The following is a 132,276-nucleotide window of genomic DNA, read 5'->3' as shown; positions in this document are numbered from 1 at the left end:
TACTTTGAATTTGAAATGTTAAATGTTTTAATGTACATCATGACAATTTGATTTTGATCAGTTCTGGGGAAAATATTTTATAAATCAAGTTTTGAATCCTCTTAATCAATGATTTCATTTCTCTGATATATTGATTTTGTCTGGGTATTTCAAGGGATTGCTCTTTCTTGTACATGTTACCTTCAAACTTTTCTTTTCCATATCACAAAAAAAAAATCATCAGTTGACTCCAAAAATATTATTTGACTGATTTAGATTTAATACTTTTAATTGTAGGATGTAAAAGTGTGGATTGATTACTTTTCGTGAGATAACAATTTTTGTTGCTTTCGTGGGTACAGGTGAACCTCATAATTAAATGTTCAATTGTTACCTACATTTTTTTTAGTCTTGTAAACAATATATGTCAATACATTAATAAAAATATCTAAAAACAAGCAAGTCAATGAGAATTGGTACACTCGAAAATAAATGAATCAATAGAATGTATAGAAGTACATATGTATTTTGTATCTTAAGGATATTTATCTGATTTTGTTCAAGCTAAGAAAAAGGTGGAAACATTAAAAAATCAAACTATATGTTAATTTTGTGAAAAAGACTTGAGTGTTTGAAAATACCATTGAAAAATTCGTTTTCCAATTATTTTAAAACTGTACTCTTGACAAGTCCTTGTACTGTAAGATTAAATTGGCCTCTTCTGTCTGTAATTAATTAGACAAAATTCTACCAAATATATGAGTTATGTTTGACTACATTGGAAATGGAAAATCATTCGTTTTTATAGACGTCAAGCGCACAATCTAGTGTTAATTTTTAAGCACACCTTGCAATAGTATGTTTTAACTCTGTGCTATGTTTATAAGATTTGATATAGTGTTGTTAATAATTGTGTATTCTTAAAGCATAAATATCATAATGTCATATATACATAACGGAAAAGGTCTTTCTGTTGCATTCAATGTTGTTGCCATCTTATTGTTCATAACTGTTAAATTTGTATTGCTAAAAAACATTAGTTACTTGGATTGACTGTTTTGTTATTTTGATTTATATATTTGTGTTTGGTAATAATGCACTACATTGATAGAAGATATAAAGGACATCCTATGTAGATCAGCAGAAAGTTATAGTTCAAATATTTTCCTATAAAGGTGTAATACCAACATTGATTATCCCCTTTTAGTCTTTGTTAAATTTGCACTTTTCAAAAAATTTTGCTGAATTTATCCTTGTTTCAAATAAAGAAATACTTGGCATGAGTAAAGTTTTATCCTGTCCAGTACTAAAGTAAAAATTTCACATAACATTTCATTGCATATTAGAAAATAAACATCACTGGAAGTTAACTACACACATTTCTCTCCCCCTATTTATTCCATTTACAAGCTTTAGTAACCATGTAACCTCAAGATTACAAAAAATTCTATAGAACCCCCACCACCACCCAAAAACAAAATGGTGCTTTGAAATACTCAAGACACATGTTTATGAAACATAAATGTTTTACTGCAATGAAATGTAGGATTAATTACCTACAACTGTCAAATTCAAGGGAATATTTTTTCGACCTTTTTTTGTATACAACCGGATGTAACGTACCATGATTTGGTGATATTGCGCCTAAAGAAAACATTATTGCTTAATAAATTGAATGTGACTTTTTTATCCTTTGAAATACTGGTCATTTCAAGCATTTCTGTCAAGTTTTGTCATAATCAGTTGAATAGTTTAAGAAAAAACTAGTATAATGACAGGCGACATCTACTGCAATTTCAAGCAAAATTTCTTCAACATGGACCGGTAAATGATCAAATATTTATCTCATCTGCCTACAAACAGTTGAATAGTATATACAAGATGATTTTAGAGAGATAAATACCACTTATAGACTTCATTGTCTTCTTTATAAATGTCCTGTACCAAGTCAGGAATATGGCCATTGTTATATTATAGTTCGTTTCTGTGTGTGTTACATTTTAACGTTGCGTCGTTTGTTTTCTCTTATTTTTTAGTGTAAATTCACATTGCGATAAGACGTGTCACGGTACTTGTCTATCCCAAATTCATGTATTTGGTTTTGATGTTATATTTGTTATTCTTCGTGGGATTTTGTCTGATGCTTAGTCCGTTTCTGTGTGTGTTACATATTAGTGTTGTGTCCTTGTTCTCCTCTTATATTTAATGCGTTTCCCTCAGATTTAATTTGTTACCCCGATTTTGTTTTTTGTCCATGGCTTTATGAGTTTGAACAGCGGTATACTACTGTTGCCTTTATTTATAAGGTCTCTTTTGCTCAGTTAATACTTCTCATTTTCTCAAAATATCAACTGTCATTCCAATAAATAAAAAAAATGGGGGTAACTTTTTAAAATGGGGATAACTTTTTAGAAATGTTATAAAAAATGAGTAATTGAAGTATTCAAGCAGAATGAACAACCCATATAACTGTCTTCAATGAGGTTTCATTAAGTCCTTATGTTCCAGAGAGGGTCATAAAAGAGCTTCTCTTTTCGTGAATAATTTGTTGTTACAGCATTCAAAAATATTTCATTTACTTATAATTATATATTTATTAAAGTATTTCCTAGGAAAATGTTCTATCATAGCAGAATACAAGAAATAAGGAAAATAAGCTCCCCAAAACACTAATTATGGCTTGTTCTGTCATCTGAATATTCATGGTAGAGTCCTATTCCGTGGAACTTTTCTCATAAAATGTGTTTGGAGACTCAATCCATACAGAATGTTCTGGGTTTTTTTTCATACTGTTTGCAGTAGGTTTACTATATTTGGTGTATGGAATTAATGTAAGGTGTATATGTCTAGCTGGCAGTTGTCATCTGACCTTGACCTTATTTTCATGGTTCAGTGGTGAAAGTTAAGATTTTGAGTTTTGGACTTTTTTCTAATACTGTGTGCAATCTGTCAACTATATTTGGTGTATGGAAATATTTTATGATCTTTCTGTCAGTTGCGCAGGTTTTATTTGACCTTGACCCCTCATTTTAACGGTTCATTGCTCAGTGTTAAGTTTTTGTGTTTTGGTCTGTTTTTCTTAAACTATAAGCAATAGGTCAACAATATTTGTTGTATGGGAGAATTATTAGCTGTACGTGCCTGCCTGGCATGGTTCATCTGACCTTGAACTCATTTTCATGGTTCATTGGTCATTGTTTAAATTCTTGGTTAATGTTTAGTTGATGTGACAATTGTAATAAAGCTTTATATTCTGGACTATCAACATAAAATCAATGAAAAGTAAAGAAGGCGAAACATTTCAGCATGTGCACTCTTGTTTGTAATATTTCACTTGAATAGCAAGAAATTTCAACACATGAGAGTACTCACAAGTTCAAAGGTGCATGTACAGCTTCCCATATTAGGTGCAGATACTCTGAGACGTACCATGATTTGGTGGTTATTTTACCTAAAGTATCCCCCTTTGAACTTAGACTATTGGCTTTGTCAACGCAACTCATCAAAAACTTTATAACAATTTAAAGAATATATTTGTAGATAATAAGAACATTCTTTGTTTTTGTGCATTTTAGCTCAAACTTATCATTCATTTTTTTCTTGGAGTATTCCTCTTTGAAACTAGAATATTGAACCAATTTTTCATTGCAACTCCTCTGAAACAACACATACGTATGGTAATGTAATATTAACACTGCATTGTTCTATCCAGATTCAAATTGTGCAACGTCACAACATAACTATCAGCAGGAGCACATGTTACTCTACCCAGACACATAATTTTTATTCTGAGGGGTACTCTGAAATGCTGTATGCTTAATTGAGAAGTAGAAAATATCAATGTTAAAGTCCTTGTTTTGAACGGGCTCAATTTGTATTTGTTGGAAGGCTTCAATAGTTGGTTATGGCTTTTGTCATTTTTATAACAAGAGGCTGTCAGAAGGACAGCAAGCCAGGATTTTTAGATATTTAGGTGTGTCCTGGCATTTTTTGGTTGAATGGTACATGAGTAAATGCATGTCCGCCAACCGTGCATCCCCTAATCAATAACTATTTTTCCCTTTGAAGATCTGTTTAAACATTAGATGTGCTATTATAGCCAATGAAATTATTCTACAGAGATTAAAACACAGAGAATCACAGTTATCAAGACGTTTGTTCTTAAAACCTTCAGATATTAAGCTGATTTTTGGTATGCGAGTTAACCAAAATGAGTTTAGGTTTCGTTACGCTCTACTATTTTTTTTCAAAAAAAGTAAGGACATTAAAACTTGTTATAAAATCACAGTTTTACAGACTATTATTCAATGCGTTTTCAGGTTTTGGGCTGATTTCTTTTCCTTTTTGAGTCTACCATGACGAGTTACAAATCAAGTTTTTGTTTTGTTCCGCTATGCTGATTTTCATGTCGTGTCAACTAATCTTGTTAGATATGCAGTACATCCACCTCCTGCTTACTGAGAGTTTGAAATTTAATTACTCATTGATCAAGGAATTTTTTCATGAAACTAGTATTGGCCTTGAGAGCTGGATACTACGATGTATTGTTTACATCTATCTTCAAAATATTATAAATAGCGAAACAGAGAATTGTGAAAATGATTTACAAATAAGTCAACATGGGTGAAAATACCAGAATTTATCTTGTAGGAGTAATTGCACTTAAATTGTTTGTTTCTATATTCTTGATAACAGATTGAAACAGAATTAATTATGTTTAACGCCACTTTAAGCACTATTGTGCTATTTCATGGCAGTCATTTTTCACTGATGAAGTTAGCCTGAGAGCATCATAGACCTTCTTTGGAAAATGACAATCTTAGTCAACTAAGATTGGAGTTGAGCGCACCTGACAAATATTGTATTGATACTAACGACCTAAGAGTTGACAGGCTAGTGTTACAATAGTCTGACTATTTAGACCAAGCTCCCACCACAGCCATAAATTAATGTAGATGCCTTAATGAGTAAGGTGTAATGCACTTAAGGGCATACGATACAGTTTTGATCCTGTATTTACAGTATGATGAAAATTTCCATATACTAGGCTTTTTTTTGCCTGCTAAAATCAAATATGAAATAAAAAATATGTGCTACTTTTGGAGTTAAATGAGGTCGAAATTTTGTATATTTGCTCAAAATTCGGATTTGTGGCCGTATTTTCCCTTTCGAAAGAAAGCCATAACTTATTTGTTTTAAAAGATAAACACAAATTGTTTTTTGTTAGATAATTTGTAATTTTTGTATTTTTTAAGTATTCTAAAAAAATATGCATTTTTTTATTCAGAAATAACTCATATTTATCAAATGGTCACGAATTAAGAAAAAAACGTATTTTTGCTGCATATTTATCAAAATTTTAAAAAATCCTCTATTTACAGTTTTATAAAATTTGGTAAACATAATCTCCCTGCAAAATGAAACAAAATGTAGTTTAAAAAACTAGGGGTCCATGCACTCGTTTTCAAATTATATCAGTTTGAATGATAAAAAATAGTCGAAAAATGCATCTTTTCCCGATATGTCATAGTTTGACGTCGCGAAAATAACATTTTACGTTAGCAACGTCATAACTTCCCCTGTAACTGTATCGTATGCACTAACTATCTTTATCACTATGAACTGGTATCATTATATTAAAAATAATTTGAAATAAAACAATATCTTAAATTTTATATATAAAAGCTGTATCATTGTTATCACTTATTTCACCTGACAGTATCATCATCCCTGTTTCTCTGTTAATGTCTATTGCCCATGGATTTTTGATTCCATCAGCCTCCAATAGTATTGTCGTACAAGTTTTACCATCTGGTGATACTACCACGATACTGTTGTTTCCAGGAGATGCTATATAAACGAAGCCGTACTTGTTTATTGTTATTTCTTTTGGATTGTTAATGTTTTTGTGTTGTTATCTCCAAAGAGGTTCTCCAGTACTTTTATAGCAGCAGACTTTATTTTCATGGTAATTGGTGCCATATATATATCCTTGGAATAATGAAATACGGAACACTTCTCCCATTCCTTTTAATATTGTATGAGACATGACATTCAGATTCACTGTAGTACACTTGCTGACACCATCACTGATGATCAAAGTTTTATCATCACTAGCTACACCAGAGCAACCATGAGAAAGTTTAATTGTTTGAGTAACTGTATTCCTTTCTGTATCCACCAGTGTTGTCTGGTTGGATCCTAATGTGACAGCCAATGTGTTTTCTTTGACAAAACAGGCATCAATTGGATTCTCTGTGAATGTAACAACTTTTCTGATGAAGATGCCATCATAACTGAACAGCAGTAGTTCTCTTTTGTCATACTCAAGTAGTATAAAATTCCCATCAGGTAATATGAGACAGGCAGGTATATTTAAAGATTTCGTATATTTTGGAATCGTCAGTTTTGTCAACAAGGATGGCTTTATTTGTATAACCCCAGTAAAATTTTGAACCAAGTGCTGAGCTTGATCTTTTCTTCCAGCCTTTATTTTTAGAGTAGAAGAGGTGGTATTGATATTGATATCACCAAATAATTTGACATCTTTTAAAATTGATTGAAGAGCAGATAAAATTTTAACCTTTAAATTCGTTTCAATAAAGTGGTCCCCGCTCTTTAAATTTTCTATATATATTGCTGCTTGTGCTGTAGTTTTCTCAATTTCTCTTAGATCAATATACATCTGTATATCTGTAGCATGTTGCGTCATTTTGGTAAGCTGGCTCTGCAGTTGGTCCATCTGACTGGCTCGCTGTTCCATCTGTTGCACGAGAGTGGCCATGTTTAATTTAATCTTTGAATGTTTAGACTCTAAGTCATTCAGTATGTTTTGCTCTAATTTATTTAAGTAATCATTGATCAACTTCCTCATATACCTGATTTTCTCAACCGCTTTAGTTTTCTGATTATTGATGATACTGGTTCTGGTTTTCAGATACTTTATGGCTGTATCTAAGTTTTCCTTCACAGTCTTCAAATCTTTTCCAAAAAGTTGCACAGAGGCAAATGATTTTACTTGCTGTAGGATATTAGACAAGGGTTTCATTTCTTGACATTTCTGGTGTTTATCAGTGACACAATGGACAAGCATGGAAAGAACAGTAACGTTCAAACTTCTTCTTGTGGTCTCTGCATTGGCTAATAATTTCTTGCATGAATGTAGGTAACTCTTGGTAATCTTCAGCTGGCATAGATTTATGGTTCTTAGACAGTCTTGCCTTTCTGTGAGGTTTTTCACAATCACCACAAAAGAAAACCTCACATTATGTGCACCATGTGACTGCTGGGTTGGAGATTCCGTCATCATGGCAAATTGTACAAAGTTGCTTGACTGATGAGGCCATTACTTTTTTTTTTCTTTACATCTGAAATATATGGGGAAAATTGTCAAATATGAATATGTTGGGATCGAATAAGTTATATAGAAAATAGTTTGCCCAAAAATATTACTGTATTAAGTAATCAGTATTATCATGGACGTATTATATTGATACTTCTGTGGTATTATAAATAGATGCTTCATGTCCTGATATCAAATGAGAAAAAATATATACTATGGCGATAAATTGAGAAAAGGTAAAAACAAAGGGATCAAAGACAAAATCTACAACAACGCAGCTATCTAAAATCATAAGTTGACTCCTTTTAATAACTTGCTATTATCAGACGCCTCTTGTTATTTTTATTTTGTTTTTACTTTCTATCTTGAAAACTTGTAAATAAAAAGATAGATTTTTAAATAGCAAAAGTAAGACCATATCTATAAATAAGTCAGAAGGAAGAATTTGAGAAACATTAAATAACGTATTGATTGCAACACAAAATCATCATGGTTGAAATGATATGTCAAGTTCTGATATTAGTTAACTGTCCCTAAATGTGAATTTCTACTAATTTTTGTTTGTTCTGGAAACACATTCGAGAAACTTTAATCAGAGAAAACAAGATTGTTTTAATAATACACGGATGCCCTGCTCCCACTATCATTTTCTATCTTCAGTGGACCATGAAATTTGGGTCAAAACTCTAATTTGGCTTTAAAATTAGAAAGATCATATCATAGGAAACATGTGCACTAAGTTTTAAGTTGATTGGACTCTAACTCTTTAAAAACTACCTTGACCAAAAACTTTAACCTGAAGCCGGACAGTCGGACGGAAAAATGAACGAACGGACGGACGGACGGAAGGACGGAGAAACAAACGGACAGACGAACAGATGAATTGACGAACGAACGGACGCACAGACAAGAGAACATAATGCCCTCTGCTATCGTAGGTTGGGCATAATGATCAGCTTTAAAAGATTTACGAATATGGATGGTAAAATATCTAGGTGTTATTGTCCTTAAATGATGATATTTCAACTTCGTACATTATTTGACCTTTTACCTTTCTGGGATTTCAGCGTCACTGATGACTCTTTTGTAGACGACACGTGTGTCTGGTGTAAATACAAAATTTAATCCTGGTGTCTATCGTCTGTTAATTTACCCATTTACACTCAAACTTTAACAGAGAAAAAAATGCACAACAACAAAAACCAACAAAACAGGTAGTCTATACTCTATTGGTGAGTGTCCATAAATGAAGATGCACAGACATGCAGTCTCTTTAGAGCATTCAGTTTTTCTCAAAGTTATAGATATATAGAAGTAAAAAACGTCAGAAAAAAACGAGAGTGTTTAATGCCTTCTACTTCTAAACATTCGACTGTATTAGAATAATTGATCAGACAGTTATCTTGATCCTATGTTTTCAACCAGTGTGTAAATTATTACACTTCTTTTTTTTCTGTATAAAACAATAAAGTTTATGTAAATTCAGAATTTTAATAAATAAAATAAATGAGCAATTGAATTATTTGAAAATTCTTACCATGAACATTTTGATAGAAAGTGATTTGCACAGTGAAGTAAAATGTCCAATATCTGGGACACTTTTATATGTATATTATTGATTTGAATTTGAATTCTTATCTCAAGAGTTAAATGATTTTGTTTGAGTACAACTTTAAGTTGACAGCTGATTTATGTTTGAAAGTAAATGCACTGAACAACGAATCTTAAAAAAAATCTCAAATGTGTGTAAAAAATATTCAATAAAATCTACTTTTACATTTGTTTTTATTTATTAAACATCTTAAACAATTATCAATGTTAAATTAGTTTAAGTATAATCATGTGAGACTTTCATGACATACTACTTTTTATTCCTCAACATGCTTAATGCAGATGAGGAATTATCATTTTCAGAAATCAAAAAGATTTTTTTTAACCTAGATACAATTTTGAAATTGGGAAATTTATAAAAAAAAATATATGACAAAAATAAAACAAATTAAGGGGTGTTAGCCATATTTCCATGTCAAAAAAGGGGAGGGGATAGTTAGTTCATACTGAAATAAATGCAAAATAAACATGAACCTCAGTTAAAATGCAAGCATGGCCTACCCCCTAAAGTTGGTTAGTTATCATCATAAATTTCATTTCAGTTTTCCAGAACTTACAATTATTGTAGAATCCAAATAATTCCTTGTTTGAAGTTCAATTACTACTTTAACGGGATATATGTTGGGACTATATATAGTGTAGAAGAGAAATCTTTGTTTTTTTACGATCGTAAAAATTGTTGCAGTTGTATATTGGTATCACGTTCTCGTCATCAGCGTTGTCCAAAGACGGATGGTTTCCGAACAATAACTTTAGTATAAGTATATAGAATTCTATGAAATTTAAACACAAGGTTTATAACCACAAAAGGAAGGTTAGGATTGATTTTTAGGAAGGGGCCCAAATAAGCATTTTTTTTCTAGTTTCCAGACAATAACTTGTTGAACATTGTATAGATCTCGCTAAAATTATACCACCAGTTTCCATACCTCAAAGGAATTGTAAGAATTTGTTTTGGGGGTTAATGCTCAAACGGGTTAGAAATTAGGGGCAAAGAAGGGGATAAATAAGGGTTTCCTGGTTAATGGACAATTCCTTAAGTTCAATACACAATTTCAAAAGCAGTGTAAGGGAGGCAATTCAAACATAACTTGGCTGCAGTAAATCTGTGTCAGAAACCTATTATGTGCCAACTATTCAATTAAAATCCGAATTCCGAAAATAGAAAACTTAATACGCATGGGGATATATATAACTGTCTCAGAAATTTCTCGTAATTCATCCTTATTAAAAATATGAAAAAGTCTGGAAAAGGACTAAAATATACTTTGTCATTAGGGCAATTTCATAGCTGACTATTTAAATTCAGATAAAAAGACATTTTAAAAGTAAAAATTACTGCATAAAAAGTTCTACACAGAAGTGAACAGGGCTACAATAATCAGTCGACTTATTATTTGTATTGATTGCCCTTCAATGACAAAAAGCACCCATTTTTGTGTGATTGGTGTAAACTATGGTAGATATAAAGAAAATATTATCAGCAAAATATGATCTACTTCAAACATGGCCAAATTGTTAGTTTACACCTTATCTAAGATATTTTTAGGTCAATGTCCGCTGTGAGGCTATTTCCTGTATGTAATTTAAAGCATGCCTAATTGGCAAACTCATTTTGATCACAAAAATCTTAAAACCATATTATCTGCAAAACCACTTTGTTTTACAAATTGATTTGTAACGTGTTTTTTCTCGGATATTGGTATATAGTTACATAGAACTACCCAGACACTCTACATAAATCAACAATTATATCCTACATTCAACTACCATGATACCCTACATTGATCCAACATGACACCCTATACATTGTACTATCACATCATGCTGCATATGAAATAGAATTTTTATTCCATTACGGTCTTCGAAGAAGTTTGAACAGAAAAATACCAATACAGGCACTTCTAGATATTGACCATGTTTTCTTCAATTACCAAAGACAATCAACTGTAATGAAGGTTATTATGATTATGATTATGATTAAAGAAGATTGGAACAATGCCATTCTTTTTTTCTAATTATTTATAACTATTTCCTCAAATGTACAAAAAATTGGTTCAAAGCTGCCCAAAGCTATCAACAAATTTTAAGGGGATGCAAATTCTGTAATGTATTGCATAGCATTTATCAAAAATTTAAATGAATTTTTTATGTTTCAATTTTATTTTTTTTACATGATATTGTTTATTTGCCTTTCTTTCAGAACTCCGGATAATGTTTTAGTTTATGTGGATTATTGTCTAGAAATTGTAGGAGATATAAGTTTGAGTTAGGACCATATAATGTACAGGTAAGTCAGATATAGGCTTTCTAATATAAAGGTTGCACTTTGTAAAAACAGCTGTTTCTCAAACCACGCCTTTTTTGGGGGAGATTTAGAATATTCATAGACAATTAATTTTGTTTACATATTGGTTCCAAGTTATGTGTTCCATCTCATAGAGACATAATGTGGGAATTTCACCAGTAAATATACATGTGCAATTTGTTTATATTGAAATATGTGGTAACCTTTTATACGAGGTAGGGGTAGTTAAGAAAATTAGTGTTAGTTTAAACTGCGAGAAGTTCAGGGCATATACACATTAAAAATATGACGCACAGCCCTATATTTCGACCTTTGAAAAAAATTGTATTGCACATGAACTTTCAATTCTAGAATAAGATTTTATTCAAAACTTCATAGTAAATGTGGTACAGTTTGAGCCGTAAAAGGAGTTCCTATCGGAAATTGCATTGTCAATATTTACAGAAATGCAACCTATAGGTAGTTTGAGTCAGAGGGGTTGCTATAAACTGATGTAATGACACCATTAATATTATAGGAAATTAAATAGATATGATCATATGGTAACCTTGCCAATAATTCAAATCTCTACCAGATTTTATTTTGAAAAGAATAACTATAGGTCACCTCAGCAATGATAAAATCAATATTGATCTCTGTTATATCGGCATTTTTCAAAACACTGTGAAGAATTTAACTTTATTTCAAATAAAACAAAACTTTTCATAAGTTGTATCCTGTCCAGATTATTAATGGTCTTTCAAACTGTAGGATGTTTCTTCAACCTATCTTTAGTGTTAATCACCTTTGGATGCCATTAAAACACCATCATTTGAAAAACCAGCAATAATCTATATTTCTAATGCTTCACAATAAATCCTTGCAAAATCCTTTTTTCTTGCATTTGATTTTTATAAGATTGTCACGTTGATTAGATGGAATCATAGATTGAACTATATCTTTGGTCACTACATATTTTACGATTTTATTTCAGATGTGTGAAAATAAACAAGGGAAAGCACGGAAGCTAGTGAATCCTCAACAAATTGTTCATCCTCTACAGTTTGTAACAGAAATGAATGCTACAGCTGTACACCAATATATTACCACAGGGCCACTATATCCTTGTCTAAATACACTTATTACATTCAAGTGTAACAAACATTGATTAAAATGTTCCTCCCTTGTGTAAATCACTTATGTGTTACATTTATAGCACACACTGAATAAACGCTATTATATTAACTGTTGTCATCATATAACTGTAGTGATCTGTTTGTTATGTCAGTTATCATATCTTAACAGTACTATGGATTCAATGGTATTCGTAGGATAATAATTTTCGTTGATTTTGTTTGATAAGATGAACAACAAATTTAGATAATCAACGATTTTTAAATTTTCTATAGGCTTGTATACAGATTTTAGAAAAACTACGAAATTAACTTTATTAATACATTATGATAACAGTATATCAAATTCTGGTATTATTATATTTTACAATTCCTATCATTAAATTGTTTAAGAATTTAAATGACTGTGGCATGGTGTTGATCTTGATACATTTAAAGTCTACTTGGACATTAAAATGTTGAAATGTTTTTGATGTACATCATGAAAATTTGATCTCGGTCAGTTACCAATATGTGAAATATGATTTTATGCTAATAAATTCAGTCATGAATCCTTGTTAGGTGGTATCAAATGCCTTGACAAAAATTAATTTGGCTCATTTAATTTTTTCATAAAATTTCAAATTTCAAAATATTTAACCACATTTTATCGAAAAAATTTCATTGGAAATATATAAGATTGTCGAACACTTAATATTTTGATCATTGAGAAGCTTTTAATATGTCCTTAACAATAGAATGTGATTAAAAGGTTCAGCTGGGTTTAACAATAGTTAAATTATCTCCCTGTAGTGTTATGTACCACCTTAATCAATTTTGTTCTTATATATATTTATTTTTATTGAGTATTTCAGGTGATTTCTCTTTAGTGTACATGTTACCTTAAATCTTTGTTTTACCATATCACAACAACAAAAATCATCAGTTGACTCAAAAATACATGTGACTTTGCTTCAGATTTGATACTATTAATTGTAGGATGTAATAGTGTTGACTTTATTTTATTCGTGTGATATCAATTTTTAATGGATTTTGTGGGTACAGCTGAATGTTGGTTTTAATGTCCAAACAACTTAAAACAAATTTTCAATAGTCTTATATGCAACATTCGTCAAAACAATGAAATACACTATCTGATAACATGCAAGTTTTACTCAATCAATGAAAATTGGTACACTCTAATATAGATAAATCAATAGAACATATATAAGTGCATATGATTATTATGTCAAAAGGAAATTTATCTGATTTTGTTCAAGGATAGAAATAGTTGGAAACATTTAATATTCAAACTGTATGTATTCATTTTGTGAAAATTACTATGTGCTTGAATATACCATTGAAAATTATTTTTCCAAATATTAAATTGTACCCTTGACAAGTCCATATACTGTTAGAGTCAATTCGCTACTCCATAATTGTTTTTTCGTTATATTTGACTATATTGAAAATAGAAGATCATTCATGTTTATTGAAGCCTAGCACACAATTTGGTGTTTATTTTTATGCAGACCTTACAATGATATTTTTACCACTATAATGTTTGTAAGATTTGATATAATGTTGTTAATTATTGTGAAATCTATATACAAATTATAGTGTCATATTATAGTGTCATATATACACGACGGAAAATTCTCTTTGCTGCGGTTCAATGTTGTTGCCATCTTATTGCTCATAACTATTAAATGTTTATTGCTAAAATAAATTTTATTACTTGGATTGACTGTTAAGTTATTTTAGTTTGGATATTCATGTTTGGTAATAATTGTTAGATAATATAAAGGACATCCTATGTAGATCAGCAGGAAATTATAATTGGATTATATTCCTATGTTATTCCCCTTTGAACTTAAAATATTGGGGTTTTTCAACGCAACGACTCAAAAACTTAACTATATAATTTAAAGAATATTTATAGATAATAAGAATATTTTTTGTCTTTCTCTTTATGCTTGAATATTGTCAAAAATACACTTCTGCACCAGGTTGTCATTGCATCTCCTCTTAAACCACATTAGTATTGTAATGGAATATTAACCCTATTTTCAACCAACCAGTTTTAAAATGTACAAGTTCACAATACAACAGACAGCAGAAAACTTTATGTGTATTTGTTGGAAGGCCTCACTAGTTGTTTATGGCTTTAAGTTCATTTTTCACAAGAGGCTGTCACATTTAAACCTTTATTTGTGTCCTGGCATTTTTCACTATTACACAGACCATAACTCCTGAATGGTAATGTGACAATCATCCCATTGAGCATAACCTCCATTTTATCATCAGTAACAACATATTAAAATTTGAAAAGTTTTCGTTGAATGGTTCATGAGTAAATGCATTGACACTGTTTGGCAGCCGCCATTCCCAATTAGTAACTATTTTTTCCTTTGAGTATCTGGTTAAAACTTAGATGTGATATTATAGCCAATAAAAGTATTCAACAGAGACTAAAACGCAGGGAATCACAGTTATACAGACATTTATTCTAAACGCTTTCAGATATTGAGCTGATTATTTATATGCATGTTAACCATGATGTATATCCAGTTTTAAGTTTTGGTACGCTCTACTGATTTTTTTCTGAAATTATGGGATTTGCACTTGAAATAAATTATTGAAAAACACAGTTATACTGACTTTTTTCTATACGCTTTCAGATTTTGAGCTGATTTTTATATGTTTTACCCCACCATGATTAGTTACAGATCAAGTTTATATTCCTTTCCGTTATACTGTTTTTTCGTGTCGTTTCAACATATCTTGTAAGATCTGCAGTACATCAATTTCCTGTTTACTGAGAGTTTGAAATGTAAATACTCATCGACCAAGAAATTTTTTCATCAAACTAGAATTAGTCTTGAGAGATGGATACCATGTTTTTTTGGCTTCTTTCTTGAAAATATTATAAATAGAGACACAGAGAGTTGTAAAAATGATCTACAAATAAGTCAACATGGGTGAAAATACCGGACTTTTTCTTGAAGGAGTTATTGCACTCACATTTTTTTGTTGCTATTATATATATCTTAAAAACTATGATAGATTGATTTATTGATTTTAAACTCCACTTTCAACACTATTGTGCTATTTCGTTTCCATTGATGAAGTAAGCCTGAGAGCACAATCGACCTTCTTTGTCAATTAAGATTGGAGTTAACGGCATCTGCCATATATCGGCTTGGAACTCATGACCTCAGAGTTGACAGGCTTATACCACTCTTGCACTGCAGCCCCACATTGATGTAGACGTCTTAATGAGGGTGATGTAATGCCCTTGATATCATGTATCACTTTGCACAGATATCCTTTTATTCAAAAATAAAATGAAATAAAGTTATATTTTAAATTTTATATAAAAAAGCTGTAACATTGTTATCATCACTTATTTTACTTGACACTATCATCATTCCTGTTTCTCTGTTAATGTCTATTGTCCAAAGATCTTATACACAAACACTGTCTGATATGATATCTCATCACTCTCACCACTTATATGACTTGACACTATCATCATCCCTGTTTCTCTGTTGATGTCTATTGCCCATGGACTTTTTAATCCACCAGCCTCTGATAGTATTGTCTTACTGGTTTTACCATCTGGTGATACTACCACGATACTGTTGTTTCCAAATGAAGCTATATAAACAAAACCATTCTTGTCCAAAGTAAGTCCTACTGGTCTGTCAATGTCCTGGTGGTGAAATGTCCAGAGAGGTTCTCCAGTACCTTTATAGCAGCAGACTTTCCTACTAGTATAACATGTCCCATAGATATTTCCTTGGAATAATGAAATACGAGTCACTCCTCCCATTCCTTCTAAGATGGTATGAGACATGTCATTCAGATTCACTGTAGTACACTTGCTGACACCATCACTGATGATCAAAGTTTTATCATCACTAGCTACACCAGAGCAACCATGAGAAAGTTTAATTGTTTGAATAACTGTATTCCTTTCTGTATCCACAAGTGTTGTCTGGTTGGATCCTAATGTGACAGCCAATGTGTTTTCTTTGACAAAACAGGCATCAATTGGATTCTCTGTGAATGTAACAACTTTTCTGATGAAGATGCCATCATTACTGAACAGCAGTAGTTCTCTTTTGTCATACTCAAGTAGTATAAAATTCCCATCAGGTAATATGAGACAGGCAGGTATATTTAAAGATTTCATATATTTTGGAATTGTCAGTTTTGTCAAGAAGGATGGTTTTATTTGTTCAATCCCAGTAATATTTCGAACCAAGTGCTGAGCTTGATCTTTTCTTCCAGCATTTATTTTTAGAGTAGAAGAGGAGGTATTGATATTGATATCACCAAACGATTTGACATCTTTTAAAATTGATTGAAGAGCAGATGAAATTTTAACCTTTAAATTCTTTTCAATTAGGTGGTCCCCACTTTCTAAATCTTCTATATATTTTGCTGCTTGTGCTGTAGTTTTCTCAATTTCTCTTAGACCAATATACATCTGTAGCTCTGTAGCATGTTGTGTCATTTTGGTAAACTGGCTCTGCATTTGGTTTATCTGACTGGCTCGCTTTTCAATTTGTTGCAGGAGAGTGGCCATGTTTGATTTAAGCTTTGAATGTTTAGACTCTAAATCATCAAGTATGTCTTGTTCTAATTTGTCTAAGTAATCATTGATCGACTTCCTCATATACCTGATTTCCTTAACAGCTTTAGTTTTCTGACCATTGATGGTACTGGTCCTGGTTTTCATATACGTTATGGCTGTATATAAGTTTTCCTTCACATTCTCCAAATCTTTTTCAAAAAGTTGCACTGAGGCAGATGATTTGACTTGCTGTAGGATAGCAGACAAGGGTTTCATTTCTTGACATTTCTGGTGTTTATCGGTGACACACTGGACACAGCATGGACAGGCATGGAAAGAACAATAAAGCTCAAACTTCTTCTTGTGGTCTCTGCACTGACTGCTTATTTCTTGCATGAATGTAGGTAATTTTTGGTAATCTTCAGGTGACATGGTTTTATGGTTTTTAGATAGCCTTGACTTGCTGTGAGGTTTTTCACAATTTCCACAAAAGAAAACTTCGCATTCTGTGCACCATGTGACTGCTGACATGGAGATTCCATCATCATGGCAAATTGTACAAAAGTGCTTGACTGATGAGGCCATTACTTTTTTCTTTACATCTGAAAAATAAGGGGGAAATTAAATTCCCACATATTGATATGTTCGGAGTGAATGAGTTGTATAAAAAATAGTTTGTCCAAAAATATCTTACTGTATTTAATAATTTTTATTATCATGGAAGTATTATATTGATACTTCCATGGTATTATATATAGATGCTTCATGTCCTGATATCTCATGACAAAATATATACTATAACGACAATTGAGGTACTGTAAAAAAAAAAAAAAGGGATCAGCAAGACGAGATCCACAAAAAGGCAGCTATCCAAAATCAACAGTTTACTCCTTGTATGAACTTGCTGTTAACTTATGAGTTTTATAAATTTTTTTACTTTCTATCTTGAAAACTATAATGACAAGATAGATTTTTTAACATGTTTAATAGCAAAACTGATCAGCAATACCATATCTACAAATAAGTCAAAAGACAGCATTTGTCAGTCTACTCTTTATATAAATCAGTGGTTGAAATAATGATCACAACACACAATCTTTATGGTTGAAATGGTATGTTTTAGAGACAAAAACTATGATTATATAAGAGAAAGTTCAAACAGAGAAATTATGATCAGGTTTTAAAAAAAAATACAAATATAGATAGTTAACTAGGTGTTATTGTCCTTAAAGGGGCACTAGCTACGAAATATATAAAAAATTAAATATATTATTTGTTTTGCTCAATCATTAATGAAATGCAAATAGTGAAATAATAATTCGCTTTTAGCACCCAGTATGGTTCAATTTTGATAAAATATGCTAAAAAACAAAGATTATGAACTATTCACTTGCCAGTAAAAAATTCGACCTCATTGAATCCGTATTCATTTGAACTTCAATTTAACCCCTTAGCTTGAGATGAAAAACACGTGAATTGTATGTGTAAAGTTATTTAAAGGAACAGAATGTGAACATTTAAAGTGAAACAAAGGTAAATCATTTGATTGACTGATTTGATCCACAAAATATCATTCTTATACAGGTAAAAACGATGATAAACATTTATTTTTCATTTATAATATGAAATTAAATAGACCTAGAATAATCCAACAGCACGATGGCGTCTTGACTAAATTACACACGAAACGAAGCTACGTCTTTTCATGCCTGTGTCATGTTAATGGTTTATTTTTTACTTTTAATAGTTTGGATAAATGTTTTACATTGTTATAAATAAAATATGAGAATTTGATTAAAATCCGTGAACATGAATTTGACAGCTAGTGTCCCTTTAAATGATGATATTTTACCCGTTTTTACAAAAACTCTCACAGAAAGAAAAAAAATACACAACAAAAATGATCAACAAAACAGCTAGTCTATAATGTTGGAGAGAAGATGCACATAGATCAAACTGAGCCACATAGACTTTTTAGAGTATATAGTTATTCTCAAGACAAAGTTACTGATATTTAGAAAAAAAACTACATTAAAAAAATGAGTAGTATTTTTATGCTTTCGACTTCACAATATTTTGCCTGTATCAGAATAATTACATGAATTAATCAAATAGTAGATTCTCCAGCTCCTGTTTTTTCAACCAGTGTGTAAATTATTATGTTCCTACTTTCTGTATAAAACAAGTAAGGATTACTTGTTTTATGCAGTTATGTATATTAGGGGCTGTTGCCAGAGTTTTATAAATTCTGAATTTAAATTATTAAAATAATGAAGCAATTGAATTATTTGAAAATTCTTACCATGAACGTTTGGATAGAAAGGAATTTGCACAGGGAAGTAAAATGTCTAGTATCTGGGACACTTTTTACATATATTATTGATCTGCATTTGAAAACATAACTCAACTGTTTAATATGTGTGTAATATATGATACGACACATGTATGTTTGAATTTAAACGCAATGAACAATGAATCTTTAAAAAATCTCTTCGTGTGTAAAAAAAAAACAAATCTAAAATGATTTTTTTGTAGATTCAATAAAAACAACTTTCACATTTTTAATTCAATAAACATCTTAAAAAACATCAATGTGGAATTAGTTTCAGTATAATCATATGACTTTCATGACAGTAATTCCTCAACATGCTCAAGGCAGATGAAGAATTATCCTTTTCAGGAATCAAAAAGAAGAAATATTTGAACCTAGAAATAGTTTTGAAATCTAGAAAATTGATTAAAAATGTATGATGGAAATAAACAAATTAAGAGTTTTAGCAATGCATGCATGTCAAAAAGGGGGTAAAGGGGGGGGGGGATAGTTAATTTATACTGAAATAAAAGCAAAATAAACTTGAACATCAGCTATAATGCAAGCATGGCTATTGTACTCCTAAAGTTTATTAGTTTTCATTTTTCATCATGCATTTCTATTCAGGTTTCAACATGTTCAAGAATTTAAAATTATTCCAGAATCAATTCCTTGTTTAAAGTTCAGTTAGTACTTTAAAGGGATACGTGTTGGGACAACATATATAGTGCAGAAGATAAAACATCGGTTCTTAGATAAAGGTTCTAAATACAAGGATTTCTGATACATTATGTAAGCATAAAAACTGATTTTAAAAATCGATAAAGTTAAATCTCAAATATCCTCCAACATGGGGTGTATAAACTGAAAGGTAACTAGGAAAATAGGATAGAAAACTTAAGACACATTAGATATATAACTGTCTCAAAAATTACCTATTATCCATCCTTATTAAAAATATTAAAAGGTGTGTAAAGGGACTAAAATATTTTTTGTCATGAGGGATATTTTACAGCTGACTTTTATAACTAAGATAAATAGACACATTTAAAAGTAAAAATGACTGCATGAAATTTCTACAATAAGTCAACAGCTAGGGTCGCAATAGTCAGTTGACTCATTATTGTATTGATTGTCCTTAAATGACAATTATAACCCATATTTGTGTCTAAGTATACCATCTTACTTTGAACGACAAAATTATTTTATTTATTAATATTACTTTTACTTTTACCTATGTATCTTTTCATACTTTAAATGACAAAACTATTTTATTTATTAATACTACTTTTTCTGTTAAGTCTGTTTTTTTTGTGATATACATTTGACGTGACTCTGTACTTATGTCTCCCGTCATACTTTGAACCACACAATTATTTATTTATTATTATTACTTTTACTGTTAAGTCTGGTTTTTTTTTATATCTACTTAACGTGACTCTGTATTTATGTATCCCGTCATACTTTGAACGACAGAATTGTTTTATGTCTACCCGTGCGAATTTCAAACGCGCAATTTTACACCAGTACTTAAAACCTTCCATCCTTTATGGGTGGATTTTACATAGCTAAATGAGGATGTTAATTTTATGTTTGCCTTTTTGTGCTTCTTAGTTACATTTGTTGTTTTTATAGTGATTAAGATGATAACACCATGTGGAGTGCTGTACTCCTATTTTTGACATTTTTAGCTATTGTGTCTGTTTGTTTTGTTCACGCATCGTTGATAATGTAATGGAATTTGATGCGACTGTCATACGTAACAAGTGAGAGGTTTAGCTAGCTATAAAACCAGGTTCAATCCACCATTTTCTACAGAAGAAAATGCCTATATCAAATCAGGAATATGACAGTTGTTATCCATTCGTTTGATGTGTTTGAACTTTTGATTTTGCCATTTGATTTGGGACTTTCCCTTTTGAATTTTCCTCGGAGTTCAGTATTTTTGTGCTTTTACTTTTTGATGGCACTATTTTAAAAGAGAGAAAATTCAAACAGCAAAAATATTATACATATATCAACATGGCCGTACGATGATCTATAGTTGTTAATTTCTGTGATATTTGGCCTTTTGTGGAGAGTTGTCAAACATACCACATCTTTAATTTTTTTATGGTTGAAATTAACTCTCTGCAGAAGTTATTGCCCTTCAATGACAAAATTCACCCATTTTTGTGTTTTTTGTGTAAACTAGGGTAGATATAGAGAAAATATTATCAGCAAAAAAAGATCTACTTCAAACATGGACAAAATTGTTAGTTGACACCTTAGTGGAGAATTTTTTATATCAATGTCAGCTGGGCAGATACTTCCTGTTTGCAATTGTTTGAAATTTTACAACACTAACTGTAAAAGAAAAATTGGTGGCCAAGCTTTTTTTGGCTTCTGTAGATGATTTTATCTTTGGTTGGGTACTTGATAATGTCTCATGGCAATTATCTTCTTAACTGTATGAATAAAAATGTTCAGTTACCAATGGTTACTGTAAACCAACTTTTTTTCGTTTGCGATTTATTTTTCGTTACTTTCGCGAGTAGAAAATTTAAATAACGCGAATATAAATAGTCACGAATATGTAAACTTAATATCATTCCTTATTCAGCTACTTCTTTTTCTAATTCAAGATAAATTTAGAAATCGCAAAATTAAATCGTCGCGAAAAAGGATTAAAAATTCTTAACGGGAAATAAAGTATCCGTCAAAATAAGTTGATTTACAGTATATCTAACACAACCTAACATTTTATCAACAACAATATACATAATTTGCTTTCTTGGCAGTAAATGGATATAAAGGAGAAAATGCAAGAAACTCTATTTTTTCTAAGCTTTTTTCCACTTCATTTACGTCATAAACAAAGTCTTGACATCATCTGTTGTAATATGAAGTCAGCGGAGTTGAAATATATGATATATAGTGCATTAATGGGGTTTTGCTTACGAAATCATCAAGTGTATTTCTAATGAAAAATAAAGGTATTAAATCTTGTTGTGGAGATTTTCATTCTATTATTTTTCTCCGAAATGAATGCTACAGACATACACAAATATATTACAACAGGGCCACTCTACCCCTCGCTCTACCCTTGTCTAATACACTTATTACATTCAAATATTAACAAACATTGAGTAAAATGTTCCTCCCGTGTCTAAATACACGTATAATAACAGAGGGTCTGGATGGGGGGTCTGTTATTCTGTAAACTTTTAATTTTTACCCCTTTTTTCTCTAATCATTAAAAAAATAACCCCTTTTTTCTCTAATCTTCAAAAAATTAACCCCTTTTTTCTCTAATCTTCTATTTTTTTGCCCGTTATTCTCTAATCTTCATTTTTTAAGGGCATTATTCTTTAATCATTTAACCCCATCCAAACCCTCATAACATTTCTGAATAGCAAAAATCGATTAAAGTCTGTATAATATCTTGTCATCAAATTACTATATGTGTCTATTTGATATGTCAATTATCATTTGTGTACCAATTTTCGTTGCTTTTGTCAGAATAGGTGAACGAACCACAAATCTAATTATTTTTAATAGATTATCTTTAAGCTTATATGCAGATTTTAGAAAACTGAATTGGAAATATCCACAAATCAAAATAAAAGTTTTCCTCAAACAACGAAAATTGGTACCTTTTGAAATTTTGTTTTTTACCCTTGTCCCTTCCGTCTATCCCATTATTGGTTAATAGTTAATTCAGATAACTCCTATTTTAGAGTTTCTATAAAATGTGATTGACTTTTGTTAAGAAAAATTTTCAATTTACATTTAACAAATTGCTGAATGTATTTATTTCACTTTATCACTATACATTATGATAACAGTATATCAATTTCTATTTTACAATACCAGACTTTAAGTTCAAGAAAAATGTCAAAGATATTGATTTTTTAAGAATTTGACTGTGGCATGGGGTAATATTTGAGACAATGATCGAATCACTTAGATCTTTAACCATTTAAGTTCTACCTCGAAATTTAATTGTTGAAATGTTTTTTTATGACATCATGACAATTCGATTCTTATCAGATATGTGAAATCTGATTTTATGGTAAGAAATAAATTTTGTCAACTTCCCTACATTCCTTTGATACATTAATTTATCCATTGTGTTTCAATGGGTTATTATTTCCTGTACATGTATTCCTTATCCTTTTTTGCCAATTCACAACAAAAATATCATGTGGCTTTGACTCAGATTAGATACTATTGATTGTATGATGTAATAGTGTTGATTCATTATTATTTTTGTGGGATACCTTATTTCATGGATTCGTGGGTACAGTTTAACCTCGAATTTAAACTTTCAACAACTAAAGTTTCTTCAGCTATATATACAGACTGTGGCAAAACCACAAAAAAAATATCTTAAAAAAATGCAATCCACGATAACTACTACCCACGAAAAATAAATGAAACATCAGTATATTAAGGGGTATATGTGTAATTGATGTCTTTAGGTTAATCTGATTTTGTTCAAGACTAGAAATAAGTGTAAACATTAGATATTCAAACTATATTTATCCGTTTTGTGAAAATTACTATGTTTTTGAAAATTCCATTGAAATTATTTTATCCAATCAGGAAACTGTTCTCATGACAAGTCCTTCTTAAGGTAAGATGAAATGACCTTCTGTTACTATAATTGATGAACCAAAATGTTATCAAGAAATAATATGAGCTATGTTGGACATCCACTGGAAATATAAAAATGGTGTACGTACTTACCTCCTTTTTACTAGCCAGATTTAAAATGCACTCCAAGTTCATAATATAACAGTCAGCAGAAAAACCCGCCACTCTACCCATACACATTATTTCTACTCTGAGGAGATCATTCTTTGCTCTTACTCTTGAATGATGCATGTTTAATAGAGAAGCAGAAAATACCAATGATACAAGTCTTTGGTTTGGCAAGGAAGGCTTTGGTTTGAAATCACAACCTCCTGCTCTAAATTTGTATGTGTGTGAAGGCCTCGCTAGTTTTTTATGGATTTTTCTTGTACATTAAAATAAACTGTTATCACAGAGATATGTCTTGCTTTGTTGTAATTTCGATAGTGCAAATAATGAAATAAAAAATAGCAACACTTTAACATGTAAGTTTAAAGCAAATACTCAAAGTCAATAAACTATGACTGAAGGTACATGTACATGGCTAAACAATCTCTATGGAAATGAGATGTGCCAAAGCTAATACACCTGCTTACCAAATACCATTGATTTATCATAAGTAGTTCTCTTTAAACAAACCTAAACACAAACTAATACATGTAAACTTAACAAAATTTCAAAGTCAATAAACCATAACAGAGGGGGAGGGTAAAACAATTTGCATAGTAATGAGATGTGTTAATGTTAATACAACTGCATACCAAGTATCATTGACCTACCTCTACTGGTTCCCCATAAACTGACCAAATCACAAACTAATACATGAAAACTAAGCAAAAGTGTCAAAGTCAAAAGACCATGACTTAGGGGGTGGGGCCAAATAATCTCCATGGAAAAGAGGTTTGCCAATGCTTATACAACTGCATATCAATAATCATTAACCTATGACTAGTGGTTCACCATAAACTGATCTAATCACAAATTAATACATTAAAACTAAGCAAAAATTTCAGTCAATAGACCATGAATGAGGGGACAGGGCCAAATAATCTCCATGGAAATGAGATATGCTGATGATCATACAACTGCATACCATTTATCATTACTTTACCACTAGTGGTTCCCCATAAACTGACCTAATCACAAACTTTACATGAAAACTAAGCAAAAGTTTCAAAGTCAATAGACCATAACTGAGGGGGCGGGGTCAAATAATCCCCATGGTAATGAGATGTGCCAATACTTATACAACTGCATACCAAATATCTTTGACTTACCACTTGTAGTTCACCATGAACTAGACCTAATCACAAACTAATACATTGTTGATGCTGTCGTTGCCGCCAAAGCCAGAAACAGCATACCTATGTCTCGCTTTTCGACTCCATCAAGCGAGACAATAAAAAGTGGTATTATAGCCAATGAGACAATTATCTTACAGAGACCAAATGACACAGAGAACATAAAGGTTAACATTAGGGGTCCATTGATTTTTTTTTGCTAATCAGTGTTTGCTTCTTAGCTCATTGTTGAATACTTTTAACAACTGGCAAGTTGAAGAACGACAATAAAAGAGTTGTTTTGTAAAGCTATCCTAACAAAATAATATGGAAATAGAAGCAATTTGAGTCTTAAGATATTTTCAAAACACAGGGTTTACCTTCAGCAAGCAGTCACCAATCAATACAAAGGGTTTTAAATCTGAACATAAATGTTTGTAGTAAAATGCGTAATTTTTTACAAGAAAATAACAAGCATATTTTAAATTCTCTTTATTTAATAATCTATAAAATTTGAAAATATTACAACTTTCTTTTGATATGTATATACATTTCTTGAAAAAATAGCAAAAAGCACCTGTTTAATGAAATATAATCTGCACCAAATTTATAACAGGAAGCACCAACAGAGAAGCCTTGTTTACAGGTTAGCAGATCTAATATCCCTATAATTCTTGCAGTAAAAATGATTGAAAATACTAAGAACTAATTCCAGGTCCTTACAATTTGGAAAGACATGGTAAGTGTGTTTGTCAAAAAATAGAAATTATATGTATCATTCCCAATTAAGAATATGAAGAGGTAAAATATCTTGTATTATTTATGACATGATATCATCTGATATACATCAAGCCATGAACAAGGCTGAACTGATAATAAAAGCACAAGAGGCATTCAGTTCTTGACTTCAGAAACTTTCTAGATGGCTTTTTAGAACTGATGAAAGACAAAAAATACACAAAATAAACTCATTATATGCCTATGCCAAAAGAAAATGTTTTATCTCTTTCTACTGATATTTAAATTTGATAAAATAAAATGCCTCTTCATGACAATTGATATATTTTTTTTCAAAAGGTTTATATAAAGGAGAAGATATGATAAGGCCTTACCCAAAAAGTTATTCTGTAATTTCTGTTACTAAGATTTTAATGTGAGTCAAATATTTTTCTAACATTAAGTTTTGGCTCACTTTATGATTGTCAATTTCATCATATTTATAGCATAATAAATGACATTTCTGCATAAACATATCAAGATTAAATCATTCAATTTAACAAAATTTACCGTATTTAGAAAGGCTTAAGAAAACGAAATATTTTTGCAATTTCAAAGGCCAAATAATGACTTTTACAATACTTCTTCAGCTTCCTTATCTTTTCATTTTTGTATTGACTCTGAAATCCTTTAAGTTGCATGATTATGTTAATGTAATAAAAGTTTCCCAATTGTTTTAACTGTTTTAGCAGTATTTACAATAAACCCAAATACCAGTGATATCAAGTATGTACACACACAAAAATTGATTGAATTAAAACTATGCCACTTTATAGAATGAACATAGATTACATACATTGCATAGTATACAAATAAAACACGTCAAATAAAATAACAGTAACAGTACATGAATAATTATTACTAATTACAATGGTTGCTGTTAAATGCCATGATTACCTGGTAAAATAAAACCTAATAAGTTCCCTCTTATAAGGTCATACAAAGTCTAGACATTGGGGGTGACATCAAGTCCCCGCCTTAAAAAAAAATGCAAATGCATAAAAAAGATAATATTGTTCTTTCGATTTTTTAAAATTTGTATCCATTTAAACATGTTAAAGGTAAATGTAATAAAAAGAATGACTTATCAAAATATAAAAAAAAATCTACTTTGACTGCAAACTGACAAAAAGAACTGATAATTGACACATGTGGTTATAACTTATATGACTACTACTTTTTTTTAGAACCCATGAATATAAGATGTCACCTAAATCGTTATAGTTTTTTTCCCTCATAAATACTGGATGGTAACATAGATTGGATCATAATAAATTACACACACATAGACTAGAAAATGGAATGTTACTGTAAATACATTCAAAAACTTGATTCTAATAATAATATAAATGCATTATCACAATAAGTCATGTCAAACAGCTGAAAAAACTACATGTAAAGTTTACAACAATTATAAATGTAAGAACATGTGTGACCTGGACAAAAATGATAAGATTATGACGAAATATTTCTATATTCGCTGTCTTCAAGTAAAAATCTACAACAGATCTTAATTTAAGGATTCACCAAACTTAACAATGTTATATTCAATTCGCATTTTCAGAATTTTAAGGTCTATGGGTAATCTCATTGTTTGTACACCAAAGTGAAAATAATGTTGTCATTGGTTGAATTCCTATTGTTTCTCACGTTTTAAACCAATCACATCGTTTTAGTGTACGCTTTTGGAAAAATTACCCAGAATGCATTAGATTCTGAAGCGGCGAATTCTTTGGTAAAAAATATACAAGCTGATAAGATGCTTTCAAAAAATAGTTGTGTTAAAGTTTTTTCACATTTTCACAAAATTTATTTTGTCCTATCAAGAATACATAAATACAACCAAATTAAAAACATGTCTGAATTTAAAACAATTGCCTGACTATAATGAATGAGATTCTAAAATACCAAAAAATGGAATGTATACTATAAAATAAATCATGACCAAAATCTATAGTTAATGAATTACCCAATAGTGAAGAATTGCAAAATAATCTGTGACATCAGACATTTGCCCAAAAATTCAAATGAAAATAAAGAAACCCAGATTTTTCATAAAGCTGTGAGCAGTTTTATCACATGTTTCATAAACAAAATCACAACCGACATTACAATTCACCACTCAATCTTTCAGAAACCTTGTCAGCATGTTTATCCATCAGATATTGTAAATACCCAACAATAGGATATTTCTTCTTGTATGTTCCTAAGAATACATCATCTAATCCTTTTAATTCGTTATCGGACAATGAACTCTGAAAATAAAAAAAAGAAATTAAATGCATTATCATATATCATTATGTGATGCTCAGTATGCATTGATATTTCAGGACACTAATCCCATGCTCAACATACATATTGTAAAATTTCAAGGACAACAAATATGACTGCAACATACCAAGTAATCTATAGTATACATGTAAGATGTGGTTTATTGTGTACATGTCATTTCGGGGCCTTTAATAACTGACTATGTGGTATGGTGTTTGCTCATTGTTGAAGGCAGTACAGCTGTTAACTTCTGTGTGATTTGGTCTGTTGTAGAGTTGTTTCATTGGCAATCATACCACATCTTCTTTTTTTCTATTTAATAACTGGAAAAATTAATGTGCAAGCTCATAATGTAACAGTCCTCAAGAATACAGTCCCATACATGTATATGATCTGACATGAATATATTTTTCTGACTAAGAGCCCATCAATCTTTTTTTTTACATTTCAGGAATCGTAAATGCCCCACACTTTGCAGACAATACCGATCTTTAAGTATTGGTTCCACTCAGCAAGGCCCTGGATGAACAAAAACATATAAAATCCAAGTAACTATTTTAAATTTTAAATGTTTAATTTCTGTATTCAACGATGTTTTTAACCTGTCTTGTAAACAATGTAGTTCTTTTTAAATTTGACATGTGTTCAAAGAACATTTTAATGCCCCATTGATGGGCATTATGTTTTTGTCTGTGTTTGTTTGTCATTAATTTTGTTCATCCATCCACTTCAGGTAAAAGTTTTTGGTCAAGGTTGTTTTGATGAAATTGAAGTCCAATCAACTTTAAAACTTAGTATAGATGTCCTCTATCATTTGATATTTCTAATTTTAATGTCAAATTAGAGTTTTGACCGAAATTTTATTTTTTCACTGAACATAGAAAATGATAGTCTGAGTGTTGCATCTGTGTATTGTGGACACATTCTTATTACTCACTATATCATGATGCATATCTTTATCTTCTAATGACCACACAGCTATGGCATAGGAAGCATCTTTTCCTGCTAGCTGGTTATAACCTGATCCCTTTCCATAAAAATCTGTAAATTTTGAAAATAGCATAATAAAATTTGGACAAGATGAATATTGTCAGTTTTCTGTATTGTTTGTTGTACATTCAAAAATATTTATAAACAAGAGACCTTTAAAAGCAGGTTTCATAATTCATATAGAGGTCAACATTTTCTTCAATGATAGACAACTGTTCTTAAGTCGAGACAAACAGTTCACAGATAAAATTGAGAAAGGAAATGGAAAAAAGACAACAACCCGACTAAAGAGCAGAAAACAGCGGATGGCTACCAATTGGTCTTCAACACAGAGAGAAAATCCTGTACCAAAGAGACTACCAAAGACATGTCATTTCTTAATTTTTTTAAGTCATCTTAAAATTAAGAGATGTAATGACACACAGATGAAAATTTGATTGCCAATGAGACAACTTTCCCCCAGAGACTAAAGAACAAGGACATTACCACCTATAGTTTACAGTACAGCCATTGATGAGCAAACTGATCCCAATAACTATTTTATCATTTGTAGAATATAGTGAAAGGACTGAAGGGTGAAGATTACATTCAGTTTGCATTTCAAACTTAAAATTAAACATTGCATTCATTGTATTAAGCATTGTAGGCATTACTCTTCCCATATTAGTAATGATGGTTGCTTGAACTACTATATATTATACATGTTATACATGTATTGACAAAGGAAGATAACCCCAATTTTTAATAATACCTTAAACAATGAAATTTATATTTTTAGAACAGATACTTGGTTTATTCTGTACAACATACACAATTAATGTTCATGTAATTTTATTGAAAAGTATGGTTATACACATAAGCATACATTTTTTGTAACTTAAATATTTGAGCACATGATTTCGTGGACAGGATTATATAAAATATTGTGTTCAATTCCATGAAATCACTACATTTTTTTCTCAAAATAAGTGATAATGTCTAGTCAAGTTGATAACTATCAAGCCAGTAACATAAGAGTGAATGCAATTTTTATCCTAATAAAAATAATACCTTGAAGAACATTAAATATAATAGGAGTTATCTACCTTTGCCTTCTGTTACATCAAAAACAACACCACGTACTGCCATATAAACAGGCTTATCAGGCTGAAAAAGAAAGCACATCAGTTATGATTTATATCATAAAGAAATATGTATCCAGATAATATTAAAATTTTGTTGTGTTTTGATTGACATAGTGTATATTACTCACATCAAATATAGAAAAAAAAACATATATTTAAATGAAACCATACATTGTATATAGTAAAATAAGAATGAATAACATCACTTACCATATATATGCTTACTGAATATTTTAAATATAGATGTTATTGAAGAAAAGCATACATGTACATGTTCAATTCAGCTTGTTACATTTATGAAATGTTTGAATAAAATTGAGAATGGAAATGGGGAATATTTCAAAGAGACAACAGCTTGAACAAAGAGCAGATAACAGCTAAAGGCCACCAATGGGTCTTCAACACAGTTAGAAAATCCTGCAACCTGAGGTGGTCCTCAGCTGGCCCCTAAATAAAATTGTGTACTAATTCAGTTTGAAGCTCACAAACAAAAGGTTAAATTTTGTTTAAAGATTTTAATGGGTTTTTTTCTAAACTGCCAAAAAATCTATAAATTTCACCTACAAATGGTTGTGATACATGTACATGAACATTGTACCAATATTAAACAATTTCTTTTTTATCAGGTTTTAAATAACTGAGTCATGGCCCTCTTAATTTTGCATTATTACATAAAATATATAAGCGTTGTAGTGTCAGTTTGATAATTTTTTCCCATCTCACTTGTGTTTCAATGGCATGGGTTTTATAAATATACGCTAAATATCATATTGCAGAGCTAACCCATTTCAAGGAGTATTGGTACTATTGACCAGCCCTAGAAATCATATTTTGTGGGGGGTTCAAGTCAAATATAAATCAGCACCTATAGAAAAAATCAAAACATTTTCTGACTGATGCTTTAATTAGTTTTCTTTTCAATGAATTAATTTATTAATAACATTTATCAATTAAATAATTAACAATGTTACCATATACATGTTTGTTCTTTGATCAATATACATTACATGTATTTATTGATGTTTTTCTTTCTAAAACTTAAATAAAAAACAATGAACCTGTAACCCAATCTGTTGTACATGTTTTATCATGAGAAAATTAAAATCAATTTTAGGTAGTATTTCAGTACCCCCTCCCTCCAAATATTAGATACTCATAGGTTAATATTTCTGGACACCCCCCCCCCATTTATTTATTATTTTTTTGGCTTAAAAATAAAATAATGAAAAAAGATATATTTCAACATGGTCATGGGTGCCTAAATGACTACCTACTTTTTGTACATGTACAAATGTCCATCAGTGCAGGTTTAATCAGGTGCCTATATGACTGCATTGAAGATGCCAATTTTACTAGAATACCTTGTGTATACCGGTATACATTATGTACATATGCATGTTCCTGTATCATGTGTAAATGAAGTTTTTAGAATTTCACTTACTCTCCCCATATTCTTAAAATTTGTCCCACTTAAGAAAAATAGTTAAAATGCAGCTGAATAAAGGTCTCAAACTCCCCCAACTTATGAAAAATTGTTAAACCACAATGAATATACACATGTTACACAGGCACTTGTCTCAGAAACAAAAAATCCTATATACACAATATAACACAAGGTACATTGTACTTACAAATGTAACTAAGAATTTAGAAAAATGTCACCTAGTCTTGAAATTCAGTAATATGCCGATTTCTCAGTTGCCAACCCAACTAAAACTTGTTTTGTTGTAAATCTGAATTGATTTTTCTACACAATGGTTAAATTATATTTTAAGAAAGTGAAACATCATTTAAATTCAATATAAATTATTTAATATTTTTTATTAATTTTTTGGATTCTTTGTAGATTTGTTTTCATTAAAGAGGGGCGAGTTGGCAGACCTAAAATTAAATATTCTTCTACATTTTACCTTTTTTCATTAATCAGGGTCAGTTGACAGGATAAAAATTAACAGGATTTAACCATTTTCACAAGTGGTCATTTTTTTTTTTTTAAATTGGGACAAGTTGGTAAACTAGTTAGGGGTGAATTTTCTAAAAGTGGGGCGGTTTGCCAGTGGGGCGATTTATCCTGCTTCCTCACACTGCATTTTTACAAAGAGATTTTTAATATAAGTTTTGATGGAAGGAATATAATTTTTTGAAGCAAATGTAGGTCCTGTTCACGGAAAACTTAAGCAATCCGCTACCCCTTTTTCAGAAAATAACATATTTGTTAGTCGTACATCAGATCCATCGAATTGTCTGAGTTCAGATTCTGAGAAAATCTTTGCAGGCTCATTTTCGTTCTTTCCTGCTATTTCAATTTCAATCTGTTTGTATTTCCCTTTTATATTTGTGAAAATAAGGAAAAGTAAAACAGCTGTCAAAACTTGGCTGGTGGCTGCCATTGTTGTTGTTTAAATGGTTTGATAAAACAGAACATTTGATTGGCTATAGATTTTACAATAACCAATCACGGCCCTTGTAACGTATTTCCCGTTGTGAGTCAAATGCCGGGGTGTTAACTTCCGGTTTGTCTGCTAGAAGGAAAAGACCAAAGTTTGCATATTACTGCTGAATCCATCACCATCTGCCATGGATAAAGATGGAAGGAAAGTTGTTGTCTGTGATAATGGCACAGGAGTAAGCACTTTGAAAAAAATATTTCATACTTTACCGTTCTAATGTTTTTAAATATGTAAACAAACCCGGAAGTGTCGATATAGAGTTCCTTACTATTTATCTTTATATTTTTAATGCTTAAAACTATACGAATAAAAATACACAAACTACAATAAATAAACACAAACATATGTAATTTATTTTAACTTTGCACATATTACTTTATGAATCTGCATTCTATCAACATGATCCACAAATGTCTATTACCCAATACTATTATTTGCCAACTACTCCTGTTGTAGTGTTGACAGTTTTGTAGTTTTAGAGCAATGAACTTTTCTAATCTTGGAAAGGCATTGAAAACTTTACTTGCATCTTGAGTTCCAGTAAATTTGCTCGGGGTATTGTTTTTAAAAAAACAGGATCCAGTCTGCGCAAATGGCGGATCCAGGGGGAGGGGGGGTTGGACCCTACCTTTTTTTTGGACAATCAATGCATTTGAATGGGGACATATGGTTGGACCTCCTCCCCCTCCCCCCTGTCTATCCTGGGTTCGGAACACCCCCCCCCCCCCTTTTTTTTAAATGGCTGTATCCGCCCCTGTGCCAGGAATTGAAGTTAAGATTTTGGCACGGTTGCCCACAGCTTAAATTTGTAGACAATATATATAGTTTTGTACTAGGGAAGAAGAAATTTCAGTAGCCCACACCAAATTTTAGGAGCCATTTGCGAGTGGGCCTCTGCTAATTTCATACCCTGTGTGCACCGTTTCTAATCCGCCCCTGTGCACTGTTACTTTTCCGCCCCTCTGCGCTGTTACTAACAGTGCTACTGGCTTTAGCCACTAGTCTGGTGCCCAAGACTAATTAGTAAGTTTATTAAAAACTTTGTTTAGACACATAACAAAAACCTCTTAATATTGGGTCTTTAGACTAGTAGTTTAAAAAAAGTTTTTGGTGCAGACTGTAGAAACATGATTACAAGGAGTTCAAAACTAGCAAAGCCTGAAATAAAATTTGACAATGGATTGCTTTTCTTTGAATTCAGTTTCATTGATATGTGGTAGAAAAGATTGCATGTATTTTCTAGGTTATAAAATGTAAATAAGATTCTACTAATTTCTAGACGACATGCTAAAAGTTATTTTGAAAATTGTTTTCTCTCATTGTCATGATTGTCAGTTATCAGGAAGATTTGATTTCATATCCTGCTTGTTATATATTATTCCCAATCTAAATACCAATTTTAAGTCTTGATTTTTTCATTTGAACTTATTCTGACTTTAATTCAACTTATCAGAAGCAGTTAATGATAATACTTTATGCCTTAAATTTATTAGTTCTAGCAGGTTACATGTATGTTGTACAAATGTACTTGAGAAGTGTTTTCCAAGTTGTACATGTGCCTGAAGCTGGTTGCCACATCTATGTAAAGGGTTCTCCATGTTCTTCAAAATTTCATTTAGGCCAACTATTTTCAGTCAAATGCCTAAGTTATCAACATCTATCTGTAAATTTAAATACATGTACATTGTCTTTTAGTAAAAATGTACATACATGTCTGTTTACTGCTCGCCAAACTACATTTTAGATTGCGTAAAATGTATAAGAAACCAAACTTTGTGTTAGTTAATCATGTTTACATGTAAATGTACACTATGAATCTTATTTCAGCTGAGGCCAAAATAAAAGATTTGTTTGTTTTCCCTCCTCATACCTTGGTAAAAAATAAGCTCCCTGATAAAAAAAATATTTTCCACAAAAAAAATTTAAATTATTTATATTCCCTAAAATAATTTGTTTCCATTTTTGAAAAGTGCTTGAAAGCAGAAGGATTGATAATTTAGATAATTACACTCAAATTGAGCACAAATAACTGATAAGTGGCCTCAACTGGATTTGTCAAACCATTCATGTGAACATGCATATATATATGCATGCCACGACATCCAGAAAAGAAAAAAATAACCTGCCTTCCTGGTCTGTTTACAAAAGGTAGACACAGGGAGGGGAAACAGACATTCTTTTAAATGTTGCCTGACTTAAGTTTAATTATTAAGTTTGTCAAAATTGAGTGAAAGGGTACTCATAACATTTGAAGTTGCAAAGTTCGGTTGAGCATATACAAGTTGCTGAGTGTGATGTGAAAATAAAGATTAAAATGTGAGGAAACATGTTTATATCATGTATATTTCTGAATTTGATTAGCTTAAAAAGCTAGAAAAACAGGAAATTATGAATTATGTTGTCCTTTTTTTTTGTATGCCCCGCCCCCTCTTGGACATACTTTAGAACTTAATTCTTTATTCTGAAGACAACTACTGGAAGCTTCATACTTGCTTTTTACTTTCAGTTTGTCAAGTGTGGTTTTGCTGGTTCCAACTTTCCAGCGCACATTTTTCCATCATTGGTTGGTCGTCCCATTATCAGATCTACAGCTAAAGTAGGAGATATAGAAGTCAAGGTAATTTCCTTTAACATGTTTAATGCAGTAAATTAGTAATCATTCAAAGAGATTTATTATACTGTTGTAAATAATTTAACATGTTTAAAAGACATAAAGTTCCTAAAATCTATGCTATAGTTTTGGCTTGTGGATATTAATTACAAAAAGAATTAAAAAATATTCACCATTCTATTATAAGATTTAATACAAATGTACATGTATCATGAATGTTATTTGTAATCAAACGACATTGCTTTGAATTGCTTCACAACACGATGAAATACTGATGTTGTGTATGTATTCAAAATAAAATTCAGCAACATATATTTTAAGAAATTGCAGACTTCTCTAAGTAATTTTGTTTTTCTGTTGACTGATTTCAGGACTTGATGGTAGGAGATGATGCAAGTAAACTTCGATCCATGTTAGAGGTAAATTACCCCATGGAAAATGGAATAGTTAGGAACTGGGAAGATATGTTACATTTGTACGACTACACGTTTGGACCAGAAAAGTTAAATATAGATCCCAAAGACTGCAAGATTTTATTGACAGAACCTCCAATGAATCCAACGAAAAACAGAGAAAAAATGGTGGAGGTTTGTATTTGTTTTTTAATTGTTGATGATTTTTTCCTTCTTTTATTAACAGAAATTACAACTTACATTTGAAATTACCAGAGTTATCTCCCATTATTTGTCATGAAATAAGCTTCGAACAAAAAAGTGGATTCAGTAAAAAATAACTCTTTGATAGTGGTAGATTTAAGGTGTAGCATAGATTTTGAGTGTTTTATATATAATTAGCTCTAAGCATCTATTTTCAATAGATTACATACTTTTATGACTTAGTACAATGTATGTTTTCCATGGGAAAATATAAGGTTTAGTACCACTAGGAATGATAAACATCATTGCAAACATAATATATTTATTAAACTACATGTGATGATATTCAGAATGTATTAAAATGACCAAACAACTTTTCTAAGACCATGAAGACAGGTCAAACAATTACTTTTGAAGTTATTGCTTATTCTGTTATACAAAATGTAATAGACTAATTTACCTTAAATAGGCTGGAAGATTTGTCTTCTCGTTGGAACATGGCTTAAGGGTGTGCAGCAATTTCAATTTTTTAAGTTATTCTTAAATGCAAAGTGTTGGATTTTGTCTTTTCACTCCAGTGATTTAACTGTTTAGTATTATAATTTCAAATTTCATGATTTAATTCTTTATTTACAGACTATGTTTGAGAAATACCAGTTCCACAGTGTATATGTAGCTATCCAGGCTGTATTAACATTGTATGCTCAAGGTAACATTTACAATAAACCTCTGTATTGACAAAGCAGTGAAAGCTAGTTTGATTATGTAGAAGTATTGGTCAGTAAACTCTTTAATGGTTCAATACGAAGCATACAAATCAATTAGAGTAGAAACCATCTTAGAAGAAAAGAAGTTATCTCCCCTAGACTTACATTCTGAACAGGACAAACAAGACTGTTCAGTTTAAATTCACACATCTTGCTAATGTTGAGGAATACAATATGAAACAATGTAATTGTAGGTGATAATACTCTGATTTACAAAATGTATGTTAAATATGAACCTATGTTCATGTCACTATATAGATTATACAGAGCTATTCCAAATGAATTGCCTACCAAAAATTCACAACAAAGAGTGGTTTTTAACTGGATTGCCTTTTGTTTAAAGTATATTCCTCTTTATTCAGCGTCTGAGTAGAAAATGATAAAAAGCAATTATATTGTTACAAAAGTAAGGTGTTTTTTTTTCGTCAGAACATTTATCTTTTTTTATTCAAGCGTCACTTAAAAGTCTTTTGTAGACACATGCAAGTCTGACTTACAAATTTAAATCCTGATATCTAGATCTTTTCTGACAACAAAAGTCTTATCCAAAATCTCAAAAGACTTCTTGGCCCCCGAAGATTTGTTAATTCGTGAACACACATGTGGCTGATTTTATTGTAGCTGTATGGAGATTATCAATTAAATGGTATACCATTTATATATTTCCATTGGAAACCAATAAAAAGAATTTATAATCCTTTAGTCTGCATGTTATATGAATGTTTCTTGTGACCATTATTGTATTCAAATTACTCGAGACATTGCAAACATGAAAGTTAACTGCTTTATTAAAAAAGTATACATGGTATATATGTATATATATATAAAAAGTTTTATGGTTTTTGTATCATAATCGCTGTTGTGGAATGAAAAAAAAATTATAAATTTCTAGCAATAAAAGAAGAATGCAATGTGTCAACTGACCGGTAGTTGAATATATCTATTATTGTTCAACTTAGCATTTCTGGTTTGAAATAGACCCATTTAAGAATTGATGTAAGAGGTTCCAGTTAATTAGGCTTGACACTCATGACACCTGCAAATCTTCATTAGTACATGTAAAAAAAATCTTCAAATATTTTACTTTGTTTTTGTTTTTGTTTTTTTTTAAAGAAGTCTATTTCATGAAAATAATTTGTAGAATTGTAAATGTTCCTGCAAGTTTTACAGTAAATTTATGAAATGTTCCTTCAAAATTTGAAATCCCTTAGGCTAAAGCTTCTGACCTACATATTTTTGAACCCTGACACATAGAACTAATCAAGTGACAGATTATTCTACAAACAAAGATAGATTGTTGGGTTTGAAAATGTAATGATGAAAGTTAATGGGAGATTTCAATTTGTTAACAGATTATTGCTCTAGTTATATGGTCCCACAGAGATTTGAGGAAAAGTTTAATCTTTTGATTCTTTAAAATTGATACAATTAAAAATTGTATTGATTTTAAAAAAGCAATGTCAGAGCATAACGACTGGAAGTTAGATAAGATTATACAAGGCTCATGTGATTACAGTAAAGAGATATATTCCCCTGATATGGATCACATGACAGTGCCATTTTGTATCAGTTATGATTATTTACAGATCTTAGGCCACACCAATTTAATTTCTTGTTCTACGGATTTTTGGACTCCAAAATTTGGGGCGAGCGAGCGATTTGAAAATTTTAATAAAAAAATATTTAATTTGCAAATTTTTGAGGCGAAGCTTGAAAAGTAAAGGCGAGCGATTATAATTTTTTTTTTAAACATAAAATAGTAGGTTTTGACAATATTAAAACTTGATTTATCACTTGTACTTTGACATTTCTTTAATTTCTGAAGTATTTTTTCCCTGTTCACCAAGAAATAATTAAATCTGGTCTATGTATGTGTGACTGACAATGAGACAATTCTCCATCCAAGTCATAATCAGTTTGAGGGCAACCCCTTAATGTTATAAATATCCCTTTTACATGTTTTATGAGGGATCAATATAAGTTATAATATATTTGTTTGTACAAAAGTGCTCATATTTTCTCAAAGAACTATATATCTATCTGGTATTAAATGGTCAAAACATGCTAGAATTTTGTAATATTCCTGGACACAAACCGTTAAATTAACACATTTACTTTAACAGTTTAATATTATTTAAAAGAAGTGGACCCCTCTTTTAGAAAAAGTTGTTTAAAATATGATGTAACTCTCCTCTTTTGGAGTACAAAATTCTAAGTTTTCAAAGGTTTTGTATGGAAGATCTATACAAATCCTTGGTATTTCTTTTAAGCTCACCTGACCTGAAAGGTCAAGTGAGCTTTTCTCATCACTTGGCGTTCGTCGTCCCGGGTCCGTCGTCCATAAACTTTTACAAAAATCTTCTCCTCTGAAACAACTGGGCCAAATTTAACCAAACTTGGCCACAATCATCTTTGGGGTATCTTGTTTAAAAAATGTGTCCGATGACCTGGCCATCCAACCAAGATGGCCACCATGGCAAAAATAGAACACAGGGGTAAAATGTATTTTTTGGCTTATATCTTTGAAAGCAAAGCACTTAAAGCAAATCTGACTTGGGTAAAATCGATGATCAGGTCAAGATCTATCTGCCCTGAAATTTTCAGACGAATCGGACAACCTGTTGTTGGGTTGCTGCCCCTGAATTGGTTATTTTAAGGAAATTTTGCAGTTTTTGGTTATTATCTTGAATACTATTATAGATAGAGATAAACTGTAAACAGCAATAATGTTCAGCAAAGTAAGACCTACAAATAAGTCAACATGACCAAAATTGTCAGTCAATCCCTTTAGGAGTTATTGCTTTTTATAGTCAATTTTTAACAACTTTTCATCGTAACTTGTACAAAAATCTTCTTCTCTGAAACTACTTAGCCAAATTTAACCAAACTCAGCCACAATTATCATTGTGGTTTATAGTTTAAAAAATGTGTCCGATGACCCGGCTACCAAACAAAATGGCCGACATGGCTAAAATTAGAACATCGTGGTAAAATGCAGTTTTTGTTTTAAATCTTTGAAACTAAGACATTTAGGGCAAATCTTTCAAGATTTAAATGTCCATCAAAATAAGATCTATCCCCTCACAAATTTTCAGATGAATCCGTCAACCCGTTGTTGGGTTGCTGCCCTAAAGTTGGTAATTTTAAGGAAATTTTGCAGTTTTTAGCTCACCTGGCCCAAAGGGCCAAGTGAGCTTTTCTCATCACTTGGCGTCCATCGTCCGTCGTTAGCTTTTACAAAAATCTTCTCCTCTAAAACTACTGGGCCAAATTTAACCAAACTTGGCCACAATCATCATTGGGGTATCTAGTTTAAAAATGTGTCCGGTGACCCAGCCAACCAACCAAGATGGCCGCCATGGCTAAAAATAGAACATAGGGGTAAAATGCAGTTTTTGGCTTATAACTCAAAAACCAAAGCATTTAGAGCAAATCTGACATGGGGGTAAAATTGTCTATTAGGTCAAGATCTATCTGCCCTGAAATTTTCAAATGAATCAGACAACCCCTTGTTGGGTTGCTGCCCCTAAATTGGTAATTTTAAGGAAATTTTACTGTTTTAGGTTATTATCTTGAATATTATTATACGACCGCAAATTTTGAAAAAATTTTCGTCGTATATTGCTATCACGTTGGCGTCAGCGTCGTCGTCGTCGTCGTCGTCCGGCGTCCGAATACTTTTAGTTTTCGCACTCTAACTTTAGTAAAAGTGAATAGAAATCTATGAAATTTTAACACAAGGTTTATGACCATAAAAGGAAGGTTGGTATTGATTTTGGGAGTTTTGGTCCCAACATTTTAGGAATAAGGGGCCAAAAAGGGCCCAAATAAGCATTTTCTTGGTTTTCGCACCATAACTTTAGTTTAAGTTAATAGAAATCTATGAAATTTTGACACAAGGTTTATGACCACAAAAGAAAGATTGGGATTGATTTTGGGAGTTTTGGTTTCAATAGTTTAGGAATAAGGGGCCAATAAAGGGCCCAAATAAGCATTTTTCTTGGTTTTTGCACAATAACCTTAGGTTAAGTAAATGGAAATCTATGAAATTTAAACACAATGTTTATGACCACAAAAGGAAGGTTGGTATTTATTTTGGGAGTTTAGGACCCAACAGATTAGGAATTAGGGGCCAAAAAGGGACCCAAATAAGCATTTTTCTTGGTTTTCGCACTATAATGTTAGTATAAGTAAATACAAATCTATGAAATTTAAACACAAGGCTTATGACCATAAAAGGAAGGTTGGTATTGATTTTGGGAGTTTTGGTCCCAACAGTTTAGGAAAAAGGGGCCCAAAGGGTCCAAAATTAAACTTTGTTTGATTTCATCAAAATTGAATAATTGGGGTTCTTTGATATGCCGAATCTAACTGTATATGTAGATTCTCAACTTTTGGTCCCGTTTTCAAATTGGTCTACATTAAGGTCCAAAGGGTCCAAAATTAAACTTAGTTTGATTTTGACAAAAAATGAATCGGTTGGGTTCTTTGATATGTTGAATCTAAAAATGTACTTAGATTCTTGATTATTGAAGTTTTTTTGGTCCAGTTTTCAAATTGGTCTACATTAAGGTCCAAAGGGTCCAAAATTAAACTTTGTTTGATTTCATCAAAAATTGAATCCTTGGGGTTCTTTGATATGCCAAATCTAACTGTGTATGTAGATTCTTCATTTTTGGTCCTGTTTTCAAATTTCAAATTCTACATTAAAGTCCAAAGGGTCCAAAATTAAACTAAGTTTGATTTTAACAAAAATTGAATTCTTGGGCCTCTTTGATATGCTGAATCTAAACATGTACTTAGATTTTTGATTATGGGCCCAGTTTTCAAGTTGGTCCAAATCAGGATCTAAAATTATTATATTAAGTATTGTGCAATAGCAAGTCTTTTCAATTGCACAGTATTGTGCAATGGCAAGAAATATCTAATTGCACAATATTGTGAAATAGCAAAATTTTTTTTAATTAGAGTTATCTTTCTTTGTCCAGAATAGTAAGCAAGAAATATCCTATTTGTGCAATAGCATGAATTTTTTTTAATTGGAGTTATCTTTCTTTGTCCAGAATCAACTTAAATCTTTGTTATATACAATATACAATGTATATACACTTTTTACTACCAACTGATAAATTTAAATAATCTTTACCATTCAGTGATAACAAGCAGTTTTTTTACATCTTAATATTTTATGATGTATTTAAATGAGTAGTTATTGTTGCAAACTCCATTAGAAATTTGAATTGATATCAGTTTTGAAAAAGGGAAACGGGGATGTGAAAAAAAAGGGGGGGGGTAAATTTTTCTCATTTCAGATTTCATAAATAAAAAGAAAATTTCTTCAAACATTTTTTTGAGAGGATTAATATTCAACAGCATAGTGATTTGCTCAAAGGCAAAAAAAACCTTTTAAGTTCATTAGACCACATTCATTCTGTGTCAGAAACCTATGCTGTGTCAACTATTTAATTTTAGATTTAAAAAGTTTGAAGAAGAAATCTTTAATTGATTTGTAAAATCTTGGCATTTGTTTTGTGTAAAAAAAAACCATGTAATGTCAAAAATTTGATCACAATCCAAATTCAGAGCTGTATCATGCTTGAATGTTTTGTCCATACTTGCCCCAACTGTTCAGGGTTCGACCTCTGCGGTCGTATAAAGCTGCGCCCTGCGGAGCACCTGGTTATAGATAGAGATAAACTGTAAACAGCAATAATGTTCAGCAAAGTAAGATTTACAAATAAGTCAAAATGACCGAAATGGAGTTATTGCCCTTTATAGTCAATTTTTAACAATTTTTGGTAAATCTTAGTTATCTTTTACAAAAATCTTCTCCTCTAAAACTACTGGGCCAAGTTAATTATAGATAGAGATAATTGTAAGCAGCTAGAATGTTCAGTAAATTAAGATGTACAAACACATCACCATCACCAAAACACAATTTTGTCATGAATCCATCTGCGTCCTTTGTTTAATATTCACATATATATATAGACCAAGGTGAGCGACACAGGCTCTTTAGAGCCTCTAGTTGGTTATTATCTTGAAAACTATTATAGATAGAGATAAACTGTAAACAGCAATAATGTTCAGCAAAGTAAGATCTACAAATAAGTAAACATGATCTAAATTGTTAGAGGAATCCTTAAGGAGTTATTGCCCTTTATAGTCAATATTGAACAACTTTTCGTCATTTTTGTAACTTGTAACTTGTACAAATATCTTCTTTTCTAAAACTATGGGCCAAATTTAACCAAACTTGGCCACAATCATTACTAGGGTATCTATTTAAAAAAAAGTGTCTAATGACCCCACCTACCAACCAAGATGGCCGACATCAGTAAATACAGTAACAGGTGAGCGACACAGGCTCTTGAGAGCCTCTAGTTTCTTTTCTACATCAGTAAAATGACCACTTGCCTGAGGGAGGGTTGTTCTCAACCTGATAATAACAAACACAGGTCAAAGTACAGCCTTTTACACAGGGCTTTGATACAGACCAAACGGCAAGCTATAAAGGACCCCAAAATTATTAGCGTACACAATTCGAACAGGAAAACCAATGATCTAATTTATATATCCAAACAGGAAAATACCAATGAACAACATCAACAAACGATAACTGCTAAACGACAGGCCCCTGAATTAATCAGGACAGGTACATAAACATGCAGCGGCTATGGATAGTTTTGTTTCGCCAGCATACAATATAATTGCAGTTGAAGGCAAATGCTTCAGAAGTTCTTTGTACTTTATTCTAACAACGAACATTTTTTGATAGGGAATATAAGTACGGGGAAAGAAACCATTTTTTTTTCTTTACAGGTATTTCCGCTGTTATAAATTTATATCGGAGCACTCCCACTTTGGATAAATAGGTTTCATGCTGAAACAAATATTCTCACAGATATTTACACAGTGTGGTGGGGTGCTTTTATGTTTAAAATCGTTATATACAGGTTAGACTGTGATTTTAAAAACAAATGTTGATATCTTTTTACAATATTTAATTAAAAAAAGACAGTGCGGGAATATAAAAAAAAAAAAAAAATCTGTTTTGAAAAAAATAGGTGCGGGCGGGTCCGTCGAACAAGGAATCAAATTGGTGTGGCCTTACAGCTGAATTAACCTATTTATTCTAAAAAAAAACCAACAAGACGGCATCAAGAAAAAAGGTGTTGGTCATCATATTAGGGGACAGTACACATGGGTGTATGTATCAGTCATTAATGAGAGTCAAAATCTTCCTTGGGTTATATCTTTAATTATAAGGATGACCAATACCTAAAATGTATATATGCACAGTACATCAATAAATTATTAGTTATTCATTACATTTGTATATATATTTTCTTTTGTATGAAATGGAAAAAGATAATTTACTTATTAAAATACTTGAATGTTTCATCAAGCGGTTTATTGACTACAGTATATTTATCTTATTAGACGCTGAACTGTTATATGTTCGTTTGATCTCTTTTAATGGTGGTTTGGGTTACCAGCTTTAGCTTCAAATTAATTGATAGCTTAATTTCTTTTAGATACATGTATGCCACATATTTTAGCTGTAACTAAAGTTTGTTTTTGATAAGGTCCTTTGCTAGATTTAAGATATTTTTTTGTCCATGTTCTTCAAATGTTCATTTAAAGGGTCCCCAGAGTAGAAGATATGTGTTTCTCCATATTTGCCAGGAAAAAAAATTAATGATTTAGTTTTTGCAATGGTTTTGTTTTTTTGCCATAAACTTTTCTTTTTGTCGAGCCTTCGACTTTAGTCGAAAAAGCGAGACATAGCGATCCTACATTCAGTCGGCGGCGGCGGCGTCCACAAATATTCACTCCGTGATTAAAGATTTTGAAATTTTAATAACTTTCTTAAACTATCCTTGAATTGTACGAAACTTGGACAGAAGCTTGTTTATGTTCATAAGATAGTATCCAGAAGTAAATTTTGTAAAAATAAAAATCCATTTTTTCTGTATTTTACTTATAAGTGGACTTAGTTTTTTTCTGCCAGGAAACATTACATTCACTCTGTGCTTAAAGTTTTTAAAATTTTAATAACTTTCTTAAACTATCCTGGAATTGTGAGAAACTTGGCCAGAAGCTTGTTTATGATCAGAAGATAGTATCCAGAAGTAAATTTTGTAAAAATAAAATTCCATTTTTCCTGTATTTTACTTATAAATGGACTTAGTTTTTCTTCCAGTTAACATTACATACAGTCTGCAGTTAAAGTATTTAAAACATTTTTAAGATTCTTAAACTGCAGAACTCCAGATAAGAATTCACAAATTGGGGTTTTTACCCACTATTTTCTTATGTAATTGGGTGGTTTTTTAATTGCATTATCAATTCCAATTCACCCCTCAAGTTAATATCAAATTGGGTTTTTCACCACCAAGCTCCTTAATATATTGGGTTTTTTCATCCACACAATATTGAATATTTAGGCAATATCAACCCCAGATGTTTTTCCATCTTATATATGTTTCTTCCTTTGTATATGTGCTAGCTGTTTTATTAGGTTTATTCACTGACCAGCAATTGTAGGTTTCATCTGTGTCCTGTTTAAAACGTCTGCCAGTTTTGGATTTTCTCACAACTTATATAAACTGTAAAAAAACGGATATGTGTATTCACAGGCACAAGTCTCAGTTTTTCTTCTTTCCTATATACCTTTATATAAAAAATTCTGAGAAGAGTGCCTCTGTGTGTATTCACACATTAACCGTAAAATGAAGAAAAAAAATATGTTATAAACTCTCAATCTAACTATACTTTAATTTTTAGTTTTATTCAATTTACATAAATCTGGGTTAAGCTGTCCCTAATTGGAACTTTTGGTTTCTGATGCTTTCCAACTACATATCATGTCATTGATTTGGCCTTTCACTTTTTCCAACTGGTTTCGTTTTTAACGACAAAACCAAGTGTTTATTAGCAATGTTCTTGATAAGGTACACAAACATGCCTGTGTGTTCAAAGGAGGCTTCCTAAAAACACTGGCTGAGTCTTGTTATCATTATAACTTTCCCTCAGCTATTCAAAAGAAGCTGAAAACATGCTTCTGTTCAATATTTTTACCGGACATTCACTTTCATTTTAATTCAATGTATGTAATGATAAATCCAGAGCAATTCGAAAAAACTATAACATCATGACATACGCTAATTGGATAAACCCCAAGAAAATCGAAATGTTTTCAAAAACACTTGTACCTTTTGAGCAACGAAAAAATCCAACAGGGACCCATTCCAGCTACTTGATACAGGGATCTATTTTTAGAACGAAAGGACATTTCCTATTATAAATATTTTAAAAATAGATTTACGCGACGACTGTAAACAGATAAGGGTAAATAACGCAAATGGTAGCCAATAAAAGGGTTGAGAACTCATGGTTTTGGCATATAATTGGGTTTTCCTTTGAATTAATTGGGTTATTGAACCCTGCAATGGGCAATTGCATTGGGTTTTTTATTATTTGTATTGCGTGATCACGCAAATACGCAGCTTATCTGGAGCTCTGTAAACTAGCCTGGATTTTTACCAAACTTGGACAGAAGCTTCTGACAATCAAGATAGTATCGAGAGGAATTATTTTATTGATTTTTTTCATCATTTTTGATGAGTGTGTGATTAACAGCAAAAGTAGGCGAGACACTGGGTTCCGCGGAACCCTTACAAATTTTTTATTAATCAGTCCTCCTATTTTTAATTCTGATATCTTTTTTGGTATGCATCTCTATGCAATTAATTATTAGTATTTAGCACTATGTAATTTGGAAGAGAAAGGATATATTGCACACAGGCACTCGTCTTAGAATTTTTTTTCCCTATATACCTGTATATAACACAAGGTACTTAACTCGCGATTTAGAAAAATGTCAGGTGGTGACGATTTCTTGGCTGTCAACCCCACTTAAACTTGTTGTGTCGTAAATCTAAATTTATTTATCTTCACAATGGTGTACAACACACCTACATTTGTTGTCGGAATCATCCGTAGCAATCCTATCCAAGTTTGTCAATTGTAATTATTTCGTCTACGGACGATGGATTGGCAATAAATGTGTCACGTCCCTTAAATATCTCGGTTTACGATTGTTTAAGTTTATGGGAAAGTCTAAATAACGAACTCTGAGGAAAATTCAAAACGGAAAGTCCCTAATTTCACAGAGTTATCTGATCTTGTTTCATTTCATATGTAAAGTCAAGAGAGAGTCTGAATGACATTGATGTCATGGTAAATTTGTAACTTATTAGACATACCACAAATAGACGAAATAATTACGATTGACATACTTTGGTAGGATTGCTACAGATGATTTCGACAACACAAGTAGGCGTGTTATACACCATTGTGAAGAAAAATCAATTTATATTTACGACATAACAAGTTTTAGTGGGGTTGACAGCTGAGAAATCGATATTAATCGGAATTTCATCACCGCCTGTCATTTTTCTAAATCGCGAGTTAAGTACCTTGTGTTATATAAAGGTATACAGGAATTTTTTTTTCTGAGACGAGTGCCTGTGATATTGCAGTCTTAATAAAGCTGGCATCCATTATCCAGTTGTGTTTATGAATAATCATTATACACACATATTTGTTGGTCATTTTTTATATAATTATCAAGTTTGAGTTGTTTTCCTCTTGTTCTTTTCCTTCATGGTCAAAGAACAACTTGTCTTGCATTTTTTAAGGATTACATCTTTCAAGTAACAGAGTAACATAAGTTTTGTGTATTTTCAGGTTTACTAACTGGAGTCGTAGTAGATTCAGGTGATGGTGTTACACATATATGTCCTGTTTATGATGGCTTTGCCTTGCCACATTTAACAAGACGTTTAGACATAGCTGGTAGAGATATAACTAGATATTTAATAAAGGTAAATATTAAAGGTTTTGCTTTTGGTGGAATAAAAGGGGATAACTTTTTTATTTAAAAATATTTAATTTTCAATGGGAATAAAATTGTCAGAAAGGGGATGGAGAGGGCCCCTTAAGCAACAAATATGTCATATGAAGGTATTGTGTAGCTGGCTATTTCAACACCATACCCCAATTATATTGAAATTAATATTGAATGAGGTCTAATTTTCTGTCATGGTCTACCAAATTAACATTTTCTGATGTTAAGTTTTATGATTTGTATTACAATCCTTTATGATATGCTGTGGCCTTTTATTTCAGTTATTGTTACTGAGAGGCTATGCCTTTAACCACTCAGCAGACTTTGAAACAGTGAGAATGATGAAGGAAAAGTTGTGTTATGTAGGATATGATATAGAACAGGAACAAAAATTAGCTTTAGAAACAACAGTACTTGTAGAAACTTATGCAGTGAGTATAACTCCAGGGTTGTAGTATTATAGGTGGCTAAATTTATACATTATTTTTATGCCCCACCCTGCGGAGGGGACATTAAGTGTTACCCTTTTCCTTCTGTGCGTCCCAAAATTATACACAATGCTTCTGACCACAAAACACAGATCAAATTCGAAATAGGGCTGCATCACTTTTACTGTTCTTGAGTTATCATGGTTATGTCCCTTTGTAATGTTATATGCAAGTAGGGGCATCATCTCCCTCCATTTATTTGATATTATGACCCACACCAAATTCACAGGGAAAATTAGAAAAGAAAATATGAGTTAAAGGAGTTGTTCGGTATACTTCAGTGTACAGTCAGGAGCGTAGCTGCCTTTACGCAAAAAATCATTTGCTTGCACATGTTTTTCACACAAAAAAATCCAAAAAAAAATCCTGAAATTGAATTTCGGATAGTCTTTAGTCTTTCCGGATTATCGTGTGTGGCGGTGTCTGTACTTGCAACTACAATCACGACACAAAGTTTAACCCCGGTAGAAATAAAAATAAAAATGAAGAAGCTAGATTTTTATTTTAGCAAGAAGGCAGCGGATAACGAAAGCCAAAACGTTTTATCTAATTCGCCCAGCAAAGATGTAAATGAGCCATGTACATCGTTTTCACAAGACGTTACTGCAAAGAAAATAACATTGTTTGACCCCCCTTATCCTGATATGTCTAACCTAACAAATAATGAGTAGGACCTGCTTACCTTCGGAGCACCGGAGGTCACCACATTTTTTCGGGGTCCGTGTTTTACATCTGTAGTTAGTTTTCAATGTTGAAAGTTTTTGCTTGTCATTTTGTGTCTTATCTGTTCCCGGGTTTCCAAATTACGAAACCCACTAGGATGCTACTATCGTTTCTTGAAATATGGTATAGTAAGAAACAGATAGGGTATTTATCATTTTCATCATAAAATGGTCCAAAAAAAATTTCACCTCGCTTCGCTCGGCTCAAAACATTTTTGCCTTGCTCCGCTCGGCAATATATGCTTGCACATTATTTTAACTCAGCTATGCCCCTGACAGTAAACAGTAACTAAAAGAAACAAATAAAAACAAGCAACTATACAAAGGTTTATACAAAGAGTATTCAACAGTAAACAAAAGTTTGAACATCTTTTCAATTATAGACAGAAAGTAAATATCTTAAATTAATTCACTCCACAAGCAGAATTTTCTATTTTTCACAGTTTAAAGAGTATATTTTTGTTACCCTATATAATATGACTGAAACCATTAGTTGACTCTGTTTAGAAATTTCTGTTAAATTTATTACAATTTCTTTACATTTTAGCATTTTACACCTTGTCGTTAAAACTATTGGAGATGGGACTCTTACTGAATGCAGCAAAATGTATCATTAAGAATGTTTAACATGTTTAAGGCAGTTCATTGTTCTTTGTTGAATACCAATTTTATCAAGGATATCGTAAACCATGAATTTATTTATTCAACCTAATCCAAAAAAAATAAAGTTAAAAAAATTTATTATTTTCAGCTGCCTGATGGAAGAGTAATTAAAGTTGGAGGAGAAAGATTTGAAGCGCCTGAAGCATTATTCCAACCTCATTTAATTAACGTAGATGGAGTGGGCGTGGCCGAACTTTTATTTAATACTATTCAAGCAGCAGATATAGACACTCGAGCTGATTTTTATAAACATATTGTGTTATCAGGGGGTAGTACTATGTACCCTGGATTACCCAGCAGGCTGGAGAGAGAACTTAAACAATTATATTTAGAACGAGTGCTGAATGGAGATACAACTAGAATATCGGTAGGTACTTCTAAAGGGTGTCCACATAATACTGTAACCATTTTTGGAAAGATTGGAACTTGTTCTAAATTTTTCCTTAGGCACTGGCCTCCCTAACAACACGACAGGTTAGCTACTATTACTACATGTATTCACACTGAAATATAGTTCCCTATAGTTCTCATGTATGTGCACATAATACACATATAAACTGTGAAAAATGGGTATATTTTTGGAGCAGTTCATTCAAGAATGTATGTAATTAAGGTGTGTTGATGTGCAGGCTTTTTTTTAAGCATTTTGATTAGGTAATTGAGTATTGATACAATACTAGTATGATTGACAACTGATTCACCAAACAATCAGGAACAAGGTGGACCTTAAATTACAATGCCCCACCTCCTAAACTGTCAATCAAATTGACCACATTACTTATCAACATCAGTGTTACATAATTGTACAGACCCAATAAACATCTCAATACACAAATATTTGACCTCATAATTGAATACACAAATGTATATATTAGATGTTTGATGTATAAGGATGATAGATTTATTTATTGCCTATTACTTTTGATCTACATTACATAAAGTGATTCTGTAAATTATATCTGAAAGATAAATGATTAATTAAGGATTAACACGATCTTTAAAAAAAAATTGAAATATAAATATAAATATGAATATGAATATATAAAAGGTATTCAAGTTAGGCATATAATTTACTTGATAAATTTCCAATAATCATCTGTAATAAATCAACAATTTAGGTTAGTTCACTTTTTTTATCAGAAAATTGAAATTGGCTTGAAACAGTTTTAAAATTTTAAAACTTTTATTTATAACAAACCATTTTTTATTCATGTATTCCCCATCAATCATTATGTCTATTTTAGTCATTTGAATTTTTATAAGAAGTGAATATATATTTTTGCTATCAAGAAAAATCTGCATTTCAATAAAATAAGTTTTTTTAATATGTTTACGTTGAAAAAGTACATTGTGTGCTGAATAAATACTGTATAAATTGATCAAAAGGCACTCTACAACTTTTAATCTTCAATGTCATATAACCTACAGTACATTTCAACTAACAAAATGCCCCAAAACAACATTTTTAGATTATATTTGTTGACACTTTAAAGTTCTTAGCTGTTGGTCTAGAACTTATGTCTTACAAGGAATTGGTAACATTTACTTTTTTTAAACATGTTCAAAACCATGAAAACAGGCAACATTATTTGGGTACTTATAAAGTGAGAAACGGAATCGAAACGAAACAAAACGAAATATAACGAAACGAAACGAAATACAACGAAACGCAACGAAATACAACGAAACAAAACGAAACGAAATGAAAAAATGAAGAAACGAAACGAAATGGAAAATACAACGAAATAAACGAAATAGGCCTATATAAAATATATCTTTAACATTGTTATAGGAGGTTAGGATTTTGATTTTAAACAGAAAATGTTGTATGAGTGAGAATGAGACAACTCTTATCCAAGCCACAGTGTAGTTTAACTTAGCAATTAAAGGTTAGAGTACGGCCTTTCAATACGAACTCATGAACAATCACCGAACAAGATATAAAGGGTCAAAAATGATCAATGTAAAACTATTTAAACAGGAAACCAACGCTATAATTAAGATGTGGTTTGAGTGCCAATGAGACAACTCTCCATCCAAGTCGCAATGCATTTTAAGTTACAGTTCAATGAGCATCGACTTGAACACAGAGTCTTTGCTAACACTAAACAGCAAGCTACATATAAAGTCCCCAAAATTGCCATTGAATACAAACTTTAAACAAGTAAATCAAAATATAGAAAACGAGAAACCCCTATGAACCACACCAACCACTGAACAACAGGTTACTGACAGTAGTATTGAATATGCATCTGGTTTAAACAGTTTAACAGGCTCGCCAACCTTCAATCTAACCTTAGACAGAAGTTAAACATTATAAAATAAAAAGACGCTATAAAATATTAACTCTATGAAAAAGACGCGATTTCAACAATATCAACACTTCAGAATATGTATGATCCGCGACACAATACAATATATACAAAACGAGAAACAGAAAACACATATGAACTACAACAACCACATGAACAACAGGCTCCTAAATAATCCAGGACAGGTGCATGCATACAAAATATACACAATTAAGTATCTTGTAAAATCTGCATGCAAGTCAGTGTTAAGTTTTCGTGGTCAAATCCATATCGCCTTTATTTTAAGCATTAGGTGCACTATATTTGCTGTATTCAAATAACAGGTATCATCTGACTTGGACCCCATTTCTATAGTTCATTATAAGGGGTGTACTTTATCAATAATTTGGTTTATATGATGCTAATAAGATGAAAATTGCCGTTTAAAAAATGTCATCTGACCTTGATCTGATTTTCATGGTTCATTGGTCAAAGTCCAATTTTTGTCATGTCACTGAGTTTGTTTCAGAGATACTTTAAGCAATTGTTCTACTAGATTTCAGGGAAAGGAAGGATTTTGTACATACAAAAAAGATGTGGTGAGATTGCCAATAAGACAACAAGAGACCCAATGACACAGTTATTAACAAATATAGGTCACCGTACGGCCTTCAACAATGAACAAAGACCATACCGCATAGTCAGCTATAAAAGGCCCGAAATAATAAATGTAAAACAATTCAAACGAATCCACCCGCCCTTTAGAGTAGTCTAGTCTGATGAACAGAACGTTGTCTATATGTCGGACTAAACTACTTTCAAAAGTAACTACACTCAAAAGTAATGATTTCATGGTTCAGTTTGAAAGCAACTTAACCAAAGATATTGGTTTAATCTACACACAAGTCCGAATTGCTGTCAGTAAGATGTTTCAATATTGAGATAATCAGCTTGCAACACGATGCAGATATTTGTTAATCACTTAAAACATGGTGGACTCTTTCTGACCATCTATGGATGTTGATTTTCTTTCTCATCGACGTCAGCAGCGGATCCAGTCATTTTCAAAAGATTGAAGGGGTCTCCAACCCAGGAGAAAAACATTCCAAATTTAAATCTCCATTCAAATTCATGTTTGGTAAAAAAGGGAGTAACACAGAACGTTCACCTCAGATCTCTTTTTCAGTTCAATTTAGGTTTCGTTATGGCTACTCGTCAGCCGTTAGCATTTCACATTTTTAATGTCTTGTCAAATACAACTTCGCCAATTCAAACTTAGGCAGATACCATTTGATTTTTATGGGCTAGGATGAATTTTTTTGTCCTTCATTTTATTTAGTTGTAATCTCTGTCCTACCTTTTTATTTTTCACTATATTTGGTCCTGCCTTTTTTATATAGATTTATCCCGTTTTTTTGCCCAGTTGCTCATCCTGCCTTCTTTTTTACTAAACAATCCTGTCTTGCCTTTTTTATACTCAAATCCCTGTCCTGCATTTTTTTTTTATTTCATTACAGCCCTCTGGACCCGCCCCCCCCCCCCCCCAAAAAAAATCAAATGGTAGCCCCCTTAACTTGGACTCGGAACCTCGGAACTTGGAATAAAAAAAAAACAATTAATTACACCACCTTTTTAAAATCAAAATCCTAACCTCCTATAACAATGTAAAAGATATATTATCGTATATTTCGTTTATTTCGTTGTATTTCGTTTCTTCATTTTCCATTTCGTTTCGTTTCGTTTCTTCATTTCGTTTCGTTTCGTTATATTTCGTTTCGTTTCGTTGTATTTCGTTTCGTTTCGTTATATTTCGTTTCGTTTCGTTTCGATTCCGTTTCTCACTTTATAAGTACCCACATTATTTGGATAAGATATAATTAAACTGCAGTTTAAATAAAATTGTGCAAATTAAGCGACCCATATTATTTAATTTGAGCTCATTTTATCTTCATACTGGAAAAGCACTTTTATTCCTGCTAGAACCTTGCGGTTTATGCAATTTTCAGCAAACTGTTTTATTAATGTTCTTTTGTCCCCACCATACCTTAATATGAAATTATTCAAACTTCTCTTCCAATCTTTCCACAGGTGCTATCCAGCACTTTGATTTAGTCTTTGTGATATCCCTTTTTTTGCCCCATTTTTGGGCATTATGTTTTTTGTTCTGTGCATTTGTCCATCTGTCCCGCTTCAGATTAAAGCTTTTGGTCAAGGTAGTTTTTGAAGAAGTTGAAGTCCAATCAACTTGAAACTTAGTTCACTATGTTCCCTGTGACATGATCTTATTAATTTTAATGCCATTTTTTTTTACCTCAATTTCATGGCCCAATGAACATAGAAAATGATAGTGCGAGTGGGGCATCCATGTTATCTACCATGGACACATTTTTGTTTTTTCTCTATTGGTATGGATTTTCATGATGTTCAGAAACAAGGATTACTTTTCCAATGTAAAGATGTGTTAAGGATATACAATGATATATGTGGCAAGTTAACAACATAATGTCTTAATAACAAAACCATGACTGTAGGGGAATAAAATGTACCTGTTCTTTGCCATTATTCATGATTATTTTTTTTTGGTGAAAATGTAGATAGTAATGCCTAAATATTGAAAAAAGACTTTTAAAAAAATTGTGAAGGTTTACGAAAAAAGTTAATACAATGTTCACACTATGGATTCGCAGGTACTTTGGTTATGGACCAACTTATAAAATAAGACTACTTTAAAAAAAAAGTTCTTATCATTTCAGAAATTCAAAATAAGAATTGAAGATCCTCCCAGAAGAAAGCACATGGTGTTCTTAGGTGGAGCAGTATTAGCAGACATTATGAAAGATAAAGATAATTTCTGGATCACTAGAGCTGACTATCAGGAGGAGGGGCTACGTGTGCTGAATAAACTGACAGGACCAACGAAATAAACATTCCAATCATCGCTTAGCAACCAATAAACGATCAAAAGTTCATATCATAGAGATACCAGACATTAAGTGAAGCTGAGCAAGGTTGATTACCATCTGCAAGCATCATGTACATTTTATGCTACATCTGCTTGCTTCAGACATAAATGTTACATACTTTTAAGCATGTTGAACAATATTTTTCCATATTTGATTATGTGATGGTTAGATTTTATACATAGTTAGTTGCCGGGTGGAATTTAAAATGTTTAACTGTCAGATTTTAGATAAATTTTATGATAAATTATTTTCCACCTCGTGAATTTTATTGAATTTCACTTGCAACTTACATATTGTAAGTTACTTGTTAAAGCGCAAAGAGGCTTATATTTTATACAGCATTATTTCATCTATGTACATCTAACATACAATCAGCTTTGCTTGGCTTTATTAATACTTTGATATGAAAATCGTTACATGTATTTTATTATGAATGTCAATATTGGTGCAGATTTTTGAAAAAATGTTGATTAGGACTTGTATACTGTGGATTCAATATTTTCCTTTTGGGAATAATATTTTAATGAATTTCATAGGTAAAGTTAACCTTAAATCCATGTGCAAAACAAACAAAAAAATCATTGGCTTGCATACAGAATTTTTGCAAACCATGAAATCATGTATCCACAAATTTCCTGAATAAAAAAAAAAATTGTATCCTTTGAAAAATATGAATCCACAGTATATGTATGCCATGAGTAAAAGTTAGCAGATTTATAATCATAAGAAAACTTGATTGGCTGTCAGACAGTGTTCTTCTAAGATTTTTTTCAGATAGCTCCATGTGATTTAAGGTGGTACCCAACACCTGAACTAAAATTAATTTGGCTCATTTAATTTTCTTAAAATTTTGACAAAGTATTTACTTTGGCCCTTTGACAAAAATATAAAAATTTCTAAAAATTTGAACCAACCGTTTAATCAGAAAAATTACACTGGTTATATAACAGTCTGACCAAAACTTATTTTGATCCTTGAGAAGCTTATTATTCCCTTAACAACACAACGTCATTAAAACGTTCTGCTGATTTTACAGAGTTATCTCCCTGTGTTAGGTACCACCTTAAAGTCCTTTTGCTTCTCTAAAATTTAACACTTACAATATATTCTGTTTAAAAATCTATGCAGATAGCATCATGGTAAAAAAATCTACCACTATGGTGCATGTATCATGTATAATCATGATGCTGTAAGGTATTGGGGAGAACACTGTAGACTAGGGAGAAATACATATACTCTTATTACTACTATAGCAATTTCATTTTGGGTATCTTTTGAAAATATGATATTAAATCACACATACTTCACGAGACTGATTGACTCAATAAATATCAGGGTTCATCAGAGGGTTTTCAGCCTAAATTGACCCTAGACACCTTTGGATAATGTGTGTGTGACCCTTGAAAATTTTGTAAGATGTGTCTGGTCCTTTTTACCTTTAGATTTTGGCCTATGATGAACCCTGATAATGTATGAATGATTTTGATATGTTTTACATGATTGTTTTCATGGTATTTTTGTTCCATTATGGATCGATGGCACTGCTTTAAAAAATACAGCCTTTATATACAAGTCTTAAGAAATAAATTCTGAAGAAATTCACAGAACTTTAGCAGGTTCTTTTAAATTAATCAAAGAAATGTCTGTAAAATATTATAAAAGAAAAAGATAATCGCACAAAATTCAAGTAACTAGAAATTTAGAATATATGTAGTTATCTAAAGATGGATTAATCAAAATAGTCACACATTTTAAATGTTAAGCAAGAAGAAAACAATTTTTATTAGCTTTTGAAAAGTACAGAACTTATTTACAAGAATTGAAATGAATGAAAGTACCTTTGTAAGCTGCTACCATTCCAAGGAGTTTACAGATATCCATTGGCAATCTATTTTATGACTTTTCTATATTTTTATAATGTATATTTGTTCTGTTGAAGTCTGATTATTTATAGAATTGAATTAAGTCTTGTAATTGTTAGAATCATGTGTTCTTTTAAAATTACATGGTGCTCCATGTAAGTCTTTAACTTGTGTAATTGATTGGTAAAATCACTTTTAACTTTCTTAAAGAGAGCACATATACCTCTTTTTTGTTATAATTTTGTATATGCACCTGAAAAAAAAGCACAGTTAACAAAAACATTGGGAAAAAATGTTATCAGTGAGTTCCTTTCTGATGGAATTTTGCTATAGCTTATATACTTGATGAAATATTTAAAGAAATAAGACCTAAGAATTTGTTCAATTTTAGAAAAAAATGAAAAATTAAGAAATGAATGAATATGCCTTTTGATTCAATATTCAACAAATCAAGTGAACCTTTCAATTTCTATCTAGATATAGAAAATTTATCTTTTTACTCTTCATGTTGAAAGGAAAAGAAAATTAAATGGCAATATATAACATTAGAATTTTTTATAGAGGAGGGATGTTTTCACACAATAGTATAATATATAGAAGGTGCTTTTTTGTATGATTTTCCATGTCTCATTATATGTATATTATTATATTTGTAAGATATTGTGTATGCAATGATTATGTATCAAATAATAGTACTATTGATAAAATGTCTTTCAAATAAATTTTAACAGTGATTTGAATGGTTGTTTTTAAGCAAGTTTTTATGGCCCAATGCTACAAGTATTATGGGTTGTGAGTTAGAACCCCACAGGTGTGTTCAAATCAAATCTTGATAGGTGAGGATTGTTTGATTTCCTGCCAAATGTCCTGGTTCTCTCTGGTTCTCTCTGGTTCATAGGCATCCTCCACCAATAAAAATTTGGTTAAAGCTATTGGAAATGGTGTTTAAACTCAAACAAAAAAATTATTAGGAGTTAACTTTTTGACTAGCAAGTCAGTTAATTTTGGTTGTTTGGTGAAAACTGAGGAACCTTTCGTGGAATTTACACCAAACATGTGGAAGGACTTTCACAAGAATTCCTCTTTTTAATTTTTGGCATAGAGTAGAACACTGAGGTTAAACATAGCTATAAAAGGGCCTTTCTTGGGTTTACATAATATAGGTCAAAGGATCATTACTCCAGTAGAATGTGTGAAAAAAATAGAGAAAAAAGGCTAAAAAAAATAGAGAAAAAAGGCTCAAAAAAATAAAGAAAATAGAATAATGGGCTGCAAAAATATCAGAAATGGAGAATAATGGGGAAGATTTATAAAGAAAAGAGAAAAATTGCATTTAAAATCATTTCAATTGAAATATTTACATGTATTGCCATTTACACCATATATAATCACAACATAACAAAATAAAAATAATCAATATCAACAAGATCATAAAATATACATTCTAATGCAATAACGTTTGTAACGTTTATTTTGATTGGATAACGTCACCTATATACATGGCATCAATTGACAATTGATGCTATGGGACGTACGTGCAAGCGCAGACGGCATATGCCAGATTTTAAATACATGTTTTAACGTTTTCTGTCAGTTTCATTAGAATAGAGATAACAATATTGTATTTTAAGCTCCGACAGCATCAATTAGGGATTTGATGGTCACTAATACCCGTCTACTGTCTCCGCTAACGCATCGCCAGTAAACTTAATTTGCGACCATCAAATCCCAAATTGATGCAGTTGGAGCTTAAAATACAATACAGTTATCTCCTAATTATAAAAGTAATTACTTAAAAGAGTTTCCTGTCCTCCGATCTATAGATTTAAAAAGGGGTTCAAGCTTATTAGCTGAATGTTTGATCTTGGGTTGAGTTATATGTGTAATTTTATCTTTATTCAAAATAATATAAAATTGAGAATGGAAATGGGGAATGTGTCAAAGAGACAAAAACCGACCAAAGACCAGATAATCATATAATTATATAAATTGAAGTACTCCCTATCTGACCCTGTATTACATTATCAATTTATTCACACACAGCAACAAAACTATGAAGCAATATATAAGGTTGAAAAAAACGTTTATATTAAGGTTCTCATAGGGTTTTTCTGTTTTTATTGTACCTTTTGTGACTGCGCAGTTCACTATTTACACTTCCAGTCAATTTAGTAGAGCAGTATTATCCATATTTATTGATAATAAACAACATTTGGCTTAATGATTAAGTCCTCTGCACAATATATACATCATAGATAAGATGGCGTACTAATCTCTTGTAGACATTCATCCTTATTTAACTTAAGATGCTTTCAAAGAGTGCAGCTATATGGTAGACAGACACACTGGCAAACAATAAGGTCAATATTGAGCGGAAATAGAGAAAACATATTTTTAAAAAGTAACCAAAACGTTAAACTTTTGTGATTGTAATGGCATACCAACATTCAATAGTTCTGTTTCTTCTTTAAGTATTTAGCCATTTCCTTAAACTTTAAGTCTGAGATTGCACTGAGGGTCATTGTTTTAGAGCCGTTATTTGGTTGTTTGTCTTTTTTCATTCGACAATTGTTTCTTATGTAAGTAGATACGTGTATACTTTATTTTAAGAGGATACTTATTTGAATTGCTATTTTCTTTCCTTATTTTTTTAATAATCAATATTGGGTCATTGGAGATCCTTTATTACCTCTCTTGTTGATACAAAGTTAAAATGAGGTGATAGATCGGAGTTTATGATTTTTCACATTTCTTTCCCCTTCTTAATGTACGAATGGTTGATTGTTTGATTGTTTGTTGCTTAATGCTCGGTTGCAATTATTGTATGCATGTAGAAAAGCCTAAGTATTTCAAAAAAATCAAAGTTTTGTAACAGTTAATTTATAATTAGGAACATAACTGGGTACTAAGGAAATTAGATGACAACTTAAATTTGGCTGATAAATGCCAAAGGTGAAAGAATAAGTTTATGTTTAAAATGGAAGTCAGATGTTGCAATGCTGATCATTGTAATGTTGTATGTGCAGTGTTTTGTGAACCGTTATTTGGTTGCTCGTCTTTTTCTTTAGACAATTATGGTGTTTCTGTCTTAAGTAAGTGCAACCTTAGTATTTAGAGGGTATTTCTTGTCATTTTAGTGCCCATGGTATTTCCTTTCTTTTTCACACAAAAGAAATGGCCCTTTGCTAATTCATTTTCTTGTTAAAGTAAAATTACTAAAAGAAACTCCGAGGAAAATAAAAAAAAACGGAAAGTCCCTTATGAAATAACAATACGAAAATCTCAAACTCTTCAAACGTATGGAAACCAACCGTCATATTCCTGCCTTGGTACAGCCATTTTTTAAATTTTATGTAGAAAATGGTGGACTTAACTTCGATATATAGCTAGCTAAACCTCTCACTTGTATGACAGTCGCATCAAATTCCAATGTCTGACAACGATGTTTAAACAAAACAAGCAGTCTTGGGTAAAAATTGTCAAAATAGGCGTGCAACAGTCAATATTGTGTTATAATCTTAATTACTATAAAGCATACACATATGTAACCGAGATACACATAAAAGCATATATACAGCACATAAGTATATACGTTAGTACATAGTTTACATGAGGTTATATAGATTTGAATTGATGATTTTTCACATTTCATTTCCTTCTTAACATGCGTGATTGATAGATGGTTGCTTAATGCACAGTGGCAAATATTTTAATAATGTTTAGGATATTTTATGGTGTGACGTGGGCATATCACAAGAATACTGCCAAGGGATCATTTTCTTTGACGTATTTGCAAGCTCTATGAGCAGTAATTTGTCTTATATATGTACACCAAATCCAAAATTTACTAAATACTTTGATGGTTAATTGGAAAAAAAAAGATCCTTTTGGTCAGCTGTCCCATATTTTCTCAAGTTTTAATTTTGTAGTATTATGGTTTGCCTCCTGTAACCAAGAGCCAACAGTTACCAGCTGATGGTCTGGTAGTAGATCTATAGACATAAAAAAAAACTTGTGAACCATATTTTGATGGTAAATAAAAAAAAAAAGATATTTATGATCTGCTGACCTATATTTGTAGAAGTTTCACTTGAATGTAAACAAGAAATAATAAAATTCCTTATTTTTATGCTGATTTTGTCTCATGGGAATCTCTGTTCTATTCATATGAGTTTTATTAAGTAACCAAAATAACAAAAGCGGATTTAACTCAAATCAAACAATGCAGTATGGTTATGATGGTGTCATTAAGAAAATAGGTCTTATAAATATGAATATCAAATAATTTCAACATTCAATGTAATGACTTTGATACTATATTTCATATAAAGTAAATTGCAAATATACCGAACTCGAAGGAAAATTCAAAACGGGAAGTCTTTTATCAAATGGTTGAATCAAAAGCTCACATTCATCAAACAAAGGAAAGCAGTTGTCATATTGATTCAGGCATTTCCTCATGAAGAAAACCTGGTTTTATAGCTAGCTAAACCTCTCATAGTCGCATAAATACTCTCAACTGCTTTAGTCTATAAGACCCTGTAGGATTCTGTCAACATATGGTATCAATTTTGTCCAACAACGATCCTAGCATTGATATATTTAGAACTCACTAATTTGCAACCGCCCACCTGGAGAAAGATAAGAATCAAAGCATAAACAATCAATCATGTGTTATGGTTCTATGACCTAATACGAAAACATACTTTTGATTTGTGATGTTATTTGTTGTTTTTTTATTTTGTGACGGTTGGTTGTATTAAGAACTTTTATGACAAAAAAACAATTAATTTATTTCTTACAATGGTTGGCAAAATCGAAATGATATGTATTGTGGTTATAGTTTATCATTGAAAAGTGAAAACTAAGTTTTTAATAGAATATTTCCCGGCTCTGTTTGTTCAAACACCTCTGTGTATAATTTTGCAATGATTTTTTTTCACATTATAATTTATACTAACGTGAATGGTTTAGTTACATACATTGAAATTGTTTTTGTATTATAGGTCAGATAGCAATAACATATACATAAGCGCTGAGTTGTATTTCCCTTGTGTGCCATTAAAGGGCAGAATACGTAGACAATTTTTAATCCCTAATCCAATTGCATCTGGTTAATGTATATTTTACATACACACAGCTGTGTCAACGTCCTTCGTAATTCAAATTTTAAAAGACGCTAACTACGATCAGAACACGGAATTTCCTTAAAAATATTTGAATTTACTAAAGTTATGTCATCTTATTTATGATTTATATAGCTAATCTTTAAAACACTACTTAGGCGGTATGCTGTTGTCTTAGAATCGAAGTGAGGGAATTCTTATGAAAAATCTATGTAATTAAATTGCTGAAGAATTTTGGCATTCAGTTTGAATTTGACAATATATAATTTGACCACTTGAGAATAAATTAATGTCGTAACCTAGAAGAAGCCATGATGTTTTTTTATTTGTTCTATGTCAAAGGCCCAACCTTCAAAGAACTATACCTAACAAACCTTAATGATGTGATCCTTAAACCTATCACTTAACTATAAAACACACCCTTATTTAACGTTCATCGTCAACTGAGCCTTAGATGGAGAGTCCCTCCTCTAAGTACCACTACTGAGTTTGTGTAGACGAAACGTGCGTCTGGTAAATACAATTGTAAGCCTTGTATCTTTAATGAGGTATTTTCAACACCCACCATATACATCTTATCTCTTTGTCATTCACGTTTTCAAACATTTGTCTTGATAATTGCTGGTAATTGTGTTTTGTTTGTAAATGGTGTAATCTTATAGTTATAGTCTTTTGTGGGGGCAATTAAGTACAACATCGTTAGACTACACCAGTTTGATATGTAGTCTAATAATTACTCCAACATTTTTTCCTACATGTATCGAATTTTCGAAAGACATATAGCAAAATATAGTAAGGGAACGTCTAGATCATGCTGTAAGGTGTGATATTTTTAGATTAAGACATCCCAACAACTGTCAAGATCTTAAAAGTATTACTAACTTTTGTACTTTTGATATATTAGTGGTTTTTCTAATTTTGAATGAACATTTTTGTTTATACACCCCGTATCCTATCAACTAAGATTTCCGTCAATCATTAGGTAAGAATAAACGGAGGTGTGATTAACAAGTGTATTTGCTAGCCTACTCTTGTAAAATTATTAGACATCTTCACTCCACACAAGTTGACCATGTTGAAGACATATTGGCCGGAAAATGTCTTTTGTGAAATACCGAATGATGACTTTTAAATTTTCCTATGTTTTTGAGTCAATGAAGTTACATTGAAGTTCATATTTTTGATTTCTCAATACGTTTGATCCATAACATCTCCATTACCAGAAACACTCTTCTATTATACTCTGTCCCACGTCGTTTAAACGTTTTATGGGCTAACATTTAACTCGAACCATGCATCTTTGAACTTATGAAGTAATTTTGACTGCTTGACATTTTTCAAACACCCGTCTTTATTCCGAGATGTACATAATCGAACACTACATAAAGAAATGTATTAATTTTATCATTTAAAAACAGTTATCAGCAATCATAAGGATAATATCCCCATTAGAATATTTATCCCTATAAAGCGCAACGTACTGACGTAGATGTATAGCCCAGTAGTCATCACTTCGTTGTTGACATGAATATCAATTATATGGTCATTTTTATAAATTTACTGTTTGCAAAAGTGTAAAAGAGGGACGAAAGATACCAAAGGGACAGTCAAACTCATAAATCTAAAACAAACTGACAACGCCATGGCTAAAAATGAAAAAGACAAACAAACAACAGCACATACGACACAACATAGAAAACTAAAGAATAAACAACACGAACCCCACCAAAAAACTAGGGGTGATCTCAGGTGCTCCGGAAGGGTAAATTATTATAAATTTCTTATCCCAGTAATAGATTACTTTTGCCGTATTTGACACAACTTTTTGGAATTTTTGGACTTCCAGGCTCTTTTAACTTGATATTTAATTGGCTTTCTAACTTATTTTGTATCTCAGCGTCACTGATGAGTCTTATGTACACAAAATGCGCGGCTGGTGTAAAAAAATCATAAATCCTGGTACCTTTGATAACTAATTATGCCCAAAAACGCACGTATAAACCAAACACTTTGATGGGAAGATAACGATTGGAATCAAGAATTCTCTCTCTCTCTCTCTCTAGTTATATACTGTGCTATGAAAGATTATAAATAAATCTACATTAAAAGTAAAACTAGCACGATAAGAAAGATGTCAAGCAAGCATACAAACAATTTTAAGATCTTTTAACACATTGACAGTCACAGTTATAAGCAATCTTTGAATCTTGGTATTTGAAGATCGACAAAATTAACGTTATCTAGCATCTTATAGGATTAAACGTGTATGTATCCGGATTCCGATTAGATAAATGAAGACCCATGATGATATATGTAATTAATCCGTCAGACATGTTTATATTAAGGTGGTGATTCTAGCGAAATAAATCCTCAAGGAACAGAAGTAATAAATAACATGCTAAGAAATTTGTTTAAGCGTACTCTCCAGAGAATTTGTCCCACGATTTAGTGCGATCCTGTTGTACAGCTGTGATTGACGAAGTGAATTAAGGTTTAACGTAACAGGCTATCAAAAATTAATTACAACGTCCGTGATTCAAATAAATACATATGTCAGAAACAAATATAAATCTTTCTAGCGACAAGCCTACCAATTTTTCTGAGACAGCACGTGTAAGGAACCCTGAAATCCAGTTTGTGAAAAAATGTAAGAACTCAACCGTCAACCAATATCTATGACTATTGTGTTACAAAAAACACTTGATGAATTTCGAAACGCTTATTTGTTTTTTCCCTCATCTGGAACGCTTAAAAGAGAATATCGGAAAGCCAAGGATGTATAAGAAATGAAACAGTTGAAAAAATCATATGACCATAAAAGACGTAAACAAATTGTAGCGTAATTCATCTAAGATCATCTTTGCCCGAGGGTAATAACATCTTGCATTTTGTTTTGTTTTTTTCCTTTTTGCATGTTATTACTTTTCTTACGGTCGAAGTGTTTTTTCAAAGTTTGAAATAGAAAATTTATCGAAATTTATCAAAATGTTTGAATCCGCACCAAGATTTTGACAATACAACATACTAAATCTTGTCTATATGAATTCATTTATACATTTAAATGAATGGGATAGCTTAATATTAAATTCGCATATTTTCTTGTGAGTGTTGTGCAATGATTTCCGCATCTTTAACAAGGTTGCCATAGAAGATGCACATCCCAGAGCACTGTCACCAAAATAGAACTACGTCGTCAATGTTTAAGTGAACTTTTTGTCATTTGGGCAACTAATGGGTACAATTTGATCAAATGTTTGGTAATTTTAAGACAAGAATTTCTATGCATTTTCAAGCTTTAAAAGCTTTCAGTAGCTCATTTCGGTATTATTGTGATTTTTATGTTCTTGAAATACAACTATGATATTTTACAAAAGGTGTGATTGGTTGCTTTGGTTTCAAGACAATTATTGAAAAGAATTTCAAGAATCTACTGAAGTTGAATAATTATTCAGACTTTATCGGTTTGAAGGCATTAGAATACAAATAGTAGCCAAAAATTATTTGTGTTAAATAAAATCGTAAATCCTTCATAACAACATTGTCAATAACATGTCTTAATTTAATACGAATGTATTTTTGTGTAGGGTGGGATGAACTTATATATTATTCAAATCATGTGGGATATTTTAGATTAAAACCTGTAAATTATATTTTATTTATATCTAAATGACGCCTGTTTGACAGATACTCAAACAATTAATCAACGATCAAGGATATGTTTTGCTATTTCTAGCAATACAATTCTTATATAGGTAGGATCTAATAGCTTAATTACGACGAAATAATAAACAAAGAGTATGTCCCCTCCTTCGTCACCTTTGAGTTCGTAACGAATTATTACACATGGGAAATTTAAAAATCCTAGATTTTTCATATACACTCGCAATTAGTTTGATATCATATTTCAATCGACAATCAGTATAATCTTAATTGTCACATAAAGTCACTAACGATAATCTGGAGACATTACAAAAGAAAAGAAGAAAATAAATCCGCAATGGACCATTACATATAGATATTTTTTTTATTTTCCAAACATTGAATAAATAACACATTCATTATCAGTTGTCTTCCCTTGTGATTCTATGCATTGAATTGAACATTTGTATCCATCATAGTTTGATTTTCCATATAACTCTATACAACCCATACAATATTTCTGACATTCCATGGTCCCTGGATGAGATTTGACTCGTTTCTGCATTTTTGCCCCGAATGTACATTTTGCACTATTTCCACTCCCACCTTTCGTTAAAGCGCAATAAGTTTTACACACTCTAGCATCAAATAGATTGCCTCCCCAGAACTCCAGACAATTGTCGCACTGTTTTACACATCTGTCGTATAATGTATAAGCTGAGACGGTGGAACAGGCCAAAACAAATACTACTAATCCAGTCTGCATTTTCTTATATCTACAAAATAAAATCGAAAAGAGGTTTAGATGTTGCTTTCACACTACTATACAATTTACAACCAATCTGTCATAGAAGTCTTAAAGCAACTAAATTAACTCTGTTTTGTTTTGTAGCTCAATATTAAGTTTTCTGTTTGGTGTTTTATGGACTGATTTTAAGAATTTTTGATCTCGATGGGTCTTTTGTAGACAAACGTGGGCCATGCGTTTAAAAGTGTAAGCTTGGTACCTTTAAAGACCTTTTCCTATTTTCTAAAAGGATATAAACCATTTGAAATAAACTCTTCAATTGAAATTAATCTTGCAAATGCAGCAATACTGAACTTCGTTATGCATTCTGAGTAGTAAAAACAAGTTACAAAAGCTTTATCGAACCCCTAATCTATATTATGCATTTCAGTAAAAACCATTAACTTGAGGTTTATGATCAAATGTACACAAAATGACAAGCTATGGTATCTTACGAATGTTTCCAAGTCGCATTTTGTAATTTGCAGACGCCAGTTCAATGACATGAATAAAAGGAGATATAGGGTATATTTCAATTAGAAGTTTATGTGAACGCTTGCTAAAAATAGCCTTCCTTATAATAACAACAGTCAACTTGTAATACGGGTTATGTTCATTTGACGGCATAACGTTAAAAGATCGATTACCTAAAACAACAACGTCACCAAGAGAACACGAAACAGCTTTTAGGAAAACGATTTTTAAACAAAACTAGTACTTAACACACCGAACTAAGATACCACGTGACTTAACATAAATGGAGTATGCAACATTGATTTTGATCAATCAAGTTCTAAAAACAGACAAATTGAATAAATATTCTGAAATGATAAATACGCAATTTTAAGATAAAAGTCACAAAATATCTCTGAAAATGTTATACGCCTTAGAACATCAAGTTAACAAATTAACATTTATATAGCTCATTGATGTTAATTTACCGGAAAATTATTCCACTGGAATGTTTCCGTATCATGTTGTGCTACAATGGAATTCTTCATTTTACACAAGTATCTGTTGTTTTGGATGTATTAAATTAACACTTTAATAATGCATTTACAGCAAATGTTTCTTTGAAGTGTTTTGTAAGTAATGATCACGATATTGAAGTTATACCACGTGTTTTATTTACGCGTAGGTTTCTTGTACTTTAGAGTTCGGTTCTCTCGGTGAAAGCTCTCTGCTAAACAAGATTAAGCTTTCAGCTTCGTTTTTTATCTTTGGGATCTCCGAAGTTAAAACCTCAAAAGTTCCATCATATACCTCTAATTCGACAGAGCACAAATTGATCCTTTTTAATCAGCCTTGGGATGGTCTGTGGTATATATCACGCTACTAATAATGAAAATACAGAAACCACAAATATTTATTTTGATGTTTATTTTGATAGAATATTGTTATACAAGCACAAAGTTAGTAATACTTCTGTCGAATGAAATGACAGTCATAGCAGCATTCACCGCTTCATATTATTCGTACCTCTTTTGAAACCAAATCCTGTCTGTAATTCAACAATCGTTTGACCTTTAATGTTCCAGTCTTTAATGCAAATATATTTTTAAAAGCAAAACTTTTCAAAACCTATTATGACAGTAAGGTCAGTCAGCGCCCCCCTTTTTTTTACAAAAAAAGTTCTGGATCTGCCACTGTATACGATGGACAATCGGCCGTAATTCAACAAATATCAGATGGTGGGTTTTTTTATTTGGGTTTTAAAGGATATTTTAAATAAGTTTATTGGTGTTTATACAGTCTCAACCATTCCTTCTTATCTTAATAATTACCGAGACAGAGCTTTAACATGGAAATCAAATTTACAATCTATTTACAGGTTTTCAATAAGACAAAGAACTTCCAACTATTATTGTTAACGCAGTTTATAAAACAGTTCTTCGCATGTAAAATGAATATTCTGAAAGACATAATATTTTTTTCACATGAATTCCATTTCGTTTTGTTGAAATGTAGGTCAAGTGTACTTTTAACCAATTTATATATTGGATGAAATGTCTTTTTAACATACATAATTAGGTCTTACGAACTCATAGTTCACATTCATAGTCTGTAGCAGTATTTGATTCCTTCTACGGTTATAAAAACGTATATCTGTTTGGATGCATTTTAAAAATCAAGGACCGCAACAGACTTTGATATGAAGAACAGCTATAAAAGCGCTGTTGCTCTGCTTCTTGTGTGTTTTATGATGTGCATGTACTAGTTTGGTGTCATGGATGGATACGTCATCCTCTTTCCCTGTCTGCTTTGGGTCTGAATGGGGTTTACAGATTAGATAATAGAAGGCAAAATGTCAAGTATTTCACGGAGGGGGGAAAAGGCAAGAAAATCAAGAATAGTAACCTAAAGTTATTATTTGTATGTCATTTGGTCTCTGGTAGAGAGTTGTCTAACATACCCTATTTTATTTTTAAAACGATAATGAAGACCCCGATAAAAGCGCTCATATACATTCGAAGTTAAAGTCATGTTTTAATTTCCGTTTATCTGACATGGGTCCTCTCTTTCTTATTCGTAAGAAAACAAAAGAGATTGGTAAAACATAAATTGATCCCATTTAATACTTTTCCATTTAGATACAGATAGCGTGACCTGACACTTGACTAAGTAAATAAAAAACATCAAAATAGACACATTATTTTATAACAATAGAATGAAATCAAATACCGCCACAGACTATGAATAAATAATAGTCTATTATAATAGAAAATGAAAATTGTAAGTTCTTTTTTATATCCCGGACAATGCCATGAAAACTGAATAAATTGAGGAACAATATCCCATACAATAATGCTACAGAGGATTTGTGTTGTCTGAAAACTTACAACATATTAGTCAAAATAATATCAGGGATGCTGTATATTTGTCTTATCAATACAGACACTTTTACTTCTAAAGTAATTGTATAGAATGCACTATGAAATACCAAATAAGGAAAGGAAAGCCTGGCGTGACATAGAGACATGGTAAATGTGCTTTCTGATATAATTTTACCTTTGTCATCACATAACAAAATTGCCATACTGGTATTACATAACAAGGGCTTTGAAATCAAACTGTCTCTAAATGTTTGATATTATAGGATTGTCGCTTTGCATAAAGTAGCAAAATCCTACTTATACTATAGAAAAGAAAAAAGAAAAAAAAGAGAATATGGGACAGCATTCCCATAGACAGCACGTACAAACAACAGTTGATGGAAAATTGCATGAATAAGGACATGGAAATTAAGATGAATATTATTATTTTTTTTAATTTTCACCACTGATGTTATAAAGACAATAGCGTATTTGTAATACAAGAGGGGGTCCTGATCCCGAAATCCCGTGCTTTAAAACACGAAATCCCGAGGTCCCGAATTTAAATAAATTTAAATCCCGACATCCCGAAATTCGAAAAAAGAATTCCCGGATCCCGAAAGGGTCAATCATCTTAAAAACGATCCAGGAGTCCTCATACAACGCCCCACTTAAATTTTACTTTAGTTCTATATAATAGAAATTACAAATACATCAAAATACTATTAGAACGATAAAATAAATCGATTATACACTTCCGATTATTTCCGATATACGCGGATTATGATATGTGTCCGATTGTCAAACGCGTAATATATTTTGTGTCTTAGTTACATAATTCCAACTTTAACTATTCTAAGATTCAAAGATAATAGGAATTTATTGCCAATAAACATCAATCCATGTTTTAGAGATGGCTCTTGTATTACAACTGCAGATTTATGTAAATAACACTAATTTGTGGAATGAGTTTCAAATATAATTTTCACAATAGACAAAACTAATAAAAATCATAAGGAAAAACTTCTGATAAAATATATTTCTTAGTCCTATATACCGCATCAATTTAGGCGTGGATACGTATGAAAATTCATCATAGATACCAGGATTGAAATTGTGTTCACCAGGTGAACACCAGGTCTACAAGATCAGCAATAACGATCGAACCAAAAAAAAAATTAACCAAACTAGATAATAATATATTATCGGCTTTTTTGTACATTTGTCTATATTTGTCTATAAAGAATAAAGTTATAAGCAGGAAAAGGAGAATAGATAATTATATAATATCAAGAGAAATTGCAAAATCAATAAAATAATGGTTGTAGTTTATATAAATAGACTTATGCCTATCATAAGATCATCATAAGACACCTCTTGTGTAGTCCTAAATTTATAACCAACTTTAAGAGATGTCCTGATTTAGGACCACATTGTGAAACCCACTTAGGACTAAGATATGTCATAAGACCATCCCAAGACATGTCTTAGTCCTAAGACAGCTTCGTGAAACTGGGCCCAGGTCTACAAGATCATCAATCACGTTCGAACCAAAAAAAAAATAACCAAACTAGATAATAATATATTATCGGCTTTTTGTACATTGATACCGTAAAATACAGCCGCGAGCCACAATGTAAACTTTTCTGAGGCAAGTGAGCGTAGCAAACAAGATACAAAGCCGAGCGACTTGTTGTATAGGGGGTCCTTGCTACTGTCTTCATTGTTCCAGCGCTTCTATAAGAATGACTAGTACTATATGTTTAGTTTTGAAGCAATTATACTATTGTTCAGATGTCTGCACGATTTCTACGTGCTAAAACATACAAATGATGACAGCCTTACAAAGTCGTTCAAATTTGACTCGTAATGCCGGAAGGGCGATTCTAAAGACGGAAGTCTTATGAATGACAACCTTTCACTTGAACCAGGAAACAATAACTATGTTCTACCTGAGGTCAGAATCCATTGAAAATGAGAATCGTATAGAAATGGTCAAATAGAGCAATGGTGATTAAGAATAATTATAGTAGCATCAATAAAAAATGTTATTTCTAACAGTTTCTAACTGTTACACATTATTCTTACATCCATCAAACTATTTTTAAAAGAATCAAAAATATTATTTATTCTTTTGATAAGGTTAAAATTCATAGTTTATTTGCAGTTTTTTCAAAAGTCAATTAAAATATTAATCATCAAAGTGTCATAATCATGTACAGAGGGAAGATTTTAGAATTACAGCTTGAATACAATAAATAATTCAACAGGGAAAAGAGTTACGTAAAGAAAACCACGTGATATCATTCCATTTTTTTTTTAACTGCAGCAAAGCAGTAAATACGCGCGTGTCCCCCTAATACAGTCAATGGAAATCTTTTCAATACAAATATGGGATTTATTTATCTATCCAACCAACTTATACTATAAAACAAAAACCCTACGGAAGAAAAATAAAATAGATTGCGTTGATTATAATTCTTCTACATGAAAGTGCACACGAACTAATTCGAAGTCGTCATGTTTTTCTTTGTTAATAATTTGGCAACTATTTTGTGCATATTTAGGATAAATAAGTTACATTGTAAGCCAATTATTTGAATGAGAACTTTTTCTGGTCGGGGAAAAGGGTTAAAAAAAAGGGGGGGCGATTAATTTCTCTGGCACTGGAATGCATTTAGCACATTGGTATAGCGTTATAAATTAAGCCTAAGAATAGTTCCACTCAATATGAAGGGAACAACCAATATTTACTAATCTGGCGAGAGACAAGGAGTACTTTTTGGTAGATTGGATATCCTTTTCAATTGTTGCAATATGCATGTTCGATTTAATTTACGGATGCGCGTAGTTAAACATGCACTATAGTGTCACACTCATCATTAAAGAATCTCGCATCGTTATATATACATAGAAAGGCGGTTTAAATCCATTTTTCTTAAATTCAGCATAGATTAACAATAAAATGTGTAAAACTGTAAATGATATAAATAGTGACAAAATAAAAACTTAGTCGTAACAACTATTTCTTTAATAAATGAACGTGAAAAAACGGTCAGAACTATGGTTGTTGCTAACTGGGATGTATCATATCAGTTCAACTTGCATCTCTCCTTGTACGTGACCTTTATACGTGTCCAATCAGATAGGGCGTGACTGTTGATCTGAGGTTCCTGTCAGCAAGTTTATAGGGAGATTCAAGGGAGGCAAGCCGGGTATAATTTACAGTTTCAGCTTGTTAAAATCTCGTACCCATAACATAAATCAGATAAAAAGTCTGATCCATAATAACACGCGTGCTCGTAAAGCTCAATTGTGTAAGGCGAAATCTGAGAACCGTATATTTTAATAAGTTTGTAAAGACACTGATTTGCACGGCATCACACGCGTTTTGGGCAAGGGTTTGCTTTTCCGTGTTATATTTTTTTATATATATATATTACTAAGTTTTCGGTTTATTTTCCTTTTATAATTGTGTTCTTGTTATAACAAACCATTCGTATACAATGAGAACGATTTATACGTGCCTTTTCTTTGAAATCAAAGATTTTAATTGAAAATACAATGCAGTATGGAACACGGAAAAAGGTTCACTTTTTCCCCTGTAATAAATATTTTCAGAAGAATTTCTATATTTTCAGTAAAGTTGGCTTTAATAACATAAATAGTTCTTATTGTTATGCACTAGATACGTATTTTGATAATTGATGTCTCTTCAGTAATGCTCCAAACTGAAATATTTGATAATAATCCAAAACCTAATAAAGACATAGGAACGGTTGATCAAAACTAAAGGGAACTAAAGTAAAACCAAATCCGGACAAGGATCCAGAGTTTGGATGATGGAGATAAAATCTTTAATTTTAAAAAATGTGTTACAGTAAATTTCAATCTAACAATATCCGTGTTGTATTGCTACGAAGATTATCACACTATACGTGCATCTACTGTAAAAAAAAATTATCAAAACTAACTGTCACACAGAAAAGGGGTCCCATGTGAGAGATATGCGTTTCTTAAACTGAAATAACCTCTATCGGGAACTTGCAAGACGAAATATAAGTAAAACATGAAGAAAAGACAAAAAAAATTAAACTTTTTTGTTTTACCAAAGATGACCATGATTTAGAGTATCTTTGTAGCATTTATCATTTCTGAAAATTAAATTGAATACAGTGAATTTAATTTAAATACTGAAAATTAAATTAAATACATTAAAAGCTAGTGTATATTCTTTTAAATTTCCTCAGTTTTTAATGTACCATTTAAAATTAGCCCAAAAATGTGTTTCACATCTTATAGTACAAGACTTACCGTATAAGATCAGTGACGGTCGACCAAAATTGAGTTCAGATGAGATTTTTGTTATTAAATACTTGAACATTGATCTAAAGACCAATAAGATGATATTCATTCCTATCCGCTACGCGTAATCAAATATTAAACCATGCTTCTTATTGGTTATTAACTAATTACGCAAAACACCCATCTTTCTTAATCTGTGTATTGCATATTATATAATGAAAATTAATAATTCAACTTTTTGTTATTATTCGTCTTTTTTTTTTTACATTGAGCAATGATTTGTTACTGTTTGTTTTATGTTTAATTATGGACTTGATTACGCAAACCATTGATCACGATGTATTTAATCTTCTTTTTTTACGCATTGATAATTAAATCGTCGATCTGATTTGTTTTTATTATTTTTAACTATTTAAATGTATTGGGCTGTCAATGCCTTCTGTTCTATCCATCTCTCTCTCTCTCATCTTTTATTTTTGGATAGACAGCAAAAATTTATATTTCTATTGAATTTTGTTTTGTCAGGCTTTTATTTTTATATTAGAAAACGGGGGCGGGGATGCAAACAAATGGTCGCCCCTACATCCCTCCGCAAAAGTAATTAACTAGTCTCCGCCGCTATTATTAATTAATTATACATAACAACTAAAATCAACTACGTTTTTCATAACGTTTACTTTCATAACTGAAGATGTTAATTTACTAAAGTAATACTTTTAACTAAATGAACTTGTGTTTCGAGAAAAGATTCAGTGCCTTTGAACTAATTAAAATCTTGCAGCGAGTATATGGTAGAAGACAAGGACAAATCAGTGTGATCCGTAAGCATCTATCAATTGATTCCGACAGGAAGAAGCTGTCTCTAGATTCTAGAATACATTACCATAAGGAGATGAAGTAGACAACTAACTAGTCACCGGAGTCTAAAAGACGTGCATGTAAGCAACAATTTTAGTTCATAGAAACCCCCGCTTTCTAAAAATACGATGACAACCAAGGCCAATAACTCTTAGGCTGTTATGTCAATTTCGACAAACTCGACCTGTTTATTACAGATCATTTCATTATTAGCGAAGTTGTGTAAACTTTCAACCTTTATGTACTCAAATAATTACAGTGTACGCGAATCAATAGCAACGAAATAAAATAAAAAGGGAGAGGGTCATTTCATCCTACAAACCCATATTTGTTCTATTTCTTATATTTGGTAAAAGTACCGTTTAATAACTATTCACTTGGAAACTGTGTTTTCTAACATCTGGAAGTTAAATAATTCTAGAAAAAAAACTTTTTTTTTTAAAAGATTTAAACCCACCTAAGAATAATACGAACAACTAGTAGAGGATTAAACCTTGTATGTTGCTTTAAATGTCGTATACTTATTTTCTTCACGTGCACCTACATATATACTCTTTTATTATATTAAAATCCCAATTGGAAGGTTTCTGACAGTCTGAGAGAGCGCAAATCACTGTTATCAATAGCCGACGATAAACAAGTAAGAGGTAAATAGTTATCAAGGGTACCAGTAAACTATTCAGTATTTTTTCCAATATAGATATTGCGGTTGTCCACGCTGTTATGAAAACGATTTTATATTGAACTACTTATATATATGGCATAAAAAAAAGTTGACTATTGTATGCAATCATATAGTACAACGGGTAACGAACTTTTTGAAAGGCAAATTTTTGAAAGGCAGAGTGAAACGAGAAAAAAAACATAATTTCGCTAATTCTCTATTATTTATCTTGTTTAGTGCGAAACATTTTTTGAAACTGAAAAGAAAACTCGTTTGGTTAATACTATAATGAGTTTTATCACATTTTAATTATATTTGATAAATAGTTGACAATGTCAATGTGACAGTATGGTTTCCGGATAATAATTTTCACAGTATGGAATCCTTATCTCGAGGAAACAGTATTTTCTTCCGAAAGGACAAAACAACGTTCGATCAATGTACAGATTGACTGTTATAATTGTATGTGGTCATTTCACAAATCAATAGCTACAACAATGTCAGAGGCAATTCAAATCAGCGAAAGAAACACATTCATGTCCTTAATAGTTTTAATGATAACAATAATTTAACTTGATATTCCTTAATGGATACAAAACTCCGCCATGTTACTGACGTCATACTATGACCCAAAAAAAATAAAGACCAAATTTGACTGAAACGTTAAAAACTATAGAAATATAGAAAATATTGAATTTTGGCTATGGTGTATTAGTTTTTTAGTTACAAGGAATTCCACCAATGATGTGCAAGAGTCCCTACGATACGTCAACCCTTGTCTGAATCGACAGAGGCTATAGACGAGGCGTAGGCCCAAGACCACAATTAATGACCCCGCTTTTCGTGAATATAGTTCCTTTTAATTAGAGTGTATTTTTCCTTAATTTTTTTTCTTTCCCTTCCTCACTCATTTCTTAGATTTTTTTTGGTGGAAATGAAAGAAGAGAGGTGAAATAAATTTTTGGATATTGTATTTTAACTTATTTTGATTTGGAATGAGTGATTAGGCCAAGTGCAAAAAGGTAATATTTACAGTTTTCGGAACATCTCTTGACTTGTCAATAGGGGTATGGATGTGTATTGGCTAAATTTGTAAAAGTGATTGTTACAATCTTTCTGAATTTTGGATATATATTTGGACTAGGACTATACATTACACACACAAAAAATTGGACAAAAGTGCATGGTGCAATTTTTTTAATGATGCAAAAGGTTATAAAGAACTGATAGAGGAATTAATTGTGGTCTGTGGCCCGTAAATGAATTCAACAGAGACTCCGGAGCTTCTTATCTCGTAATTGATTTGCTTTTATTTTAGTTCTGGTGGTCAAATATCTATCTAAAAATCTTGGTACGATAATTGTACTGTCAATAAATAGGGTCCGCATCTTAGACAAGATTAATGGTTAGTTTCGTACTGAGAGTCGTGACAGAGACATTTTTTTTTTCACATAGGTCCAATTTGATGGGTACCTTTTGGGATTGCATTTTCTGTGATTAAGCATAATCCAAAAATATTTCCCATAATGACTTTCTTTCTTATAAAGCAGCACAAATTGATAATAGAAATACCTTTTCATATCGGGGAAAAGGATAGGGATGGCAGCGGGATGATATACCCCGGAATGACTTATATTCATCTGTAGCAACTCATGCTTATTTTGTTTATTTTTTTCTTTTAATTTTTGTACACGTCTAATTCCTGCATTTAGCGTTGCAGAATATTTCTTTTCATCCTGTCTTGCACAGAAGAAAGTGCCATAAATAATTTACGCACGAAGGTCAATTCGTGCTAAAGTCATGCGTAAATTAGGCAAAAAAAACATGCGTATGTTAACTCAAAAACACATAAAAATCGGATGTAGCTCGATTTGAACGTTTTTCGTGCGGAAAAAAACGCATGATTTATGTATAAGATTCGCACAATTTTCATGCGAGGCACATTTACTATATATGCAAGGTTATTTATTTACAGCTCTTACCAAACCAAGATAGTCATTTTCAAAATGCCCCAATCCTCTCCCCAACCATGACCATTAGAGCTAAATGAATAATTAAAAAAGCAGATTGTTTAATACGGTTGCAAATATATTTTTGTCCTAGTGGCAATTAAGTAAAATGTACTTACCACGTTCTGTGGAATTCAAACGTCTCGGAGGTGAACGTCATTTGACGCTCCTAATGAACCCGGACTGTTCTCACAGTCTATCTTTTTTACTTTCTTCCTTTCCGCTTCCTAAAAGGTAGAAAGACAGGTTTTACTATTTCATTAACATTCAAAGAAGTTCACTTAAAAAAGGGATTCTTTATATAAAAATATTTGATAATAAAAATAACTGCTAACAACTATTGAGCCGCTTCCGATAAATTTTAACTACTAGTACTTGATTGTATATAATAGAAAAACAAAGGGTATAAGTTATCCATCCATGTCCCCCTCCCCCTCCAAAAAAAACCCACACCAAAACAAATGGTCAGAGTCAAATATAAATGATAAGTATGCAAGCTTTGTGCACTCAGACATTAATTCAGTTCAATGTCATGGAATTTTTTTGACGATATATACTTTTGAATGTACTTGAAATAATACCTTGAAAATGACAAAACCAGTAAGAGCAAAGAAAAATCCTTACACACAAATATCACAAAATGGCAAATGAACACCGCTTTTATTGCTGTACTTCATCTAAAGGTCACAATGAGGCCATCAACAATAAGACTGCAATGCTGCCTGATTAGATGACGAACTTATTTTCTTGATAGTAAATATAACTAGTAATGATATTGAAGAGCAGTGCAACTTGAAATGAGTCTAATACAAACATTTAGTAAAATTCGTTTATGGTGAAAACCTATTTACTGACTCAATAAAAACATTCTTATTATAGCTGACTATGCGGTATGGGCTTTGCTCATTGTTGAAGGCCGTACGGTAACCTATAGTTGTTAATGTATGTGTCATTTTGGTCTTTTGTGGATAGTTGTCTCATTAGCAATCATACCACATCTTTTTTTTTTTATATTAATCTATTCCATAACCACGAGTCCAAAAGAACTAGTTTACTTAGTAATTGTTCGTGAATAAGGGCTGGTCCAAGATTGTAAAGGGGTGCGAAATTCCTGTGTATTTCGAAACTGGATTATTTGAAGTATTATGAGATTGAAGGCCAGCATGATGTTTAAGTTATGTATATCATTTTCTGACAATTAAGTTAATTTTCGTAGTATAATTACCAATTTCTGCATTTTTTTAGCAAACTTGGCACAAAGTTTGTCGAGTGCACTAGCTTTGAGCTTGTGTTCTAAACTGTCTACAATGGCCTGATCTCTTGAAGCATATTCATTTGGAAGCCAGATCTTGATAGATGTTGCATTGTAGTTTAGATCATCTGTACCGTAGTTCTTTCGGATATATTTCTCAAGGTCGTCCATACTGGAAAATGGTGCTGCAAAAGCTTTTCCAAAGAAGCTGGTGTATTTTCCTTTTCTGTTTCTTGAATGACTGTCAAACAGCCATATGTCAGTTCCGACTTTCATGAACAGAAGAGAATATTGTTCTATGGTGGTTAAAACTGATCTATTGGGTTTCAATTGCTGCTCAAGAACATCTCGTAATGTTGGACAACTGAAACGGAATTCTTCATCGTAACCATCTGGAGCAAACACAGGTCCTCCCCATTCGCCTGTCTTTACGGCAACGGCTTTTTGGTCTTTGACTCTAACTGGAAATTTCATTGGGAGGTCAAATATCGCAACTCTCCCATCTTTTTTGTCAGAAAACCGGAAGTCCTCTCGGAATAAACCATGATTCCGATCACCCTGTTTAATGACAGTGTCAATGTCCTTCCTTTTCCATTTGTTAACACATTTCATGGCATGGTACATGGCTGCTGTCACAGCAATGCTTGTACACTGGTTGTTCTCGTATAAGGAAGCTACATCTGCTTGGCTACAAGAACCACGGATCATTCTTTTCCAGGTAGAACCTGGGAAATATCCAATAGTTTGATTTTACGTTCCATAGAGATTACAATGAAATTTGAGAATGGAAATAGGGAATATGTCAAAGAGACAACAACCCGACCGAAAACATGTTAGAGTTATTTTACAAAACCATGACCAACAATAATTCGGAGATTTATTAAGGGGTTTAGTCATGTAATACAATTAAAAGATATTATAGGAAAAACGGTACTATTACATTTTTCCAACATTAGGTTGGCCTTTTGTGTACCCAAGACAGGTGAAGGAAGTCAAATTAGGAGCTGTGGTTGGATGTAAGGGTAAAATATATATTTTATTTATCTATGAATAACTGCAGTGTGTATATTTACAAAAAAGTCAATATAAATTTTGAAACCTATTGAAATATTTTCTAGAGAATTATTCGAAAAGGTCCGAAAAGACTTCCAAAATTTCATAATTTTGTGTAAAATGACGGTGGGCATGGATAACATACACAAGCTCCGTTGGAAGTTGGGCTTCAATTTTTAAAACAGAACAATAAATTACTAACACCACACATAAATGTTTTATCCAGGTTTTTATTATAAAAAGTGGTAGATTTAGAAAATGTTAGTATTGTTGTCTATGGCAGAATAAATAGTACCGTTTTCCCCATAATATTACGCTTCGGACTAAAAAGACATCATTTGAGACAAATATTCATTCATTTTTTTATTGAATTTACAAATTAATATTCTTGCATTTAGATGGATACAGTGATATGTAACATCAACCCGATATAATAATCGGGAAAGATCTTATCAACAACTGGTATTATTAGAGTGATAAAGCTACCTTATTCGTTGTTTGCATATTTTCGACACGTTTTTATTACATTTTTTATTGTATTTTCGACGGGCTTTTTTAATTGTTTTTTTCTGTGACTATTGACAGTTTGTGTAATAACGATTTAGAAAAAAGATTTAAAATATGTGTTTATCAATCCATGAGAAAGAAGAAAACTGCACCCATTTCAACCAACAAATCATGCAGAATTTCACAGAAACGAAGATGAAACTTTTTGTGTAAAAATGATTATAAATAAATAATTTTTTTAAATTGGCGCTATAAGACGATTTTGAAATTGGCGCAAATGATACCTATGCGTTTTAAAAAGAAGTGGCACAGAAGTAGCATTGGTGCAAATAAGTTGTGGTGCAGAAGTAGCATTGGCGAAAATAAGTTGTGGCGCAGAAGTAGCATTGGCGCAAATAAATTGTGGCACAAGTGAGTTCATTTTTGGCGCAAAACGATATCGGTCAACTGTGTTTTTACCGATTGCTAGTAAATGGGAAACAAATCGATTTCATTCAGATCCCATTTAACCGCTTCGGTGGTCTCTCCTCAAATACTGGAGATAAAAATTACGCATCCCGGCCGAGTTAAACTGAAGACTTTAAAGATGATATTTGCTGTTTCTATGCTTCTACGCGGCATTAAGGAGTAAGATTGGCCAGCCCGTAGTCATAATAATGTGTCTAGGTAGAGTGGCATGTCTTCATGTGGAAAGTTATCTTGTTACTAGCACGAAAAACATCCGGCCCAGCGTTTCACTTTAGTGCTAGAAATAACTCTCATTATTCAGAGCGGTCATTGAAATATTTTATAGAACTTACTTTATATATAATATATCAGTGACTGATGGGGATAATGAACATGGAATTGACAGTCCATAGCAAATGCAAGTTATTTCCCCCATAATTATGTTCATTTTATACAGAAAAACGCGAAATAATGGAAAAAAATTGGGGAAAATGACGGGTTTTAGAGAATTTTCCTGTAGTACCTTTGGGTTTTGAAGCATTTTAATAAAAAAAAAAAATGAAGTATGATTGCCAATGACACAACTCTCCACAAAAGACCAAAATGACACAGAAATTAACAACTAAATAGGTCACCGTACGGCCTTCAACAATGAGCAAATCCCTTGTATGCCAATTAAAAATGTATTATACGTCCAGTACTTACACGAAGTTTTAGTTGTGTCGCGAGTTCAGGCGAGGCAAGATAATTACAATTAATATTATCTTCCAAGATGTATAACAAAAGGACTAATGCAGAAAAAAATGAGAAGTTAGATTCTTAAATTACAAAAGTAGTAGGGGGTTCAGTGTTCACCTAACAAAAGTAGCAAAATGTTTAAATTGAATATTGAGATAAAAACCAAATTCCGCTTAATTGTATATCAGAATTGAATACTTACGCTTTTCGAAAAGAGGGTTGTCCGATCTGTAAAATATACATAAATTAGATAAGATGATACGAGATGTTTTTAATTGCGTTGTATGGTCAATTGTACTAGTACGACGTCTGATAATATCCAACAAGAGACAGAACAAGACATGAATACGCATAGCTCATGAATGTCAGTGTTGTCAGAACACAGTTAAAATTTTCAACATTTAAAAAAAAATCTTGAATCAGTTATTTTTTTCTTATTTCACTATATATCTTTTCCTATGCTCTATCAGTAGGACAACCGGAAGCGCCTGAGTAAGGAAAATGCACACCCGGTTGTCCTACTCATATTAATTTTTGACGTCTTGACAACTACCTATTGTTATATAACGTCAGAGTAATGAAATTACAGAATTTTTCAGAAATATACATTTTTATTTGACTTGAAATTACGTTATTTTATTGCAAAACATTGTATATTAATATTTTGTTACATAACTTGAAACTTCAATAGGAACGATCAAAGCATGATATTTGAAAGGCACGACGGTATGTATGAGGACCGACATTTGTGCCTGTCTCAAGTCAGGAGCCTGAAATTCAGTGGTTGTCGTTTGTTTATGTGTTACATATTTTGTTTTTCGTTCATTTTTTTTTTATATAAATAAGGCCGTTATTTTCTCGTTTGAATTGTTTTACATTGACATTTTGGGGCCTTTTATAGCTGACTGTGTGGTATGGGCTTTGTTGAAGAACGTACGGTATTCTATAGTTGTTAATTTCTGTGTCATGTTGGTCTCTTGTGGACGGTTGTCTCATTGGCAATCATACCACATCTTTTTTTTTATAAATATTTAAGCAATAGATTCGAATTGTTAATAAGGATAGTTTTCGTTATCTTTATACATTATTGTTATAATAAAGGATGGCTATTCGATTGACACCGAGCGAGGACCAAATCCTCGTTCTGGCCTATATTCATAAATAATATAGTATCTAACATAATACTAATCGGTATCGAGTTTCGTTTGTGTTGGAATACTTCAAAAATAGAGATTTTATCCAGTTTCGTTTCTTGATACCCGATTAAGGAAAAATCAAACTATTGGCAGTCAAATCACAATATCTAATCTTTACATGAGCAGAGAAAGAGGTCTTGATATGTATACATGTATAAAGACAAAAAAAAAACAATTCAATATCCGGACAAATTTGTTATAGTGTCTTTTCTTCTTCATATTTCTTTTTCCGTCGGAGCCTTAAGCGTACTTCATGCTATAAATCTTGCTCATTGTTGAGGCCGTAAAGGACCATAAGCATATGTTTTATCCACAATATTTTGTCTGAGGAAAAAAGGATAACAGCTGGAAAGCATATGACAATAGTAACAATATTATATGCGCTGTAAATGAGAAACAAATAGGGAAATCGGGAATCATTCAAAAAGACATAATTATAGTGACTTTTAGAGTCAACCGAGCTATAATATAACAAATGCACGTGACAAAGCCCAACAAAGACACTTACATATAATCTCTTAACAAGAATGTGTACCTAGTACACGGATGCCCCATCCGCATTATCATTTTCTATTTTCAGTGGACCGTACAATTGGGGTAAAACCTCTAATTTGGCATTAATATTAGAAAGTTCATTTCACAAGGACCATTAATACTAAGTTTTAAGTTGATTGGACTTCAACTTCATCAAAAACTACCTCGACCAAAAACTTTAACCTGAAGCGGGACCGAGGGACGGACAAACAAACGAACAGACGAACGGACACACAGACCAGAAAACATAATACCCATGCATAAATGGTGCATAAAAAGAATAATTTACTAATTTACCTTACGGCTGGGGTCTGCGGAGTTTCATTCTGAAAAGTAAAATAAACATTTTTGTATATTCGAACCGAATCGAATTGTTGTTGGCAAAGGTTTTCTATAAAAGAAAAATTAAAAAAACTCCTTCAATTATTTTAAATTTAGAAATTATTTGGTGCATTTATTTTTGCGATTCTCAAGGAATGAACAAAAATGCGAGTATAACTATTACGATTTCAAGAATGAATCGGATATTAAAATGAGAGTTCTTATAATCGGAAATTAAAATGCGAGTTCTTACTCACTCTCGCATTATTCGCGTTAATAAAACATCGCAATATTTTCTGAATTTCTAGTATCAAAAACAGCAGTATAAACAAAATAAATTATAATACGCTTACAAACGGCTTACGCTACATTAACAAAACTGAGCGTAAGTTTATACCCAGTGTGAAAGGTGAAAGATATGTATTCCTGTCACATGTCAATATCTAACCGTAATAATTAGTTATTCCTGAAACAAAGCCTGAACGAAGACATGGAATTCTATTCATCCTTGGTAACAAATGAGAACATAAATATATAAAACTTTTAATTACATACCTTGCTTTGGTCTTTAGCACAAGAAAACAAGTTGGCCACCTTCTTAAAAATTGCCATTATATCTTTTTAAGCGGTACACTTCTCAATGGTTTGACGAAAATGATAATTGTTGAAGATAATTCTAATACGCTACTGAACGGGTCGCAAAATATTTTGAGACTGACACGTTTCCAGTAGCAACGGCACAATGGGCTTGAACTTTCTAACTATGACGTTATCGTAGACTAAGCTTAAGGTAGCAATACACAGTAAGGTTTTAGGCTTCGCATTTTGGCCCCGTCGAATTTTGAAATATGAAAGTGATTGAGTAATAAAAATTATTTTTATATAGATGAAAAATAAAATATCCTTCAAAATGAGTTTATAAGAACTTAAAGATGTGTTTTTTCCATATCTATATGCCATTTTCCGCTTGACAGTTCGTATTTTCACATCCCTGTGGTCCGTAGGTCCAGAAGTTTCTGTTACGTTTTCCAACAAATATTTTACGATCGAATTTCATTTTATGAACTGAGACCCAATAATGGCGATGAAACGAAAATATTTGTGCAATTACTAGCTCCAAATACAAAAATCATTTATAGCTGTCATATTTTTGGAAATATAACTATACATAATAAGATCATGTCTGTCACGTCTTCCATAAATCTGCAAAAAAAATACAAACAAGCTGACTGGTATTGTCGAATTCACTTGGGTTTTCAAACTTTTTAAAAGATCATCCTAAAGAAAGAAATAATGGCATGTATTTGGTGATGTTAGATTTCTCTCCAAAAGATAAAAGACGAGCGAGCCATTTATTTTTCCTACGCTTTGGTCTAATGTAGGTCCCTTTTCTTGTGTTTGTACATAGACAATAACTGTTTAGTGTCTTTAAATATCAGCTGTATTTGTACGAGGCTAGGAAACAAGGTGCATGCGAGCTTTTAGCGAGCTACTACACCTGTTTCGAGCAGAGTACAAACACCTGATATTTAAAGACACTGAACAGTTATTGTCTTTATCCTGCAATTAATTCTGTATATTGTTTGTGTTTTGAAAGACACAAAAACAAACATATTAAGCATTTATTTTCGATTTGTAATCCCTCGAGGCCCCCGTAGTAATATCAAAATCACACATTACGCTGAAGACGGGTTCGCAAAAAAAGAATCTCGAATGGTCAACAACAATACATCGCTCAAGGTGGATAATTATCTATTTTAACATAACAACTAATTTTAACAGTAAAAACAAATAACAAAACATTGTCAAATTTGAAACAGAAGTGTACGAGTTGTCCTACGCTTCAGACTTGACATTCACTTTATTTCATGCATGCTGAAATTGACATTGATTTTGTAACACAATCATACACATTTAAGTTTTGAAATCGACAATTGTCATCGTCATTGGAATGCAACTGGAATACACGTTCTGAGGTCACACAGGTTCAAACAATACTCAGTCCGGCAGTGGGCGGACTTTAAAGCGATATCTGTATAGTATACAGATACAGCATAGCGATATCTGTAGGGCTGTATCTGTATATAATTACATTAGATGTATGTTTCATTATAATACTTTATTCTGATTGGCTAACTGCACATCACGTGTTATTCCGTAAGCAGTTGCAATGCTCAATACAACTTTTCATTCATGATAACACGTGGTCCAACAATAAAGTGCACAGGTGAATTAAATAAAAAAATATATAAAATTCGTGTTTTCATGATTATAGCTAAAAAATGTAATTATAAGTATTGAATGCTTCTTTTGTAACTTTATAGGGTTGTAAAAGCGTTGACCGTGCGCACATTTTTAGAATGAAGCGCTTCCGCGCTTCATACAAAATGTACTTCGGTCAACGCTTTTACACCCCAATAAATTTACAAAAAGAAGCATTCAATTCTTAAATAATATGTATGTAATAGTAGGACACCCAATTGCAGGATAAATATCAATACGTATTCCTACGGACATAGATTACTTACATTAAATACCACTGAAAAAATAACAACAACAAAAAACAACACGTTATAAATTTCATTCGATCGAAGCGCTTTTCTGGATTTACCTTAGGCAGAAACGCTCAAAGCCAAATATTGGAAATCCAGGGATGTAAAAAAACCGAAACAATTGTATTTTAGATCTCTTTGGTTACATAGCTCTTCAATTGTTATCATGTATTTCGAAAAGTTCATTTTTATGAATTACTTTATTATTTTACCTACATGTTAATATGCCACATCTTTTGTCCAATACTTTGTCCATGTTCTTTACACGAAATGTCGACTCAAATGATGAAATGCAGATTATGTGAATGGAGTTAGAATTAAATAAATGTATAATACTGTGTTGAGAGACATACTTCATCATCTCAAACTAAAACCCTCTATGCAAACTTATATGATAGGCCTACACCAGAAATTTGAAACAATCACCGATTATAGACTTTGTCAATTCGCCGAGATTATGATTCATAACATCTCAGAAAATTATAGGAAACGAGAAAATTGGTCACATATATCCATCTCTATAAAAAAATCACAAAAATGACTGCACAGTGTAACCTGCCTCATCCGACACCTGAGTATTCAAACATCCTGCTTTAATCGACCAATTTCATGATCCCAAAATATGCCTATCCTTGCAGAAAAACTTCAGTATTCCGACACCCTGCTCAATCCGACATTTTTTTTTCTGGTCTCCTAGTGTGTCGGATAACACAGGTTACACTGTAAAAATACTTAAACTGACAAAAATCCATGACCTTAAATTAGTAAGCTGAGGCATAACTTGACTAAGACTGTATCATAAAATCTCAGATAACAGGAAACCGGAAATTTATTAAATGTATCTCTATTTTTGATACATTACAAACATGATTGTATATGGAAACTGACAACATTTCATGACCAGAATTTAGTACTTAGACAAAAACTAACTCCGAAAATAAGAAGCCGGCATTATCGTGGTATGTTACTTAACTTTATAATACTAGTGCTGTGGTCTGCTAATCGTCCAACTTTTTGCCTGGTAAGTTTTTCGTCATTAGTAGACATTTGCATAGTTTGATTTAAGGATGTTTGCTTGTCATGTTTTGGAATTTTTGTCAGATTTTCGAAATACTCTGGTTTTATCCATTTGAATGCCTTAAATTTTTTTTTACTATCATCATGTACCCCCATTTTTCTTTTTATAAAGCTTTTACATGTATAATATTAATAAGCCATTTGTAAAAGTCTGATGAAATCTTATTTATTTTTTGATAGTTTTTGAGAACATTAACTGGTCAATGATAAAGCTATGAAAATTCAAGAGAGAACATTTTCCCGCCAAAATTCCAATGGTTAATATCTCGAAAACATGCACATTGACCCCTATATTTATTTTGCTTTTTTTTATTCCTTAATTAATCAATTATCAATATATACTAGTGTTATGGAAAGCTATTTATTTTGAAACTGAGCAGCGAACTTCCGTAAGATCCAATAAGAAGCAAAGAGTAAATTTCATTCATAAAGTGCCGTCACTTCATTTTAATTTAGAAGAGATTACAGTTGAAAGGGATTTTAAAAATACTATTTTTTTAAGTGGGAAATGAAGGACCAATAAAAATCATTTATTTTTTTATTTGCAGAAAAAGCTTGCGATCTTCGTGTTAGCTTTTATGTATTATAATAATTAATAAAAATGTAGAGTATTTACATAATCATAGAAAATATATAAAGAAAATTTGAAAATTTGAACAACTTTTATTGCATTCAATTATTATTTATATTTGAAACATTACACATATAATTGTACAAGGAAACTGATAAAAATTTCATGTCCGCAGTTAATAATAGTCTGCTGAGGATAAAACTAAGATTGTATCATAAAATTTCCGAAAATAGGAAGCCGGAAATTTTGTCGTAGTTTAACTTTTATTGCAAGGGCTGCTGTGTGCTAACCATCCAACTTTTGTCTGTCAAGTTTTTCCTCATTATTAAACCTTAAAGTATTACTTGTTTCTCCTTTCCAAGTATTATCATGTATATTGTTTATATATTGCAATGTTTTGTATTAAAGAATTTTATGCAGTGTTTCTGCTACATTTGTAAACTCTATTTATTTATATATATTTCTATATAAAATTAAGAGTCCTTTATGAAACAGAAAGAAACAGAAACATCCCCGATGCAGAACAAACATAATGTTAAACAGTCTATTTTCACGTAAAATATTAAAGGAGTAGGTTCAGTAAGACCCCTTTTTGGCCCCAAAATTAAGCAGTTTTGCAAAATTGTGAAAATGTAATCTTTTAGCTATTTTTTGGAAAGTAGAATGCTTCTGCTACATAAATATGTGCTGTTTTTGACAATACAATGCACATATATCGTGTACTAGCATCATAAAGTCATGCTAAATTACTGAAATCTTCACAATTATAGCATTTTAGTTAAATTTTAGACGGTTTCCGTCTTAAATGAAAGTGGCCGCATTCGTGTTCATTCATAATATTGAAATGTAAGTTGTATTTGATGATAATACATAACATATATAAAGGTTGAGGATGAACACGGATGCGGCCACTTTCATTTTTGACGAAAACCATCTGAAAAGTGACGTTTTTTGGCATATTTGATAGATTTTTCATATTTAAGCTTCAATCGGAGCGTTTTTAATGACTGAATCCTTTAAAATCTTTAACATAAACTAATCGAAACAATTGAAATAGACACTTAAGTGTTTAAAAAGTGTCCTAAATATCTCGTTAGATGAAACTGAAATTTGGGGCCAAAATTGGCCCTTACCGGACCTACTCCTTTCTCCATACCCTTGCAAATAAATTATTAGTATTAATGAACAGATAAATGTCGAGGCATTTTATTTACAAGTGTTGATGGAAACATGAAAAATAAGCTAAAAATTGAAAACAACACGTCAAATTATTTCATACATCCGAAGCGCTTTTCTGTATTTACCTTCATCAGGAACGCTCAAAGCCAAACATTGGAAAACCGAGGGATGTATAAATACAAAAGATAGTTACCAAACTAGTTTATCGGTTGTTGCTGTTTTTCATTTGATTTTTTTTCGCGACGTCAAACTGTGACTTATTGAAAAAGATGCTTTTTCGACTGATGCTAATCATTAGATTGAAAACGCTTACATGGAACCATCTTTTGAAAACATGATATTTGGCTCAATTAATAAATGATTTATCTAATAGGAATGCCGTATGATTGACCAATTAAAATTGTTGTTGTTGTTGTTGTTATGGTTGTTGTTGTTATTTTAAAAAGATATTCCAAAAATAAATCTGCTTGCGTAAATCTTTCGAAACCAAAAAAAAAATGTATTTATAGAAATAAAATGGAATAATTTCCAATGAAACAACTCTCCATCAAAGAAAAAATAATTTGGGACAGTGGTGTAGCAACAGAACAAAAGAATAAACTGACGTCTTTTGACATATTCCCTCTTCCCATTCTGATTTTATACAAAATAATTAACGCACAACAAATATGAAACAGAAAAAAGTCGCAAGGGTTCCGCGGAACCCATTGTCTCGCTTCTTTATGATGCTAATAAATGTTTAAGGAACTGCAGATAGTATGTAATGTTAACTGGAAGAAAACGTACGTCCATATATAAGTATAACATATGGAAAAACAAGAAAATACATTTTTACAAAATTTCCTTCTAGATACTACCTTTTGATCATGACAAGCTGCTGTCCAAGAAATCCAGTAAAGTTTAAGATTTAAGAAAGTTATTAGAATTTTAAAAACTTTAACCACATAATGAATGTTATGGTAACTGACAGAAAAACTAAGTTCATTTATACGTAAAATAAGATAAAAAGTATTTTGTTTTACAAAATTTAATTAGGGATACCATCTTCTGATCATAATCTAGCTCCCAATTGTACAAGTTTTGAAGAAATCCAGGATAGTTTAAGAAAGTTATTAATTCAAGATTAAAATAATTCAAGAAATATTGTGTGGAATAAAACAGGCCGCATATGGTAACGGTTTTGCTCATTGTTGAAGGTTGTACGGGTATCTTTAGATGCTAATTACAACGTTGTTTTTACAGTTGAGTTGTCTCATAGGCAATCATTCCGCAACTCCTTAATACTAAATAATTCAAGAAATCTTATGTGGAATCTAATCGGCCGCAGGAGAAAAACAGTAAACGAGGTTTGGCAAGACGATACAAACCGCCGGCATTTTTAATATTGGCAAGTAGGTGTTCTTCTGGTAACAGAAGTAACAAAAGTTCATCTAAGCAAAATTAGAGTGAACAAGGAGCACGACCCACACTAACGCTAGGCCATAACTCGAATAACGCTTCCTCTGTACTCGGAGAATGAAATTCAAAACTGGTAACAGTGATGAACCGGCCGCTCTGGTAAACAAGAGAAATCCGTTTATAAAAAACACAACTTCCCTGTGGTACCCGGTACCACAGTAAAATATTTTAACATATGGTCTAACGTAGAATTATAGTGTCATGACCCCCTGTCATCTTGCCAGATCCCGCCACTGCACCAGTACTGCGACAACTGTTTTATTAAAGATAACACTAACAAACAATGACAAATATCCAAATGCATTTAAAAAGAAATTAGTCTATGGAATTGCATATATCTATATGCTATTACAGTTGAATTCTAGAAATTTAAGTTTTCTCCTTTCTTAGTTAGTAAACGTCCACCATCAAGATATCAGCATTTTATAAGATGTGTAAAAACTAGCACTGTCTGTTTCAAATCAGCATCAAGTATTTATATAAGAATGTTTCATCCTCAATTTAAAAGCATTCGGAAAAACGTTTAATCGCAATAACAGTTCACGATATAACTGGACACAACCACTGCAATATTGTGGTATTATATAGAGTCGAAAAGTTCATCCTCTACGATAATTGCCATACTCTTTTAAGTCCAAAAATCAATTGTCTCTGGCTGGATCCGTTCCCGGTCTTCTTATCTCACTCAGCATATACCTGAAAAACATAAAAAAAAAACAACAGCAGAAAAAATAATCCAAAATAGGAGAATGTCGGGGTAGGTGGGTGGGATTGAACAAGCTTACCGTTCAAACGTTAGAAAATTTAGAAGTGACGTCACAATACGGTAACGTCACGTGACAGACACGGTCAAAGTTCAGAATGCAAAGAAACTGAAAGGGGGGACTCGAAAAAAAAAAGCGTGGAATATTAACTTTTATTAAATCTGTATTATCAGTAAACCGATAAACATTATTAAAAATTAAAAAAAAATAACCACGAAGTGAATGTAATGTTTACTGGCAGAAAAAATAAGTCCATTCATATGTATTTATTTCTGGATACTATCTTATAATCATAAACAAGCTTCTGTCCAAGTTTTGTAGAAATCTAGGATAGTTTATGAAAGTTTTTAAATTGAAAAAACCTTAACCACAGAGTGAATGTAACAATTGTTATGTTAACTGGCAGAAAACTAAATGCATTTATAACACAAAATATTTACGGTTTACTTTTATTTAAGTCATGCTATCTTTGAAATATAACGAGACCTGCATACTATGATATAATTTTAATGAAAGACTCAAAGAGGGACAAAAGATACCAGAGGAACAATCAAACTTATAAATCGGAATTGAACTGACAACGCAATGACTAAGACTGAAAAAGACCAACAGACAAATTATAGTATATAAGTAGCAACATAGAAAACTATTGACTGAGCAATACAAACCCCACCAAACAATGGGGTGATCTCAAGTGCTCCGGAGCTCGATAAGCAGATCCCGCTCTACATGTGGCGACCGTCGTGTTGCTCATGTTAAGCAGTACAAACCCAGTAAATAGTGTTATTCGGTAGGTCAAATTCATGAAAAGTAAAGGGGATTGTAGTTAAAAACATATATATCATCTGTGAAACTATTTTTCCACAACAGTCAATGAAATGTGGTATAATTGCAAAGAAGGCAAATATCCCCCATAAGTGTGTTACTTAAAAGGACGAGTTGTTTCTCTTTGATTTCCATTAAATTTGTGATACAATACCAGTTTCTATATTTCTCATTACATTTCAGAAATTAAGAGAGAACAATGGCCTCATCAGAGGTGTTTTGTACCCTTTGTCATGAAGATGGTTCATCTAAAGACGCTGTCACATGGTGCACAGAATGTGAGGTGTTCCTTTGTATAGATTGTGAAAAACACCACCAAAAGTCGAGAATGTCTAAAAACCACAAAACTATGCCCAGAAAGGACTACCAGAAACTACCTACATTTATGAAGGAAATAAGTAGCCAGTGCAAAGACCACAAGAAGAAGTTTGAACTGTATTGTACTTTCCATGCCTGTCCCTGCTGTGTCCAGTGTCTCACCGATAAACATCAGAAATGTCAAGAGTTGAAACCACTGTCAGACATACTAGAGAATATTAAATCCTCGGCCTCTGTTCAACTTCTTGAAAAAGATATGACAGTTGTGAAGGAAAACTTTGAAGAGATGATAAAATATTTAAACAGTAGAATGAATTCGAACAATGGTCAAAAACTGAAGGCCGCAGAAACAATTCGATCTTAAAAAGTCAATAGATGAGTTCTTAAACAAAATAGAAGAGGAAATTCTTACCGACTTAGAATCGAAGCATTCAAAACTGAATTCAGAGATGAATACTCTCATCCAACAACTAGAACAGCGAGCCAATCAGATAAGCCAATTGCAGGGTGAATTTACCGAAATGACACGACTTGCAACTGAGCTACAAATGTATGTTGGTCTGAAGGAAATTGAGAAAACTACAGCACAAGCAGAAAAATACATGGAAGATTTAAAAAGTGATAAAATATTTTATTAAAAGAACTTAGAGGTAACCATGTCACCTTCTCTTCTATTAATTCCACAAGATGTCAAATCATTTGAAGTTATTAATATCAATATCAGCAAATTCACTCTTCAAATTAAAGCTGTAAGAAAAGATCAAGCACAAAGCCTAATTCAAACGTTTCCTGGTTTTAAAGAAAAACCATCCATTACTGAAAGACGTGCTCGAAAAATTGACAAGATTTCCAGACGAGTGCTTCACTTTATTGATAAAATTTATGAATGAAGTTCTTCTATTCCATGCACCAGATTCTGAATTTTCTAAATCCATCTATCCAATTCATAGTGAAAACAAGTGAAAATAGTAAACATTCTTAGATATAACAATAACGATTTTTCGTAAGGTATCACCGACATTTTCTGTAAAAAGACAGTATCGTGTTATTGGCCTTGGGACTATGGCGACGAATAAACTGCACTTCAAATTTTACTTCATTCAATTTTTAATACAAGGCAATGCTACTCCACTGGCAAACGAAGACAACTAATTGATAGAACATGTTTCACCTTTTGGGACATAAGAGATAAGTTGTGTGGGGCAGTCCCGATAACCAGTAGACCCAAAATAGGAATATAACATCCTAGTCTGTTTCCCGGCCGTTATTGAAATTCTTGATAATATTTGTGTATTCCGAAGGCATATACTGAATGTTTTACGGAGAGGACCAACCTAATAACATCCCCGCCCCAAAAAAGTAAAAATTTTATCTGGTTAATGGAAGTGCCGAACACATTACAATAAAGTTGAAAAACTGCTTTCTTCTTTAATCCATTATATATTTCTACTTTCATACTGACATATACTTGGAGACATTTTTTACCATTACAATCTATTTTTGCTGAAACAAGCATACATGTCTATAGATAATAATAAAATTTGTATGGCAATACTCATGATGTTGCTTGTTTTGCAATGGTAACTTTACGTTCCAATTTTTGTTAAATTGGTAGAGATCTATACTCTTAAATTTACTTTAAATAAAAATATCAAACCACAAAAGCTCACAATCGGACACAAATACACACACAACTCACAGTCACACACTAGATCAACATTATCATATGAAACAGTATATTGTATGTTTGATTCGCAAACGAACTTAAGTACCAGGTCCATATATATGATTGTTGCCATGGCTTTAGATTAAACTATTAGAATGTCAAAATGTAATATTGTATTGTTTGTGTTTTTCTTTATTCTGAATGTTCTTGCATTTATTTTTACTGTAGTTCTGGCATGTAATGTTGTTATGTTAGTGTTATGTTTAAAATTACCATAAAAGCGAGCGAGGTTTGGCTAGCCACAAAACCAGGTTCAACCCAGCAGTTTTTCTTTAGAATGTCCTCTACCAAGTCAGGAAATGGCAGTTGTTATCTTATAGTTCGTTTCTGTGTGTGTTGCATTGTCGTTTCTTTTTTGTTAAACTTTAGTGTTTCTGTTGTTTTCCTTTCACAGTTGATGTGTTTCCCTCTGTTTTAGTTTATAATCCAGATTTTTTTTTCTCAATCGATTTGTGACTTTAGAACAGCGTTATACTACTGTTGCCTTTATTTTGAGATTTTGAACCAAAAGCGGATTATGTTCGGTTTACTAATTTGTGAATCTTTTTGGTAAAGTATATATACAATGCTCTTGAGTAATAAAAATATGCAAAGATAACATATCGTATAAAAAAGATATCAGTACTCTGTAAAAAGAAAGTCATCAGGTGTTGATTTTATTGGCATAGATATATTCTTATTTCATATAGAAAATACACGCAAAGAGGGCACAAAATGAAAAAAATATGAAACAGTTCAACCAAACAGTACATCAATAATTTCTACCTCATCTATATGTTTGAATGAATATCACACCAAATTAATCACAACCTTTCAAATGTTTGCTTAACATAAATATATGTTTAAAGATAGCTTTCCATGATAAGTGTGACAGTTATTTGACATTATACTCAAAGCCTGAGCTCCAGTCATCCCAATATTTAGGGTAATATGAGCTCAGAAAAAAGATGGGGTATATGAATAAGACATCAATAATGAAAACTCAAACAAAACATGTACTGGTAAGCAAGTGGTCTTTCATTATAGAAAATAGGCTGTCTTAACCATACGTATCGATCAAAATCGAGTCTAGACAAGTTAGGATCACATTCTACAGAGATAACTTTAGATCGCCTTCGATACCAATTTAGATTTCCTCGAGTGCAAGAAACATTAAAAACCAACGAAGACAACAGTTGATGAGATTTCTCACTTGTAAGTGGCGCACGAAAATGTTAATGGGAGACATATTTAAGCACTACCCCCTCCCTACTTCATATCCAACACTATACCCCCCCCCAAAAAAAAAACCTGTTGTTTATCTTTTCTTGATTTTATCTCATTGATAAACTAGGTCAAGCTTAACATTTTATAAAAAATCAAAGATATGAACCATAGTTTTAAAAGAATTGTCAACTCAAATATGGCATCTTTTACATGCTAATATCAGCCAAGCAGGAAAGTTTCAGAATTATGGTTATAAGGGTATATTATTAATTACATAGTGTGCTAGTGACCTAATACGGTATATATGGGGTCAGTAAATTCCATATGGGTTGAGAGCGAAGCACACTATGTAACGAATTTATCTTACCGACTATCTTTAGTGTGACATTTAGACTTCTAAAGTAAAACAGTAGTAATATCTTTAAGTTTCATCATATGATAATACTTTATCATGCAATTCAGAAATAATTGTAAGCAACAATACAATAAGCACATACATTCCAATAATAAAAAGTTAAGAGATTAAAGTTTCCAAAAACTATAACTCAAACGTAAAAATTTCAGATCACGTAAATCACGCCCCGTTTTTTGAGGAATTCAGTATAGCCGTGAAAGTAAAGTAAAAAAAAGTTTCATCATAGGATATAACCTTATTATGCAATTCAGAAATATGCAACTTTACAATGAGCACATACATTCTAACAGAAATATTAGTATTGTTAGATATATACTGTTCCCACATTCTCATAATAAAAACTCACGAGATAACAGATTCCAAAGAACGATAACTCAAACTCAAGAGTTCAAGATGCAGATTGGCGAAATATTTCGTTTATCATGTAAGTTTTAAAAGAGAACCCGATCAAACTAGTGTAAAAGATATTAAGCAAATTCCCTATTTATGAAATGACTCACGTCAATTTTACAACAGTGTGAATATGGTTTTAGACTCTCAAATGGGGCGACCAGCTATTGATATTATTATATAAACACTACACATTTATGTTTAAAATTAATATTTTTAATCCTCACTGTAATTGACAATATTAACATTATTCCGGTTTCTCTGTTGATGTCTATAGCATAAGGCATAAAGATTCCATCCGCCTCTGAAATTATTGTCTAACAGGTCTTACCATCAGGTGATACTACCACAATACTGTCGTTTCCATTTGACAATATAAACAAAGTCATTCACGTCTAATGCAATTCCAATTGGTGCGACGATGTCTCAGTCCTGTAATGTCAACAGCGGTTATCCGGTACATTTGTAACAATGGACTTGGTTGTGTGATGAACCATAGATATTTCCTTTGAATAATGCAATTTTATCTAACGGAAAGTGTATTGCTGTCTGAGACAAATCATTCATATTAATTTTGGTACTACCGACATCATAACTTTGGAATATATAATATACACACCACATCATAACTCTGAAATGTAAAATAATTAGAAGATACCCTTTACTTCGGAAAATAAGATAAACGCATGATAGCATGACTTTTATATATTAGATATACCCTTTCTCTGTATTACAAAATATACGAATGATTTCATAACTTTGTAATAAATAAAAAAATAATACAATATCCATTTCATGTGTCCGAGGCGTTTTATTTTTTAGATTTGCCTTCATCAGGAACGCTAAAAACGAATATTTGAAAGAAGTGATGATTAAGAACCAAAACAGTTAAATAGTAGAATATACAAACGATGTCATAATTCTGAAACATAGAATATTAGAATATACACACGAAACATAACATCAAAGAAAAATTGAAAATTTGAACAACTTTTATTACATTTAATTATTTTTTATATTTGAAACATAACACCTATAATTGTACAAGGAAACTGGTAAAAATTTCATGTCAGCTGTTAATAATAATTTGCTGAGGATAAAACTAAGATTGTATCATAAAATCTCCGAAAAAAGGAAACGAGAAAATTTGTCACTTGTATCTATCTCTATTGAAACATCGCACAAACAATAAAAACTAAGATTTTATCATAAATTCTCCGAAAAAAGGAAGCCGGACATTTTGTTGTTATTTAACTTTTAATACAAGGGCTGCTGTGTGCTACCCATCCAAACGTTTTGACTTGTAAGTTTTTCCTCATTATTGAACTTTTAGTATGGTATGTGTTAGTATAATACATACTATCAGAAACAAAAGAGTAAATATTATTTAAATTGCCATCATTTTATCTAAAAATAAATTTAATACTAAAAAAACAATTTGCATGGGAAATGAAGGGACAATTATAATCATTTATTTTTCTTTTTTATATCAACACACAGCTGTTCTCATTATTCAAAAAAAAATTATTATGACAATGATTTTTTTGTAATCATAAATTTAGAATATCAACGATATACATGTACTTGTATTTAAGTAATGCTATTAGTGCATTTTAACTGCATATTATATGAGTATATTGAGATCTAACATTTAAAGAAGAAAAATATCCCTCATTCGTGTGGTTTTTTTTTCTTGAACGAGTTGTTTCTCTTTTCTTTGATTTCCAGTAATTTTGTGATGCAATCCTAGTGGTTTTTTTTATTACATTTCAGAAATTAAGAGATTAATAATGGCCTCATCAGACATGAGGTTTTGTACCCTGTGTTATGATGATGGCACGTCTGAAGAAGCTGTCACATGGTGCACGGAATGTGAGGTGTTTCTTTGTGTAGATTGTGAGAAACATCACAAAAAGTCGAGAACATCTAAAGATCATAAAACAATATCTACAAAAGATTGGGTTAAATTGCCGAAATTTATGCAAGAAATAAATAGTCAGTGCAGTGATCACAAGAAGACCTTTGAACTTTACTGTCCCGTCCATGCCTGTCCCTGCTGTGTCCTGTGTGTCACTGATAAACACAAGAAATGTCAGGAGATGAAACCGCTTTCAGACATCCTAAAACAAATCAAAGCATCTGCCTCAGTTCAACTATTTGACAAAGATTTAAAGGATTTGAAGGAAAACTTTGAAGAGATGATAAAATGTTTAAATAGTAGAATAAATTCGAATGATGATCAAAAACTAAAAGCCGCAGAAAAAATTCGATCTTTTAAGAAGTCAATAGATGAGTTCTTAATCAAAATAGAAGAAGAAATTCTTTCTGATTTAGAAACGAAGCATTCAAATCTTAATTCAGAGATGAATACTCTTATCCAAAAACTGGAACAGCGAGCCAATCAGATAAGCCAAGTGCAGGGCGAATTTTCCGAAATGAAACGACTTGCAACTGAGTTACAAATGTATGTTGGCCTGAAGGAAATTGAGAATACTACAGCACAAGCAGCAAAATACATAGAAGATTTAAAAAATGATAAAATCTTTGATGAAAAAACCCTAGAGGTAACTATTTCATCTTCTCTGCAATCAATTTTTCAAGATGTCAAATCGTATGGCGTTGTGAATATCAGTTCAGGCCAATCAACTCTGCAAATAAAGACTGGAAGAAAAGATCAAGCACAGTATCTTGCTCCATCTGTTCCTGGAGTTAAAGATATTAAACCATCCTTGTTGAGAATTCTGACAATTCCAGAAGATATGAAATCTGCGTGTTTTGTCGCCTGTAGAATATTACCTTGCGGCAATTATTTAATTCTTGATAGCAGCTCAAGTCACCTGCTGCCATTCAGCAATGATGGCATGTTTATGAAGAAAGTAGTGACATTCTTTGGGACATCATATGATGCATGTTTTGTACGAAATGATACAGTGGCTGTCACTTTAGGATTGACAAACAAGACAGTGCTGGTAGATATAGAAAAGAATGAAATTATCGAATCAATTAAACTGTCTCATTTCTGTTCTGGAGTGGCCAGTGATGGTCAACTATTGGTCATCAGCAGTAGTAGCAAAAGTACCATAGTGAATCTAGATGATTTGTCTCATACAATTATAGAAGGTATTGAGGCCGGTTATGTTGCGTTATTCAAAGGAAATATATATGGAACCAATTTGGTAAACCAAGTCTGCTGCTTCAAAAGTACTGGAGAATCTCTTTGGACATTTCAGCACGATGACATTATACATCCACGAGGAATTACATTAGACAAGAATAGTCTTGTTTATATAGCTTCTAGCGGAAATAACAGAATCGTAGTAGTATCACCAGATGGTAAAACCTGTAAAACAATACTATCAGAGGCTGATGGAATAAAAAATCCTTTGGCAATAGACATCAACAGAGAAACAGGAATGTTGATAGTGTCAAGTGAAAGAGATGAAGGTGAAAACTCTTATGAATCAGCGATTGTTTATAAAATCTTAAATGTGTTTCTAAAAGAAAATAAGTGATGGTAACAATGATAGTGATAACAGTGATAATATCTAAGATAATTCATTTAAAACAGCTTTTGTTTATAAAATCTGAAATATGTGATTTGTTGCAAGTGATCATTCTTTAGTATTGACGCGGGTAGATACATGAACCATTGAAGAGAACAAAGTGCGTCCAGATGTTTTCGTTCTCCTAAAAGGCAACCCGCTTTTATTTCAAAATATTGGTTCTATTAAAGAATTCTAAGCTCCATCCCTGAACTTCTTTTTCGTATAAGAAACTTTGTAAGACAGTTATAAGAACTTATTCAATAAGGTTCATGGTACATATATAAATGTAGTAAATTTAATATTATATTGTAAATCAAAGTTAACTGTATATGTGGTGTATTGTTGTATGCATGAACATTTTTTGTTGTTGTACAAGTATTTAATTGTTATTACTAGACTCTTATAGGTGAGATTTTGCAATAATATTTATTGATTTGTAAATACGTATCAACATAAAGATCTGCACGAAAAAAAGAAACACAAAATCTATACTTTCAAACTGGCTAAAATAACTTTCTAGATCAATAAGAAATATAGAAAAAAGAAACGGTGATAAATTTTCCCCCTGCCTTACACTAGTAAGACAAAAGAAAAATTCAGACTGGTCACCATTATACTGAACGAAATTTAATATCATGGTACATGTTAAAGATAACCTTAAAACATTTACCTTTAAATCTCACAATTTTGTAATTTTGTCCATAGCCCCGATCGCCAGACAGTGCCGAACGCCTTCCGAAAATCGACGAAAGTACAATAAAGCTTCTTGCCAAACGAAAAATATAACTCAATTAGAGTATGCAATACAAAAATGTTGTCACCTTAGCCGTATTTGGCACAATTTTTGGGAATTTATTGGTCCTCAATCCTCTTTGACTTTGTACTTGTTTGACTTTATAACTATTTTGATCTGAGCGTCACTGATGAGTCTTATGTAGACGAAACTCGCGTCTTGCGTATTAATCTATAATCCTGGTGCCTTTGATAAATACTTACCGCTGGTTTTCTCGATAAATAATTGCTCCAAAAGTATGAAGAATACACTTAGCATACTTTGTATATGAATATGCAGTTCAACGAGTTTTAAATGCACGCATAATATCATACAAAACGAAATAGTGCCCAATTACTCATACTTTGCAGTAACCGAAGACTTAAAATTAAAATTGGATTTTGCAATTAAAAAAACCCACAAGAAATCCTAACTCTGACATACAATATATATACAGGATATTAAAACTCTAGAATATAAGATATGCACAGGATAATATAACTCTGGAATATAAATTGTATACCGGGTACAAGCATTGAAATATAAAATATACACAGAATAGAAAAAGTCAGGATTGCAAAATATGCACAGTATAACATCACTCTGAAGGACGCAAATGCACTAATCTAACAGTGGATACAATCTATTGACATAATATTTGGTTTAGGACAAAACTATGCACATGTCATAAAATATACAAAATTCATCAAAACTCTAACATATAAAATATACACATCACAACTCTGGAGCATAAGTTATACACATTATATCATTATTCTGGAATATTAAAGATACATAACACATCATAAATCAGGAACATAAAAATAAATTTATACACAGCACATCATAACGCTTGAACATGAAATATACACATTATATCATTATTCTTAAAAAAATATAGAATATACACACTACATCACAATTCTGAAATGCAAAATAAGTGTAAGCTAACATAACTCATATATGTAAAATAAATTTGTGATAAAAAAAAAGATAAATACAGGCATGATTGGTGTACAAAAGGATAAAAAAATAAAAGAGTTACGTAAGCTATAAAATGTACAAAATATAGCTTATGCATGGCAGTAGGAATGTGTTTTTACAAAAAGGCTGCCAATAAATGGTGAGTGTAAAAGTCACATGTTTAAGTTTTTTTTAAGTATTCTTCTACTTCAATGATTGCTTATAGGTACATCGATTTTTATGTAATTGTAGGCTAAAAAAGAAAACAGACTGATTTTGAAAATAATGTAAAGTTTTAGATGTTAACTCTTTGTGATGAAGAAGGATGTTGATATTGATCGCAAGTTTTCCCAGTTAAGTTACTAGTGAAATCTGGATAAGTGATTAGAATGTTATATGCCTAATACATGGGCTCCTCTTTTTACTTTTGATGATTACAATTAGAAGAAGTTGATTCACTACTACTATCGCTGTTTTTAACAGTTGAAATTATTAACAGTACATGGTTTTAATTTATCTGTAAGTATCTGAATTTTTAAAATAATGAATATCTCAGAAGAGGACAGTTTTAACTAGGGTGACTTTCTAGCCGGTTGTAGTAAAAAGTAAAATAACAAAAATACCGAACTCCTTGGAAAATTCAAAAAGGGAAAGTCCAAATGGCAAAATCATAAGCTCAATCATATCAAACGATAGGAAAATAGGAAAACAAGTGTCATGTTCCTGGCTTAGTACAGTCATTTCCTTATCTAGAAAATGTTAGATTAAGTCTAGTTTTATAGCTAGCTAAACCTATTACTTGTAAGAAAAATGCCCTGCTTTAAAAAAAACCTTTTGTATTTTTTTAAAATAAGATGTATGTCTTAGCGGATGTGCTATATTTGAATTATATATCAATGATACTATTTGTCTTGAGAGAAATTATTGACATTGTGTCAAATTGTGAAGGCAAAAACATATTAAATCAGTTATGTTTAACCAACTCTTAAATGAAGCATGAAATGCTGTTAAAGGTATTAAGTTTAGAATATAAATTATGTGCAAAGGGAAAAATACATGTGAAAATCTGAAACAGTTCAACCAGAACAAAAAGATATCTAAATTACCTACCTATATGTTTAATGAGTATCAAATATAATCAATATACAAATGTCTTTCATTTTTTTAATTGTTTACCTGACAACACTAATACATAAGAGCTTCTCATGTAGTGTGCCAGTTTGTAGACAATTCTTTTCCTGAGCTCCGGTCATGACAGTATTTGGGGTAAGAATTCTTTCGGAAATAAATTGTATATATGAATGAGACAGCAATAAAAAAAATAAAAAAAATATGCGGATTAATAAAAATGAGAGTTTAAACAGATTCCTTATTGAGACAATATGTTTAGCGGCATTGCAATATATATATAACAATTAAGATGTATGATTGCACAAATAACACATGCTATTGATTTGACTTGTACACGGATTCCCTTCCCCTTCAACTAATATTTTGTTTCTTTTGATTTTCATTCAAATTTTTGATCGGATAATTGAAATTTTAACTTCATTTTATGTTTATAAATTAACGATATCTTTTGAAGACGAAACGCGCGTCTGGCGTATATAGAAAATTTAGTCCTGATATCTATGATGAGTTTATTTATACAGGTCATATAATGTGTATCTGTATATTAAAAAAACGGGCGTTGTGGTATGGTTGCCAAAGAGACCCCTTTTCCTCGTTAAAGTGTTTGCTTTTTTGATCGACACATCGAGTTGTTTCCTTTTCATTGATATTTTGATGTACAACATTTCAGAAATAGAAGGGACCACAATGATCTCGTCAGATATGATTGTTTGCACCCTTTGTTATAATGATGACGCGGTCATATGGTGCACAGAATGTGAAGAGTTCCTTTGTATAGACTGTGAAAAACACCACCAAAAGTCTGAAATGTCTAAAGACCATGAACCCATAACTACAGATGTCTACAAAAAATTACCAAAATGTATGCAAGAAACAAAAAGCCAGTGCAGAGACCACAAAAACAAATTTGAACTTCATTGTTCTTTCCACGCATGTCCTTGCTGTGTCCAGTGCGTTACAGATAAACACCTAAAATGTCAAGACATTAAACCTTTATCAGACATTCTAAGGGAAATTAAATCATCTGCCTCAGTTCAACTTCTTGAAAAAGATTTGACGGATGTGAAGGGAAACTTTGAAGAAACTATAAGCTATCTAAAAAATAGGATGAATACAAGCAATATTCAGAAAACAAAAGCTGCTGAAAAAATTCGATTTATAAAGACGTCGATAGATGATTTCTTAACCAAAATAGAACAAGAAATGCTTGCCGACTTAGAAACTAAACATTCAAAGCTTTATTTAAAGATGAACATTCTCCTACAACAACTGGAACAGCAAGCCAACCAGATAGACCAATGGCTTAGCGGATTCGCCGAAATGACTCGATTTGCAACTGAGCTACAAATGTATGTTGGTCTGTTGGAAATTGAGAAAGTAACATCCGAAGCAGATAAATATATAGAAGATTTAAGAAATGGAAAACATTTAGATGAAAATAACCTAGAGGTAACCATTTCATCGTCTCTGCAATCAATTTTAAAAGATGTCAAAGCGCTTGGAAAGGTTGATATCAATTCAAGCCCATCTAGTCTCCGAATAAAGGCAGGAAGAAAAGATCAAGCACAGGACCTAGTTCGATTGGTACCTCGAATTGAAGAAATTAAACCAACCATATTGAGAACTCTGGCAATTCCAAAAGGTATGGACATCCAGAATGTATTTGCCTGTATTATACTGCCTGATGGAAGGTTTATAATTCTTGATAACCAGGATGTTAATGGTCAACTGCTGTTGTTCAGTAATGATGGCATGTTCATAAGGCAAGTATCGACATTCCCAGGAGAATCATACGATGCATGCTTTGTGAAAAATAATACAGTGGCTGTACTATTCGGATCGTCAAACGAGATCACACTGGTGGATATAGAAAAGAACGAAATTACTGACCAAATTAAACTTTCAAATTTCAGTGGTTCAGTAGCAAGCGATGGACAACTGTTAGTCACCAGTTGTTCTGGTAGTACCATAGTGAATATGGATGATATGTCTCAGACAGCAGTATTCTTTCCGTTAAATCAAATTGCATTATTCAAAGGAGATATCTATGGTACATACTACAACCAAGTCTATTGTTACAAATGCACTGGAGAACTGCTATGGGAATTACAGCACCGAGACATCGTCAATCCAATTGGAATTGCATTAGACTTGAATGGCTTTGTTTATGTTGTTTCAAATGGAAACGACAGTATTGTGGTAGTTTCATCAGATGGTAAAACCTGTAAGACAATACTTTCAGAGGCTGAAGGAATCTCTATGCCTTATGCTATAGGCATCAATAGAGAAACCGGAATGATGTTATTGTCAAGTTACATAGGTTATGATGGTAGTGTCAGTAATTCCGCAAATGTTTATCAAATCTAAAATACATGTGTGTGGTGGGGGTGCTGTGTGTGTGTGTGTGTGTATGTGAAATAAGTGAAGACAAAGATTATCTATGAGTTTGACCTCCTTTATAGTGATAACAGGGAGGATACATATGATCAATCATTAAAAGTAGCTTTTGTGTGTAGAATCTGAAATGTTAGATTTTTTTTATTAATTTTGCACAAAAATGTCTATATATCTTTATTGTTTGATGATATCATTAGCTAGTTTGGGAGTCTAAAGCCACACTGTTGTAAAATTGACGCGAGGCTTCATAAATTGAGAATTTGCACAATATTAATAATTTTGACTGTCCCTCTGGTATCTTTCGTCTCTCTTTAACACTAGTTTGATCGTGTTGTTTTTAGCTAACACGATAAACGAAATAAAGTTGTACTTAGATGTATTCTTGAATAGGGAGAGTCAAACTCATAAATCAAAAATAAACTGACAACGCCATGGCTAAAAATTAAAAGGACAAACAGACAAACAATAGCACACAAAACACAACACAGAAAACTAAAGACTTAGCAACACGAACCCCTAAAAACTAGGGTGATATCAGGTGCTCCGGAAGGGTAAGCAGATCCTGTTCTACATGTGGCACAGGTCGTGTTGCTCTCGGAACTTACTTTAAAGGGATATGTATTACTCAATTAACATAGTGTCATGTTTGTGTGTGTTGAAAATTCCGCCGATCTACAACTTGAACTCTTGTGTTTGGTGTACCGTTCTTTGGAAACGTTAATCTCTTGACATTTTATTATTAGAATGTTTGTGCTCTTGTAAAGTTGCATTTGATTATTTCTGCATGCAAAAGAATCACAATATAAATAAATCCGAATTGTTTAAACTATTTTAGCAATTATAATTTTAATTTACCTTATAAGCATTACATTGAATATAAAAACAATAGTAATATTTTATAAATCTTTGGAATGTTTACAAGAAGGCATTGATACATAAATATTCGTTTTGAAAATAACTATCTTGTAAAATGTGCCAGTTATTGGACATTTCATTTCTCGGTATAAATTTCTTTTCCCGAAATCAGCCATCACAATATTAAGCATAAGGATATTTTCTTAAAGGAATAATAAATATAAAAGCTATCCAAAAATAAGATGAAAAATAAACCTGTGCAGGTAAACAAGTGGTTTCTGATATAAGGCTTTAAATCGCGACTAGATAAGTTATAGAATTTCCTAAAGAGCAACCCACACCAAAGACTACACAGACATTCGCTCACGAGGTTCTCTACTTTGAAGCCAGCACGAATATTACAAAAGAAAATGAGTTGATATGATTACGTTTAATAAGAATATTCATGTTTATACCGTCTTTACAATATCTACACATGTATACATTTAATTAAAAACTCTTTTTGTAAACTTACATTTAGTACTGTTCTTGATTCAAAAATTTAATCGAATTGATTATAGAGGGTGCTATAATAGGTACCGCCCTATGATCACAATTAGATCAAGAAATTGCCCAGGGTCATGCATTCGGTTACTTAAAAGAACAGTTTAATTGTATCGATTTTTAACAAATTTTAGAGAACGTATCCTTTTAAACGAAACCAAATGGATATTTTAACTGATGGAAAACTGACAACGGCATGTTAAAATACGAAGAATAGCCAAAATGCCAAACAACAGAATACAAAACCCAACATTGAGAAATAAGGGAAACGTTGCAAGTTCGTCCTCCAACGCCCAAAGAATGCAGGTCTAACTTGACCATGTTGTAGGTACATATATTTCTTAACGCTTGAATATGGAATTTCCTCCTGTGTTGGGTATAGTTATACTATGCAGTTATATATGTTTTCAAAACTGGTCAGAGCAGTTATCAAATAGGTTCTTGTTATTTCTTGTTAATAGAAAGACGAAAGGTTCTAGTCGGACATTCAAAGTCGAAAATAATTTGACAAGTCCATGGCCAAACACGAAAAAAACCCAGACAAACAATAGTACATGAAAAACTAAAGACTGAGCGACTCTAACCCCACCAAAACTTTGGGTGATCTCCGGTGGTGCGGAAGTGTTATTTGATCCTACTCCACGTGTGGCACGTGTTAAGACAAATCCGGTAATAAGTCTAAATCGGAAGATCACATTCGAGAAAAGTGGATGCGATTGAAGTAATTACTGTACATTAGGATATCCACTATCATCTGTGAAACAGATATTCCATAACGGTCAACAAACTCATGATGGCGTCCATAAAAATGTACGAAGGGATGATCGAACCTCATCAATTGGAAACATTGGTTTCTTGTGAGCAGCAACCATCTATCAAGGAAATCATGGTAGGGAATACATATACACTGTAATTTCGTATTAAATTGATGGCAAATGACAACTCGTGTCTGTAGACGAGCATATATCTCTAATGGGGCTATTTTTGGTCTCGATGCTTTTCATATTTTAATTAAACTTCAATATTATGTCTCATATTGTTTTAACATTCCGATTCATACCACTTCCCCTTTAATTTGTTACAAATATTGAAGATTTTTTGGAGGTCAATATTTCAATTTATATACACTTTTTAAAAATATATAAAGGCCTGTTTGGATAAAGAAAATTAAGGTTTGAAAAGAGGGGCGAAAGATACCACAGGAACCGTGTGAACAGTCAAACTCACAAATTGAAAACAAACTGACAACGCCATGGCTAAAAATGAAAAAGACAAACAATAGTACATAGAAACATCATAGAAAACTTAATATTCATCGTCACGAACCCCACCAAAAACTGGGGGTGATCTCTGGTGCTCCGGAAGTATACTGAAAAACTTTAAAGACGCAACACCCATTTTGTTGATTTTTTTTTTACCAAATCTGATTCTCTTACAACTACTTTTCATGCTTATCATACTTCTTTCTCTTTACAAAAAATCAAAATCTGACTTACCTGTGGTTATTGAACTTTCCGAAATTTTGAAGTCGCACGAATTTCTTACAGCAAAATTTTGGACCCATGAAAGATTGTTTCAGTGTTTTTTGCTTTGTGAAACAATTCTTTCAATCCTTTGCCTCACTTAAATCAGTTAAAAAATGTTGCATCTCCATATTGCCAAGACTGAGAAATAAAATACTGAATTAGCCCTTAAGAATTCTGCAAACATGAAAACGTAAACGTGATGCAACCATACTGTATGACTTCAGAAACTCGTCTTATTGTCCTTCTGACAACGATACAAGTAGACAAGATTTGTTGCTGGCCAACAATGAACAGATCAACGTGTAGTGATAATGAAACGTCAACAGAATTTGATTACGCAACGTCATTTGCCAGACATGTTAACGGCCGCAACGTCAACTGCTAATCAAATTGCCGTGTGTCATTGCGTAAAAATTCATGCCATAAATGTTTCCCCATCAACTGAATTGCCAAAGAAACGACTGAAGGAAAACCTTTCAAGCCCTCAAGTTCCAAACACATAATTGCCAAAACCAATTAATGGGTTGAACACATGCAAAATCAGAAGGTGTAAAACAGAACCCAAAACATGTCACACAGAATTTGTTGACCTTTCTGACAATCATTTTGGCGTTTGTAACTGGCAGTCATTGCTTTTGACGGTGACACATTCATTCAAAAATAACAAAACAATAATCTAGTGTTGCGTTTCTAAAGTCGGTCAGTATATACTGAAAATTGTGTAAAATTTTATATTTATATTAAGTCTCCTTAGTATGAATATAACATATAATATTCTACAAGAGGAGGGGAAGGAAAGAATGCAAGAAAAGGGGTTTGTGAAATGAAAATTCTGACCAAGCAAGGGCCAATAAAACGACCATGCCGGAAACCATACTAATATTGAAGAATGACCTTGACCTATACTGGTTTACTTTTATAAATTGTGACTTGGATGGAGAGTTGACTCGCACTCATACCAAAAGTGATATTTAACACACAAAAAAATGAAGAATGTTAAAAGTGTACAAAAAAATCTAAATTTCTGCTTGGAAAAAAGATGTTTTGCTATTGAGGCCATACACAACATTCTGAAAGGTAATTTTGAAAATATTATGCGGTCAAAAACAAATTGAAGCAGTTTACTCCTTGCAGCCAGTTCTTATACAATACCATCAATGTACCCTTTTCACATAGTTTAGAAACCATGTGACAAATTTTTTTTTTTAAAGCCCCCCCCCCCCTATCTTTTATTGTGCCCCTCTTCTTGCCGACTTGTTTCTTTATTATTATGAGGCTGACTAAGTCACTTCATACTGGAACTTCTTAGGAAGTAAGATAAGAAGTTGGCAATATCATTTAACTCTACTTTTCGCTATATAGATGATGTTCTTTCACTAAATAATTCAAAATTTGGTGACTATGTCGAATGCATCTATCCCATTGAACTTGAGATAAAGGATACAACAGATACAGTTAAGTCAACCTCATATCTTGACTTACATCTAGAAATTGACAATGAGGGTCGATTGAAAAAAAAACTTTACGACAAAAGAGATGATTTCAGCTTTCCAATTGTGAACTTTCCATTTCTAAGTAGCAACATTCCAGCAGCACCTGCATACGGCGTATATATCTCCCAATTGATACGATATTCCCGTGCTTGCATTTCCTATCATGAATTTCTTGATAGAGGGTTGTTGCTCACAAGAAAGCTATCAAATCAAGAGTTCCAAATGGTGAAGTTGAAATCATCTCTTCGTAAATTTTACGGACGCCATAACGAGTTGGTCGACTGTTATGGAATAACTGTTTCACAAATGATATCGGATATGTTCCTTACGTCGTAACTACAGTCCCCTCCCTTCCCTTTCATAAATGTGACCTACTGAATTAGACTATTTACCGGATTTATTATCTCATAAGCAACACGACAGGTGCCACATGTGGAGTAGGATCTGCTTACCCTTCCGGAGCACCGGAGATAACCCCTAGTTTTTGGTGGGGTTCGTGTATTCTTTAGTTTTCTATGTTGTGTTATGTGTACTATTGTTTGTCTGTTTGTCCTTTTCATTTTTAGACATGGCGTTGTCAGTTTATAATTTATTGTCAATTTATGATGTTGACTGTCCCTCTGGTATCTTTCGTCCCTCTTTTAGTAATACAGAAATTATTGGGTGCATTTATTATTGCGATTTTGTTATTCTAAGACTACAATGTGATTTTAATTTTTGCGATATTGACAAATTCATAATGATTCATGTAAGAAATTTCAAAATGTGAGTTTAAATTATTGCGATTAGGGGAAATTCGCCTAATTGCGGACACTTTTTTAAAATCCGGAAGTTTGGATACCGTAGAGGCCAATTGCGGACATACTACTGGTTGCACTGGACAGGAAAGGATAGAGGGGTATCAAACGGACTATTTCCCGCGTTTTTTTTTGTCACCTCTCTTGATTGGTAGATTGGAAATACTTAAAACCCGCGGAAATGCACAGTCGTGTAAATGCGGACATAGGGAGTTAAAATACGGACACCTTGTCGTCAAATTGCGGACACCATTTTTTTTAACTATTCTTCCTATTCAAAAATAAATTACTATGTATATGTATACGATAATCTTTCACAAATACCCTCCCATTGGATCTGAAAGCATGTCTGAGAATGTTTTCGCACGTAAACTCGTAATACACGTGGAAAGGTGAAAAAAATAGATTAAAAAGTTCAATGTCTCAGACCAAGTTAATTATGAAATGATATTAGAAGCAGAAACTCTTTCTGCCGACAAATTCTATTGTGATATTGTCTTTCCAGATGCATACATGCAAATATAAATGATGATATACGTGATAATTATGAATAAGGACCGTCGTGACACTCCTCAATGAAGCGCCTGGCTGACTGACTGTAATTGTTGTATCTTTATTTCCTATTTTTTGGTTTTATTTTTGTTTTTTTGTTTTATCCCCCCCGCTTGAAAATCTTAAAAAAAAATTGTATTAACCATTTCTTGTTTTAATGTTATCTTTACTATAAATTGAATTTAGCTAGCACTGAATAGGGTGACATGTTGTCGCTACACTCCATTAAATATACACATGTCATAATTCAATTGGGTATCTTGATTATTAGAGGATCAAAGGATTTAATTTAGACAATCAAAGGCAACTATCCCCATATATGATTACTTTGTTGGTTTTATGATTAAAACAACGTTTTTTGTTACCTTAATTTGATTTTCACCCTATCATATACATAAGATTTTTTTTTAGAAAAATGACACCTGCTGAATCTAAGGATATTGCAAACTTTATTTCCACATCTGTACCTAGTGCTCAAATTTATAGCATTCTAAATGATAACAGGAATCCACCTAGTTCTTTTCCTTTTCATAAACGTAAAATGCACGGATTAAAAAGATGCTTCTAATACGCGTGGCTGCACTATTTCCCATGCATTGTCTATTCAATTTCACGGAATTTATTGCAAATATTGCGTTTTGTTCGCTACTGACGACAACCCCTGACAGTTTGTTAAAAAAAAACACGTTCAGAATTGGGTAAAGCAAATGGTGAATGTTAATCTCACAAACAAACAAAAAAATACCACCAAACAGCGGTGTGAGCCTTTTTAAGATCACAAAACTTTACCAACACACATGATAGGACGTGGCTAGTGGAATAGATGCAAGGGTTGAAACTGCAATTGCAAAACGGGTAGATACGATCTGTAATTCAATAATTAAACTAATCTAAAAAGTTTATTTAGAGTAACCATATTCCGGATGAACAAAAAAGTGTGATAACTATTTAAAAACATATGGTATAACAAGAAAACTTCTCTAGTGTTCAAACCCCCCCCCCCCCCCCCCCCCCCAAACCTGGGGATCCGCGCCAACTGTATAGTATGTCTCAGTTTCATTCATGTTTTACGTAGAATAAGACACGGACTTCGGATGAATTATAGGACGATGCCTGATATTGTTGTGCACACAGTTTGGCAATATATGTATAGAGATCGATGTATTATTTGTCCTTGTTTTTTTCCATACACCAAGGATTTGTATAGTACTATACAAATCCTTGCATACACCAATATATTTAAAAAAAATATATACTGACGATAAGTAAATACGGATATAGATAGCAATTTACATTTTTTAGAATGGCAGAAAGTACGATAGATGGTTTAGATTTAATCACAACGCAAGATACAAAATTACTTATCCATCAGTATGTCTATCTTAGATTCCTTAAATGTGGTTTGATGGATACACATGACAGAGACTGACAGACAGACGACTGAATGCACAATGTCATTACTATTGGCCGCTTGCTGGAAGTCAAAAGAGATCATTCAAGCCGATGTAATGGTATTTTATTTTATCATATATATTTTTAAAAAGTTTTGTATAATCATTTCTCCAATAGAATGTCCGTTATATAAATAAGTTCGTATCCCTCTTCTGCAATAAGAATGTCCAACTCTACCTGGACAAATTGATGCTTTTAACGACTATTTCATTATCTTTAATATTTAACGATCTATACGGTAATTCATCGCACGTACAACAACAAATGGATGTGTTTAACGACCTTGACTGGCTATACAGCCCTCGCGGTGTCATCCTGGTTTGCCCACTTTTAATTACATGTATAGGAATTGTTGTTTTAACAATTATAGTTTATTTCTGAATTATAGTCATATTTTTTACCTTTTATTTTACCTGTAAATTTTTAAAAGAATATTATTCTGCTATTAAATCAAGGAAAATGTGCAAAACTTTTCTATATTTTATATTTCTTTGGCAGGAAAATGTATTTGTATTTATAAAAAAAGGAAAAAAATGTGCACTGAAAATGAATTGTTATTCCAATTTATCAACAAATAGTTTTAATTATTGGTATATTCTGAAAAGAGTAAAAAGTAAAAGAATGAAACTAAAGATTTATTAGAACAAATCTCATTTGAATATCTTTGACTTTATTCAACTTTTTTTTATTTTAATTTTAATAAAATACACAGTTCTGATAAATAAATATAAAAAATATCCAATTAATTCTAACAACTAGAATATAAATGGAACTGTTCAGTAGCCAAGCTATGAATATGACACAATTTGAACAGTAAACTGCACCCAAGCTAGCATTTTCTTTAAAAAAAAAACCCAACAATAAAATATCTTTCAAATAATAATCATGATTGCTAACAACACCAGTTAGAACTTCAACCAGAAAGACAGTGTGGCCACGGGTAAATGAGAAAGGCTGCTTCTTCCACTTCACCTAGTGTATTTGGCGATAGGCCAGAAATATGGACTACAGTCCTATTATAAAGAAAATGAGGACATTACTCAACTGATACGACAAGCTGCAGTACTACCTCTTGTTCCGCCCACCTTGTTGAGGATGTTTGGCTAAACACTTTAGAAGACATTGGAGAAGCTGAACACAAACCCGCTACAACATCATTTACAGAATACATGACAGAATTCTGGGTTGAAAGCTACCGCTTTCTATGGAATCACTATTACACAGAAGGACCCCGCACCACAAATCACATGGAAAGATGGCACAACAAACTTAGAAGAGACTCAAACATGCCCACTCCAACATCTACAATATCATGGAGTAACTGAAGAAGACCAAGGCACTAACAGAATGCAACATTATCCAGTATGCAGCAGGAGCCCGCCCACCAAAAAAGACGACACCAGACACCAGACTCCAACTACTGAAAGACTGATACCAACAAGACTCATCAACGTGGTAGATAACTCTGACACAGCATCCCATCTTCTCCATTTAAACTGAACAATGAAGTGAAATATTGTAAATTGTGACTTTGTAAATATAATGTTTTGTGACTTTTGATGTATATATAAAAGATTGTATTTCTCCTCATTTTACATATTTCCTTATGCAATGCATTTATTGAATTATGTTTGCAATAAAAGGGATCTTGTATTGATGTATTTATATCATGAAAATCATTCAAAAACTAATGAACTATAAAGACACTTTTGTAACTTTTGTTATTTGTTGGGTACATGTATGTATGTTGAATGAATTTATATTAAATTGTTAAAATATTTGATTTTTCTAATAATTTTACTATACAAAAAAGACAACCTGAATATATAGGAAACACTTACAAACTATATACCTAAGTTGGAACAGACTATACAATTGTATGCTCATTAAACCATTAGTCTTTTTTGTTTTCTTAACTAACAGATAATTGGTAGAATTAAAAGTGGGCAAGGAACAGGTAGTAGAGGACGCCGAATGGAGGCCGCCATACAGTTATTGACATTGGATTATAGTAAAATAAAGTTAAACAGTTAAAGGAAGTATAGATGAAAAAAAAAAATTCAACTATTTATTTTATAATTGTATTCAGGTATCAATAATGAAAAGTACTATTTCAATATGTATTTGCATCCTATTTGTTTTAGATTTAATCTTTTTTACCACCAAAAAACGTAAATATATGGAACAATTTTGAATGGTGACAAAAAAGGGGAGTTAACTCCAGTTGTTTACACACAGTGTAACTATTTACGACCTAAAGCTACGGTAATTTGTGTTAGTTAACTGTGTTTGAAACCAAAGCTGTCAAGTGAAGCCATGCACTTAATGGGTCACTTAATTTGACAGTATACACAGCTAGCTACTTTTTGTTCATGGAAGAACTACGAATTGGTCAGTGTTTCAAAGGAAAATCACTTATGAAATCAATCTGAAGGCTAATAAATCCAGGTGAAAACGGGTCATTTTCGGAAATTCCAGTGTTATTCAATGACCAGGCGGGTGTCCCGGGTGATCCCTCAGAACTGTGAAATTCTCAGGTCACACCCGCAGCATACGGGTCAATTGACAGGTATGCAATTGTAGTAAAAATAAGACTGTCAAATGCATAATATTTGTAATTTGAAGTGTGAAACCAGATGCTCCGCAGGGCGCAGCTTTATACGACCGCAGAGGTTGAACCTTGAACGGTTGGGGCAAGTATGGACACAACATTCAAGCTGGATTCAGCTCTAAATTTGGATTATGATTAAATAGTTGACACAGCATAGGTTTCTGACACAGAATGAATGTGGTCTAATGAACTTTAAAAATTTTTTTTGCCTTTGTGCAATTCACTATGCTGTTGAATATTAATCCTCTCAAAAAAATGTTTGAAGAAATTTTCTTTTCATTTATGAAATCTGAAATGAAAAAAATTGACCCCCCAATTTTTTTTTCACATCCCCCTTTCCCTTATTTCAAAACTGATCTCAATTCAAATTTCTAATGAAGTTTGCAACAATAACTACTCATTTAAATACATCATAAAATATTAGAATGTAAAAAAAGTGCTTGTTATCACTGAATGGTAAAGATTGTTTTAATCTATCAGTTGGTAGTAAAAGTGAATATACATTGTATAATGTATAAAACAATGATTTAAGTTGATTCAACTACTATTCTGGACAAAGAAAGATAACACCAATTGAAATCCAATTGGAATTTCTTGCTATTGCACAATATTGTGCAATTAGATATTTCTTTCTATTGTGCAATACTGTGCAATTGAAAATATTTGCTATTGCACAATACTGTGCAATTGAAGATTTCTTGCTATTGCTGAATACTGTGCAATTGAAAATTTCTTGCTAATGCACAATACTTAATATAATAATTTTGGATCCTGATTTGGACCAACTTGAAAACTGGGCCCATAATCAAAAATCTAAGTACATGTTTAGATTCAGCATATCAAAGAGGCCCAAGAATTCAATTTTTGTTAAAATCAAACTTAGTTTAATTTTGGACCCTTTGGACTTTAATGTAGACCAATTTTAAAACGGGACCAAAAATTAAGAATCTACATACACAGTTAGATTTGGCATATCAAAGAACCCCAATTATTCAATTTTTGATGTATATTTTGAAAAAGATCCAAAATCATGTGTCACAGTCAATACACACTTATTCATGTATGTATGGTCATTTATGTGTTGAAACGAAATATGCATTACGTATTATATCCAAGGACACATTTCTGTTTACTATTTCTACTGGTTTGTCTAAATATGATTACATAATATGAAAAAGAAAGTGTCCGCATTTACACTACCGGAAATAATATGATAGCTGAAATGCGGACAAGATTTTTTGAACACTTTTTTGGCTTGAAATTTAATGTTGAAGACAACTTTGTAAAAGGCATGTGTATCTGTTAATGGTATAATACAACACAAGAGAAATATTCAATCAACAAGTTTATTTTGTTAGTACAACAGATCACAGACATTTAACAAATTATGTTTAAATCAATCTGTCCATTTACCAAATAATAACTGATATATCATGTAAACTGGAATGTACAAAATAACTATGTGATCAGATAAAATTTCTAATTAAATCAGTGAAAAAAACTTTTATTAAATTTTGAAATTGATAGTAAATAAAGAAAGAACTGAAAAGAAGCTAAAACCAAGTATGTGTTCATTCCAGTTTCTCAATTTTTGGTATCACCACTTTTTTTTTAAATCAGGACTTTTTTATGCAGATGTACAATGGTTTTATTGTTGTTCAAATTCAAGCATATTCATATATTCCCAACATTAAAAATAACAATTTAAAACCATAATGTCTTAGTTGTTTCTATTTACAATAATGGATACACTGACAAAAAAAACATCATTTCAATAATGGTTATTTTGACATTTAAACCAGGTTTGAATATACCATTGAAAATTTTTGTTTCTGGTTAAATCTTTATTTCACTTGAACAAGTCATTCTTGTATCAAGATTGAGAAATTTCTACTGCCTCAAATTAATCGTCATATGTTCTATTAAGATTTGAAACTAAGCTAGATAAAACACGTACATGAATTATGAACAATATCTTCTCAACTTGCATGATGAAATCTTTTCAAAGGAAACCTGGAATTAACAGCACAAAAGTACAATCTATTTATCTGTATTGTTAATTTCAATGGTATTTTAAAACAAGTTGTATTTTGACATTGATGATGTATAAAAATTGTCAAATGCTTTGTAATATACAAACATGAGCACACAGAACTGACAATCAGATTAAAAATATTCTGAAACATCTGATTATAAAAATTCGTCATTAGCAATGCAACACAAAAGCAAGATATGAGAAAAAGATCTCAAATAGTCAATCCTGACATACTGGACTGTCAAAAAGTATGATTTTAGAATTGACTGTTTCAATGTTGATTTTTGTCTATTTTAAAAACTAAATCTGAAACACATGCTTCAGACAAGAGACTAGTAAAGCAATGAAGTATTCAGCCACTGTAGCAACTATTTCGGCCATACAAGACCTGTTTAAGGATGTACTTAGGTGAGGTTAGGTAAAAATTAAGAAATTAAGAAATTAAAATTGATACTATAAGCTGGTAGAGCATCAATTAAGGATAAAGATAAGCTAAAAATATTGATAGGTCATGGACCTCCTTTTCCGAGATATTTGAGATTTAAAATATGGCTGGAAAAGGCTGACTCGGACTTTTACCTTATATTTGCATTGGTATTATTTGGGTCTCAAAACAATAAAAAGAAAATCAAGAATCTTCAAAAATTTGGTAAATGACCTTTCATGAGCTATTATGTCTAATATGAAAAAATAAAAGGGAATAATGGGGCAAAATATTTTACATTGTATTGTATGGAAAAACACCAAGGAGTCCGAACATTTGACACAAATTCCAAAACCTCACCGGAGTACATCCTTAATGTAGCACTTATCAATAACAAAGAAATAATAAATCTTTCAGGTTTATCAAGACCAATATACAATTTTTGATTTGTTGAATACATGTTTATCTACACAAGAAAATATCCTACAAGAGTTTGGGTTATAAGATATCTAAAGTTGTTTCCCTTTACAATTTACAAGTCATCACACAGTTGTGTCCCTTAAATAGCATCAATATCAAAGTCGTCTTCTTCTTGTTCAACTTTCTTTTCTTCTTTCACTTCTCCAACTTTACCAGAATGGGAATACACAACCTGTAACACATAAGATTAACATTTAAACTCTAATTTGAAATGTAATATTAACAGATAAATGCATTTTACAGTACATAATAAGGACAATAGGATTAACAATAGGTGCAATAAACGACTTTGCAAACTTTATTTTAGGACTAACCAGTGCTGTTTAAAATGATTGTCAAAAGTTAGCTGTGACTTTTATTTAAAAATGTGTATATAGTCTTCCTATATTGGCATCCATTTTTATATTTTGAATAGCAGTCACCTAATTACGTGTTAGTATAAATGGTATGGATGAGATTGTGGGGGTCCACACATTCAGTGGCAGCAAAGGATAACAAGTAACAAAGGTCTGAATCAGTTATATAAAAAAAGAGCCATGCTACAACTGTTTTCAAAAATTTTAAGAGAATACTTTTGCCACCATGATCATACAAGTTTAAACTTTAAGAATCCTTCTTTGTTCTGTGGTTTCATTACCACTCTTGAGATACAAATTGTGTGGCTAAAAACAAATTAAAAATTGAATATTCATTCAAGTAATATAATTTCATGTATACTTTATATGCAGACTTATGCAAAATCATGAAATCAAATATCCATTAAACATACTCTTCCCCTCAACAGACAGATATTAGTATCCATTAAAATAAATGAATCTGCGCTAAATCACTTATATTATACAACACCAGTAGTTTCAAAATTAATCAAAATATATATTTTGTCGAACTCATCTAATGGGGCACAAAACAACCACTTAATAGTCCTATTCTTGTTGGTTTTAGTTGACTTTTTTTTACCTCTACATTTTCATCATCCTCATCCTCCTCGTCACTATCACTTTCCTCTTCCTCCGCCTCTTTCAACCACCTGATGAATGGCTGAGACTTGTTGTGGATTTCTTCTGCTAATTTCTTGTCAACATATTTTTTAGAAACCTGAAACAATAAAATTTTCCATTACAGTTTTGCATCTTACTTGTATCTAGAAACTGATTCCATTTTCTTATGCTATTGCACTTAAGTGTATGTCATAATTTCATTTCAATAAGATATTGCAACTGACACAATAACATTAAAGGTTTTAAAACTTTCTGTTGATAAACATATCTATCTTTTCAATTTAAATTCGAAAATAATTATGTTCAATATCAACAAATCATCTTACCTTGTCTCCCCAATCAATTAGGACCTTCTCATCAAGGATGTCAAAATCATACAATGTCTTCAGTATGTGTGGCATCTTGGGTAACAAATCATCTTTGTGGACACCAACTAACTGTTCTAATCCTCCCAGTAAGTACTTCTGGGCTTTGTCATTCTCATAACAAAACTGAAAAAAAAAACCCACAATTAACTATTAGCAATGGACCATATTTTTTTCGTTTCTTGTCCTGGTTCTAATATAATCATAATATCTACCACTGAACATCATATTTCCTTGAACAATTATTACTTAAATTAATATTAATATAGTCATAGTGTCTTCTATCCAGTGTAGACTTGTTTGTTTTATCACATATCAAGATACAAACTCTGCATGGCTTTAACTAATATTTTGATAAGGAATGGTCTTGAGATTTGTACATAAAGGCAATTATAAAAACTTTTACATATGAAAAGCATCTACATTTAATGGCTACTTTGAACTATCTAAATTTTTGTTCTGTTTAATGTCTAAATCATTCAACAATTTTTTTTTCTCATGTTAATGTGACCAACCCCGTGATTCTCTGAACCATCACTTAACACAGTCCATGGATATTAAAATAAATGTTTCATGTAACAAAATTCTACAAGACTCCACTGTATATATTTAAGAATTGAAAGCTCTTTTTTGTAAATTTATTGGGGTGTAAAAGCGTTGACCGAAGTACATTTTGTATGAAGCGCGGAAGCGCTTCATATTTAAAATGTGCGCACGGTCAACGCTTTTACAACCCTATAAAGTTACAAAAAAAAGCATTCAATACTTATAATTACATTTTTACCTATAGGATCATGAAAACACGCCTTTTATCAAGTTTTTATTTCATTTACCTGTGCACTTTATTTTGGGACCTCGTGTCATTATGAATGAGAAGTTTTATTGGGTGACACAACTGCTTAAGGAATAACACATGATGTGCAGTTAGCCAATCAGAATAACGTATTGTAATGAAACATACATCTAATGTAATTATTGAAACATATTATATACCTTGAGAAACAAAACTTTATACTGTTTCAGTTGTAGAATAATTTTGTTATTCAATAGAAGTTCAACAAGAACCATGGTAGCCTTATCTTTAACTTCTAGTCTCTCTGCTTCACTAAAGATATCCTTCATAGCTCCCACAACACCCTCACTGCTGTTAATTTTATTCTACAATACAAATAAATGATAATGTTTAGTTGATATTTATAAATTAAATACTTTCAATTGCTTTATATTTATATTAGTTCGTATACCTTTTCTTCCCTTTCTGTCAGTACTTTGAATTAAAATAAAACAAGATTTTTTTTCCATTCATTGAAGAGTAGTTATCAACTACATATTGTTAAATATGTTCCTAAAATAAATACATTGCTCTCAGATGATTTGATGGTGTTTATTAATACCAACCAATAACATGAATAAGTCTTATTCATTGTAGTCTTGTCAACTTAATCGTTTTCAGAAGGGTCATCATACATAAGGCCACAATAAAAATATTTTGGTTTGCCCAAACCCTACCCAAGGTTAAGACAGTGGGTAGGTAGATAGGCATTTTTTTTTTTTTTTTTTTTTTAAAGAAATTGAAGTATCAGATGTTAATAAGTCTTCATGCCTATCTGATTAAAAAAAAAACTTCTTCAAATCAGGACAATAAAAGAATTTGAGTAGGCAGCTTTTTTCTGGGTAGGTAGGGTTTGGGCAAACAAACCTATTCTTTTTTATGGCCTAAGATTTTCCATATAAACCTCTTTAACCATTGATATGTTAAATTAATAGACCACCCTAAAAACCTTAGAAGTGTGTTTCAGTTGTTTAAAGAGAGGAGATCAAATGGCAACCCTACTTACTCAGAGTTCGCGAAAAGTGGTGGTCCTCAGGATTTTACCACCAAAATTTTGAATAGGACTGACACAATTTTAGTATTAATAGCGACGACCAGCAGATTTTCTTCAAGGACCACAAGGGGAAAAAAAGACTTCGCGAACTCTGCTTGCTAGTAAAATTTTAAGGTGCATGATTAATGCTCCAGTCCAATATCTATTTTTTCAGAGTGAAACAAAATTTTTCCTTTTGTGGCATGAAGTATGCTATTTACACAAACTATGATAAACAATAAACATTAACCTTCGTATTCTTTAGAATTTATATATGTGTGTTTAATTCCTACCTTCACAAAATGATAAAAGATATTGAGTCTTTCCTCAATAGTTTTCTCCAGATCATCAGTAAATGCCATTTGTTTGGCAGCTTCACTGAGTTCCTCCATTCTCTGTTTGACAGCATCTTCACTAAAGTCTTCTCCCCAATCTTCATCATCCTCTTCCTCGTGATTCTAAAATAAAGAAATTTATTTTTTCATTCAAGTGATTACAACATATTTGCATTATAAAGCCTACATGTACCCACAAGATATTATGCAGTTAAATATATACATCTGTACATATATTGCTTACATCTACATCATTTAGACTCTGGTGGATGGTCTCATTGACAATTTTACCACATCTTCTTATTTACATATGCAAGTATGTAATTTTTTTATCTAAATATTTACATCAGAGTTGACAGTTCAATCATCAGATTCATGTAGGGGAATCCAACATAAGTGTCTCATCATTTGTATAATAGGTAGGAAGGTATATTTTTTAATACAATATTCTTAATTGATTATATGTTTAATAAAGATATATTCTAACCTTTTAAAAGTACTTTACCAAAAGTGTCCTTAAATGACCTAATGTTAATCATTTTAACAATGTTCTTTTCAAAGTTGAAACTTGTTTAGATATATGTCTATACTGCTACCAGCCTTATTAAGTGTTGTCCAGTTATAAAAAGGACTATTGTTAAAAGTGTCGACAAAATAAGCAAGATTTACTTGTAATAGTCTTATATCAGGCCAAAAAAAAAATATATGTCTGTTTCCTGCTTCCAAGGCAAATAAATCAGGGTCGGTAGGTCGGAATTTTTTTTTTTTTTTTTTAATTTTTTTTTATTTTATTTTTTTTTTATTTTTGCACTCCCTGTCAGATTTGCAGTCGGTTACATGTCATGTTTGGTTAGGGTCCTGTACCCCAAAATGATTTAATCCCTTTAAAGAAGCTTTAATTGAATAATCCTCCCAGTGCTGACATTTTTTAAACCTTAATTGTAGCACATTTGTGACAGACATATATTTTATTTTGGCCTCAGCATTTGGAAAAGAAAGGATAGATTGTGAATGCACAAAATGCAAAATTTCAGTTGTACAGTTCTTGTTATTTTAAGCTGACAACATTGTAAAAAGCTTTAAATTTACCTTAATTACTGGAGCATCGATGATGCCACCACTAGCTCTTTGAGCAGCCATTTGTTCCTGAGTATTAACTTCTGGACTTGCTCTATCATCATCTTTCTCCTTGTCAGATTTTTTACTCTTCTTCTTTTCTTTCTTACTTGCTTTAGTTGGAGTTGCTGCTGGATCCTATAAATATCAATAAATAAATATAACATCATTTTAACTACAGCAGTTTTTTCTTCGTATTTCAGTATATTGTTTCAAATGTCAGAGGACAAGAATATTATCTGTACATGAACATGTAATTGTAAAGCACAAAAGTAATGAAGATTTTATCATCAGTAGGTAAAAACTTAATCAATATGTCAATGATAGAAAATGCTTGTGTGTTAGAAACATCATCTTATCCTTAAATAGGCATAATTGTCAAAAAAAATCATTCAAGTTCAGGGCTTTCCCTTAAAATTGAAGTAGAAGGCTCAATCTAAATTATAGGCGGCTGTAACATGCGTTCGGCGAAGCTTTACGGCAGGGGGTCTGGCATAAATAGAGCAAAATCCTGCATTCTCGCAATTTCCTGGCACCTAATTTCATCTTTCAAATGACCATTTTTTATGTATGAAATTAAAGAACGAATAAATTTCGTTTTTTTTATTTATGTTATAGTTTTTTTTATTTTCATTACCTTATGCTTAAAATTCATTTACTTATATAAAAGGAGTTTTATTTATTAATAATCCGGTTTGTTAGAAATCTTGATCGATTTATTTTGCATAACTACGTGCATTTGTAAACAAATGACCCCCCTTTTCTCACTAAAGACTGTTACGCGTACTTAAATCATACAATTATTTCTCAAGCATTGACAGAAAATTGATATATCCTCTGATTTTCTCTTTTTTTGTAAACTGTTCAATAAATTGGATAAAAAAATCATTTGGAGATGTCATTGATTTGAGGTCGAGTCGACAATATTCTACTTTCGTTTTTGACCTTGATTCTCTGAACACCACGTGGGTTTTGAAAAATGAACTTCAAAACATACTGTTTTCTAGATTCTGAACAATATGAAACTACACTTTCTTAATTTGACTGATATTATTCCATAACATAAGATTGTCATCCTATCTGATTGTCTTCACGTTTTAAAAGCCAACGAGCTAATGACCATCGGAACGTTTCTATTGTTATCGTTCAATGACCCCCGGAACGTCTCTTGTTATCTTTGAAAATAAACGATGCATTCGGACTTTAAATAGACAACCAATCAGTGACCTGAATTCATGTGAACTATATTTAGCCCAAGGTAAACACTGACTTTTCATCCTTGTTTATCGTGACCGCGACAATACGTCTCTCGGTTGCCTGTAAACATTTGAAAAAGATATTTTTTTCTTTTTGAATTTATATTTTTGTCAGTGAAGTAGCCAGCACTTGAAGCCACAGTAAATGGCGGACTTCCGCCGGCTACCGGCTTCAATGGAAAGCCCTGAAAGTTGTGAATATTTTTTATAACATTTTTTATCTGAAAGATTCTTCATGACAAAAATCGGCAATATATCAGTCTCCATAAAATGAGTTCTCAGTTAGTTCTTTCTATCCTATTTCCTATCTTGAGGATTATTTCCATATCAGATGATAATTAATGTCAGAAACAAACATGTAAACAGTTTTCCAATTGTAGTTTTACCATGTTTAAGGGATTCTTGTTGAAAAGGTGTGAAATTCTCTCAAATGTGTAAATAGTATGCAGTGTGAAGTCTTACTATATCTGGAATATTTTTATGATAAAGGTGTGATTTTTTTGTCAAACTGACTGTTTAAATGCTATTCAGGTTGCAGTCTTATTGTGTACTGATGATACCATGTTCCCCATAATACCTTATAGCACAATGGTGCTATCTAAAGATATTTCGTAATAGAATCTTATGTATGTGGTGCTATTTTTGAACCCATGATGGTGAATGAAAACACGCGAGAGATTTCTTGCTTACCATATCTGGAGGATTCTTGATGATAAATGGTGTTAGTTTATGTCTCATATCAACCATTCCATTGTAACCACAGGCAATACATCTTTGTCCTATAGTCTGTTTCTTCTGGGACACACTCTAGAAAGGTACAAGAAAAAACAAATATATATTAAGGTTGATTGCATCATGATACAAGGTCAAAATTAGAATGTCATATTTTCAGCCCCTACTCTTAAAACAAACAAAAAGAATTAAATCCTGCAACAAACTAAATAAATTTATTATTTTACCATTTTGCATGTTTTTATCGGATAGCTGTAGTCTGTATTATATTTTACGGCTAATTAATATCAAAGTATTGAATTGGTTGATCAGAAATAAACATAATTTTACTTTTCGATACTTTTCCAAACATTAAATTTCTAGAGGTTAAACAGACTTTGACAGAGAGCAGTTTTCAGAATGAAAAAAAAAGTTACTTAAGTTGGAGTAATATTTCTCAAAGAGAGGTCAGTTGGATCATGGCATCAGCCAACTGTGACTGGTTAGTATATTTCCCTAATGAATATTGATAATTGGCATTTTTATACTTTTCAAAAATAAGAAATTTCTTAGCAAACAATTTTTTGTAAGAGTTCTAAATATCAAGCCCTGCAACTTTAATTTCCAATTCTTTTTACATGTTTTACAGGGAGTTATTGTGCATAAGAAATATCTACTGATACATACCAATACAGTTTCTGGATTATGGCATTCTGGACACAAGACAAACTTCTTAATAAAGATATCCAATAGTTGTTGAAGTCTAGGAGAATCATGTGAGCCATTAACAATGAATCGGTCATTTTTCAAATCAACTTGAGTTTGAGCGCCAAGTTCACATCCAAAAAATTTGGTTGTATCTGAAATACAAATTTGAAACTGACATGAATAACACATTTTTAAATGGAGTTTGTAATTTGATTAATTCAAAATTCAACATCATGAATGCCAAACATTTTAAATTATTTGATGATCATGAGAAACTTATCAAGTTACTAGCAGAAAATATGTTCTCAACCAAATTCGAGTGCTGAATTATTTAATAATACAATGTATATTAAGATTCTCTATGAAAATAATAAAATAAAACTTTCCTTTATCGACTCTTTCAGTTGTTATTTTCACTTCAATTTGTAGGCTGTAAAAAAAAAATAAACAGCTGCGCCATGAGCGCATGATACGCCCGACGTCTTGTGTGGAAGTTTTATGCAATAATCATAAATAGTTTGAGAAAGTTTTAAGCAATAACCATATATTATTTTTAAGACACAGCAGGACATGTGAAACCCCCAACCCTGTTTTTTTTTTTTACAAAAAACTAAATATCACTAAAATAAAATTTTGAATCAAAACCAAAAAGTATACAGATCTTTAGATTAATATAACAAGGAAGTGTGTAAAGTTTTAAGCAATAATCATAAATTATTTTTGAGATACGGCACGACATGTAAAAAAAACCTCCCCTGTTTAACAAAATACTCAATAACTCCAAAATGAAGTTTTGAATCATCACCAAAAAGTATACAGATCTTTAGATTAATATAACAAAGAGGTGTGTAAATTTTTAAGCAATAATCATAAATTGTTTTTGAGATACGGCACAACATGTAAAAAAAACCTCCCCCTTTTTTACAAAATACTCAATAACTCAAAAATGAAATTTTGAATCATCACCAAAAAGTATACAGATCTTTAGATTAATATAACAAAGACATGTGTGAAGTTTTAAGCAATAATCATAAATCGTTTTTGAGATATGGTGCGACATGTGAAAAACCCCTCCCCCTTTTTTACAAAATACTCAATAACTCAAAATTAAAATTTTGAATCATCACCAAAAAGTATACAGATATTAAGATTAATATAACTAAGAAGTGTTTAAAGTTTTAAGCCATAATCAAGAATCGTTTTTGAGATACGGTGCGACATGTGAAAAAAACACACCCCTGTTTTAGTTACAAAGTGCCGTAACTCAAAAAGTTTTAATCTTATTTTCACCAAAAGTATACAGATCATTTGACCATCATAAGAAACAACTATGTTAAGTTTCATGAAATTTGGATAAGTCGTTCTCAAGTTACGGTGCGACATGTTTATGCCGGACAGACGGACGGATGGTCGGATACAGGACATTTGTATACCATAATACATCCCGTCAAAATTTTGACGGGCGTATAAAAACTATTTCTCCCGTACTTTTATCAAATGTTGTACTTACATGTTGGTGGTCTTGATAAAGCCTTTGCAACTTCAGGCATGTTGACAATAACTGTTTTAATTCCATTCCCTTTCCCTTCGACCTACAAAATAGAAAATGTAAATGAATAATTTAATACACAATATATTGAACAAAAAAATAATTATCAATTAAATCTTTAGACGTTCAGTAGTCAGTACCAGTTCATTCAATGGTACATGCATGTCTAAAGAATACAAGGTTTTAACTGAGATATTTTTATTGGTTCTTTGAATTCCTTCAGTCAATTTGATTTCTGGTGCTGACACTTCAAGGAACTATTACTCAATGGTCTAAAACAGATATCCAATAATTGAAGTCAAATTTTTAATTTATTTTTATTTTTAAATAATTTTTTTAAGTACAGAATGCTCAATTTTCAATTTTATAATTTAAAACTTGTTTCTTCATTTTATTTTGTGTACACTACTTATGTTATGCTCACTACTCGACTTACAAAATGTACTAATCCTGGTCTATTTTGTGTTTCAATTTCAATTTCAATAATGAGACATTCATTTGAATCAATTCCATAAAAACTTTTTCATTTGTGTACTTCTTTGGTTGTTAAAATTTACATTGTAGCACAGTATTACTGTTAAATATTTGAAAACATTTTTCTGTCTGGCCATTCACATCTGCAATATGCTGTTTATTCAGAAACAAAGACCTCTATTTATAATAATACAAAGTAAATATGACTGAATTCTGATTATATTTATATTAATAATACTTATATTTCCGTTCTTTTTCTGTAGTGTATTTAAGGGAAATAGAGTTACAACACGGATAAATTTGATTGGAATTATCACAATAAACAAATAAGTTGAAACCTTTATTTTCTCAATTGCAAATGGCAGGGTTTGAAATTAGCAGGCGCACTCGCCAATGGCCCCTAAAATTTGGTGTTGGCTACTTTAATTTCTGCTTTTCATGTACAGGACCTTATATGTGGGCTACAAAATTTAAGCTGTGGGCTTAAATTGCCAGTCCTAAATTCAATCCCTGATTGGTCTCGTTTTTCACAAGAAATTTTTTTGGTTGCACATATGGTGTAACGATCCTAATTGATAAGTTTTGGTCACGAAAAAGCCTAGAAAAATATGATACAATCCAGTTTCTTTACCTTGGCTATGATCCTAGGCATCTTATAACGGTAGAACGGGTCATTAATGTCGCTGTTGATGTTGATACTAGCCATAATGATATTAAATCTTTTATACTGTTTTTACCACTCCCCGTATAATATAAATGACAACAAAATCTTTGGAAATTCATAAAACTCAATAAGTGACTAATAGTCCGATTGTGTTCTTGTGGTTCAATTCTTCTCGAGTGCCACGGCAATGGCCCTGAAAAAATAATAAGAAAATCTGTTTCACAAAAGCTGGAATGAGAGAGGATTGATACAGGTTCGAATAGTATTTTATAATGCAGCTGTCAAATTGAAAATATTTTGCAATAAAGCATCTCTCAGTAAACAAACCAGTCTTAACAAAAAGACAAGTCAAGATTGTAAGTATATTTCAAAGTGCTTTTCTCTTGGCCTAAACGGGCAATTGACTTATAACTCTGCCATGTCAAAGGAATGAAATTTCACACTGGCCCCTGATAATAATATAAAACCTTGATAAAATAAAGAACTGTTCTTGGTAACTAACCTACAATAAAATAAAACTTACTCTTTGATATCAATAAGGTGTTTTATAATTGAAATAATTATGAGCCTATTAGTACTAGATCAAGTCACCAAATTTGACCATTAAAGCAAGCTAGCTCAAAAAGACAACCAAAGGATGTACATTTCTGACTCTGAAACATGAATCCTTGTTTATGACACCCAACTATACTTGACAAGTAATTTTTTGATAGGAGACATGATGTATAGCAATCCTACTCCATGAAATAAATAAAAATGTACCTTTTACTTAATTCTATGTTTCCCATATGGACACATAATTTTAGTCATGGTAAGGTTGTGTTGCCAGTCAAAATTGTTTGAACTTTACTTATACTATAGTAATAGTATTATATGATTATAAAACAATAATTAAATTAATGGCATTTGAATTAAATTGTTGACATTTCCCATGTTTCCCACTTAATATTTTATAACTACCATTAGGTAATACATGTTTCAAGTACAGAAGTAAACAGCTCAATTATAATATTAAATTTCCAAACATCAACCAGTCTGGACATTGTTGAAAAAGTAATAAATCAAACAAAATATTTAATAACACAATAAGGTGAGTTGGAAATAAATATTAGAAACTCGGTATTATTCCACAAGGTAAGATAATGTTTTCACAAGGTCTTGCTGTCTGCTACGTGTCAGCCAATCCCATTTCATGATCTGCCCACGTGTTACACGACTGTACAGTATGGCGCAATATTGTGACATCTCACCAACTTTCTGTTTCAATAAAATAATTAACAAATAATGAACTTCAAAATTATTTAAAATAAACTTACTGTCTAGGCGCAAAAACTTCATACGACTAATGATTGCTGAGGTAATGAAAATCTGGCGTTTTGCCTGGGAACTAGCAACTCCCAAATATGTCAGCAAAATTTCCGTTAATCTGCTTCCCGTGGAATACCAGAATCTGAAAAACAAAAGAAAACGATGTAAAGTTTGTGTTGATGAATTATTAGTATCAAATAATAACATTTTCCAAAGTTTTAGACGAAAATTTGTTCGTAGACCACAACCGACCTTCAGTGAGTTCTGGTTGCGCTGATAATGAAAATACCCGGATGACGTTGATGTAATGTGTTCGACTGGTATTTATTGGATTATCTATAGAGCTGAGAACACAGTTTTACAGTTGCGGGTACCAGACATTAGTCGAAAGAATGTGGTATGACTAAACGAAAGATTTTTTGTATCATTTAAGAGGGGGAGGGACGTACGTCACATACAATAGTTCAATATAAAAGTTTATTATTTCTATATCGATCCAGGAACCGCCAGTGGGAATCTACGTTATTAATCGTCGCTAATAAAAACCCTTAAAATGAATTACAAGTTTGAGTACAATTATTATGTACAGTGGCTATTTTTCCGGCTTGCACCACGGTTTATTATTTCAAAAACAACCTTAATCCAAACTTTGTTGATTTTAAAGCTATGTGATTGATTTTGTTAGATTGTATCATGTTTTATCTAATTGATATCGTTATCATTTAGAATGCATTATGACGTCTCAATTTCCATTGAAAAAGCATGCATAGTCACGAATTTATATGACATTCGAAAACATATTATCTGACAGAGACCGTGATATATATGTTACAGTAAATAGGTGAAATTAGGAATTACATGTAATTACTAAAATTTAGGAATTACATGTTATTCCCGATGCACTTAGTAAATACAAGTAATTCCTAGAACTGCCCAGTAATTACCAGTAATTACTGATTTTAAAATGAATTTTTACACCTATTTACTAACTGTTAAAACAATGTTGTAATATGGTCAACTGTTCAAAAGTTATGGTAATACTAATAAGAAAATCAGTGAGTATTCATCTATCAAAATTTTAAGGGTTTTGCAGAACCCAGTGTCTCGCCTACTTTTGCTGTGAGTCACAGGCCCAACAAAAATAGGAAAAAAAATATTTATAATTTTCCTCTAGATACTATCTTTTGACTAGTTCTGTCTATCAAAATTTGTTAAAAATTCAGGATGGTTTATGAAATCTAAACTTTAACTGCAGAGTGTATGTTATGTTAACTGAAAAAAAATAGTCCGTTTAAATAAGTAATATACGAAAAAGCATAGTTATTTTTACAAACTTTATTTCTAGATACTATCTTATGATCATAAACAAGCTTTTGTCTAATTTTGGTAGAAATCCAGGATATTTTGAGAAAGTTATTAAAATTTAAAAAAATTTAACCACAGTGTGAATGTAATGTTAACTGGCATAAAAACTAAGTCCCTTTATAAGTAAAATACGGAAAAACTTGATTTTATTTTTACAAAATTTACTTCTTGAAATTTATCTTTTGATCATAAACAACTGAAGCTTCTGTTCAAGTTTGGTAGAAATCCAGGATAATTTAAAAAAATATAACCACAGAGCAAATATTTGTGGACGCCGCTGGCGACGGAATTATTAGGTTGGTTCGCTATGTCTCGTTTTTGCGACAAAAAACGCAGGCTCGAAAAAAAGGAAAAGAATGTCAACATTGAAAGTAAAACAAAATGGATGGACCATTTAGTTGACTTTTTCAATCCACAAAAAGATCATTCTTATACAGGAAGAAACGATGATAAAATTTTGTTGGAGGTATATAAGTTTAAGTTTGGAGGTCTTGAAGAACTCATAAAAACACGGAAATAAGAAAATGTGACTCTTAACGCCATCAATTTATATAAATTTGTTTGTAAAGAATGTCAGCTTCATCGCAAATGTCTGACAAAAGAAGTCGTAGTTAAACCTATTTTGTAAAAGGAATTTAACTCATGTTATTGGCCAAGTTGATATGCAGAGTATGCCTGATGGAGATTTTAATATAACAAAATTATGAGATTTTAAGAATTATCAAGATCATTTAACCAAGTTTGCCATAATATAATGTCTATCTTAAAATATAGCTGGCTAAGTTGCCTATAAATTTCTCAAAAATGTTTTTCTCAATATTGGATTGATATCATTGTCTTGCATGCTCAAAATGATTTTTAGGGAGTTTCAAAACTTATAAAACAACCATTTTCCAGTTTCAATTCACAAACACTGAAGAGTATGCACTTTTAATGTGCCTTATACTCCTTAATACTTCAGTAAGCCCTAAAAATCCCTACCCCTTACTTTCTTATTGATATCTTGAATTATGTCTTTAATTTTTAAACAAAAATAACAAGTTAGTAAATAGCTGTAAAAATGACCAAAAAAATCAGTAAATACCTGTAATCACTGAAACAACTAGTAAATACATGTAATTACTAAATTGACTAGTGATTACAGGTATTTTCTGAAATGTTTAGTAATTACGTGTAATTCCTAATTTCACCTATTTACTGTAACATATATATAATACAATTATATATGTCACACGGCGCTGATACAGTTAAATAAATGAGATTTTATTCTTAATGCATACATGTAGCAGCAGTGGCGGATCCAGAACTTTTCCTAAGGGGGGGGGGGGGGCCTCTGACTGACCTAAGGGAGGGGCCTCTCCAGTCATGCTTCAGTGATTCCCTATATAATCAACCAAATTTTTCCCACGAAAAGGGGGGCCCGACTCTTAAAAAAGAACCGACAAACTCTCAAATTTCCCGTAATCATTGGCGGATCCAAAAGGGGGGGGGAGGGGGTTCGTGGGGTTAGAACACCCCTTTTTTTGCCGATCAATGCATTTGAATGGGGACATATAGTTGGTACCCCCCCCTTTTTGTCCTGGGTTGGGAACCCCCCTTTTTAAAATGGCTGGATCCGCGCCTGCGTAATGCTTTTATTACCGACGCTGGCTCAACAGCTTATGTCTATGAAAAATAGTTTTAATTGTGTCGGCTTCCAATTAATTGCGATATTATAATCAGAGCCGATAAATTGGCATTGCATATATTTTTTTATTTTTCCGGTGCCGGAAAATAGCCATGCACTCAGGCCGCCCAATATTTATATTTAACTGTTGTGTCCCGGTGTCTAGCTTAATTTCAAACTCCAGCAAAACTCGGAGGCAGAACAGATGTGAGATGAGATGTAATACAATTGCCAATTTTTGTCACTTAATGACGAACATATGTTAATTCATCGACCTCGTAATGCTGCAAGCTTACTTGAGAAGCAGCAAACACCCAATTTTAAGGTTTTTGGTTTGACCCGGCCTATATAAAAAAGAAGATGTGGTATGATTGCCAATGAGACAACTATCCACAAAAGACCAAAATGACACAGACATTTACAACTATAGGTGTCTGTTTCTTCTGAACAATTCAAGGGTTTGGCTTGGTTTTAATTTGTTGCATGCATAATGACATGTCTGGCGATTGAGTTTCTATACAAATTTAACATGCTTACAAGTGGTATTTTTCCAAAAATACTTTATTTGTTTTCTAGACACCGGTACTTTTGGCAAATAATACCCCTTGTAAGTATGATGCCATTGTATGATTGTTTGATTACACCGAATGCTCTTTGTATTCATCTTAATTAACCAGTCAGAGTTATAATTGTAATTAGGTATCATATGGAGTTTCTGCTTGACTGTATAATTTTTGAATGTGTAATGGGTTCAGCTATATATATAAATACTGTCCAATAATCCTGTTTGTAAACTAAACTGTAAATAGCATAGTAGCAAACTTGTATTGTATGATAGGGTGGATTTCTTTAATCAAGGGAAACAACCAATGACAAAGCCGGGCCACATTTCTTACTTCATCAGGCCAAACAGTTATCCGTATGACAAACTCAAATGCATGACACGAAATTCTAGCAAAATCTGATTTCCAGATGACTA

General features: G+C 31.8%; 4 protein-coding genes across 4 annotated transcripts; 1 reads left to right on the top strand and 3 right to left on the bottom strand.

Annotated features, from left to right (window-relative positions):
* Window positions 1-25,598: 25,598 nt before the first annotated feature.
* LOC143069431 (uncharacterized) lies at window positions 25,599-32,703 on the bottom strand. The gene is made up of 4 exons (XM_076244061.1): window positions 32,509-32,703; window positions 30,245-30,305; window positions 29,107-29,210; window positions 25,599-28,153 (listed from the first exon to the last, which is right to left on the bottom strand). The coding sequence occupies exons 1-4, from the start codon at window positions 32,671-32,673 to the stop codon at window positions 28,007-28,009; spliced, it is 477 nt and encodes a 158-aa protein (XP_076100176.1). The 5' UTR covers window positions 32,674-32,703; the 3' UTR covers window positions 25,599-28,006.
* A 55-nt stretch (window positions 32,704-32,758) lies between these two features.
* On the top strand, window positions 32,759-54,979 carry LOC143069430 (actin-related protein 2-B). Its single transcript, XM_076244060.1, has 8 exons — window positions 32,759-32,908; window positions 35,240-35,350; window positions 35,716-35,931; window positions 36,577-36,649; window positions 47,463-47,599; window positions 47,904-48,053; window positions 49,584-49,862; window positions 54,540-54,979. Exons 1-8 carry the CDS (start codon window positions 32,861-32,863, stop codon window positions 54,708-54,710), a joined length of 1,185 nt encoding a protein of 394 aa, XP_076100175.1. The 5' UTR covers window positions 32,759-32,860; the 3' UTR covers window positions 54,711-54,979.
* A 10,394-nt stretch (window positions 54,980-65,373) lies between these two features.
* On the bottom strand, window positions 65,374-83,636 carry LOC143066644 (uncharacterized). Its single transcript, XM_076239502.1, has 6 exons — window positions 83,416-83,636; window positions 82,837-82,865; window positions 81,012-81,037; window positions 78,038-78,789; window positions 76,932-77,039; window positions 65,374-66,152 (listed from the first exon to the last, which is right to left on the bottom strand). The coding sequence occupies exons 1-5, from the start codon at window positions 83,470-83,472 to the stop codon at window positions 76,947-76,949; spliced, it is 957 nt and encodes a 318-aa protein (XP_076095617.1). The 5' UTR covers window positions 83,473-83,636; the 3' UTR covers window positions 65,374-66,152; window positions 76,932-76,946.
* Window positions 83,637-116,845: 33,209 nt separating this feature from the next.
* On the bottom strand, window positions 116,846-128,635 carry LOC143069429 (eukaryotic translation initiation factor 5-like). Its single transcript, XM_076244059.1, has 12 exons — window positions 128,519-128,635; window positions 128,275-128,408; window positions 126,926-127,151; window positions 125,782-125,863; window positions 124,251-124,423; window positions 123,543-123,659; window positions 121,570-121,734; window positions 120,439-120,603; window positions 119,274-119,438; window positions 118,242-118,406; window positions 117,875-118,012; window positions 116,846-117,089 (listed from the first exon to the last, which is right to left on the bottom strand). The coding sequence occupies exons 3-12, from the start codon at window positions 126,998-127,000 to the stop codon at window positions 116,997-116,999; spliced, it is 1,338 nt and encodes a 445-aa protein (XP_076100174.1). The 5' UTR covers window positions 127,001-127,151; window positions 128,275-128,408; window positions 128,519-128,635; the 3' UTR covers window positions 116,846-116,996.
* Window positions 128,636-132,276: the final 3,641 nt, after the last annotated feature.

This window comes from Mytilus galloprovincialis, chromosome 3 (genome assembly GCF_965363235.1).
Source record: "Mytilus galloprovincialis chromosome 3, xbMytGall1.hap1.1, whole genome shotgun sequence".
Lineage (NCBI taxonomy): Eukaryota > Metazoa > Mollusca > Bivalvia > Mytilida > Mytilidae > Mytilus > Mytilus galloprovincialis.
The sequence above is the reverse complement of the archived record's forward strand: the minus strand, read 5'-3'. Positions and strand labels throughout refer to the sequence as shown.

Bases quoted from the DNA above. Each gene is read 5' to 3' on its own strand.
- LOC143069431 (XM_076244061.1), bottom strand. From the start codon at position 32,673: ATGGCAGCCACCAGCCAAGTTTTGACAGCTGTTTTACTTTTCCTTATT. The intron at 29,211-30,244 runs GTAGATAACTCC...CAAAATTTACAG, and splicing joins TGATGTAACAGAAGGCAAAG to ATTTTTATGGAAAGGGATCA. The intron at 28,154-29,106 runs GTGAGTAATAAG...TTTTATTTTCAG, and splicing joins AAGATATGCATCATGATATA to AGTTCATTGTCCGATAACGA.
- LOC143069429 (XM_076244059.1), bottom strand. From the start codon at position 127,000: ATGGCTAGTATCAACATCAACAGCGACATTAATGACCCGTTCTACCGT. The intron at 124,424-125,781 runs GTAAGTACAACA...TTTGTATTTCAG, and splicing joins TTTATCAAGACCACCAACAT to ATACAACCAAATTTTTTGGA. The intron at 121,735-123,542 runs GTAAGCAAGAAA...TGATATTTATAG, and splicing joins TCAAGAATCCTCCAGATATG to GATCCAGCAGCAACTCCAAC.
- LOC143069430 (XM_076244060.1), top strand. From the start codon at position 32,861: ATGGATAAAGATGGAAGGAAAGTTGTTGTCTGTGATAATGGCACAGGA. The intron at 32,909-35,239 runs GTAAGCACTTTG...TTTTACTTTCAG, and splicing joins TCTGTGATAATGGCACAGGA to TTTGTCAAGTGTGGTTTTGC. The intron at 48,054-49,583 runs GTGAGTATAACT...TATTATTTTCAG, and splicing joins TACTTGTAGAAACTTATGCA to CTGCCTGATGGAAGAGTAAT.
- LOC143066644 (XM_076239502.1), bottom strand. From the start codon at position 83,472: ATGGCAATTTTTAAGAAGGTGGCCAACTTGTTTTCTTGTGCTAAAGAC. The intron at 81,038-82,836 runs GTAAATTAGTAA...TATATTTTACAG, and splicing joins CCGCAGACCCCAGCCGTAAG to ATCGGACAACCCTCTTTTCG. The intron at 78,790-81,011 runs GTAAGTATTCAA...GATATTTCCCAG, and splicing joins CAACCCTCTTTTCGAAAAGC to GTTCTACCTGGAAAAGAATG.